At 47.3% G+C, this 143,572-nt stretch overlaps 1 long non-coding RNA gene across 6 annotated transcripts; it reads left to right on the top strand.

Annotated features, from left to right (window-relative positions):
• Positions 1 to 38,023: 38,023 nt before the first annotated feature.
• On the top strand, positions 38,024 to 114,121 carry LOC127492735 (uncharacterized). 6 transcript variants are annotated; one of them, XR_016220805.1, is made up of 6 exons: positions 38,024 to 38,115; positions 43,565 to 43,713; positions 84,352 to 84,455; positions 85,917 to 86,229; positions 107,978 to 110,208; positions 110,692 to 114,121. It is a non-coding gene; the product is annotated as an uncharacterized LOC127492735 (long non-coding RNA). The 6 variants fall into 6 exon arrangements; XR_016220804.1 differs by lacking the exons at positions 38,024 to 38,115; positions 43,565 to 43,713 and adding an exon at positions 66,498 to 66,908; XR_016220806.1 differs by lacking the exons at positions 38,024 to 38,115; positions 43,565 to 43,713 and adding an exon at positions 71,398 to 71,516.
• The last annotated feature ends 29,451 nt before the right edge of the window (positions 114,122 to 143,572 follow it).

Raw genomic sequence — 143,572 nt, 5'->3', positions numbered from 1 at the left:
GAGCAGGATTGGAAGTGGACAGCTAGGACTCAAATTCCATATGGGATGCCGGCACCATAGGTGGTGGCTTTACCCGGTACGCCCCAGAGCCGGCCCCTATGGTGTACTTTAAGTGGTATCCAAAATAGACTTGCCCAGTTTTATTTTGGAGCAAATAAATTTAACACTTAGAACAGTCCCAATATATGTTAATAGTCACATTGACATTTCAGAAGAAAAATCTGAGTCATCTTTGTCCCCATTGAATCATAGTTCATAATGTTAAAAAAGAAATTTGTGGTGTCACAATGTTGTCACAGTTTTTACTGATTTTTTTTCTATATGCTGTCACCTCAGGAAAATGAAAGAAGTTACGTACAAAGGTATGTAATAAAATGCTGTCCATTAGGAGAAAAATTGGGGCCGGCGCTGCGGCTCACGAGGCTAATCCTCTGTCTGTGGCGCCGGTACTCTAGGTTCTAGTCCCGGTCAGGGCACCGGATTCTGTCTCGGTTGCTCCTCTTCCAGGCCAGCTCTCTGCTGTGGCCCAGGAGGGCAGTGGAGGATGGCCCAGGTGCTTGGGCCCTGAATCCACATGGGAGACCAGGCTTTGGACAGGCGCAGTGCCGGCTGTAACGGCCATTTGGGGGTGAGCCAACAGAAGGAAGATCTTTCTATCTCTCTCTCTCATTGTCTAACTCTGCCTGGAAAAAAAATTGGTAGACCAGACACTCTGAAAAGGAAAAATAATATACCTCGTTTGTAGCCAAAGCAAATAGTACAAAACCTTTGACTGTGTGATAGTCAATGTCGCTCCCCCTCTTCATGGAGGAACGACACAGGACCCTGCGCTGTTCTTTTGTCTGCTCGGCCCTCCCCGGGTTTGCTGCTGGTTCTTCCCGGGTTGGCTACCGACCCTTCCACCTCCATGGAAGGGCGGTTCCCCCTAGCCACTTTCCCCACTTCTGTGGGGGAGCGGCACACCGCCGGCCGGCTCTCTCGGGGGCTGCACAGGTGTTCCTCTTAGATGTTCCTGGTGCATGTTGTCTCTCTCCTCCTTTATAGTCCTCTTCCACCAATCCCAACTCTGCTACCCACACGCCGAGTACGCTGCTCTCCTCCAATCAGGAGCAGGTCCTGCTGCTTATTGGTTGAACTGGAGGCAGCTGTGTAAAAGCTGTTTCTCCCTTCTCAGCGCCATATTGTGGGAGAGCAGATGCATAGAATAAGTCTTAATTCCAGTAACTTAGTCTAGTCCGAGTTGCTCCCCACAGTCAAGAAGACATTGGTAAATAATGGTTGGTTCTCCTTTTCTGATCTTTTCCTAGCACCCTCCTTGCTTCCCAGTCATTCTGCTGTGATACCTGCGTCTCTATCTTCTTACACTAACCTGTCCTCTTACCACTAGAGGTGAAGTGGATGTGGGTGCACCTGTTCCACGCCACCCCTTTCCTGTGGCTTTCTTCATTTGTAGGTTACTCCAGAAACAGACTCTGCTGCCCTCATCTGAGTGCATTGGCCGGGAAGGGGGGATCCCACCCAGCTTAGTTCAAGGACTTCTGAGATTTCCTCTGGTGGAGGAAACAAGAGATGCAAATACTGGAAATTGTCGTTGGTTATAGTAGATTGTATTCTCTTCCCCCTCAAAAGGTATTTTGAGGGGCCAGCACCATGGTGTAGTGGGTAAAGCTGCCGCCTGCAGTGCCAGCATCCCACATGGGTGCCAGTTTGAGTCCCAGCTGCTCCACTTCCAGTCCAGCTCTCTGCTGTTTCCTAGGAAAACAGTAGAAGATGGCCCAAGTTCTTGAGCCCCTGTACCTGCGTGGGAGACCTGGAAGAAGCTCCTGGCTCCTGGCTTCAGATCGGTGCAGCTCTGGCTATTGCGGCCATCTGGTGAGTGAACCAGCAGATGGGAGACCTCTGCCCCTCTCTGCCTCTGCCTCTCTGTGTTGTGTCCGAATTTCCCAATCAATGCACAAGGCACAGTCCCGGATGCAAAAGCAGAGGTTTATTTGTTACCAGCCGGCTGGGACCCCTACCTGCACACAGCCCTTTAGCAGTGCACAGGCAAAAGGCCCTCTCGTTTGCATAAGAGAGGTTTTTATAGCCTCACACTTATAAGGGTGCACTCTTGTAAGAGTCATCTCGTGTATAGGTTACCTTCTTATTCTCTGTATGGCAAGGTATGAGGACCTAACATGTTCATTGGTTCATTTAAACGTAAAGACTATATATGTTATGTGGCTCATGTGGCGGGAAGGCCACACAAAGGAGATGGCAAAAGGGAGGGGAGGAACTGGCGGGAAGCATTGGGCCATAAATTCCAGGAGAGTTGGTGGGGGGCGAAAGGCCCTAAATCCCAGGGGAGCACACTTTCTTTGTTCTCAAGGACTGGCCTGCCTCCTTGGCTGGTCCAGGATGAGGCCTGTCATGACCCTGCAGCAGGCAAGCTGTCGCTCCCCCTCTTCACGGAGGAACGACACAGGACCCTGTGTTGTTCTTTTGTCTGCTCGGCCCTCCCCGGGTTTGCTGCTGGTTCTTCCCGGGTTGGCTGCCGACCCTTCCACCTCCGTGGAAGGGCGGTTCCCCCTGCCACATTCCCCACTTCCGCGGGGGAGCGGCACACCGCCGGCCGGCTCTCTCGGGGGCTGCTCAGCTGTTCCTTCAGGTAGATGTTCCCCTTAGATGTTCCTGGTGCATGCCGTCTCTCTCCTCCTTTATAGTCCTCTTCCACCAATCCCAACTCTGCTACCCACACGCCGAGTACGCTGCTCTCCTCCAATCAGGAGCAGGTCCCACAGTTTATTGGTTGAACTGGAGGCAGCTGTGTAGAAGCTGTTTCCCTTCTCAGCGCCATATTGTGGGAAAGCAGATGCATAGAATAAGTCTTAATTCCAGTAACTTAGTCTAGTCCGAGTTGCTCCCAGTTGCTCCCCACAGCAAGCAAGTGAAACCGGCATTCAGCAAGCTAGGGACTCCAACTCTTACATATGTAACTCTGCTTTTCAGATAAATAAATAAATCTTTTTTTTTTTTTTTTAAGAAAATGATATGCTGAAGTTCTAACTCTTTGTAGCTCAGAGTGTGACCTCATTTGGAAATAGGGTCTTTATAGAGGCCATCAAATTAATATGAAATCATTAGAGTGGACCCTAATCAATAAGACTCCTTCATCATAAAAGGAGAAACTTGGACACAGATAGAAACACAGAAGGGGGGCTGCCACTGTGGCGTAGCAGGTAAAGCCTCCGCCTGCAGTGCCAGCATCCCCTATGGGCACCAGTTGGAGTCCCGGCTGCTCCACTTCCAATCCAGCTCTCTGCTATGGCCTAGGAAAGCAGTAGAAGATGGTCCAAGTCCTTGGGCCCCTGCATCTGCGTGGGAGACCTGGAAGAAGCTCCTGGCTTCAGATCGGCACAGCTCCAGCCATTGCGGTCGTCTGGGGAGTGAACCAGTGGATGGAAGACCTCTCTCTGTCTTTCTCTCCCTCTCTCTCTCTCTCTCTCTCTGCCTCTCTGCCTTTCAAGTAAATAAATAAATCTTAAAAAAGAAAAATAAAAGAAACAAAGAAAGATCACGTGAAGACCCACAGGGAGAAGATGGCCATGTGACAAGAGTGATGCATCTATTAGCCAAGGAATGACAGGGATTGCTGGCAACCACCCGAGCTAGATGAGGCCAGGGAGGAGTCTCTCCCTACAGCCATTGGAGAAAGCACAGCCCTGCTGACACATTGGTTTGCAACTTCCAACCTCCAGAACTGTGAAACAGTACATTTCTGGTTTTTTTGTTTAAGGGTGACAGCGAGGCGGGGTGGGGGGGTGGCAGAAGAGAGAGAGAATTAATTGGTTCAATCCCCAATGGTCACAACAGCTAGGGCTGGGACAGGCTGAGGCCAGGAGCCAGGAACTCCATCTGGGTCTTCCATGTTGGTGTGGCAGGAACTCAGATACTTGAGCCATTCTCCGCTGCTTCTCAGGCACATTAGCAGAGCTGGCTGGGAGGCAGAGTGGTGGGGACTGGAACCAGGCACTGAGATATGAAATGTGGGCATCTCAAGTGGCAAGTGAGCCCCCTGGGCCATAATGCCTGCCCCACATTTCTGTTTTGTTAAGTCACCCAGTTTTTGGTAGGTGATTATAGCAGCCCTAGAAAATAATGCAGTGGTGTTTCTAGTTACGAGACAGGATAGAAACAGACTCACTAAATCAAGCCCCTCCCAGTCTGACCTGGGTCCATTTACTGACCTAACCACGTATCCAGCTTCAGCTTCACACCAATCAGAAGCAAGGAACCTCCAGACCCTATCTGCAAGAGACTCCTTGCTGCCCAGCTAAGCACTAACCGGGCTTGCCAGAGTGCCCAGAATAGCCCAGTGTGGCCAGCATATGACCTTCTCTGGGTGGTGGTCATGAGCAGCACTGCCATCGTAAGCATGTCATGTGCAAAAAGCCAGCAGCTCCTCTGCAGAGCCCTGAGCCAGGTGCTGGCTGAAGTGTCGTGTGCACAGCCAGAACTCCAGTCTGGTGCAAACCGAAGAACTGTGAGCCAAGGGGGAGGTGCCGTGCCTCCCCCTCCCAAGAAAGCACCTGTTCAGCTGCCACTGGGGAGCCAGGGAGCAAAGCATCTCACCTGCTGTCTCCCTTGTGCCCCAGCAGAAGCCCCAGTAAACCCTGTCTGGGTTACACATAGACCTCCTGTCAATTTCCATTGGCAAGCGCTCCAAAGGACCTAGGATCAGTAACAACCACGTGGAGAGAACTCTGGGGAGTATCAGCTTTTTGCAGACAATGGAGCTGCAGGACAGTCGCAGACTCGGCGCTCTTGTGTCTTGGTTCTGAGTCCTGGCTCAGTCTTAACCGTGTGGCTTTCCTGGCTCTGCAGTGGTTATTCAATCCTTCTTTGGAGTCCATGAACTAATCACGTTTTTTTGGTAGGGGGGATTATGGAGGTTCAAGTTAACTAAGATGGGTTTTTGGTCTTTGCAATGAGAGTAACCAATGAATAACCCTGCACTTCCAAGCAGCCCAAGAGTGTTTTCCTACACAGAGGACACCAAGCTCCGCCAGGTATTGTGCTACCTGAGAGCTGAGGTTCTGCTTCTCTAGTGCTATGAAATACTAATATATTCCGTTGTCCCCCCAAATAGGGAAAAATCTACCTGCAGAAAATGACTTGATCAAATGGTGCAGGCAGATTTTCGTTTATTTGCTATTTGTTCATTTATGTTGTCTTCTAACTTCCAATCATAGCTGCCAAAACTTAAGAAAAAGCCATAGGAGAAATAAATTTTAGTTCAATGACAGAACACTGGTTTTGTGCCAGGTGCTATGTTATACCTGTGAATAAGATTAAATCTCTGTCTTCAAGGAGTTTGTAGTCTAGCAGGGGAAAGAATGAAATGAACAGGGAGTGGCTTGCATGCTCTGATATTTGTGCTATATAAAACTGTGAGAGGGCCTCCTCATCACCTCTCTGTCTACACTGAGACCTGAGAGTACTAAGATTTGGCCAGGTGCGGGGATGTGAGTTTAAGGAATGTTGGGGACAGGTGTTCTAGACTGGAGCAAAAACCTGTCAAAAAGGCCAGGAAGACCTGGGGCTTTAAGAAACCCAGAAACTCGACCATGGAGTCCCAGGGTGAGGTGATGGTGCAAAATTGGTAGTATATCAAGAAAGGCCTTTTTTGCCACAGAAGAATTTGGCCATGGATGGAGAATGGGAGCAGGTTTTGAGCAGGAGGTTAAGAAAGGTCAGAGCTGAGCCTTTGAACTTGCCAGTGCTTTTGAGATTCTTAGCATTACAATTGGGAAGACTGTGATTCCGTGTGGGTTTGAGAGGGTGGTGGCCTCTCTGTCCAGCTTAGTGGCAATAGGTGGAGGGGAGTGCTCAAGAGAAATTAAGATGGCGCTGTGGTGCAGCCAGTAAAGCTGCCATCTGCAACACTGGCATCCTATATGGACGCCAGTTTGAGTCCTGGCCTTTTGCTTCTAATCCAGCTTCCTGCTAATGTGCCTGGGAAAGCAGTAGAGGATGACCTGAGTGCTTGGGCCCCTGCACCCACATGGGACACTGGGAGGAAGCTCCTGGCTCCTGGCTTTGGCCTGGCCCAACCGTGGTCATTGTGATCATCTGGGGAGTAAACCAGCAGATGGAAGATTCTCTCTCTCCTTGTCCCTCCCTCCCTCCCTCCCTCTGCCTTTCAAATAAATAAATAAATAAATAAATCTTTAAAAAAAGAGATGGGTTTGGTACGAAATCAGAGGTGATATTCAGGTGTGCCTGGCTCAGGTGCTCTCCTGGTTGGAGGTGCTGTACATTGCAGTGGTGGACACAGGAAGGGGAGGGTTTGGGGAGAGGTGAAGGTCACTGCTGAATACGAGGGGCCTGTTGGGTGAGCAGTGGGTCCATCAGGTGGCTGGATAATTGGAACTTGGATGAGATTATTCAGGGGGAACAGATAGGATTACTAAGGGAGAACGTACAATTGTCCCTCAGAATTAAATAAAGCATTATTTATTTATTTGAAAGGCAGAGAGAGAGAGAGACAAAGAGAGAGACTAAGGGAGAATGTAGAATTGTTCCTCAGAATTAAATAAAGCATTATTTATTTATCTGAAAGGCAGAGAGAGAGAGAATTCCCATCTGCTAATTCATTCCTCAAATGCCCACAACAGCTGGGGCTGGAGCAGTTGAAACTGGAAACTAGGAATTCAATCTAGGTTTTCCAACCTGGATGGAAGAACCCCAGCATCTTAAGCCACCACCTGCCGCCTCCCAGAGCATACACTAGTGGGAAGTTGGAATTGGGAGTGAAGCCGGGGCTAGGATGAACCCAGGCACCCTACTATGGGCTGTGGAGTTTTAACCACTGCGCCAAATGCCTGCCCCTCCCTCACTATTTGTGTGGGCTCAGTTCCAGGATTCCTGTGGGTACTAAAATCTGTAGGTGCTAAGTGCCTTACATAAAATGGTATAGTGTTTGCATAAAATCTAGGCACATCCTCCCATACACTTTAAATCACTTCTAGATTGCTTATAACACCTAGTACAACGTAAACGTAACATAAAATAGTTGCAATGCTGTGTTGTTTAAGGAGTAAGGACAAGGAAAAGTTTACATGCTCAGTACAGGGGCAATTTCTTTCTCCAAATATCTTTTGATCCAGGCTTGGTTGAATGTGCTGATGCAGAATCCATGGACATGGAGGGCCCACTGTGTAATGTAAGAAAATCAAAGAATGAGGAAAAATCCCTGGGAAACTCCAGTATTTAAAAGGCCATTCTTGGGGCCGGTGCCGTGGCTCACTTGGTTAATCCTCCACCTGTGGCGCCGGCATCCCATATGGGCACCAGGTTCTGTCCTGGTTGCTCTTCTTCCAGTCCAGCTCTCTGCTGTGGCCGGGGAGTGCAGTGGAGGATGGCCCAAGTGCTTGGGTCCCTGCATTTATGTGGGAGACCAGGAGACGCACCTGGCTCCTGGCTTCGGATCAGTGCAGCGTACCGGCCGTAGTGGCCATTTGGGGGGTGAACCAACGGAAGGAAGATCTTTCTCTCTGACTCTCTCTCTATCTATAACTCTACCTGTCAAATTAAAAAAAAAAAAAAAAGGCCATTCTTGGTAGCTGTCCCAAGTAAACGAGTTGGCCTTTGGGCCTTTGGAAATCAACACTAAGATACAGGTTCCTACGGAAGATGGCATCCATACTGAGCTGTCACACACTTCACAAATCAAGCATATATAACAATAGGCAAATGGGGGAAAGAACTTTCTCGGTGGTCCATCACCTGAGTGCTGCCTCGACCCACATTTGCTGTCTCACATTCACCTGGGTTTCCTCCAAGGCGTTCCTAATCCATGCTGAGTCATTCCTGGAGTGCCGAGGGTCCCCGGGACTCACTTCTGGTTTGTATTTAAGTGCACAGGTGAGAATCACTGTCTACTTAAGACAAACACGTGCTGAGATGTGTTTGCGGTGCCACTGGCAGTTTAGGTTGGGGAAGCGTCTCAGAGGCTCCCATTCAATGGCTCAAAGTGAGTGAGATCAGTTGTAGAACATAGAATATTAATATTGAACATTCTCGATAATAGTCTGAAAACTTCTAATTTCAGGCCCTTTCAGACTGTCATTTCCTGGACTTGTTTTTAAAAAAACAGCCTACGCGTATTTTTGAGAAATAACAGAATTAGAATGCAGATGGCGTTCATGCTGTATAAATACATTTCTCCTGAAAAAGTGAAGTAATGATTTCCTTGGGGACTGCAGAACAACTTGTAATTACTGCAGTCTTCGCTTGGAGAGCTCGCTTCGTGGCACCTTTAGTCTCTTGGATGGGGAGATGTGTAGCTGTTGTCTAAATGTTCATTGTTTGCATAGACTCTTCTATTAAATATGAATGTTTGGGAATATGGAAATAAATGTTTCTTGATGTGTGATCTCTCTAAAGTGATTGCATTAAAGCTGTGGTCCTGAACTGAAGAACCGAGTAGGTGTATAAGCTAGCCGACAGCAAACACTACAGCGAATACTGTCATTCAGTAATCAGCCGAAGCGAAGCAGTTTTCTGGTGAGTTTGCATTCCCCATCCCACCATATCGTGCAGTTCTAGGATTCCAAATCCACCCATGTGTTTCGAAGTGGAAATAATGTCATCAAGAATGCATTTTTTTTAAAGATTTATTTTATTTATTTGAAAGAGTTACACACAGAGAGAGGAGAGGCAGAGAGAGAGAGAGAGAGGTCCTCCATCCTGTGGTTCACTCCCCAGTTGGCTAATCTGAAGCCCGGAGCCAGGAGTCTCCTCCAGGTCTTCCCACCCGGGTGCAGGGGCCCAAGGACTTGGGCCATCCTGCAGTGCCTTCCCAGGCCATAGCAGAGAACTGGAGTGGAAGTGGAGCAGCCGGAACTCGAACCGGCGTCCATGGGATGCTGGCACCACAGGCGCGACTTCATTGGCTATGCTACAGCGCTGGCCCCATGCGGTTTTTTTTTAAATGCACTGTTGAACAATAAGACAACCCCCTCTTTTGTTCTGTTAATCTGATGCTACTTTATACAGACACATAAGCAAACACCCCATCTCCTTTCTCTCTCATTCATGAGCTATGGGTGGGAACAACTGAGTTAGCTTTGACCCTCCTGGGTAAGTGGAAAGGTCATCTCCTCTGCCCGCAGGTTTCTGGCCCTGTGAACTTTAGAAACTGCGTCATTACATACTCAGCAGTGTACTAATCAAAAATTACATTTCTTGGTCAGAGATATTTGGCCAAATACCCAAACAATGTAATTACAAGATATGACAATGTAAGTTTCTAAGTTATTTTAAAAAGCACTAAGAGGTACTTAGTAGCTTCTAGAGAAGGGACCTACTCCCTTGCTCCTTTGGTTACAGCAGGGACCCTAGTGATTGCTAAAATGTACTGGCAGTATTACATGAAAATGCAACTCCACTGTGGTGTAAATTCACTCTAAAACTAATGTATTGGTGATAAGAAACATTCGGCATTTAACTAACAACAATTTTGCTTCTTCCTCAGAATTTAGAAAAGCTTTTTGTAGCATTTTGGAAGGCTTAGATTTCTTTAAAACATCTGTCTAGGGAAATTCGAACTAATTTCCCCTTTATTTCCCTCTTGTAAAAATTCCCATTAGCAAGCAAATGCGTTCAAAACCATTGCGCTGATCTTTTAGCTGTGTTTTATAAAACTGTTCTTGTGTGTTGCCAGGGAGCAGCTGAATGGCCCAGAGCAACCAAGGGAACTGGGCAACAGGGGACAGCCATGCTTGGAGAGGGACCCTGGTCTGTGTTTCCTGTAGCCCAGCAGACGTACGGAGAGAGCTGGGCTTCATGCCTTTGATTTTCTGACCCTGTGTCTAGGAACGCATTGGAAGACATGGAGACTACCGGGAACTTACTTAAAGTTATAATGCGAGTCAAAGAATGATCATAAAATGCTAGCTTCATGACAAAAACAACAGTGTGACACTGAGCAAAAACTGGTCTATTTCTGCAAGGCAAACCACCTCTCCACAATTCTGTCACCTCCCATCCTTACCTTTCCCCTGGCACCTTCTGGGCATAGCAGTTCAATGTCATGCTGAAGGCATAAACACCCCTTCATAAATATGGGTGGACGACCAGCTCAGTGGACCCGGTGCAACCCTGCTGAGATGGTCTCCTTCCACACTGGGTCAGGCCAGAGGAGAGTTTCACTTGCTTTCTTTCCTCCACACTTCTACCTGCTTGTCTACTCTCCCAATATCTCCTAACTCAATCCTGGAGGGAAATTCGATTCTTACACTGACGGCAACATATGGGGCAGTTCATTGTGCACCAGGCTCAGTGTTGGTTTTATTTTATGTATTATTGTATTTAATCCCCATATGAATAAGATGTTCTTTTTTTAAGGGATTTATTTTATTATTTTTGAAAGTCAGAGTGACAGAGAGAGGGCGAGAGAAAGGTCTTCTATCTGCTGGTTTACTCCCCAGTGGCCATAACAATCAGGACTGGGCCAGGCCAAAGCCAGGAGCCAGGAGTTTCATCAGGGTCTCTCATGTGGGTGCAGGGGTCCAAGGACCTGGGCCATCTTCCACTGCTTTCCCAGGTGTATTAGCAGGAAGCTGGATTGGAAGTGTAGCAGCCAGAACTTGAACTGGCACCCATATGGGATGCTGGCATCGCAGGCAGCAGCTTTACTTATGAGGCCACAGCTCTGGCCCCGAATTAGAGGTTCTTGGTCTCACATTATAGTTAAGGAAACTGGGGCTCAGCAAGGTTCAGGAACTCGCTCTAGGTCGCACAGCCAAGAGTGAGGCTAGACTCTAACTTGTCTATCTTATGCAAAGCCAATGCTCATCACCACTACTCAGTGTGGTCTTTGTATTTGGACCTTGGCCTTGTTGGGGTGCCTTAATGTTCTCTGGAGGCACCTCCGGCTTCTGAGGTGCCTCTCCCTCCTGGGGCCACTTACACTTGAGTCCTAGCTTATTGTTCTCTGCATTCAGACTCAGCACTTACACAACCAGCTTTATTGAATGCCTTTGTGTGCAAGAAAGTCAGAGTTCTCCAGGGAGACGAAGCCTCCTTAGAAACAATTGTTCGAATTGGAATTGCTTACAAAGCCCCTGTCCCTTCCACTTCTATTCTCGGATAGGTTTTGGCCTCTGGCTTGTGCAGAAATTCTTCATCCTCATTTAGACTCTCGGAGGGAGTGGCTCATTCCAGGCAGCCCAGCCTCATTCTGCCCATAGCAGGCCTTCCTCCTGGCTCTGCTCCCCTACAGGGCCAGCACCAAGAGTGGACAGGTGCAGGGCCCACTCTGCGTGGGGGCGTGCATGTCCCAAGACAGGACATGCTCTCATGCTCTGTGGGAAACCTAGTGGTTGTTTTAGTCACATTCCCTAGCTAAGCCCACTGGGTGTGACTAAGACCTACTGTGCCCTAAAACCGGGAGTAGTTTTGAAAAATGACCTCAACTATTAGATTCCAAAGAGCCAAGCTTCCCTGCTCATTTGGAGTTCTATGAAGCGAAGAAATGTTTCTCATGGTCTGTTTCACCCTCCTTTTATGTGCAAATGCTGTCTATTCTATTAGTATTCAAACTGGCTTAAATTCCAAGTACCATAATTAGGGATGTTGGTCCCCAAATACACAGATGCTTCTGTCTACAAATTCAGGTAGTGAGTGGGAGGGAGGCAAGGATGTCAAATTCACAGCTTGTTTTTCTTCATTTCCTTAAACCACTCTGTTCTTTGTTCTGATTCTCTTTTCTGACATCTGTTTCTCCTTATTTCCAGTTTATAATAGTACTGTCTAAGAATCTAGAGCTGGGGCTGGCGCTGTGGCGTAGCAGGTAAAGCTGCCACCTGCAGTGCCGGCAGGGCACCAGTTCAAGACCCGACTGCTTCACTTCCTATCCAGCTCTCTGCTTTGGCCTGGGAAAGCAGCAGAAGATGGCCCAAGTCCTTGGGCCCCTGCACCCATGTGGGAGACCCAGAAGAAGCTCCTGGCTCCTGGCTTCGGGTTGGCGCAGCTCTGGCCGTTGCGGCCATTTGAGGAATGAACCAGCAGATGGAAGACTTCTCTCTCTCTGCCTTTGCCTCTGCCTATCTGTAACTCCTCCTTTCAGACAAATAAATACATCTTAAAAAAAAAAAAAAAAACCCTAAAGCTAACCCCTGCATACTCCTTGGCTGGGAATCCTTTTAATACCTAACCAGTGATACCAACACCCATCAAATTGGATGTGAACCGTGGACACAGGGTGTGGACAATCACATGTATTGTCACCCCATGGAGAGGGCACTGTACACACCTCTGGACAGGTAGGGCAACTGCTGACATGAGGTCATCTGCCCAGAATGGCTCTTTCACAATCATCACAATCAGGTCAGGGCGGCTGTGACTTCCGCCATTACTTCCGTTTTCAGAATCAGCTTGTTCTTTGCTGATACTCAAGGAAAGGCCGCTAAGCCTTCTGTGAAAGTGCCCAGTGCCCAAAGGCATCTGGGAGATGCTGGGGTTAAGCGAAGCTGGATGATTCCTTCCTGCTGCCGCCTGCCCCAGCCTTCACTTTGAATGTGCTTCGTAACTTCACAAAGGGGCCCATCCTAGGCTGCACTTCCTCCTTCTCCCACCAGGGAACTTCCCTCTTCAGAGCAAGCCTATTAATAGCTCCCAGAACAGAGTTCAACAATCTTTGTGCAGTGAACACTGAGGGTCTTTGTGACCAGCTTTGAAGATTCTTGTCAAAAGTGCATGCAGGATGCAGGTGAGGGAAGGCAGCCGACCACCATCACCCAGGAAGAAATTGGCTGGAATTAGCTCATCTCACTTGAGGACCAGCTTCCCCCCGCTCGGGTGGGGACCCCTGCTCTGTGGTTATTTGCAACTCCCTGTTTCTGACCCCACTGATCCTCTCCCCGCCTCTGTTATTTTACAATGCCCACTTTCCAGGGTATGGGAGCCTTAGCAATCTTTGGAAGGCCCCAGCACAGCCACCTTCACAGCCCCCAGGCCTGCTAACAAATCTACTTCATTCTCTGGCTTCAAAGAAGGAATTGGTTTCCTTCCCAGACGACCTGAACTTGACCCTGACCTAAATCTTCTCATAGATTTTCACCTCCAAAATAATGTGACCATAATGAAACAGAAGCAGTGAACATTGGGCAGAGAGAGGTTGGGCTGGCCGACAATCACAGGGAACAGTGTGAAAGGATATGGTGTAGCCCACCTTCCTGGGCAATTTTGAAGAGGGAGTAGTGGTGCAACAGCCCTGGCTGTTGTGGGCATTTGGGGAGTGAATCAGCAGATGGAAGATCTCTCTCTGTCTCTTCTACTTAAAATGAAATAAATAAATAATAAATAATAAAAAGAAACCGCAGCCTCCCTTCTGTGTTGGCTGTGTTGGAGGGCCTGAGATCCATCCCTTCATTTCCCCAGTTCCTTCTATTAATGTCTCCTATTAGTGTGGTGTATTTGTTATGATTGATGGATCAGCATGGGTACATTAGTGTTCAGTTCCATCCCTGGTTTACACTGCTGTCTTTCTTTGTGTTGCAGAGTTCTGTATATTGACCAATACAATTCCACAGAGTTAGCTGCACTGCCTTTAGAATGCCCTGTGGGGCCAGTGCTGTAGCATAGGAGGCTAAACATCTGCTTGCAGCACCAGCATCCCATATGGGCTTTGGTTCGAGTCCTGGCTACTCTACTTCCTGTCCAGCTCTCTGTTAATGGCCTAGGAAAGCAGTGGAAGAAGGCCCCAGTACTTGGGCCCCTGCACCCATGTGGAAGACCCGTAAGAAGCTCTTGGCTCCTGGCTCCGGATTGGTTCAGCTCTGGTCATTGCAGCCATTTGGGGAGTGAACCAGCAGATGGAAGACCTCTTTCTGTCTCTCCCTCTCACTGTCTGTAATTCTGTCTCTCAAATAAATTATTTTTTATTTTTTATTTTTTTTGACAGGCAGAGTGGACAGTGAGAGAGAGAGAGACAGAGAGAAAGGTCTTCCTTTGCCGTTGGTTCACCCTCCAATGGCTGTGGCCGGCGCGCTGCGGCCGGCTCACCACGCTGATCCGATGGCAGGAGCCAGGAGCCAGGTGCTTTTCCTGGTCTCCCATGGGGTGCAGGGCCCAAGCACTTGGGCCATCCTCCACTGCACTCCCTGGCCACAGCAGAGAGCTGGCCTGGAAGAGGGGCAACCGGGACAGAATCCGGCGCCCCGACCGGGACTAGAACCCGGTGTGCCGGCGCCGCTAGTCGGAGGATTAGCCTAGTGAGCCGCGGCGCCGGCCTTCAAATAAATAATTTTTAAAAATGCCCTGTGCTCCACCGATTCATCCCTGAACTCCTGGAAGCCACTGGCCTTTCTTCTGTGACTATACTTTGCCTTTCTCAGTGCGTCCTGTAGTTGCCCAGATGGACTTTACCCTGGTGACAGCCTGGAAGCTAGGCAAGGTTTACTGGTCATTAGAGAGGATGAAAAGCCAGTGCGGCGAAGGGATATTATCTGAGGGCCTGCAAGCTGAGGCTGTCGACCAGGACTTGAACCAGAAAACAGCCTGAGCACTGGCCAGCCTCAGAAAGGGGTTCATTGCTGAGCACAAGGCTAACAGGAGAGTTCTCGGCCTAGACACTGTGCTTCTTTTTAAAAATTTCCGACATTTATGTAAAAGGTAGAGAGAGAGAGAGAGAGAGAGAGAGGGAGAGAGAGAAGCTTCCACGTGCTGGTTTACTCCCCCAAAGGCCCACAACAGCTAGGGCTGGGTCGGACTGAAGCCAGGCACCTGAAACTCAATCCTGATCCCCGACACGGGTGGCAGGAACCCACGTACTGGAGGCTGTCGCCTTGCAGGGTGCACACGTGCAGGAAGCTGGCCTGGGATACAGGCAACCTAAGCAGCGACGTAGTGGCGCCACCGAACGCCCGAGGCACTTTAACTTCTAATGGTAGCTAGGAGGAGGAAGAGAGCGCCCTCTCCAAGGAAACCAGCCATATGGTATTGGTTAGGTGACGCCCAGGGGTGACCTCAGAGATGACGGTGTAGTGTCCCGTAATTAAGGAGGGCCGGTCCTGGGCAGGGCGGCTCCGGCCGGCCGACTGAGTCATCCTCTCTCCTCGCTGTGGCTATTTCTGGACTTCGCAGTTGCTGATATTTGTTGGTTAAATGCTCACACAACCTGTCTTGCCTAAAGTAGTGTCGCTTATGGGGTGCTGAGAATAAACGGGGTGACAGGTGTTGTGGTTGTGGGAGAGTCGTTTTAAAGAATAGTTAGTAGCCGATTCTTTTTTAAACTCCCCGTGCTTAAAAGACAAGTATTCTGAGAGGCACTCAAAGCCACCGCCCCTTTTCTGTGGGGCGCTGCAGAAGACGGAGACTTCCTGGAGTGCTGCCTTTAGCAGAGGGTCAGGTCAGCACGCCTGAAGTTGTGGTTGAGAAGAGCTCGGGAAGAGGGGAAGGAAAGCAGAGACAGGAGGAAAAGGCTCAGAGAGAGTCGCTGGAATAGCTTAGGTTTATCAGTGACACGCCCCTCATTAGACAGACTGCTCCGAGAGCAGGTGGCAGGCAAATTGCTCACCTAAAAGGAGTGATGTGGGGGGTAGGTGTTTGGCCTGATGGTTTAGATGTCCACTTCCCGTATTGAGGAGCCTCTGTTCGATCCCTGGCTCCGGCTTCTGATTCCAGCTGCCTACTAATGTGCAGCCTGGCAGACAGCGGGTGATGGCTCAAGGAACCCGGCCACCCAGGCGGGAAACGGGAATAGAGCTCGTGTCTTTCGGCTTCAGCCCAGGGCCACTGCAGGCAATGGGAAGTGAACCAGCTGACAAGGGCTCTCTCTCTCTCTCTCTCTCTGTCTCTCTCTCTCTATCTCAAATAAGAAAATAAACATGGAAACATTCTTTTAGAAGGAGTGACGGAAGAGGGACTAACAAAGAGTGTGGGCAGGGTTAAGGGAACCTGCAGAGGGGAGGTGGAGAGGACTAGGGGAGCGCCAGGCTGCCCACCTCAGCTACGCCCTCTGCTGGAGGAAGCAGCCACTGCCAACCTCAGGGAGGGGGCGGAGGGGATGGACGACCCACGCTCTCTGTCTCTTCTCTGCCCCGCAATGCTGCAATGCCTGACGGGCAGCTTCGTGGCCACGATAGGGCCACCCACCGAACACTTGGGCTCCAGGAAGCAGCCGTGTTACCGCTCCAGGAGAGACAGTGCCAGATCTGCTCGTTTAAGTCTGTACCCACATGCAAGGTACAATGGGAAGATGAAGATGAACTATAAGAAGTCTGTAGTTCATCCCTTGGTCGCTAAGAATTCTGGAGGCCTTTCCAGAAGGGTGTGGCCCTTCCCATCCCCTGTTGGAAATCATTCCTTTGAGACAAGACAAGGGTAGGTTGTGTGAAATTTGAGTGTATATGGAAAGCTCCCGTAAAAGCCAAAGACATAATAAAGAGAGGGGTTTAGTCTGCACCTAGATCCATGTGAAATTTTTCTATTATTTATTCAACCCGCAGGTTCTGTGCTCTGTTTTGGGAAGGGTTCTTTCTGATCTCTCAGATCCTCGCTGGGTCCCCGTGGGTAAGGAAAAGCCTCTCCGAGGAGGCAGTATGTGAGCAGACAGCTAAAAGAAGTGAAGAGGAGCCAGCCATGAAGGCTTGGGGGAAGAGCTGGGGAACAGCTTGTTCAAAGGCCCTGAGGTTTGCTTGAAGAACAGCAAAGGAGGAGAGCTAAAGATGCTAGGAGAACAGGTTGAAGCCTGTTTATGTAGGACTTTGTAAGCCATGGACTTTTTAAAAAAGATTTTATTTATTCATTTGATAGGTAGAGTTACAGACAGAGAGAAGGAGAGAAAGAGAGAGGCCTTCCATCCGCTGGTTCACTCCCCAGTAGGCTGCAACGGACAGAGCTGAGCTAATCTGAAGCCAGAAGCCAGAAGCTTCTTCCAGGTCTCCCATGTATGTGCAGGGGCCCAAGGACTTGGGCCATCTTCTACTGCTTTCCCAGGCCACAGAAGAGCGATAGATCGGAAGTGGAGCAGCCAGGTCTTGAACTAACACCCATATGGGATGCTGGCGTTTCAGGCCAGGGCGTTAACCCACTGCACCACAGCGCCAGCCCCCAAGAACTTATCCTTTTTTAAAAAGATTCATGAATTTATTTGAAAGGCTAAGTTACAGAGAGAGAGGGCTTGTCCATCTGCTGAGTCACTCCCCAAATGACTGCGACAGCCATAGCCGGGCCAGGCAAAAGCCAGGAGCCAGGATTCCATCTGGGTGGCAGGGGCCTAAGGACTTGGGTCATCCTCTGTTGATTCTCTAAGCACATTAGCAGGGAGCTGGATGGGAAGTGCAGCAGCCGAGACTCATATGCCATGTGGTGTCCAGGTAGCAGGTTAACCTACTGCACCACAACTCTGGCCCCAGAATTTACCTCCTTACAAGGTTACTCTGGCGCCGGCCCCGTGGCTCAATAGGTTAATCCTCCGCCTTGCGGCACCGGCACACCAGGTTCTAGTCCCAGTCGGGGCACCGGATTCTGTCCCGGTTGCCTCTCTTCCAGGCCAGCTCTCTGCTGTGGCCTGGGAGTGCAGTGGAGGATAGCCCAAGTGCTTGGGCCCTGCACCCCATGGGAGACCAGGAGAAGCACCTGGTTCCTGGCTTCGGATCAGTGTGGTGTCCGGCCGCAGCACGGCGCCAGGGTGGCCATTGGAGGGTGAACCAACGGCAAAGGAAGACCTTTCTCTCTGTCTCTCTCTCTCTCTCTCTCACTGTCCACTCTGCCTGTCAAAAAAAAAAAAAAGTTACTCTAGCTGCTGTGTGGGGAACTGAGTCCAGGGAAATGGAACAAGGGGACTGGTTCGGAGTCTATGGCAATGGCCTAGCCAAGGGATGGTAGTGATTGGTGGAGGCGCCGGGAAGTTATTGGATGTAGACATGTTTTATAGAGATAGTCACCCTCTGCTTTTGATCGAATACGATTTCATTTTCTAAAAGATTTTCTTTTGTAGACGGAGTTCAGGGAACTTATTATCCATCAAAAAAGAATCATATTGACGTTGTCTAACTTAGCTTGTCTCAGATTCATGCATAATTTACAAAAGCAGATGGTGGGGGTGGGGGTCATGTTTGGCCTGGCAGTTAGGATGCCAGTCTCATTTCAGAGGGCATGGATTTGATACCCGGGTCCGGCTCCTGACTCCAGCTCCCTGCTAGTGGACATTCTGGGAGGCAGCAATGATGGTCCAAGAGATTGTGTTTCTTTCTTTCTTTTTTTAATTTAAAGAATTATTTATTAATTTGAAAGGCAGAGTTACAGAGGCATGGGCAGAGAGAGAGAGAGAGAGAGAGAGGTCTTCCATCCACTGGTTCACTCCCCACATGGCTGCAATGGCCAGAGCTGGACTGGTGCAGGGGCCCAAGGACTTGGACCATCATCTACTGCTTTCCCAGGCCACAGCAGAAAGCTGGATTGGGAATGGAGCAGCCAGGTTTTGAACAGGAGCCCATATGGTTGCTGGCACCGCAGACGGTGGCTTTACCTGCTACGCCACAGTGCCAGCCCTCTATTGTTTTTCTGTTACCTGTATAGGAGACTTGGGTTGAGTTCCTGGCTGTAGGCTTTGGCCTTGGCACAGCCCTGGCTATTGTGGGTGTTTGGACGAATGAACCAGCAGATGGCAGCTCTCTCTCTGTCTCTCTGTCTCTGTCTCTGTCTCTCTCTCTCTCACACACACACACAATAAAAAAATTTTAAAGGCATAATTCCAATCTCGGAAGATTCAGATTCTTAAGGCCTAGAAATCTGGATTTTGGAACTCAGTCTCAGAATTACCGCCCAAGTACAGTATTTAGTTCCCTGGTGGTCCCCTGTGGAACTGCAGATGCAACAAATTTAAAGTACAGTTTTGTGAATGCTTATGTATTTGTTACATGCAAATCAGCAGTCGTCAGCAACTATAATCAAGCTAGTTAACTAGAGCTGGCTTTACGGGAAGAGCCAAATAGGGTGGAAACTCCTTCTTTAGTGATTATCTGGAGAGAACTGTCAGAAGTATTTAAGATAAAAAGTAATTGAAACCTTGTAAGTAATAATTAATTGGCTATTACCATGTCAGAGAGCAGTAACGGCTCCGAACCCTCAGCGCAGCTGGTTATTAGGGTGCTGTGAGATGGGACTAATTGCAACTGTGGAGGTGAAATAGAGTGGCCTTTTCCAAAAGTCATAACAAGCCAACGCAAACTTAGGCGGCAGAGCTTGCTTCCACCTGCTATGGAAGAGCAGAATTGCGATCCCAGGGGTAGGTAGTTCTCGTTGCTCAGACAGCTCGAGTCAGCTGCTCTTGAGCGTGCTGTGAGCTTGGCATTTTGGGTTGGAGATGTCTTCTTCAGAACCCGTACCCTGATTGCCCACAACTGATCCAGCCCTTTCGACTCTATCTCTTGTTGACTGCTGAGACGCCTTCTTCCCCTGCACTTGTCAGGCAGTAGAGCAGAGGGCAGAGCAGTATCCGAGAGCCCTGGCCATGTGAAAAGGGAATGTTCCAGAGGGGAGGCTCTGGGAGTGCTGTTTCCACACTCAGGTTGGTAAAGAATCTTCCGATGTCATAGCTGATGTGTTGGTTTGCTTGCTCGCTCTCTTTCTTTCTTTCTTGTATTTGAAACACACACATGCACGCACACACATACACACACGGGATTTGGTGGGGAGAGAGAGAAAGGGAAAGAGAGAGAGAGGGAGAGAAAGATCTTTCATCTACTGGTTCCCTCCCCAAATGCAGGCCAGGTGGAAGCCAGCAGCCAGGAGCTTCATCCGGGTCTCCCACGTGGGTGCAGAGGCTCAAACGCTGGGGCCATCTTCCACTGCTTTCCCAGGCCCATTAGCAAGGGAGTTGGATGGGAAGTGGCCCAGCTGGGACTGGCCCAGCGCTTAGATATTGATGCGTCACCTGCTGTGCTGCAGCGGGGCGGGGGGGGGGGGGGGGGGGTTGGGGGGGGCGGGGTGGGGCCCGCTCTCTCCTCTCAGTCTTTCCTCAGATTCACCGTCAACATGCATCCTGCATTCCTAACCCCCCCCACCCCCGTGTTCTCTCACTCAGTAAGGCTCCCAGTCAAGGAGAGCACCACCCAGGGCCCCCTTCTTTCCTGTGAAAGGAGGAAAGGGAAGTGTGCGAGGAGTGGCTGTGCTGCTGGGGCTGGAGCCCCGGACCACGCCTGGGGGCCCAGGGCTCCCCCTGCACAACCCAACCCCTCGGCATCCGCCTGTCCTCCCCCCCCCCACTCAGTCTTTGTTTTTGTTTTTGTTTTTGTTTTTGTTTCTGCAGACTCCTGTCCCCTTCCCCATCTTTACAAGTGGCCAAATATGAAAAATCAGGCTCATGGAGCCTCCCCCACCTCCCCATTTTTTTAAAAACAAATTTCATTTTAAAATAAACTCAGGTGCAACCTCGGCTGCCCCACCTTCACCAACGAAATCCTGCGGTCTTTACTGTGTGACCTCATCTCTATTTGTTTTTGTGGGTTAAGCCTCCGAGAGGAAAAAAAGGCTTATTTGTTAACGAGGCAAAGGCGAAAGAGGAAATAGCAAACAAAAGGAAAGGTGAGCTGACCGATCGCATGACTAATGAAGGGAATGCGAAATGCAGATCTGGACATGCCCACATGTATTTTTCCATTTAGAGACAAGTGGAAGAAGCAGGTGGCATGTTGGCTTTTTCTTCCACTCCCTTGCCCTCTTGGAGTGCCCCGAAGGAAACGCTGGCGCGCCCTCTAGTGGTGTCCGAGAGCACGGCCGCGTATCGCGGCGCCCAATCGCAGAGAGCTCCGGTTGCCCAGCGACAGAAACTGGGACCACGCGCTGGCAGCAGGAATGCTTCAGCTGCGGTCCAGTCTATACAGCAGGTGGAGACACACACTGAAAAACGAACGGCACCCGGTTCTCGCTCGGCTCTGACGATTGCTAGGGACACAGATACCGAAGCTGAGTTGACCGTATTTTACGTGTGATGCTTTATATTCCCTACTTGTCTGTAATTCTTGAATACTGTTAAGCTACAGGAATTTCTCCTGGGAATTTACCCAAGCCAAAATAAATCAACATATGAAAGAATTATCTGTACTCCCATGTTCATTGCAGCACAATTCACAACAGCTAAGATATGGAATCAGCTCAGATGTCTGTCAATTGTTGACTGCATAAAGAAATTATGGGATACAGACACCATGGAGTACTGCTCAGCTGTTAAAAAAAAAGAAATCCTGTCTTTTGCAACAAGATGGCAGCAACTGGAAACCATTATACTTAGTGAAATGAGCCAGTCCTGGAAGACAGATACCATATGTTTTCCCTGATTGGAGGTAACCGAGTACCTGAAATGTAGTGTATAGGAGTGAAATAGACATTTTGAGGACCAATGATTGTTTCCAGCCCTTGTCTCTTCTGTTGAGGAACAGTGTTTGGTTTTGTTTCTTTTTCTTCATACTATCTGTTGAACTCTTTTACTTAGAGTAGGGTTAACTATACGATCATTAAGTATACTGGAAATAGGTCGTTGTAAAAATTATGAGTGGGAATCTGAGAGGGAGGGGGAGGAAGGGTTGGAGCGTGGGCGGGAAGGAGGGTGGAGGGGAAGTACCATTGTGTTCCCAGATCTGTATATATGAAATATGAAACTTGTATAACAGATAAAATTTTAAAAAGATGAAGGGACTTTTTTTAAAAATTTTTTTGACAGGCAGAGTGGACAGTGAGAGAGAGAGACAGAGAGAAAGGTCTTCCTTTGCCATTGGTTCACCCTCCAATGGCTGCCGCGGCCAGCGCTGCGCCGGCGCACCGCGCTGATCCGATGGCAGGAGCCAGGTGCTTCTCCTGGTCTCCCATGGGGTGCAGGGCCCAAGCACTTGGGCCATCCTCCACTGCACTCCCTGACCACAGCAGAGAGCTGGCCTGGAAGAGGGGCAACCGGGACAGGATCTGGCGCCCCGAGCGGGACTAGAACCCCGTGTGCCGGCGCCGCAAGGCGGAGGATTAGCCTAGTGAGCCGTGGCGCCGGCAGATGCAGGGACTTTTAAAAAATATTTATTTATTTGAAAGTCAGAGTTGGGGGCCGGCGCTGTGGCTCAGCGGGTTAACGCCCTGGCCTGAAGCGCTGGCATCCCATATGGATGCCGGTTCTAGTCCCAGCTGCTCGTCTTCCGGTCCAGCTCTCTGCTGTGGCCTGGGAGAGCAGTGGAAGATGGCCCAAGTTCTTGGGCTCCTGCACCCACGTGGGAGACCCGGAAGAAGCTCTTGGCTCCTGGCTTTGGATTGGCGCAGTTCCGGCCGTTGTGGCCAATTGGGGAGTGAACCAGCAGATGGAAGACCTCTCTCTCTGCCTCTGCTTTCTCTATGTAACTTTTAAAAATAAATAAATAAATAAATCTTTAAAAAAAAAAAAAGGAAGTCAGAGTTACAAATGGAGAGAGACAGAGGGAGAGAGAGAGAGAGAGAGAGAGAGAGGTCTTCCATCTGCTGGTTCACTTCCAGATGGCCGCAGTTACCGGGGCTGGGCCAGGCTGAAGGCATTAGCTCCACCTGGATCTTCCCACGTGGGTGCAGGGGCTGAAACACTGGGGCTGTCTTTCATTCCCAGGCTATTAGCAGGGAGCTGGATTGGAAGTGGAACAGCTGAGACACGAACTGGCACCTATATGGGATGCTGGAACTGCAGGTGGCGGCTTTACCCGCTATACCACAGTGCTGGTCCCAAAATACAGGGATTTTTAAACACATAGAATTTCTGAACCCTTTGGCAATCCATAGCACTTATTCATGTGAAACATGCTTAGTTTGCTAAGACTTGGAGTGGAGCGCGCTGCAAAAGTTAATGGGACACAAATCCCGCCCTTAGAACTTGCCCTCTGATAGGGAGAGAAGGCAGACATGTTTGGACGTAACTGCAGTATGTGGCAGTGGTGTAGACGAAGAGAGCCTCTGTGCTAGGTATGTCTGCGTGTTGTTTTATATTTACCACGACCGTATCTTCTGATTCAGAAAGATGAAGTAACCAACCACTCCAAGTTCAAAGAGGGAAGAAACGGCAACACTGGTATTTGCATTCAGGTTTTCTGATTGATCTTCACGTCGAGTAACTTCGCTGGCTGACATGAACCAGGCACTAGGTGCTGGGTACTGGAGGGGCAAAGCTGGCAGATGCTGTTACTGGCCTCAGGGTTGTGGTCTTATCAAAGACTGGGCTGGGAAGAAATGCTCCAACTGTTATGGTATGTGATAAAGCAGTAACGGAAGGGTGTGGTCATCGCCTCCTGGACATAGTAGCAAAGGCCATACCTTCTGCCGTGTGACCTTGCTCGTGGGGTTGCATTGATGAGGACGCTGACCCTTGGCCAAAGGCAATGACCCTTGCATTTACCAATAGGCTCTGGGGATTAATCTGAGGGTTAAGCCCAGGGCGGTACCCAACAGGGGAGCTGACTCACTTCTCCAACCCATAATCTCTCATAGGTGGTCCCCAGGGCGAGGAACTCAGAAAAGCCACAGAACCAGAGCAGAATAAAAACTAGAAGTGGAGGTAGCAGCTGAAGCAGGGAGAAGCAGAGAGAAGCGGAGTTGTGAGCGCCGCACAGTCACACGGGTCAGGGGCTGGGTGGGGTCGCTCTCTTGAGGGAAGCCACTCTCGTTTCTCCGCTGATGTCCCAGCGCCCCACGGAGCTGGACTGGACGACTCTGTAGACCACGGCCTGCACTTCCTCACGGCCTCCGTGTCTGCAATCACCCGCATGGCCACCCAAGACTCTCCACCCTGCAGCCTGGCTGGAAAAGATGGGCTCAGCAAAGGCGTTGTCACCAGGAGATGATGTCCAAGCAGGGTTTGGAGGTACAAATAGGAGTTTTCCAGGAAGACTTAGTGGGGAAGGGGCTCCAGTAGTTCCGTGAGCATTTTAGTGGTGAACGGGGGGCGTGGCAAACCATTAGATCCCAAGGCTTCTGCGAGAGTAAGGACACCAGGAATTCTTTCCCAAAGAGTCCTAGCTTTAGGAAGGAAGCAGGAATCATGGGAGCTCCAAGTCCCCAAGTTTGGTGGCTCTGATCATATGGTGCAGTTTTAAGTTTTTAGTTCCTGCTGCTCTTGGGCCAGGAGGTAGGGCAAAGCGGCCAGAAACACATGCTAAGTCTTTTTCTTTCTTTTCTTTTTTTTTTTTTTATAGAGATGTATTTATTTATTTGAAAGTCAGAGTTACACAGGGAGAAGGAGAGGCAGAGAGAGAGAGAGAGAGAGAGAGAGAGAGAGAGAGAGATCTTCCATCCGTTGGTCCACTCCCCAATTGGCCGCAACGGCTGGAGCTGTGCTGATCCAAAGCCAGGAGCCAGGAGCCTCCTCTGGGCCTCTCACACTGGTACAGGGGCCCAAGGACTTGGGACATCTTCCACTGCTTTCCCAGGCCACAGCAGAGAGCTGGATTGGAAGAGGAGCAGCCAGGACTCGAACCGGCGTCCATATGGGATGCCGGCGCTTCAGGCCATGGTGTTAACCCACTGTGCCACAGCGCTGGCCCCACACATGATAAATCTTTTTGGGATGTCACTACTGCAGGTGTTTTGGGGGGAGAAAAGTTTGAAATTTTTGCAGCCTTTGAAGGTTTTGTCCTATATGAATCAGTGTAAATCTGCTTTTCCATGTTGGCTTAAATTTTCCTTCACTCACTTGTACAAAAACCAGGAACCTCTCTGATCCCAGCATGGAATGACTAAATAAACCTCAATCTAGTCTGAAATATAAAGCAACATTTGTACTTTAGAGGTAAAACAAAAACATCCGTGTTCAGAGAAATTTCGCTCCTAGCTATGGCCTCTCTACACGACTGGATTTACTTCCCTCTGTGCAGAAGGGAACTGTAGGGAAACGCTGGAAACGTGCTGTGTGGGGCTCTTGCCTGGACTTCTTACACCGTCTGAGTTCTACCCAATAAAAATGCAGGGGTGGCTTCCTGGTGCAGACACCCCCCTCACATCCTGGAGTACCTGTGTTTGTTATCTCTGGCTCCTGACTCCAGCTTCCCAACAATTCAGACCCCAGAAGCAGCAGCGTCGGCTCGGGTAATCGAACCCCTACCACTCGTGTGGGGTTGACTTGGAAGCTTCCTGCTTCAGCTCCGCCAGGGGCACTTGCGGGCATTTGGGGGATGAATCATAAGATGTGCGCTCTCTCTCTCTCTCTCTCTCTCTCTCTCTCTCTCTTTCTCTCTCTCTCCCTCTCAAATAAATAAACACAATGTGAAAGATTTATGGGAGCCAGCACTGAGGCATAGTGGGTAGAGCCACTGCCTGCAGTGCCGGCATCCCATTTGGGTGCCAGTTCAAGTTCTGGCTGCTCCACTTCCGATCCAGCTCTCTGCTGTGGCCTGGGAAAGCAGTAGATGATGGCCCAAGTCCTTGGACCCCTGCACCCACTTGTGGGAGACCCAGAGGAAGCTCCTGGCTCCTGGCTTCAGATTGGCGCAGCTCCAGCAGTTGTGGTCAGTTGGGGAGCGAACCAGTGAATGGAAGACCTCTCTCTCTCTTGGCCTCTCCTTCTCTCTTTGTGTAACTCTGACTTTCAAATAAATATATAAATAAATCTTTTTTTAAAAAAGATTTATGTGCTTTGAACTTAAAAAATTCAAAATTGTGTTAAAAGGCATATAACATAAAATTTACCATCTTACTCATTTTACAATGTGAGTTCAATGATGTCTAGTATATTCATATTTTTGTGCAACAGAGTTCCAGAAATTTTCATTTTTCAAAACTGAAACTTTATGCTCATGAAAAAACTCTTCGTGGGCCTGGCACTGTGGCACAACGGGTAGAGCTGCCGCCTCAGCTCCCGCATCCCATGTGGGTGCTGGTTTGAGTCCGGATGCTCCACTTCCAGTCCAGCTCCCTGCTAAGATGTCTGGAAAAGCAGTGAGGATGGCCCAAGTGCCTGAGCCCCTGCACCCACAGGAGCTCCTGGCTCCTGGTTTTGGTCTGGTCCAGCCCTGACTGTTGTGACCCTTTGGGGAGTGAAGCAGCCAGTGGACGAAGACCTTTCTCTCTCTGCCTTTGCTTCGCCTTCTCTGTAACTCTGAATTTCAAACAAATAAATCAACCCTTAAACAAACAAACAAACAAACAAACAAACATACAAAAACCTCTTCATTGCTACTCCCTGGCTTCCACTGATCTGCTTTCTCAAGAATTCGACTACTTTAGATTACTTTCATACACGGCATCGTAATCATTCGTCTTTTTGCAACTATCTACACCACTTAGCATAACGTCTTTTTTGTTTTTAAGATTTATTTATTTATTTGAAAGGTAGAGCTACAGAGAGCCAGAGGCAGAGAGAGAGAGAGAGAGAGAGAGAGAGAGAGAGAGGTCTTCCAGTTTCTGGCTGACTCCACGGATGGTCAGAGCTGAGCTGATCCAAACCCAGGAGCCAGGAGCTTCTTCTGGGTCTCCCACGCAATTTCAGGCGCCCAAGTCCTTGGGCCATCGTCCGCTGTCTTCCCAGGCCACAGCAGAGAGCTGGATTGGAAGTGGAGCAGCTGGGACTCAAATGGACACCCATATCAGATGCCGGCACTGCAGGCAGCGGCTTCACTCGCCATGCCACAGCACCAGCCCCGAACGTAATGTCTTCATGGTTCATCCATGTTGTAGCATGTGACAAGACTTCCTGCTGTTTATAGCTGCTATTCACTCCTGCTATTTATAGCTGAATGATATTTCATAGTATTTGTGTGCTATATTCTGTTTACAGTTCACCTGCTGGTGGATGATTGGGAGCAAGAGTATGCAAATTGCTCCTTTGAGATGTGGGTTTCCATTCTTTTCAGCTGTACCATTTTACATTCCCACCAACAGCACAAAGGTTTCAGTGTCTCCACATCTTTGCTGACACTTAGGATTTTCTGCCCCCCGCCCCTTTAAATGATGGCTAACCTACTGGTTGTGAAATGACTTGTAGGTTGATTTTAAAGAGCCAGTGCCTTTTAAAGTGGTAAGGGGAACTCTGAACTTTTTTGCCTCCTGGCAAACTTTGATTTTAGCTGTCAGCTGAGATCATTTGCTAAGTATTTATAATTTTGATGTAGGCGAATTGTTGGGACCCTAGAAAGAGTCTTGAGATTCCCTCAAAGATGACAAAACAGGAGTGGGGACTGCCTGAGCAGTCCCACAGGACATAGATCCCTGTCAGTTGTTTTGCCTGAGGACATTTTATTGAATAAAAACCAAACACTTTCATCTGAATTATTCCAACATTGCTGAGAATATCACCAAGAAATGATTTCTGGAGACAATTCTTTTTACTATTATTTGAGAGGTAGGGGTGGGGGAGGGGGAGGCTACTCTACATGACCATCACAGCCAAGGCCAGGGAACCAGGGACTCAATGCGTATCTCCCAGGTGAGTGGCAGGAACCCGGGTTCTTGAGCTACAGCTTGCTGCCTCCCAGGGTTCAAGTTAACAGAAAGCTGGAGGTGAGCATTGGAGCCAGGATTAGAACCCAGGTATGCAGCTATGAAATGCAGAAGTCTTAACTGCTAGGCTAAGCACCCATCCCCTGGAGACAAACTCTTTTGAGTTATTTCTTTCATCAGATTTCTTACTGTGTCTTTAGGTAATTTTCAGTATTTTTATTTTCCAAAATAATCTAGCTTTTATTCAATAAATACACTTTCTGTACATATTAAATTTTCTCAACTTTTAACTTCAGCAACTTTGAGTTTTCTTTTGTGGTCATTTTATTAAAAAAATCTAATTTGCATGGGACCAGTGCTGTGGCATAGTAGGTTAAGCCTCTGCCTGCAGTATCAGCATCCCATATGGGCACCAGTTCAAGTCCCAGCTGCTTCACTTATAATTCAGCTCCCTACTGATGCACCTGAGAGAGCAGTGGAAGATGGCCCAAATGTGTGGGCTGCTGTACCCACATGGGAGACCTGGAAGAAGCTCCTGGCTCCTGGCTCCTGGCTTTAGTCCGGCCCAGCCTGGGCCACTGTGGCCATTTGGGGAGGGTACCAGTGGATAGAAGACCTCTTTTTCTCTCTCTCCTTCTCTTTGTATCTCTGCCTTTCAAATAAATAAACAAACCTTTAAAAAATCTAATTTTCCTGGATTAGGTTTTGCAGATAAAATTTTTGAGAAAAATATTCTATTCTTCAGTCAATTTTTGTCAATAAAAATTTCTGTATGCACTTTTTGCCTATATGAGTTTTGTGTTAGTTCTACAAAGTACAAGTTTAAAAGGGCCCAATTTTGTAGGTTTTGAGACTAACACAATGAGTCTCTTGGGTCAGCTTTCTGTCAACATCAAATTTAACATGTGTAGTTTTAGCTGTTGTATGATTGTATTGATTATTATTTTTTTTTTTTTTGACAGGCAGAGTGGACAGTGAGAGAGAGAGACAGAGAGAAAGGTCTTCCTTTGCCATTGGTTCACCCTCCAATGGCTGCCGCGGCTGGTGCGCTGCGGCCAGCGCACCACGCTGATCTGATGGCAGGAGCCAGGTGCTTCTCCTGGTCTCCCATGGGGTGCAGGGCCCAAGGACTTGGGCCATCCTCCACTGCACTCCCTGGCCAAGCAGAGAGCTGGCCTGAAGAGGGGCAACCGGAACAGAATCCGGCGCCCCAACTGGGACTAGAACCTGGTGTGCCGGCGCCGCAAGGCGGAGGATTAGCCTATTGAGCCGCGGCACCAGCCTGTATTGATTATTTCTACAATGCCTATTCTCTAAATGTAATTGAAGTCAAAATATCAAGATCAAAACATCTTCCTTTCATCCAAATATGTTCAGATGGATAAAAACTTAAAAATAGCATGGGCATGTTCTAATTGAGGCCTGGTTTCAATGGTTTAAAAGCACGAAGTTCTGAGTGTTTGTTCTTGTTCTGTCACTGTCTATTGTTTAACAATCCTCATCGAAAAGTGAAGTGAATTGAACATTTGATTTCCAAATCCCCTTCTGACACTATTCTGACTTAAATTCCTCTCTGTAGGAGCCAAATGAGTCTGGTCATCGCCTTGCTTCCCATCTGATTCACCGCCCACTGCCCTTTCCTGCGTCCCCTCTCGACCAGCACCTGCTGACACCAGCCTGCCTGCCTGTCTCACGCAGCCCTGGGCAGGAGCCTCTGGCCCTCCCCACACGGCTCTGCGTTTTGTGCCTTCCCAGCCTTGGCTCTTGACCTACCCCAGAGCGTCACTGTTTGTACGTGTTCTCAACTCAACCAGCTTTTGATTGAGCACCTGCCAGCGGGGGCCCAGAGCCACCGTCTGACCTCTGTCTGCCTAGACACTGCAAGGTCATCGGTGACATGCCAAGCCTTGTCTTTCCTTACCCCACTCCATCAGTCCTACTCCTGTCACCTTCTATTGAGGTCAAGCCGGGTGGGAGAATCTTGTGGTTGTGTGGTTGTGGTTTGGGGTAGACCAAGCAGAGGTGGTGGAGGTAGGATGGCACCCAAGGCCATCCTAAGCAGGAAGAGGCCAAACCATTTGGAACTCATAGTCCAGGATCCCAGCAGGGAACTGAGAGAGCATTCATAGTAGAATAATTTGAGGAGGATTTTTTTCCAATAGTAATTTAAAAATTTATTGATTTGAAAGGCAGTGTTACAGAGAGAGAGGGACACACACACACACACACACACACACACATCTTCCATCTGCTGGTTCATTCCTCAAATGGCTGTAATAACTGGGGCCAGACCAAAGCCAGGAGCCTAGAGTTTCCTCTGGGTGTCCTAGATGGGTGCAGGGTCCAAGCACTTGGGCTGTCTTCCACTGCCTTGTCCAGGCCATAGCAGGGAACTGGATGGGAAGTGGAGCAGCCAGGACCTGAACCAGGGCCCATAAGGGATGCTGGTGCTGCAGGCAATGGCTTTACCTGCTACGCCAGAGAGCTGGCCCCAATTTGGGGAGGGCTTAAGAAAAGGATTCTTTACAGAGGTGTAGGCAGTATGTAGGAATCCAGAAGGCTAGCGCAGTACCTCCGGGTTGCAGTTAAAACTGCTAGGCTGGGAAAGATGTGAGGAGGGATCGGCTCGAGGCAGCCGGGCACAGTCATGGAGGGATGACAGCGGGCAGTCCTGCAAGGAAGGTGCAGAGGCATAATCATCTCCGTGTCCTCTCCTCCCTGCCTCTCAGCTCCTGTAAGAGACCGCAGTCGACGAAATCCGACAGGAGCTCAGAGGACCAACAAGCGCATTGATGAAATCCATCCAATCAGTGTTCGCAGGAAGAGAGTGGGGTGACAGGGTGGAGACGGACTCCAGGGGAGGCAGACGGAGGCTGACAGGTCCTGTTACCTGCTCACTGATCCCCTGAACAGTCAAGTTAAGAGAAGCATCTGTTCATTCCACCGGATGTCGGTGTCTGAGTTAACTCTTTCCCTGCCAGCTGCTTTCTGAGCCATGGCCCTGGTCCTGCAGTGGTTGTGGGATCAGCAGAAGCCTGGGCTGAGTCACACCACTCACTTTTGCTGGGCCCCCGGGGAACCTCTGAGGAGCTGGCCCCAGTGGGAGCTTTGGGAGGACAGGCTCCAAGTCCTCGAGTATCTGGAAGGGTAGAGGGAGTTCTGGCAGTAGAGAAAGAGAGGGGAGAGTACTGGAAGGGTTGTGGAGGCACAGCCGGCCAAGGGCAGACCTGGGCTTGCTTAGGAGGGCACTCCGTTGGGGGCACGGTTTACAGAGCGTGGAATGTGCTTTACGTGGAGTGATGCCACCAACGGAGCCACTGCTGGGACCACGATGGGGGCAGGGGGCCTGTTCCCCCTTCTGAGTTCTGTGGCACCGAGCTTAGCCGCAGAACCCCACTACACTGCTTTACACACCATTGCAAATACTCAGCTTTCACCGAAGCGTAATGTGTAGGCGAGAGAGAGAATAGGAGGGAATCTGACTAACTCACGTGCCAGGGAGCAGTTGGTTTGGGCACTTGGCTCTGATTCAATCAGCAATTCTGTTTTGGTGGATGGGGGGGGGGCGGGGGGGGGCACTGAAGGCTGCAGGAAAACAGGAGGCGGCTGCTGGGGTGGCTGTGCGTTTGGCTCTGCTGTTCAGACCGCACTTGGGACGCCCTCATCCCATATCAAAGTGATGGGTTTGAGTCCTGCCTTCCCTTCCAACTCCAGCTTCCTGTTAATGCACACCCTGGGAGGCTGTAGATGATGGCTTCAGTATCTGAGTCCTTGCCAGCCACATAGGAGACCTGGATTGAGTTTCAAGCTCCTGGCTTCAGCCTAGCTGGCCTGACCCAAACCCTGGTGCCATGGTATACAGGGTTAAGCTTCTACTTGGGCTCCTACATCCCATATCAGAGTGCCTGACTCAAGTCCTGGCTACCTCACTTCCAATCCGGCTTCCTGCTAATGAGCCTGGGAGAGCAGCAGTTGAAGGTCCCAGTGCTTGGGACCCTGTCACCTTGGCAGGAAACTTGGATTGGTGTTCCTGGCTCCTGGTTCCGGCCTAATACAGCCCCAGTTGTCATGGACAACCATGAAGATGGAAGATCTGTGTGTGTCTTTCCCCTTCTCTCTGTCACGCTGCCTTCCAACGAAATAAATAACATTTAAAACATAACCCTCAATTTACCAGCATATCTCTGACAATCATGCTTTGCTTCTTGTCAGTGTCACAATTTGTATTTAACATCTTCTTTTGGGAATGTTAAAATCTAAACTACTCTAAGCCAGTGGCAAGTGACCATTCTTTCATTGTGTTCATTGGAGAGACCCTGAAGAAGGGAGTGGGTAGGAAGAGAGAGAGAGAGAAAGAGAGAGCAAATGAACTTCTCTCTCTCCCTTCAGGTTGTGACAGCCACCCTGATCAGTATCATAGCTTTTTTTTTTTTTTTTTATTTGAGAGGCAGAGTTACAGAGAGAGGGAGAGACAGAGAGAGAGAGGTCTTCCATCTGCAGGTTCACTCCCCGAAAGGAGTGACATCTTCTACTGCCTTCCCAGGAGCATTAGCAAGAAGCTGGATCGGAAGTGGAGCAGCTGGGACTCGAACCAGCATCCACATGGGACGGCTTAGCCTACAGCACTGACCCCTCCCCCCCCATCTCACGGCTTTTAAGGATTTACCAGAGGGGAGCAAGAGGAAGGTGGACAGAGGAGACAAACTGGAGAGAAGAGAAACACAACAGAAGTGAGTTCTTCTGGAAAGAATTTTATTGTCAAGTAATTCCCTGAGGGAACAAAGTCTTCTGAGAAACACAATCTTCCCCTCCCGTCTGATATTTTTTTCAGTTCTTCATGAAAAGAAATCAGTTAATTCTGTATTAAAAACAAAATATAGTTTTTCTTGAGTACTCTATAATTGTGTAGGAATAATGTGTATCATTTCCTCCCCATAATTTTGAGAATATTTTTGAAGACGGTGACATATTCTGACTCTTTAAGAACAAAACAATTCAATTTAAGAATCACTGAGTGACAGCAATCAAAGTTGGGAAGTGAGGCAGTTCCCCTCAGCACTTGTTCCAAATGTCATTAGAAAACCAACATATAGCGGCGTTGTTATGGCAACCGGAACACCAGAGTTTGTAACATCAGTGTAATTAATGTTATCCAAACGTTATTAATCTTTCAACATCACTCATCCTCTCTGAAGGAACAGCAGCTCTCGTTCTCCAAGGATTTTTCAATAGTATAATCCTTCGCGGCTTTTCTCCACATTTTATTTTATATTTAAATAACTCTTACTCCAACTTGGCTTTAGCGAAATTAGTTATTGTTTCCTACTCCCTTACTCATTCTATTTTGACTGCTTTCTTTAGATAAAACTTGAAATAAAATGAAAAAAAGGGATTACAGCTAAAAAACAGAATGAAGTCTAATGATGAAAAGATTTATATATCTAAATGTGGAGAACCTGAGGAAAATACTAAAATATTTTGCATACAGATTTGTATTTTTAATTCACATTTGCATAACACTTTATAATTTTTAAAGCAGCTTTACATATATTATTATCATAATATTACTTAACAGCCACAAGAGAAGAAGTAATATTTTTGAGTGCCTACAACATAGATAATATGAGCAGCGTACACAAATTTTCTTTAAAGATTTATTGATTTATTAATCTGAAAGGCAGAGAGAGAAAAAAATCTTCCATTTGTTGATTCTCTCCCCAAATGGCTATAACAGCTGAGACTGGGTTAAGCTGAAGCCAGAAAACAAGAACTCCATCCTGGTCTTCCCAGGTGGGTGGCAGGAACTCCAGTACTTTAGCCATCATCTGCTGCTTCCCAGGTGCATCAGCAGGGAGCTGGGTCAGAAGTGGAGCACTGGGAGTCCAGTCAGCACAGTGATACAGGGTGGGGTATCCCAGTGCTGGCTTAACTCGCTGAGCCACAGTGCCCAGCGCCTCAGACACAACCTGTGTACTTCTCACAACAACCTGTACGATAAGGGGCTGGCATGGTGGCATAGTGGGTTAAACTGCCACCTGCTACACTGACATCCCAAATGGGTGCTGGATGGAGACCTGGCCACTCCACTTCTGATCCAGTCCCCACTAATGTGCCTGGGAAAGCAGCGGAAGGTGGCCCAAGTATGTGGGCCCTGCATCCATGTGGGAGACCAGGAAGAGGCTCCTGGCTCCTGGTTTGGGTCTGGCCCTGCCTCATTTGGGTAGTGACAAGTGGGTGGAAGATCTCTCTTATTTCTGTCTCTCAATCTCTCTCTGACTCTGGCTTTCAAATAAACAAATGAACAAACACAAACTCTGCTTCCATAGTGCAGCCACAAAACAAAACAAAAAACAAATAACCTAACTGAAAAATGAGCAAAAGACTTGGATAATTTTCCAGAGTCAATGCACAGATGACCAACAAACAGATGAGGAGATGCTCAATATCACTAATCACTGGAGAAATACAAAGCAAAAGCACAGTGAGATAGCACCTCACATTTGTTAGGACCACTCTTAAAAAAAACCTATAAAATTCAGGTTGTAAGTATATGGAGAAACTGAAAACTTTGTGGGCTATTGGTGGGAATGTAAAATGGTACAGCCACTGTAGAGAGCAATGTAGAAGCTCCTCAAAAAATTAAAGGAAGAGGGGCTGACCCTGTGTCATAGTGGGTAAAGCTGCCACCTTCAGTGCCAGCATCCCATAAGGGCGCAGGTTTGAGTCCTGGCTGCTCCTCTTCTGATCTAGCTCTCTGCTGTGGCCTGGGAGAGCAGTAGAAGAAGGCCCAAGACCTTGGGCCACTGCTCCCATGAGGGAGACCCAGAGGAGGCTCCTGGCTCCTGGCTCCTGGCTCCTGGCTCTTGGTTCCTGGCTTTGAATTGATGTAGCTCTGGCCATTTGCCGCCATCTGGGGAGTGAACCAGTGGATGGAAGACCTCTCTCTCTCTCTGCCTCTGCCTCTTTGTAACTCTGCTTTTCAAATACATAAATACATCTTTTTTAAAAAAATTAAAGGTAGAACAACCATATGATCCAACAATGATATTTCTGGGAATGTAGCCAAAAAATCAAAAGCATTATCTTGAAAAGATAGTCGTGCACTCATGTGCATAGCAGCAAAGAGGTGGAAGCAGCCCACATATCCATCAACAGATGAATTGGAAAACTAAATATGGAATATACACATATAATGGAATACTATTCAGCCTTGAAAAGGGAAGAGAGAGGCAGGCATTTGGCCTAGCGGTCAAGATGCTGGTAGAGACGCCTGCATCTCAAATCCTAGTGCCTGGATTTGAGTCCTGGCTCTGGATCCCAATTCCAGCTTCCCAACAGTACAGATGCTGGGACAGAACCAGTGATGACTCGAGTGCTTGGGTCCCTGCCATCCTAATGGGAGACCAGGATGGGGTTCCTGGCTCTTGGCTTCAGTTTGGCTGAGCCCCAGCTGTTGCAGACATTTGGGAAGTGATCCAGCAGACAGGAACTCTATCTGTCTCGTTCTTTCTACCTAGCTCTGACTGCCTCTTAAACAAACAGAGGAGGAAGACTGTGGCTATGTGCTAAGTGAAGTAAGCAATGCAGCAAAAGGCAGATGTTGTAGGATTCCACTTCAGTGAGCAATCGGAAGTGGTCCAACTTGTAACGGCAGGAAGCAGGATGCTGGGTGCTGGGAGGTGGGAGGAATGGGGAGTTTGTAAATGGGTATAATGCTGCAGGTTTTTTTTTTCTTTTAAGATTTATCTTTATTTATTTGAAAGACAGAGTTACAGAGAGAGGCAGAGACAGAGAGAGAGGTCTTCCATCCACTGGTTCACTCCCCAGATGGCCGCAATGGCCGGAGCTGTGCCGATCCGAAGCCAGGAGCCAGGAGCTTCCTCTGGGTCTCCCATGTGGGTGCAGGGGCCCAAGGACTTAGGCCATCTTCCACTGATCTCTCAGACCACAGCAGAGAGCTGGGTCGGAAGGGAGCAGCCGGGACTAGAACCAGCACCCATGTGGGATGCTGGCACTGCAGGCCGCAGCTTTAACCCATTGTACCACAGCGCCAGCCCCGCAGTTCTCCAAGTTGAAAACTTGGGGGAGCCTGTTGCCCATCACTGTGGATATACTTGATACTACCAAACTTCACACTTAAAAATGGTTGACAGGAACGTGTGTGTGTGTGTGTGTGTGTGTGTGTGTGTGTGTTTGCCGCAATTAAAACAAATGTCTCCAAATCCACACTCCTTCCTGTAAAAGGTGAAGCCAGTTCTTCTGCTTGGATTTAGTCCCTTGCTGCTGATGCACGCTGAAGCCGAGGGAACAGGGATGAATTCCGCGACCAGGTCATCCAGGAGAGAGCTGCTTTTGTCTTCTCTTTTGGCTCCTTCAGCCCCAGCCAGACGTCCACAGCCCTGCAACCTTGCGAGCGACCCTAAGGCAGGAATCACCCAGCCAAGCTGACACAAAGGAGCTAAGAACAATACAGCTTACTGCTGCTTAAATTGCTGCATGTAGGGCGATGGCTCACCCAGGAATGAATTACTGATGCAATAAGCGTGTGTCTCCATCTGAAGCAAGGAAGATTTCTGGGTGTTAGGAGGGCTCCTCTTGCTCTCTGTTGATTCTTGGGTTTGAGATTGTGGCTGTGGTCTGTTCTGAATGCTGGCTCCAGGACAGAATGTGCCGAGTGCCGTATGGGAATTACCTGTAACCCCGGCCTTAAGAAACGTATCTGGGAGCGGACTGTCCTGTCACTGGAGGCTGCAGGATTTCTTTGAGTTCCTTTATGCCCTCTCTTCTCGTGGCATCAAGAAATCTGAATACCCAGGGGGTGTTTTCATTGAAAGTTCAATCACATATGAACCATTGAGTTTCGATACCAGAGGTCACATCCCTATATCATGCTGTATTCAAAGAAAGTTTCCATTCATCTCTGTGAAAAAAAGTGAAAGGGCACAATAGCAATACATGTGGGAAACATCCAAAAGGCCAACAAGAAAGGAAACCTCAATGTCATCTGGAGTGGAAAATGTGGGGCTAGAGCCAGGAGCGTCGCTGGGGGAGGGCGCGCCCCTGGTGCACGCCACACACCGTGCCCTTCCTTCTTCCACAGTGGGGGATGCAGCTGCACACCTGGAGGGGAAGCCATGGCCCCCACCTGGGTGCTCGGGCCGCCTAGGATGCTGTTGTCTCTTAGATGTTGGAAAAGGCTTCCTTTAAGAATATCATCTTTTACTGTTTTTAAACATCCATTCATTTAAAATGAATAGATTAGTTTTACTGCTCCTATTTATGAACTCCACGGGTGGGAAAGAGGAACTTCCTCAAATTATAAATTTATAATGAAGGCATATAAAAGATAGCTTTGCATATCTTTTAAAAAAAGGCAATTGAATTTTAGTTTATTTGCCAAGGTCACATATCAAGAATGAGGCATCCCAGGAATACAAGCCCAGATTTTTCTGTTCCTAAAACACATCCTCACTGGTTACCACACCAGGGGATTAGCACCTGCATCCTAGGGAGGGTGGAGCAGACACTGACAGAGGTTGAGTTAGTGCCAGTTAGTCCAATACTCTAATATAGGACACTACATTGCTTTCATATATATATAAGAAATATATATATGTATATACATATATATGTGTATATATATATATACACATATATATGACAGGGAGAGAGACAGACAGATTAGATCCATCTGCTGGTTCATTCCCCAGAAGGCTGCAACGGCTGGTGCTAGGCCAGGCTGAAGCCAGAAGTCAGGAACTCTGTCTGGGTCTCCCAGGCCGTCCTCCTCTGCTTTCCCAGGTGTGTGAGCAGGCAGGACCTGAACTGGTGCTCCAATAATGGGTACCAACGTCACAAAGGTGCACAACAGGGCGCCTGCTTTCCTGTTGTGCACAGTGTGACTTGTGAAGCGCAAAGTGGCCCCAGCCAGTGGAGCTGGGCTGATCCCAAGCCAGGAGCTTCTTCCAGGTCTCCCACGTTTGTGCAGGGGCCCAAGGACTTGGGCCATCTTCCACTGCTTTCCCAGGCCATAGCAGAGAGCTGGAAAGGAAGAAGGGCAGCTGGGACACGAACCGGCGCCCATGTGGGATGCCCACACTGGAGGCAGAGGCTCAGCCCACTATGCCACAGCGCCAACCCCAAAACAGTGGTCGTTAAAACACGGCTCCCTGGACCGTGATGGAACCTCTAGCTCTAACTTCCAATTTACAAGAAATTCAGAGGCCAGAAAGCAAACATCAATAGGAAAAGACAATCAGGCAGACCTAGAGTGTGACTCAATCTATGAAACAAATGACTTAGTTTCTGGTAAAGATCAGTCACCAACATTACACATGTTGAGAACAACGGCCCCAGATAGAAATTAAAAGGACTTAATAAAAACATCACCCCAGAAAGCGATGCGGGATGTCTTTGAGACAAGCGGACAGATTTGACTATGGACTGAGGGTAGCCATTACATGACCGATAACTGCAGCGTGGGCGCGTGTGCCCATCCTCCGCCTATCGCCTAGGCTGGGGTTCGTCCCGGTGCACCGCGGGACTCCAAGCGAATCTCTGCGAGCAAGCGCGATGCTAACCTTGGTCGACAGAGGGCGCAGGAGGGACACTGCAGGAGGCAGGGCTTCTCTTTCTGGTTTCTGAGGGCCGCTCAGCCGGCCGCCCCGCCCCGCCCCGCAGGTTAGCGGGGCGCAGGTGAGTCCGGTTCCCCCGATGGATGGTACAGCGTGCGCAGGTTTTTGGTGACTTTTCAGACCCAGCCTAGGCCCATGACCCCCCTCGCCGAGATTCTCGAAAGCGACGTTGTGTGCTGCCTCGCCTGCAGAGGCATTCCGACTTCCTCTGCAGGCCTGACTCCAGCGCTGGCTCCCAGAGCCCCAGAGGGTTGCGTCCTGCTTGCCTGGAGAGGGCGGACTGGGCCTAAGCAGCGAAATCCCGCGGCCTTGAGCATCCGCGGGTTACAGCTCTCCTTTCTCCCGAGGGGTCTGAGCCCAGCCTTTGCACGCTAGTCCTTCCCTGAGCACTCCCCCTCGGCCCCAGCGCGCTCAGCCCGGTTTTCCTGCCCTGTCTTCCTGCTGTACTGCAACAGCTGTTCACACGGAACTGCGCTTGGCTGCACCCAGACCGGTACAGTCTGCTGCCGGTGACAGAGCGGGGAGGCGCCCGGCTAGTAGACAGGGCGCGGGGTGCCCTCCGCGCTCTCTGGAGATGAGCAAAGTTAAGCAAGCAGCTTTGCGACGGACGGTGAAGTCGCCTGCTAGCCCTCGTCGTCCAGGTTTTTCTGCGCTGCTGTAACTGACCTCGGGAATGAGAGTTCTAGGCCACGTGTGCTTTCTGTTGGGTCTCGATTGGAGCTGGTGCCCAACTCACCAATCACGAGAACGTCCCTCCTTTTATAGCCTATAAAACCCTAGACAATCTGCCTTCAAAATGGCTGTCTCTTTCAGGGACTCCTCTCCGTGCATTTTTTTTTTTTTTATTTCACTTCTGCTGTAATTTCTCTGCTTGCTTTCCGGAAACTGCTACCGCTGTGCACACTCTTCCTTGCTCGTGCTCCTCGTTCTTCGAGGACACAAGACACAAACCCAGTGGAGAAACAGAAGTGTAATGACTGCAGACCACTGCCACACTGGGATCGTGGTCATCTTGGGGGACGCTCTGGGTTTTAGAATTCCGGAAAAAGGAGTCCGGCTGCCCGCAACTTATTTCAAATAGAGAGCCGCGTAGAGTAAGTGTGTTTATCTAGGTGCGTGCACATGTGGGTGTGTGTACTGGTGTGTGGATAGGGTCAATATGGTGACATGCGGGACGTCAGTGGTCACTGAACCTAGCAGGAAAGCATATGTGTGCTTGTTGTTTTGTATTTTACTTATTTTCATTTTTAAGATTAAAAATTGAGCTTATTTATGGGATATTATGTGATATTTTGTTACATATATACATTGTGTAATGTCCATTCAGGGTAAATATATTTATCCTTTTAACCGTTTTACATTTCATTATAGTAAAAACATCCAAAAATCCTATCTTCTAGTTTTTTTTAAATAGAGTAATATACAGTGCATTAACATGACCTACAGTCACCCTACCGTGTGCCAGAACCCCAGAACTCCTGTCTAGCTGTAGCCTGGTACCCATCAGTCAACGTTTCACCAGCCCTCTCTCCCAACTTCCCTACCCAGCCTCTGATAACCGTTCTGTTTTACACTTCTGTGACTTCGCTTATTTGTTAGACTCCACATTTGGGTGAGACCATGTGATAGTTGTCTTTCTCTGCTTGACTTAGTTCACTTAACATAATGACTTCCAGTTCCATGTGTGTTGTTGCAGATGACAATGTTTCATTCTTCCTTATGGCTGAGTAATACTCCGCTGTGTGTGTATGTGCCACATTTTTCTTATTCATTGCTGGCTAGACACTTAGATTGTTTCCATTTTTTTGGCTGTTGTGAATAGTGCTTAATCAATGTGGGAGTGCAGCTGTCTTTTTGCCAGATGGATCTCATCTTCTTTGGCTGTGTACCTTCTCTCTGTCTGCAAAAAGGAAAAAAAGATGGACAGGTTAGCACTTACTGGTGGGTTCATAATTAAGGGCTAAGAAAGATGTGTTAATAGGTGCAAGGACATCATTGTAAAGGTGGAATGGGCTCATTCTATTGACTAACAACCAAGATGAGTAGCATTTGCTATTTTGTTATCGTCTGAAATTTTGGACAATGAAGTCCCTTAGAAACCCTCAAGTGAAACCGTGTGTTGCTGGGAGCAGAGGCCAAGGTACCGAATTTCCAGAACATGCTGTGTGGCAGTGAAGGGGCAAAGCTCAGGTGGAGAGCCAATGGAAACGGCCCGGACCCCGGCGGGGTAGGTGCCTGGCGCTTAGAAGCAGCCTGTGGTGCCCCTTAGAGGGAGGGCTTCGACCTCGTGACTGTCCCTCCAGCCAGCCACAGGCACGGCCTCTCCTTGGGTCTTGTCATGGCTTGGATCTGTTCTGGCTCCAGAGACTCACACTTGGAGCTTCCATTCTTCGCAGGTACCACTTCCTTACATGCCAAGGGCATCGTCTTCATCTCCCATGGGTTCTGTTACATGCCCTGAACCTTTCTCTACCTTGATAATGACTGAGTATCTTGACTCCTCGCCTCTCCCTCTCTGTAATGCTTTGATGGTGACTTGCTTCCACCAACAAAACCCATATGGAAGATTCATTATTTTGGGGCTACTTTATTTTATTTTATTTTTTTAAAGATTTATTTATTTTTATTTGAAAGGCAGAGTTACAGAGAGGCAAAGGCAGCGAGAGAGAGTGAGATCTAGATCTGCTCACTCACTCCCCAGATGGCCACAGCCGCAGGAGCTGCGCCGATCTGAACCCAGGAACCTGGAGCTTCTTCTGGGTCTCCCTCGTGGGTGCAAGGGTCCAAGGACTTGGGCCATCTTCCACTGCTTTCCTAGGCCATAGCAGAGAACTGGATTGGACTCAAACTGGTGCCCATATGGGATGCTGGCACTGCAGGCGGCGGCTTTACCCGGTATGCTACAGCGCCAGCTTGGGGCTACTTGAAATCTGGTTTTCTGTTCCTTCATCACTCGTGATGAGCTGCAGTTTTGGGTTAGTTCTGTTGTCTGCTTTTGGTTGATATTGCCGCACCAATAATAGTGGTTGGGAAAGGCTTATTAGAAAACATATAGTATGTCTATTTTATCTGGCTCTTCTTTTTCAAACTCGTTTCCTATGCATATACCAACATGGATTTGTAGCATCTTTTTTAAAAACAAAACTGGAATTGTGCTATGCATGTTGTTCTTTTCCCTTTTTGAGTATCTCCTGGGCATATCCCCCCCCCCCCCGCCCCGAAACCTTTTATTTAAGGAATACAAACTTTGTGCATTTCATAGTTAGAACTTTAGGAACATGGTGATTCTTCCCACTGTACCTGCCTTCCCACTCACACTCCCACCCCTCTTCCTCCTCCCTCTCCTATTCCCATTCTTATTTTTTATTAGTTTCTTTTCAATTAACTTTATACACATATGATTAACTCTGTTAAGAGTTCAACAAATGGTTTAAAAAAAATGTTCCTCAATAGTCAAGACAAGGGCCGTTCAGTCATTGCTTCTCAAAGTGTCAATTTCACTTCTACAGATTGCCTTTTAGGTGCTCTGTGAGTTGTCACAGGTCAGGGATATGGAATCAGCCCAAGTGCCCATCAACTGAAGACTGGATAAAGAAATTATGAGATATGCACCCCATGGAATACTACAGAGGTTAAAAAACCCCGAAATCCTAGCCGGCGCCGCGGCTTACTAGGTTAATCCTCCGCCTTGTGGCGCTGGCACACCGGTTTCTAGTCCCGGTCGGGGTGCCAGATCCTGTCCCAGTTGCCCCTCTTCCAGGCCAGCTCTCTGCTGTGGCCAGGGAGTGCAGTGGAGGATGGCCCAAGTGCTTGGGCCCTGCACCCCATGGGAGACCAGGAGAAGCACCTGGCTCCTGCCATCGGATCAGCGCAGTGCGCCGGCCGCGGCGGCCATTGGAGGGTGAACCAACAGCGAAAAGGAAGACCTTTCTCTCTGTCTCTCTCTCTCTCACTGTCCACTCTGCCTGTCAAAAAAAAACAAAAACAAAAACAAAACCCTGAAATCCAGTCATTGGTATTTGTCCTTTTAGGACTGGCTTACTTCACTAAGTATGATGTTTTCCAGTTTCATATGTTTTGTTGCAAAGGCCTGGATTTTTTTTTTTTAAACCTCTGTGTAGTATTCCATGGTATACATATCCCATAATTTTTTTATCCGGTCGTTGGTTGATGGGCATTTGGCTGCTTCCATATCTTAGCTCTTGTGAATTGAACTGCCATAAACACGGGGGTACAATAACTTTCATGTGCTGGTTTCACTTCCCTGGGGTAAATTCCCAGGAGTGGGATGGCTGGGTCATATGGTAGGTCTAGATTCAGATTTCTGAGGTATCCCCATACTGTCTTCCACAGCGGCTGTACCAATTTAGATTCCCGCCAACAGTGGATTAGGGTACCTTTTCCCCACATCCCCACGAGCATTTGTTGTTTGTTGATTTCTGTATGAGAGCCGTTGTGACAGGGGTGAGGTGAAACCTCATTGTTTTGATTTGCATTTCCCTGGGCATATTGCCGGGTCCTTACATGTATAGTACTTTATTCTTTCTTGAACTATTTCAGGAATGGATGTGTGTCCTTTAATTTATTTTCCCAATTTCGCATTTATGGTGCTTCTATCTTTGCTACTTCAAACAATTCTGCAATCAATAATCTTGTGTGTATGTCTTTTTGCACCTGCGTTTTCCAGTAGGATAATTTCTGAATAACAAAGTTTCTAGTTTAAAGGAACTGTGCATTTTAAATTCTCAGATACTACTAAATTACTCTCCCCCCAAAATTACAGTGATTTACACAGATACCACGTTTGAACGAGAATGTGGCTGTTCTCCAAAACACCTTGAGATTCCTAATATTTATTTTTAATTCATTCTCTATGCTACTGCCCAGATAACGCTACCAGGCCCTTTATAATGCTGAGACTTCTAATTTAACCCTGCCTTCTCTGATGTCTGAAACTCAGCTTGCTTTCTCCTCTGCCATCTTCAACGTGATGACTTTTTAACCTTTTGCTTGTTGCCTCATGATCTCAGGATTGCTGCTGCAGCTCCACTCATTACAGCTGCATTAAAGAAAAAAGGGAAGGAAAGTGACAGCTTCATATATCCCTTTTATTAAAAATGTACAGCCTTCTTTGAAGTTCCCTGGGAAACCACTGCATACATCTTTTTGGTCATAACTGAGTGCCATGGTCAGTTGTAGCTGTAAAAGATTGGGGATATTTAGTATCTAGCAAAGTGGGACAAGATAGTCATAAATCTGTACTAGTATTGATTCATCATATGAGCCTGGGTATGCTGCCAATCAGAATAAAGTAAAGATTCTGTTAATATGGGAGAAGGGAAGAATAGGTATTGAGAAGGAACTCAGAGTGTTTGCCAACAGTGTGAGAATAGGGTCATCAGCCTGCCACCCCACGCTGAAACATAACACCCTCCCTCCGCGATTCATGAATTAGTTATTCAAAGTCCCAGTTTGTTTCTAAGTTACAAATGCTGGATCTTTGCTTCCAGGCTTGCATTTGTCTCCTGATGGGGGCCACGGAGTATAAACCATCGTTGAACAAAATTTTGTTCTCATTTGGATTCAAATAGAATTTGTCATCTCCGAGGGGCAGATGTTATGCATCAAACAAATGACAGATTGAACACTGAGTCAAACAGTAAGTAAGACTTGGCTTATAATATGCTTATATTTGTTGGAAGAAAAAACCCAATGATGTCACCCAAGTACTTTCTGAATTAGAGTTAAAAAGTTGTTTAAATGATAAAGTAGAGGGTGACTATTTTTTTTAACTTTTATTTAATGTATATAAATTTCCAAAGTACAGCTTTTGGATTACAATGGCTTTCCTCCCCCATAACTTCCCTCCCACCTGCAACCCTCCCCTTTCCCGCTCCCTCTCCCCTTCCATTCACATCAAGATTCATTTTCAATTCTCTTTATGTACAGAAGATCAGTTTAGTATATATTAAGTAAAGATTTCAACGGTTTACACCCACATAGAAACACAAAGTGAAAAATACTGTTTGAGTACTAGTTATAGCATTAAATCACATTGAACAACACATTAAGGGCAGAGATCCTACATGAGGAGTAAGTGCACAGTGACTCCTGTTGTTGACTTAACAAATTGACACTCTTGTTTATGGCATCAGTAATCCCCCTAGGCTCTTGTCATGAGTTGCCAAGGCTATGGAAGCCTTTTGAGTTCACCGACTCTGATCATATTTAGACAAGGTCATAGTCAGAGTGGAAGTTTTCTCTTCTCTTCAGAGAAAGAGAAAAGTACCTCTTTTTTTTTTTTTTTTCATCTGCCACTTCATTTATTGTTTTTATTTGCAGGAGGAGTTGAAACAAATTTTAAGGATGTTTTTCATTTTTCCCCCCTAAACTTGAATCATCCAAGTAAAACCAACTTAACTATAGAAATGTAGCAAATAAGAGGAAAGTAGCATGGTACCTCCTTCTTTGATGACCTGTTCTTTCCACTGGGATCTCACTCGCGGAGATCTTTCATTTAGTTTTTTTTTTTTTTTTTTTTTTTTTTTTTTTGTTTTTTTCTTGACAGAGTGTCTTGGCTTTCCATGCCTAAAATACTCTCATGGGCTTTTCAGCCAGATCCAAATGCCTTAAGGGCTGATTCTGAGGCCAGAGTGCTGTTTAGGACATCTGCCATTCTATGAGTCTGCTGTGTATCTCGCTTCCCATGTTGGATCGTTCTCTCCCTTTTTTATTCTATCTGTTAGTATTTGCAGACACTAGTCTTGTTTATGTGATTCCTTTGACTCTTAGTCCTATCATTATGATCAATTGTGAACAGAAATTGATCACATGGACTAGTGTGATGGCATTGGTACACACCACCTTGATGGGATTGAATTGGAATCCCTGGTATGTTTCTAACTCCACCACTTGGGGCAAGTCAGCTTGAGCATGTCCCAAACTGTACATCTCTTCCTTCTTTTATTCCCACTCTTATATTTAACAGGGATCACTTTTCAGTTAAGTTTCAACACTTAAGAATAACTGTGTATTAATTACAGAATTCAACCAATAGTATTGAGTAGAACAAACAAAAAAATACTAAGAGGGATAATGTATTAAGTTGTACATCAACAGTCAGGGCAAGGGCTGATCAAGTCACCATTTCTTATAGTGTCCATTTCACTTGAACAGGTTTCCTTTTTGGTGCTCAGTTAGTTGTCACCGATCAGGGAGAACATATATTTGTCCCTTTGGGACTGGCTTATTTCACTCAGCATAATGTTTTCCAGATTCCTCCATTTTGTTACAAATGACCGGATTTCATTGTTTTTCACTGCTGTATAGTATTCTATAGAGTACATATCCCATAATTTCTTTATCCAGTCTACTGTGTGATGGGCATTTAGGTTGATTCCAGGTCTTAGCTATTGTGAATTGAGCTGCAATAAACGTTAATGTGCAGACAGCTTTTTTGTTTGCCAATTTCATTTCTTTTGGGTAAATTCCAAGGAGTGGGATGGCTGGGTTGAATGGTAGGGTTATATTCAGGTTTCTGAGGAATCTCCAGACTGACTTCCATAGTGGCTTGACCAGTTTGCATTCCCACCAACAGTGGGTTAGTGTCCCTTTTTCCCCACATCCTTGCCAGCATCTGTTGTTGGTAGATTTCTGAATGTGAGCCATTCTAACTGGGGTGAGGTGAAACCTCACTGTGGTTTTGATTTGAATTTCCCTGCTTGCTAGTGATCTTGAACATTTTTTCATGTGCCTGTTGGCCATTTGGATTTCCTCTTTTGAAAAATGTCTATTGAGGTCCTTGGCCCATCTCTTAAATGGGTTGTTTGTTTTGATGTTGTGGAGTTTCTTGATCTCTTTGTAGATTCTGGTTATTAACCCTTTATCTGTTGCATAGTTTGAAAATATTTTTTCCCATTCTGTCGGTTGCCTCTTCACTTTCCTGTTTCTTTTGCAGTACAGAAACTTCTCAATTTGATGCCATCCCAATAGTTAATTTTGGCTTTGACTGCCTGCGCCTCCAGGGTCTTTTACAGGAAGTCTTTGCTGGTGCCAATATCTTGCAGGGTTTCTCCAATGTTCTCTAATAATTTGATGGTGTCAGGTCATAGACTTAGGTCTTTAATCCATGTTGAGTGGATTTTTGTGTAAGGTGTAAGGTAGGGGTATTGCTTCATGCTTCTGCACATGGAAATCCAGTTTTCCCAGCAAGAGGGTGGCTATTAACAGGTCCTATGAAAGTGATGGTGAGGATAGTGGGGACAGGGTCTGCTGGTTTGGACTTGGACGGGACAGTACTAGAGATAGTGACAGGACTAAGGTGGTGGTGGCAGCTAGGGATGAATGGAAAGGGGAAGATACTCAGAAGTGAGTGTGTGTGTGGAGCAGACAGAGGTCAGGCGGGTGGTGTGGCAGCTGAGAGCACCATGACTCGGCCCTGGTGGCTTAGTCTGTAACCTGGCTGGGGTGACAGCAGAGGCGCGGCTGGTCACATCGGAGTCTGACAGGTAAGTCGTGAAGGAGGAGGTTCACCCCGAGGGTCTCTCACTTGAAGCAGCCTAGTCCTTTGCCTCCTTCCTTTCATTCTTTACTGAGATTAAGACTCATCTGGGAGCAGTACCTGGAGTGCTCTAAGCCCCAGTGCACATGTGGTGAGTTTTCGTGTACACATACGACCTTGGGAACCAATGCCGGGTATAAGTACCAGATTGGAGTCCCAGAGCCACAGAGAAGTTCAGTAGGACTAAGAAATGCTAATCACCGGGGCTTTAAGAATAAAGATCACTTTTATCTTATTTTTTAAATTTCAAATTTTTATGTTTTTTAATTTATTTGGAAGGGAGAGACAGAGAGAAAGAGAGAGACTGACCTCCTCTGCTGTTTCATTCTCTAACTGGCCACACTGGGCCAGGCCAAAGCCAGGAGCTGAAAACTTCATCCAAGCTTCTCACCTGGATGGCAGGGACCGAGATACCTGAGCCGTCACCTCCTGTCCCCAGAGCAGGCATTTGGGGGAAGCTGGAATTGGGAGCAGAGTGAGGACTGGAACCTAGGCACCCCAGTATGAAATGGGGGTGTTCCAGGCAGCATCTAAGCTTCTGGGCCAAATGCCCGAAAACTCTCAAACTTGAAGTCTTATGGGAGTTAGGTGGTTGAAGTCAATGAGGGAGATAGATGAGGTGGAAGCTGTCATGATTAATTGGAAATGATGTTGAGTTTCTAACTTCTTATGTTATAAATACGTGCAGTAAATAGTTTTGTAGCTGAAGTTATTTTTACCATCTTAGGACATTTCCTTAAGATAAATTCACTTAGATAAAATACATAAAATTATATTTAAACCTTTTAATTTACAGTGTCAAATTTGTTTATCAAAACTTGGTGGCTACAGGAATGCCGCCACACAGCACAAAACACGGGTCTGGCCAGGGCTGTTTCCCCTCGATGGCTTCCCAATGAGCTAGCGCAGCCGGGATCCTGACCCTGGGAGACGCAGGGCTCCCGGGAGGGCTGCCGTTCCTGGAACACACCTCCTTCCCCGTGCTGAGCTTGCCTCAGACGGCCAGGCCGGCCGGGGTGCTCAGCTCCACCTGCTCTGCCTTCACTGAGGTGCAGGCCGCATCGTGGTCTGCTGGTTCTCTCGACCCCCGTCAGCTCCATCTCCAGAATGCACTTGCGTGTCTCATCCAATCTTCGTGTCTGCTTCTCTAAAGACCCAGACAAACACAGTTATATTTGCTTCTGCTTAGTCCCTTAGCTGATCTGTAAGTGTGACAACTGGACTTTGTCTTTGTCAGCGTCACTTAGTTCTCACATCCTTGATACTTTGAGGAAGGAAGAGAAGCATCTGATATGAACTTGCACTTAATGCTGAGGTTTCACGTTTTTGTCACGTGCCCTTCAGGCGTTTGGATATTCTTGCCTGTAGATTGCCCTTGAGGACTCCACAGAAACATAGCACTTGCCCTGAAAAGGCACCTGTTGGGAGGTATGGTCTCCATCGGCTTTTCCCATGGTGGTGTCCAGTGCTCAGTAATTGGTTTCAGTAGGGAGGTGACACTGACTGCTACCCAGTTGAGTGACTCATGAGGGAGTGTGGGGAGCAATTCGGACTAGATTAAGTTACTGGAATTAAGACTTATTCTATGCATCTGCTCTCCCACAATATGGCGCTGGGAGAGGAGAAAACAGCTTCTACACAGCTGCCTCCAGTTCAGCCAATAAACTGTAGGACTTGCTCCTGATTGGAGAGCAGCGTACTTGGCGTGTGGGCAGCCGAGTTAGGATTGGCGGAGGAGGACTATAAAGGAGGAGAGAGACGGCATGCACCAGGAACATCTGAAGGAACATCTGAAGGAACACCTGTGCAGCCCCCGAGAGAGCCGGCCGGCGGAGTGCCGCTCCCCTGCGGAAGTGGGGAATGTGGCCAGGGGGAACCGCCCTTCCATGGAGGTAGAAGGGACAGTAGCCAACCCGGGAAGAACCAGCAGCAAACCCGGGAAGGGCCGAGCAGACAAAAGAACAGCGCAGGGTCCTGTGTCGTTCCTCCACGAAGACGGGGAGCGACATAATGGTGCCGTGACTCAGATATGAAGCCTAGGCAGGGTTTGGTGTCGTTCCTCCACGAAGAGGGGGAGCGACATAATGGTGCCGTGACTCGGATAGGAAACCTAGGACGGATAGGAAACCTAGGAGGGAAAAACCGGGAAGAGATGGGAAAATACCAGAGAGAGACTAGCAAACAGCTTAGGGAAAAGCCGGACGAAAAAGGTGCCGGAAGAAGCTATTGAAAGCCTAGGCATAGACTCAGATATGGACTACAGGGGGAATCTGGGAGAAATCTCTAAGGTCGAAAGCGAAAGTGAAAGCTAGAACAAACAGACTCGGATGCGGACTGTGGGGAGAGGCCAGGAGAAATGAGGGAGGAGTATTGTTGGAGGAAAGCTTGGAAAGCGAAAGTGAAAGCTAGAACAAACAGACTCGGATGCAGACTGTGGGGAGAAGCCAGGAGAAATGAGGGAGGAGTATTGTTGGAGGAAAGCTTGGGGAAACATACCGGGTAGAGAAAAATGTTAGGGAAATTGAAGCCGCGGGGGGCAGGCCGAGGCGGAGACGAAAGCCACTTTGGGATTCTCAAGTTAGCCCGGGAATAGGGGGCGAAAAGTTGAAACCAGAAGCGGAAACGTAAGCCAGATTGGGATCCGTCTGATTAGCCCGGGGAGCAAAGGACGGGAAGCCAAATCGTGGGGCGGAGACGTGAGCTGGGTTGAATTCGCCAGGTTAGCCCGGGGAACTTGGATTGAATGCTAATGGCGGAGACGTAAGCTACGCTGTGTGACTCACGGAAGCCGCCGCGTGCAGAGAGAGCACGGGGCGTGAATAGATAGGGAACGCGGGGCTGGCGTGAGGCCGTGGTTCAGACGCGAAGGGGCGTGGAGACCGCGGAGTGTGCGCGCGAAGCCGAGCCGCACAGAGCCGGGAGCCCGCCGGCGGGGCGAGGCGCCGGGAAGCGGCTCAGCCGGGAAGCCGCCGAGAAGCAGCCTCGGGGCAGGCGCCGGGAAGCCGCGGGGATAAGAGAAACAGAAGTTTAGAAGTAAAATGAGAGAAATAGGAATGCTGGTAGATAGAAGTAAAATGGGAGAAATAGGAATGCCCGGAGATAGAGAAATAGAGAAATAGAAAGGCCTCCCCACAATACTGCAATGAGAAGGCTTGGATTCGGTCTGCCTGATTAGTGAGGCGATGAGCACCTGCGGGCGGCTAGCAGCTTATGCGCCGCAGGTCACCGAAGACAGGCACGAATTAACATCAATAAGGCCTCCCCACAACATAGCAATGAGAGAGCTTGGATTCGGTCTGCCTGATTAGTAAGGCGGTAAGCACCAGCAGGCGGCTCGACCAGAGTATGAGCCGCAGGTCACCGAAGATAGGCACGAATCAACACCAATAGGCCTCCCCACAATATGGCAATGAGAAGGCTTGGATTTGGTCTGCCTGATTAGTAAGGCGGTAAGCACCAGCAGGCGGCTCGACCAGAGTATGAGCCGCAGGTCACCGAACACAGGCACGCATCAGTGCCTAAAAACCTCCTCACAACATGGCGAAGAGAGGACCCGGATTCGGTTTGCCTGATTGATAGGACTTGTAAGAACCTGTGGCAACTCTAGCAAGCAGAGCAGAGTGTGTGCCGCGGGACACCGAAGACGGGCGCGTATCAACGCCAAAAAAAAAAAATAAAAAATAAAAAGAAAGGGGGATCTGTGGGGAGCAATTCGGACTAGACTAAGTTACTGGAATTAAGACTTATTCTATGCATCTGCTCTCCCACAATATGGCGCTGGGAGAGGAGAAAACAGCTTCTACACAGCTGCCTCCAGTTCAGCCAATAAACTGTAGGACTTGCTCCTGATTGGAGAGCAGCGTACTCGGCGTGTGGGCAGCCGAGTTAGGATTGGCGGAGGAGGACTATAAAGGAGGAGAGAGACGGCATGCACCAGGAACATCTGAAGGAACATCTGAAGGAACACCTGTGCAGCCCCCGAGAGAGCCGGCCGGCGGAGTGCCGCTCCCCTGCGGAAGTGGGGAATGTGGCCAGGGGGAACCGCCCTTCCACGGAGGTGGAAGGGACAGTAGCCAACCCGGGAAGAACCAGCAGCAAACCCGGGAAGGGCCGAGCAGACAAAAGAACAGCGCAGGGTCCTGTGTCGTTCCTCCATGAAGACGGGGAGCGACATAATGGTGCCGTGACTCGGATATGAAGCCTAGGCAGGGTTTGGTGTCGTTCCTCCACGAAGAGGGGGAGCGACAAGGGAGCCCTTGACTGCATGATCCTGCAATGACCTTGTCTGCTCCTCTTTGTGAAGTGTAAGGAGCCAGCCATGTGTTCTGCACATGAGTAAATAAAAGGCTAGCACGTGTACTGCGACCACCATGTGCCAGGTACTTCCCTTCCCACATTTAATCCTATATAGTTGGTATTTGCAATTGGGCAGTTTTTCATGACTGTAACCAAATACTGGAGGCAGACTACTTTGTAAAGACATGAGGTTCATTTTGGCTCTGGCTTCTGAAGGTGCTAGGTCTAGGGGCCTAGCACCTGGTGTTGGCTTCTTGCAGGTGGAGTCCTAAGGGGGCACAGAGCATCACACAGCCAGAGATAGGGAGTGCAGATGTTCATCTGTCCCTGTGTGATCTTCTCCTTAGAGAGCCTTTCAGGATTCAAACATGGGGCCCCAGCCAATCACTAGTCAATCACTTCCCGAAAGCCCATGGTTGGATTAAGACTATGAGGATTAAACGGCGTGAGTTCCGAGGGCCAAATCCACGTTCATACCATAGCAGTGCTATTTTCAGTATTTTAATGATGAGAAAAATTATGTTCAGAGAGTTGCCCCGTTGCACTTAAGGATGAAAACAGGGCAGACTTAAGTGGAAGGTGCCTGGATGGCTTTGGCAGGTCAAATTTCTGAGATTCCTTTGTTCTCAAGCATTTTGCATCATTCCTATGGTTTTGCTACCATCTGCATTATATTACAGTTACTTGTTTACCTGGATTACAAATTCACGTCCCTCTGGGTAAAGAGTAGTGAATGATGCTGATGGAGGCTTAGCCTGACGTTCTGGAATTTGAGTCAGCCTGAAGAGTTGACTATAGCTACCTTGGACACCAAGGCTCTTTTTTTTATTATTATTTATTTATTTGAAAGTCAGAGTTAGACACACACACACATGCACACACACACACAGAGGTCTTCCATCCACTGGTTCACTCCCCAGTTGGCCGCAATGGCCAGAGCTGCACTGATCTGGAGCCAGGAGCTTGCTGGGACCCAAGGATGTGAACCATCTTCTACTGCTTTCCAAGGCCATAGCAGAGAGCTGGACAGGAAGTGGAGCAGCCAGGACCCGAACCGGTGCCCATATGGGATGCTGGCACTGCAGGTGGTGCCTTTACCTGCTACGCCACAGCACCAGCCCCGACACCAAGGCCCTTATAAGAGGAAGTGTCTGGTGTTTGATTTAGCAATTAAGATACTAGCATTCCGCATCAGAGGACCTGGGTTCTATTCCTGTCTGCATTGCTGGTTCCAATTCCCCACTAATGGGCAGTAGGTGATGACTCGAGTAGTTGGGGCCCTGCCACCTATGTGGGAGACCTGTTTCCAGCTTCTGGCTGCAGCCTGACCCAGCCCCAATCATTGCAGGCAGTTGGAGGGTGAACTAGCAAATGCGAAAAATCTCTCTCTCTCTCTCTCTCTGCCTCTCAAATAAATTATTAAAAATGAGAATGTGTAGCATTCATTTACCAGCATGGTCTAGAAGATCTTTCTAGAAATGATTTAAATTCCCCCTCCCCCCACCAAACAAAAAACATGCCAACTGAGGAAGCAAGCAAGAAAAACCTCTGAAAATTCTTGCTCAGAAAACAGCACTATTTTTTGGAAGTAAAAAACCAAAATTACACTATTTGACTCGAAAAAACAAAGCATTTTGATCCTTGAGGAATCAAGTTCTTCCCTGTAGACCCTCCGTTAGTTTCAGGGTCATGGAAAGGTAAGTTACTTGGCCTTGACACTTCCCAGTTTGGAGATCTAAGAGTCCTAAGTCTCCATTCTCCACCTTGGTATTGCGTGCTGAGTTAATAAGAAGAAAATATGAGAACATTCTCCGTTTTCATGTCTCTAATAAAGCCCGTATTTTACAGCAGTTATGGCACTTTGCACAGAACCCAAGTTTAAAGGCAAATTAAATACATAAAAAACTAAGCCAGACAGCAAAGTTTAGTTACCTGAGAAACAACTACTAAATTTATCTCTTCAGTCAGGACCATAAGATAAATACTTCAAAAAATTCACTGTGCTTTTGCTTTCAATTTTACTTTAGCTCTTATTAAATAACACCTTCAGCAAGAAATGCACGTGTATAAATTTAAAGCTATCCTGATCAGAATGTGCTATAATAACTTGACTATGTAAAAAATGTGTCTTTTTGCTACTGAAATGAAGCTTATCTGACTGTCAGTTTCAGTAAAGTGATTTAGGTTACAGGGCATTACTATTACAGTTTATCTTGAGTAAGCAACGGCGGGGTGGGAGGGAAAATAGGTTATGTGCAGCCTCAAGACGCTGCAGCCTGCAGAAGGCCCTCCTGTGCACCAGGTTTGCACAGTGACAGCTGCCTGGAGCGAGGTGACAAGTGGCCAGCGGATGCTCTGCTTCACCATCACCCTTCCTGGAGATGTGCCTTGCTTCTCCTTCCCTCTCCCTTCCGGGATGTGTTGTCAGCGGGCTGGCTGTCACCTTCCTTCTCTTTCTGTCTTCGTCTTTCTCTTTCCCCGGCCGGCAACCTGCCCATGCCGGGATCTGATATCCTCCGTGCTATCTTCAGCCTCTCAATCTCTCCTTTGGGAGTTCTCATTGTCACAGCTTCTGGTATGGAACACTAAGGAGAAGGGGACAAGAAATCTGCGATCCTTTTAAAACTGAATGGTTCTTACTTTCTCTTCCAAATTGAAGAATTGTGTATCATGTCTGCCATTAATGTGAGGCTGGGATGGTTCAAGTTAGCCAAGAGTGAAGGGCGCCTCCCTCTGTTCCTGGACCAGGTCCTGTTCTTAAGTATTTGACCAAGTGCTCCTCTCCAATTCACATGGATGGCATTTTCCTCCTTGGGGATTTTCCAAAAGCAAAAAGCAATCATCTCAATCATTTGTCATTCAAACAGGATGAGATCTGAGGCCTGTTGTTTCAAGTTACACCAGCTGGGCAAGCAAATGTAGCTGGCATGCCGCACAAGCGCGGGGCAGGGATGGGGATCATAACACAACTTATCTTTTCCCTCTTGCTGCTTCTTTAAACTTTGTTCAGTGGGGAAAACTCTCCCCTTAATCTTGGTTGAAGCTACCCAACTGATGATTTTTCCTTCTCACTCTAAATGATCCTGGAGTCATTTTAAGTTGTAATCAGAGATTTACTTTACAATGGGGATGCCCAGGTTAGTGTTATCAAAAGCTCAAATCTGCAAGATGGCTTATTTTTGCCTCTTTCTTTCCTGCACAGGCCTATTTCCTTCTGGAAGTCTCAACGGGGCAGGAGGGAGTGGTCCTTCTGCTTTCTGCCCTTGTCCTGGTCCTGGCATCTGCTTCCTTCCCCAGGGAGTAGAAGCTCCGGGGGGGGGGGGACAAGGGCAGAGCACCATTCTCAGCTTGCCTGGCTGCCTCGTGGCTTTCCAGGCCCAGTGGGGCTGGGAGCTGGCATGCCTGTGCAGGCCTGATAGGTGGTCACTGCTGGAACCTTCTCTCCTTGTGGGCTCCTCAGAGGGGACCCCACTGCTGTCTTTACACAGAAGGACACACCTTTATTTTGGGTTGTTTCCTGTGATCCTTTCCCCTTCATTTCTGGACACGAGGTGCTAAATCCATAGCCTCTTGTTTTTTTGAGCCTTTCATCTCTCCAGATGGCTCTGTCAGGGAATGGAGGCTGGACTGGCCTTCTCCACCAGGGGAACAGTCACTCATCCCAAGCCGGGACAAACTGGGAGATCAGCTCATCCCATCGCCAAAGGCCTTTCTGAGGGCTGCTACCTTAGCAGCTGCTTAGTTGCTGCTTCTGCTTTTTGAATTTCCTTAGGGTGCAGAGAGTCTGGTATCAGACCCCCATCTAGAGTTCCCATTAGCTTTATCAAAGTGAGGCCCCAGGCCAAGTCACAGAACAACTCAGGGCCTCTGCGGTTCCCTTAAAGTTTTTGTCACTTTACTTGCGGTGGAGGGTCACACTCTCAGACCCCCCTCCACCCCATGAGTGAGGAGATTCAGCAAGATAACCTCTCTTCAAAGAAGTCTTGTTACCACTTTTTACCAAACTGTCCTCAATCCTTTCCCCCTTCTATATCTGTGATTTAACTGATAGTTTTTCCATTAGTCAGGAGGGGATGGGAGGGGAGAATTTAAGGAATTGTGTAATATAATTTTGGAGACTTGCTGAATTCAAAAGCTAGTGGGACAGAGTAAACCAGCAGGCCGGAGACTTAGGGAAGTCTTGCAGTTCAGATCCAAAGGTGGTCTTCTGGCAGAATCCCTGCTTGATCAGGGAAGGTCAGTCTTTTTCCTAAGGACTTAACCATCCTCGTTTAAATGCGGTTCTTCTTCCTTCTATATTTAAGGGGGAGGGAAGTTGATCTCATTCAGTATCCTGGTATCTGTGATATCGATGCTTCAGTAAAAATGGAGGCGGGAGAGCCCCATTCTGATGACTGTTACACAGATGTAACATTCCAGACACCCAGGTTACCATCGAGTTCTAGATTCTTCTTGCCACTGCCCCTCAGTGATTGAGGGTCTGGCCTTTGGACTGTGGTCTTGGCACCCTGTATAGCATAGGAGGGGGAATAAGAAGTGCCCTCCTGGATTACCCTCTGAATCCAGACTGTTTCTCTAAGAGTTTCTTCAGAATTGGAAAATTGACCTTCCAACTTGCTGAAGCATTTATTCAGGGGTCCAGGCGAGCCGTATGATTGCTTCCTGAATCAGCAACAGGCAAGAAGAGTAGATCTGACCTGGTCTCCAGAGGAGCTGGCATCACCATCGTCAGTGACATCCAGGTGGAAGCCTCAAGGGAAGATGGGAGAGAAGAGGAAATTCATGTGAAAGAATTCTGAAGTCACAGAAGGGGCCTTGAAGAGGCTGCTCCTGCTCTCTCACTGAGACGTTCAGGTTGTCTGTCTGTCTCTCCCAGAATCTGAGTCCAGAGAACTAGGAACCTGGGTGCAGGGCAAGATGAATTTTCAGTGTCAGATGCCAAGTCTGTGTGTGTGAAGACGGATCATCCAGAAGGAACCTGTGACCTATTACAGTGGGTGAGGTACAAACATCTGCCCATTTTCTCAGTACTGGCTCTTTTGGCCTGAATTGTGTCTTCCTACAATTCCTATGTGGACGCCTATCATCGGTTCCCAAGCTAATGCTAGTCATTCTTGACAGCCACGTCTTGATACTCTGGTCATCAGAAGGAGATAGGAAATCCTGCTTGATTTGCACTGTATCTGTGTATAATCTATATGTGTGTGTGTCTGTTCCTAAATGGAAATGCTGTCATTCCCCCTGCCCCCCACCAAATGTAAAGACATAGAGAAAGTGAAAATTTCTCCAGCCATTGGTCACTTCTCTGATGAATAATGTTAACAGTTCACATTGATATGATTCTCCCAGAATGAAACTTGATGCAAGTATAAATGTAAACATACACACTTAAAAGAGAAATTTGGATTGTATTTCTCTGTAAACTGCTTTTCATTTAACTTTACAATTGATTGTTGGACCTCATCCTCCCACCCTTGTTTTAAATATGGACTCCCTTTGGCTCAACTTCAGAGTGGTCTGTGATTTAAGTACAAAAGAATAATTCTTCCTCTCTTTATAGCCTTTTCGGGGAGGGGGGTATGTTTGTTAAGTTATTTATAGTGATAGGTTCTACAGAAATAGATGTTTTTTATTGAGACCATCAAGACCCTTAGTGCTTTAATGATTCTGCTGATTAAGTGGAAAACACATGAAGGCCTGTCAACCTGTCAAGCAGAAGAAAATGCTATCTCTCCCTAATGTAAATGGATTACATGCAGGCCTGATCTCCCACCGTATCAAGTTATGGTGTTTCATGCTCCGAAGACCAGGTGGGTATTACTTCGCACAGTTCTTATAGAATGTTGAACTTTTAAGACGAAGAACCAAATTTTAAAACTGTCATAAATCTGAGTCTGGCTTTTCAGAAGGCAAGAAAGCTATTTTTAGTGTGTCTGGATTGCAGTGTTTCCCGGTGGTAGTTGATGATGACTGCACAGTAAGAATGAAAAATGAAACTTCTGGAGATTGGATCGCTAAGGAGATTGAAAATAACACCCAGCCAGCGGAGCCTTTGGGTCACTAATTTGAATTCAGCTCAGAACAGTGATGACTACAAATTGTGCTGTCTGATGGCAGCGAGGCTTGCCAAAAATGCATTCCTCTTCCTTATCTATGTTAATTGTACCTGTGTGCTTGGGCCAGACTGGATGGCCTTAGATAGTCACCCCCTGGAGGGCAGGGATGCTGCTGCATAATGCACTCACTCTCCATGCTCTCATTTCCATGGGTGTTGGTTGGGTGGCTGTGATGGGGGAGATGAAGGAGGACTCTTTTTGAGGTGTGAAATTGTGACTATCAAGCATCCCTGTGAGATAGGAGAGGAACGTCTCCTCCAGTTGGTACTGGGTGGCATTGGAAGTGGTTTAATCCCACACAGTGTCAAATAGTCCCCTTCGGTAGTCCTGTCAGCTCTTCTCTGAACTGTAAAGGCAGGCTCCACATTGATTTTCTTCTTTTGTGGCTTCGCACCCATCCACTGGGCTCCGTCTCCATACCTACCTCTTCTACAATTTTTCTTAGTCACTTCAGCCCACCTGGGTAACCATGCTGTAATGAAGTCCACTTGTTTTGCCTGTGTTGAATATTATCCTCAACTGACACTTGTTTTTTGTGAATGTGTCCCATCTCCCCATGTAGCTGCAAACTATCTGAGGCCCAAGACTACATCTTACATCTTTCTGTAATCTCTCCCACTTACTGATACACTGTTTGCAACAGTAGGTGCTAATATTTTTAGGGTTTTATTAATAATATTGTTGAAAGACTGACTAAAAGTCCTACTTAAAAGTTGGCATAGTCTTTCATGTTAACTGTTATGTAAATTGTGCTATTCTCCTGCCACCACACAGCGCCATGGAGATGGTGGCCATTGTAGTCTTGCAGGTTGTTCACTGCCACAGCTCTACAGCACCTGTTCACAGAGGTTGTAGTGAGTGCCTCTGCTGACTCTGGAAACTTGAGGTCAAATAATATAGGATGAGCACTTGGAAAAAAATGCTAGTGTTATGGGAATATGTATCCCGATTATTACATTCCGAATCCTTGCCTCCACAAAGGTAAGACTTAAAAGCAGAGGCATTAAGGAAGGTGCACAAGTGAGAGTAGGATTTGTTTAAAAAACGGAGAGTGGATATACATTCATGTGAGAGTGTGGGCAACCCTACACAGATAGATACCTGGCATGAGCAGGCCTGAGTTGCCTTTGAAGAGAGAGAGTGGGAGGAGGCCAGATAATGACCTACAAGAGCTGGAAGCCAAAAGGCATAAAGGCCACTCCCCGTGTGTAACAGTCCTCTTTATGAGTAGGGGGTGGAACCCTAATTAAACATATAAGTGGGTGGAGTCTGGGTGAGGTTTATTGTGCCTGAGACTTTCTGGCAATTTCATAGAGCCTCCACGTGGCCACAGTGATGTCTGAAGCCTGATGTAGCAGAAGTGGGTGCATCGTGGGAAAGTGAGTACTGCATTGCTATACAAGGTGTGGAGTTACAGTGCAGGGCTACAGACAGAAATCATGAGAAAAATCTTCCTGCTTAACCATTCCTGCCTGATTTTTGCCCATTTCCCCTACAGCGCTACTAACCGCAATAGGTGAGGCAGGGAAGAATAAGTCGCTAAGGTGTGAGTCCTAATACACTTGTGTTTTGGGCCAAAACCAAATATGATAGGGACAACATTTTCCAGCAAGCGAGCAGTTCCACTTCTGTGCTGTCCTGCCCATCCCAAAGGGGTTTCCTCTCCCTGAAAATTTCTTTCTTTCTTTCTTTCTTTCTTTCTTTCTTTCTTTCTTTCTTTCTTTCTTTCTTTCTTTCTTTCTTTCTTTCTTTCTTTCTTTCTTTCTTTCTTTCTTTCTTTCTTTCTTTCTTTCTTTCTTTCTTTCTTTCTTTCTTTCTTTCTTTCTTTCTTTCTTTCTTTCTTTCTTTCTTTCTTTCTTTCTTTCTTTCTTTCTTTCTTTCTTTCTTTCTTTCTTTCTTTCTTTCTTTCTTTCTTTCTTTCTTTCTTTCTTTCTTTCTTTCTTTCTTTCTTTCTTTCTTTCTTTCTTTCTTTCTTTCTTTCTTTCTTTCTTTCTTTCTTTCTTTCTTTCTTTCTTTCTTTCTTTCTTTTTTTCCCCCTATTCTCAGCTCTTTAAATAGAATCTGACTTTTGTCAACCCAGCTCTGGGCTTTTGAGATGCAGAATCAGGAGACTATATTGAGACAGGCAGGTCCAGAGAGTAGGAAAGACAAACAACCCAGAGCCCCGACTGCCGGCTTGGTGGGGAGGGTGAGAGAGGGTGAGAGAGGTTTGTAGAGCAGGGCAGGCTGGGAGAGAATTAGGAGAGCAGGGGACACAGTGGGTTTCAGGGAGTTCTCAGAGGAACTGGATTGCTTTGCTTGCATCTCAAGATAGACCAGTTTCTACTGCTTGTAGGCAGCCAACAACTCCAAAATCTCTGTGACTCGACACAACAAAAATTCATTTCTTGCACAAAATCTGATGTAGGTCCTGATGACTCTCCAGTCTCGGTGACCTCCACGTCATGAGTTGGTGGCCCCAAATGCGTAATGTCATAAGTGTGGCAGGGGAGGGGAGACATGGAGACCTCACAGCCACTCTTGCAGTCTTTAGTCTCCTGGAGACTTCTGTTTGCAGCCTGTAACTGGCTTCTGGCTGGCTTGGCTGCAGTGGGCTGGGGAGTTTAGTCTTCCAGGAACCTGGATGGTGAGAATTGTGTGTAGGTGAACTGTGCTAATAATATTGGCCACAGGTCTTCAGGGGTTGCTATGGTTTGAATGTGATTTGGCCCCAGATCTCTTGGAGTTTAAACCCTGAAGTCTTATGTTAAGAGTAGTAAGAGGCAGAAACTCAGTGGCATTTAGAAGTGAGGGTTTTGGGAAGTGATTGGATTGGATTGGATTGTTAGGGTGGAGCCCAGTGATTGAGTCCTGGTGGCTTCATAAGGCAGAGATAGACATGTGTGTTCCCTGTCTCTTACTATGTGATATTCTGCACCATCTCGGGATGCTGCCAGTAAGAAGGCCACCCCCAGCTGAGGCCCCAAGACCTTGCACGTGCAAAACTTGGAGCCACAATAAACCTCTTTATAAGTTAGTCTACCTCAGGTATTTCATTATAGTCACAAAAAGGTTGACTAATACAGAAGTGTGCAAAAGACTTGTGGAATGGCTTCCACTTTTGGGGGTGGACGGTGTCTCTTACAGGCAAAGCCATTCTTAGCCCAGGCTACAAAGGAACCTGAAATTTATTTGGCTTGTATAGGAAAAGACAATGATATGTAATAAAGCTTCCTTAGGAGAAAAACACAATAAAGTAGTCATTATCTTAAGTGTTCTAAGAGCTGTTGATTTTTTTTTTTACCTCCATGCTCTTTCTTTTTTTTCCTTCAGTGAGAAAATATTCACAAATGCTGTTATTCCCATGACTTACTCAGAGGAAGTTTTAAATTTGATTTTATTTCCTTTGCTTCCTTGATATTCACTTTATTAGGCATCTTAAGATGGAGAAAAGGTTACAAATTCCCTTTAGTGTCATTAAAAAGGAGGCCTGTCTAGGATGACATAAATGCAATGGTCATTCATGATTCCTTTGAGCTTTATGACTCTTCCAAGCAAATAAAAAGTCTATATTGCAGATCTAGAGGAGAAATGAAGCTGGCAGGATGTGCCTAATGTGATCGCCTAGCAAGTATGCTTCAGCAGAGGACAAAAGAATGTAGAAATGCATTTAATTGTTTTGAAGAATAGGATAAATCAGGAAACTGTTCGCAGAATTTCTGCAATTTTCTCCCTAGGAACAACTGTATTGTAGGAGAGCTCATGTGATTAGTTGTGTCTTGACAACATTTTGACAGTTTCAACAGGTGGCACATACCATTACCAACAACAACAAAAACCCACAACTCCTGGTTGGCATAAATAAGAGTGAGAGAAGGCACGACTGAATACTTCAGCATGCAATTACATTTTCTGCATAATTAGTCAGAAATTGAGCATCCAAACATAGATGCATGTGTAATTAATTATGACTTATTCAAAAGCACTTGGGCTGTGACACTCTGTTCTTCATTTCCTTCAAATTAAATTACTGAAGTTTTCATTTCATTTCAAAATAATTCTCCCTGCATTATTTTTTAAAATTTCAACTAAGTTATAGGGTTGATTATAACATAAGTCATTGATACAGCAAGGCAAATGCTAGTTAGGGAAGTGTGGGTAGGGGTGACGCTGAAGGCATTAGACTGTAGGGGTCAGCAGAACCTATTCTGAAGCTGGATAGGGAAATTGAGGCTGGGGCTGGCCAGGGTAAGGAATGGAAGTTTGGTTTTTTTATGCTTTTTGTATCTCCGTCAAAGGAAGACACCATGTCAATAGGAAAAAAATACAGATAAAGTCTAGTGATTAAGGATTTTAAACATGTTCCGTTGATATATTCCACCAACTAAGGAGTATTGTATCTGTAGCAGATTTAGAGTATGGATTCCAGACTGCATGTCTTTTCTAAGAATGCACTCATTGAACGAGGAAAGTTGAGATACAGCCCCTGGACGTGTGTGCCGTCCTTGGCACTGCCTTTTCTCAGATTCTGTGTGGTGATACCTCTGTAACTATCTACGTTCCAGGGGCTTTGAATTGTTGCCGCCCCCTTTTCTGGCATGAGCAGTCATGAAAGCTGAGCAGTTTACACCTGCTACGCTCCTCTGGATATGAACAGACTCCAGGCCGGTTCTTACTTTCCCGCGAAGTGTTCCTAATACTGCGGACAATTGAATTGGCATCTCTAAGGGTTTGGGGCCATATTCCAATCTCATCCTCTTTGAAAATTCTTTTATTAAACAATTATTTATTTATTTGAGAGGCACACACACACACACAGGAATAAGGGAGATAGAAAGAAAGAGCCCCTGCACTTCCATCTGCTAGTTCACTCCCCAAATGCCTGCAGTGCTGGGGCTGGGTGAGATCAAAGCCAGAAGCCAGGAACTCAGTCCAGGCCTCTCACGTGGGTGGCAGGAACCCAGTTTCTTGAGCCGTCACCTGTTGCCTTCCAGGGTGCACATTATCAGGAAGCTAAAATCGAGAGTGGAGCCAAGACTCAAACCTAGGCAATCTGATATGGGACGCAGACATCTTACCTGACTTTACCTGACTTTTTAATGGCTAGGCCAAATGCCTGCCCCCTTTGCTTTTTTGTGTCAGAAATTCATGTAGATTTTTTATTCTGTAATACATCCATGTCTGTTTTAACATAGTTTAAATGTAAATTGGGGCTGGTGCGGTGGTGTAGTGGGTAAAAGCTGCTGCCTGCAGTGCCTGTATCCCATATTGGCACTGGTTCAAGTCCTGGCTGCTCCACTTCAGTTCTGGCTCTCTGCTGTGGCCTGGAAAAGCAGTAGAAGGTGGCCCAAGTCCTTGGGCCCCTGCACCCATGTGGGAGACCTGGAAGAAGCTCCTGGTTCCTGGCTTCGGATCAGCCCGGCTCCAGCGGTTGCAGCCATTTGGGGGAATGAACCCGTAGATGGGAGACCGACCTCTGCCTCTGCGTAACTCTGCCTTTCAAATAAATAAATAAGTCTTTTAAAAAATATAAATCATAAACCGTGGAGAAAAAATAAAAACGATTTTGACCTAATTCATTAGTGAATGAATGAGATTATTTTATAAGTCTCTTATGTGTGGAGAATCCGGATGAGGGATGTTGTCTGGCACAGCAAACTACAGCTTTGGTAGTTGGGCAGTTTCTTTTAATTTTTCAAGAACCCAAACTCATAACTATCTGGATGTCCATGTATCTGTGGAGTTTTCAGTTTTATGAGCTATGTCAACACTGCCCAACAGGAAGTTCGGGGCAATTTTATGCAACTGTTGTTGAAATTTCAATGATTCTATCTTTCCACGGGAGCTGGTCGAGTTATTCCTGCAATATGGCTACAGATGCCCCATTTTCCCCAGCTCATTGAACACAGTGCGCAGATCAAGAGACAGATGCTTTGGATCAAAGCATTCCTGGTGAACGCAATGGCTATGGGTCTAGGCAGACTGTGCAGTGGTTGTGATGCATCTTACTGTTCTCACAGTCTTGTTTATCAAGACTAGTTGATGCTATTTGTACATGTGGCTGTGCACACCTCACCAATCAATAGCAAGTTCAGTTAAAAAAAGTCTTATGGTCTGGCTGAAAGTTTCTTCACTAAGTAGAATGCTACGAACATCATTAAGCACTTTGAAAATCGGTATGGGACTTCTTCATTATAAACAGATATAGAAAACAACTGCAGGGCAGATTTCTTTATTTCTACGTGTTCTTTGAACTGTGAGGTAGAAAAAAGGATGGGGTTAACCTTAATGCCTCGGACAGTTAATTGTCTAAATGTGTGTTTTCACCCCAGGCTCAATTAGCTGTTTCTTCTCAACAGTTTGCTCCTGTGCGTTCTCCTCTGATGGCTTACCTAGAATCAGGACAGGCGTCCACCTCTGTTTTGGCACAAAGGAAACTCCCAACTGATTCATTTTTGCTGCCAGATTGCTCTAGAAGCAAGTTGCCCTTCTCATCCTCAATCAAAGCCTTGGTGTTCAAGTGTCCCACTTTCTTTTTTAAAAGATGTTTTTATTTGAAAAGCAGAACAACAGAGAGAAAGAGAGAGAGAGAGAGAGGAAGAGATAGACAGATGGATCTTCCAACCACTGTTTCACTCCCAAAGTGGCTGCAGTGGTCAGAGCTGGGCCAGGCTGAAGCCAAGAGCCAGGAACTTCAGCTGAGTCTCCTACATGGGTGGCAGGAGCTCAAGCACTTGGGCCATCTTCTGCTGTCTTCCTGACTGTGTTAGGGGGAAGCTGAATTGGAAGCAGAGTAGCTGGGACTGGAACCAGCGCCCTGGTGTGATTCTGGTGTGGGATGCCAATGTCGCAAGCAGCAGCATAGCCCACTGCCCCGCAGTGCTGGCCCTGAGTCTTCCAGTCGTGGTTCTGGAGGACCTGAGGATACCCAGGGCTCTTGGACGATTCTCCTCAATTACTGGGTCAGCTCACCTTGGAGACTCTTCCACTCTTCTCTTCAGTCTTCAAGACAGCAAGTCCTCTCGACCTTTCCCCCACAGAGGACTTCTGGGAGTCCTCCTCCTTGACAGCTTACATCCATCCCCTGCACACGGCTCCGCCTTCCTACCCCTTGTTCCCTCTACTCTTTAAAGAAAAAGGGCTCATGCATTGGTTTTTCCAAGTCCCATTCTCAGGCTAGCACCATGAGTTTGGGTTTTCCTTCCATTTTGGCCAAAAAACCAAAATGGCCTTGAATATTGTTGGGAAACCAGAGAGAAAGACAAAACCTGTATACAGATTAAGATTCTAAGCTCTAATCCTGCTGCTGTACAGACTTGTCAATTTTTTTTTTTATTGAGTTTTAGGTGACGTTGAAGGAAACCAAGCAATTTTTGTTTTATTATTTATTTTTTTAAAGATTTTTAAAATTTATTTTGAAAGAGAGAGGTCTGCCATCTGTTGATTTACTTCCCAAATGGCCACAATGGCCAGGACTGGGCCATGCTGAAACCAGGAGCCAGGAGCTTCTTTCATGTCTCCCACGTGGGTGCAGGGGCCCAAGGACTTGGGCCATCCTCCACTGCTTTCCCAGGTGCATTAGCAGGGAGCTAGACTGGAAGTGAAGCAGCCAGGACTGGAACCGATATCCATATGGGATGCCAGCGTTGTAGATGGCAGTTTTACCTACTATACCACAGCGCCGCCCCTAGACAATTTTTAAAAAGATCTATTTATTTATTTGAAAGTCAGAGTTACACAGAGGAGAGGCAGAGAGAGAGAGAGAGAGAGAGAGAGAGAGGTCTTTCATCCCATGGGTCACTCCCCAATTGGCTGCAGCGGCCGAAGCTGCACTGATCTGAAGCCAGGAACCAGGAGCTCCTTCTGGGTCTCCCACATGGGTGCAGGGGCCCAAGGACTTGGGCCGTCTTCTACTGCCTTGCCAGGCCATAGCAGAGAGCTGGATTGGAAGTGGAGCAGCCGGGTCTCTAACAAGCGCCCATATGGGAGGCCGGTGCTTCAGGCCAGGGCGCTAACCTGCTGTACCACAGTGCCAGCCCCAGGAGGCAATTTTTTTAATTGAAAAATTCTTTCCATGTTCTATTAGGCCACCCTTTTCTTCATCTGTAGCAACTCTGATTTCTAGGACTTGGCTGAACACAGTCTGGAAACCTCTGGAGACAGTCATCAGAATTCCTTGGGGCTCTAAAGATGTTGTCTTGGGTTCCTTTGGGAGAGAAAGACTGCTGCTCTTGCTTGCCCTGGGGTAGTTTTCTGGAAAGAGCGCGTGGTGTAGTTGCGCCAGATGCTACAGTGTACCCGTTTCACTGGACTCCATCCAAAGATATAGGGCACCTCTCCTCTCTGCATCAGAGGTTCTATATTGTAAGAGACTTAAAATAGCTAGTGGGAAGACACTGCTTCAGGAGAAGACTGATAGGAGGAAGGCTTCCGACTTACAGTGAGCCAAAACAAAGAGGATAGTCTGAAAACTGCTCTGAAGATACCCCGACGGGATGTGGCTCAGCCCTGGACTTTTGCGCTTCCAAAGCTAGGACTGTTTGATATTTGGATCTGGACAAGGGCGAGCTGGCACCAAGGTTTTCCTTTAATAATGAGTCCTTCACACGCTGTTGATTCAAATCAAAGGGATCCACATCAGTTTTCACATCTCACTGATTATTTTGTATATGGCGCTGCATGTTCATTTAGGCTCAAAATTGCATCCATATATTTCCTGCTTTCCATGATCTCTTTTGCTTCATTTGCTCTTCTGAAATATTTCCAATTATTTGGGTGCCCAATTGTTCGTGAAGTGGTCGCTCAAGTTTGTGCCGAAAAGGCATTTTTAGAAGAAAAGATTTATGACCACCATCATCATCATGTTATATGTTGATTTCAAAAAGACCTGATCATTTAAGCCCATTGAGATAGTAAATGATTTCTCCCCATTCCTTTTGGAAAAAATCCTTCTTTAAAATCTTTCAGTAGTTTTTCTTTTGTGGTTGGTGAGGTCTTAGCCAATGCAGCGAGAGAGCTTTGTATCAGATTGGCCTGTACTTGGGGGCTCGAATGGAGCAATTGCACCCAGGGTTAAATAAACCTTTAGCTCATAAACCGAGTGATTTCTTGCAACTGGTATGGCAGGTGCTTGTTGTTGATGGCAGTATCTATTGGAATTGAGGTTGCCATCCTGGGCTTAGGGTCTGGAGTGCCATCTTTTCTCAGGCCTGTTTCATTACCATACACAGAACACAGAGCTACCTGACAATGACACATGCTCCCTTACTGTCTTAGAGGAAGATGGTCAGACTCTCCTTAGCTGATACCTAGAATCCATGTCATTTCAATATTTGTCAGATCAGTTGATGCTGGACATGAGAGGAGGACCAAGGGGTGGCACTGGCCTCCAAGCTTGGATCTGGCAGCGTCCAGGGCTGCTGCTAGTGGACAGAGTGCCTTTGTGCAAACTGCCCAACACCCACTACTTCCCCGGAAAATTAGCTACAGAGACATCCCTTCTTCAGGGGGACTGCAGCCTCTGCAGAGCTGAGCTGTGGTCCAGCCCCCTGAGCTTCTCTCCATCAGGTACCTCTGTGCAATGTTCAGATGTACCCTTGATGGGACCCTGTCACTGCTCTTGGAAGGAGTGTTGCAAGGATGTGACAGTGACACACAGAGAAGTGGCCAGAAGCCAGATAGGCTCAAAGGAGGCAAGAAGGAAGCAGTGACAGACTTCTCTTGGAAATAGTACTGGGTGCCAACTGGGTGAGGAGGCTGAAACCAGGAATGTTGTGAACCAAGGCAATGGGCAACGGATTTTCTTCTCCACCTGACAAACTTTTTGGAATGTCAGTTTTGGAGCCTGAAAGGATACGTATGTTCCTTGTTCTCCACCCTGCCTGCTTAAAATAATAGACTCAGGTAAGTAAAACTATAAATGAGATTTGAGAATTCTTTTCTCTGTTTTCTGTGTACTCTACCTCTTTATTTTCTTCTTTCTGAATTCTTCCGATCCTTCATACCCAACCCATGGAACGAAAGTAGTCAGAAATGGTAAGCATAGTGTCTCTAATTTTTAAAGATGCAAGGACTGTACATCTTCATGGTTTCATCTCCATTGTGTTTTGCAAGCATAAAGTGCTCACTAAAACCTAAAGCTCCAGGTTTGATTTGTTGAAAACTGAATAGCTGGGAGTGAAAAACTGAATGTGCAATTTCTAAATACTCTGGATAATTGAGAAAACAATTTTGGAAAACAAAATCGACATAGAATGCTAAAACTCTTCCAGTGGCTTGTTTCTATCCATGACCCTATGAAGCCGTCCATCAGAGCTCCTGGGAGCAGCAACCTTGACCTGTTGGTGGATCATGGCATCCTGCCTTGCCAGCAGTCTTACTGGATGGCAGTGACTAGTGAAAGGATGAAAAGGAGGTAATGGGAAGGTGAAGGAGGAAACACTAGGGGCCTGGCTAATTCACCCAGGAGGGAGCTACCGAATGACAGGACTGACATGTCAAGCCAATGGGTATTTCAGAATTTATATGGTAAGTCTATAGTTGTGTAGATTAGCATTCTGGGCAGCATAGTGTTCTACATGGCTGAGGATAAGCTTCTCAGGTATGAAACTTGTTTATGCTGATCATTTGGGGCAAAACTATTTGAAAATGTTTTCTAGACTAAGTAGACACGTTCAAAGTATCCATCTAGCTCATTATTAACTTGCCTTTTTTTTGAGAATATTTACTTTGCATAACAAATTACTCCAAGCCTTCAAGACTTAAAAGAACAAACATTAATTATCCCCCAGTTTGTGACTTAGCTAGGCCTCTTTGCCTCAGGGTCTCACCTAAGGTTGTGGTTAAGTTGTTGGCTAGGACACGTCTCATCTGAAGGTTCAGCTGAGGTGGGGCAGAGATCCACTGCCAAGCGTGCACAAGTGGTTGTTGGCAGGTCCTGATCCCTTGTCACAAAGGCCTTTGTGTAGAGCAACTTGTGACAAGGTGTAGGGTAGCCCCAGAGCACGTGATTCAAGAGAGTGTGTGCCTCCGATGAAAGCCACTCTAACCTAACGTGAGAAGTGACAGTTTCTTTTTTATTCATTAGAAGTGAGTCCTTTAGTCCAGCCCACACTCCAGGGGAGAGGGTCACACAAGGGTATGAAAACAGAGGCAGAAATTGTCTTGGAGTCGACCAAACACAGGCCCTTCATAGCTAGGTTTATTTGGATCACCTGCTGCCTCATTGCTTGGAATAGGGATGGAAAAAAAAATCCTCTCTACTGGGGATTGATTGGAAACTTGGGGCGCGTTAGCCAGTCTAGTCCTGAAATATAAACCTTTTGGAGATGTGGGGACACAAACCCAAACTTAACCCTAGAGCCAAGGCCACCCAACAACTCTCACTCAGTCTGACGCAGAGCCACCTCAGTTTACCTGTGACTGATGAATGAGGAAAATGTGCACTTGCTGCCATAAGGTGCTGAGGTTTGAAGCAGTGTGTTATGCAACGTTAATGCAGCAATAGCTGCCTGATACAAAATAATATTCTGGTAGACGGAATAATGCAGCCTCCCTTTGCCGAAGTGATTGAGGGTCTTGGGCTGGACAGCTTATCCTGGATTATTAAAATGAGCCCAGCATAATCATGAGCCTCTCGTGGGTGGGAGGCGGGAGGCCAGGGGAGGAGAAGGAGATGTGTCAACGGAGCAGAGGTGGAGAGATCTGAGCAGGAGCCAAGAAATGTGGACAGCACGGAGGGGTGGTTAAAGGAGAGCTTCTGCAGCGAAAGCAGTATTGTGGACACCTTGATGTCAGCCCTGGAAGATTCGTTTTGGACATCTGACCTCCAAAGCCGCAAGACAATAAGGCTGTACTTGACACCACTAGGTGTGGGACTTAGTTATAGCAGCAATAGGAAGTGAATAAATGCATATTAAGATTAAATGGATACTTATTATTTCTCTCCCTGCTGCACAGGAATATTTATATTTGGAGAATACATTACAAAAATCATCCTGCTAATGTATTCAGGGAGTAGCCATTTTTGAAGTCAATCACCTAAGTATATTTCCATTAACTTTTCATTTAATATGATGGAACAATCAAGACAGTAGCATTATTTTTAAAGCAGATTGTGAAATATCATCCCAAGGGAGAATAAAAATGTAATACACAGTAAGTCCTTTAGAATTTATATTAATAAGATATGGATAAGGTGGGCTAAAACTTGTCCAAATTAATGAAATATTAAAAATAAGAGGTATTTTATAAGAAATACAGATGTTTTCCTGTTAAGTTACATAAATGAACAGCTAGAGGAGGTCCTAGCTCCTGATGATTTAAATATGTATCTGCCAATGCTCTGCCTACAGAGATTTATGTCTAGAAAAGACAAAAAGTGTGGAGCCAGCACTGTGGCGCAGTGGGCTAAAGCCCCGGCTGAAGTGCCGGCATCCCATATGGGACTGGTTCTAGTCCTGGCTGCCGCTCCTCTTCCGATCCAGCTCTCTGCTGTGGCCTGGGAAAGCAGTAGAAGATGGCCCAAGTCCTTAGGCCTCTACACTCACGTGGGAGACCTGGAAGAAGCTCTTGGCTCTTGGCTTCAGATCAGCGCAGCTTCAGCCATTGCGGCCGTTTGGGGAGTGAACCAGCGGATGGAAGACCCCTCTCTCTGTCTCTACCTCTCTCTGTAATTGTCTTTTTTTTTTTTTTTTTTTTTTTTTTGACAGGCAGAGTGGACAGTGAGAGAGAAAGACAGAGAGAAAGGTCTTCCTTTGCCGTTGGTTCACCCTCCAATGGCCGTACCGCGCTGATCCGATGGCAGGAGCCAGGTGCTTCTCCTGGTCTCCCATGGGGTGCAGGGCCCAAGTACTTGGGCCATCCTCCACTGCACTCCCTGGGCACAGCAGAGAGCTGGCCTTGAAGAGGGGCAACCGGGACAGAATCCGGTGCCCCGACAGGGACTAGAACCCGGTGTGCCGGCGCTGCAAGGCGGAGGATTAGCCTAGTGAGCCGCGGCGCCAGCTTGTAAGTCTGTCTTTCAAATAAATAAAATAAGTCTTTTTTTTTTTTTAAAGACAAAAATGGTTAGAAGTTGGGGAAATCTGCTTTTTTTGTTTGTTTCTTTTTTGAAAGGCAGGAACATGCGTGCCCTCCTGCTGGTTCATTCCCCCAGGTGCCTTCGGTGGTGAGGGCTGGGCTGAGCTAGGTGGATTTGCACATTGGGAAGAAGCGGCAATCAGAGGCAGGTCTGGGACTCAAACCCCAGAGCCCCAGTGTGGATGCAGACATTGACCTCTGCACCAAACACCAGCCCTTCAACATTTACCGTTTCCTATAGGAGAGTAGAAAAAAGGTGGAGTCATGGTTCTGACTTCCAGGGGATTAGCAGATAAAACAAAATGAAATTATTGAACAGGAAAATGGCATAGCTTGAGACTGGTTGGTGACCATGGGAGTATCTTGGGTCAGGACCCAGAAGTCAATCACACATAATTTTTGGAGGTGCACGATGATTCAGGTTAGTTCACGTAGGAGGATTGGAAGCCAGGTGGTAAGTTCAACCTGGGAAGAGGCAGGTGTGAGAAACTGCAGTGGAAAAACAAGAAACATGACAAGAATCTAGCAAGGAGCTGTGGTTCCAGCATCGTGTCCCACCCCAAGCTATCTAAGCGTGTGGCATCTGCGCGGTCACGCTAAAAAGAGGTACAGTGTCTAGATGCACTACCTGACCAGATGAGCACTCGCTGCTGGGTAGGAGGTGCTCTCCAAATGGGCAGGAAGTAGGACTGTTTCGGATCCCCGACTTGAGGTGGCACTGTGGGGCTGAGGGAAAGCTCCCTTGTTCCCAGCATCAGGTATGCCTCCTGTACCTGAGGTATTTCTGGGGGTGGTGTTGCTCTGTCTCTTCGCCCTCGGGCCCCACCCCTAATATGTGACAAGTGCACCCAGGGAAAATGAGGGGCTGGACAGGGACAACTGTGAGCAGGACATTCTTTGCTGGCTGTTTCTGAACAAGCTCCTGGCTACTGGACCAAGGTCACAGAGGTCACCGGGAGGGGCAAGATGAGAACCCGGAACCTCCAAATCCAAGCCCTTGTGGGACCCCAGTCTTTTCCTGTCTAAATATAAAATGGAAGTAATTACTGATCAAACGAGCCACTGAGATGAATAATGAAAAGCTAATAATTGTTTTCCTTCCCCTTTAAAGAAACACACCACACTCAGACGCCCATTTACAGATATTTTCAGTTAAAATGTCACATAATATTTGTTATATCAGCAGGAGAATGGAAATCGAGTTGGCAGTGAAGCATTGCAGTGACAACTGTTACCTTGGAAACTGTAGTAAGCAATCATAATTACAATTAGCAAGACTCCCACTAAGTATACATAAATATTCGTGTGCCAGAGACGAGTGCCACGGAGATCAGACAGCAGAGTAAACCACGGGGCCACTGTGTCTTTCTCTTTGACATGTCCTTGTAAGATTCTACAGTTCGGCTAGGATACATCGCAACTTCTTTGAATGTAGGTGACTCCACTTCCTTATGTGCCGGGTTTGGGGTTTGTAGCATAATGACATTCGACATACAGCAGATTACAGTGACCCTTCGTTGAAGTACAGCCAGTCTTGAATGGACTTTTAAACAAAGCCTGATCTCAGAAGAAAATCAGGCAACTGTGAAGGATAAATGGTGCTGTAGCACAGGGAGAGGGGGCTCTGCGGGAGAGTGTTGAGACATGGCAGGAACAGGGAAAACACGCGAGTTAATCATCCTCTGCGACTTGGCTCTTGGTTCTTCATTACTGACATGGAAATGCTCCCTTGGATTCAGACTTTCCTGTCAAATTGAAAGAAGTCCGAGGAAGAGTGGGTGAGTGATTTGTTCTCACGGGGACACACCAGAAATGGCCTGCGCTTCGTGAATTCTTTTGTGAGCGGGGGAGAAAGGCCGTTAAGTCAGGAGTGCGTGTGTGAGCCTGTGTTTCTGTACACTTGTGGGAACAAAGCTTTGATGGTAAACATATCTTCAGAGCAAAACCATTGTTATCTTCAGGGCCACAGGGCACGCCAAAAACTCTATTCTCCTGTACACAGTGGAGTTTTCTGTTCGGCTTGTCTGAGCATGTTGGCTGCCTGGGGCTCTCCAGATAAACACGTGTTGTGAGTGGTTGCCATGATGTGAAGGGCAACGAGGGGAAAGAAATGTTGACATCCTTCCTCTGAGAGCAGAGGTCCTGACCTGCGCTTGAAAGAAGGCTGCTAAAGTGAGTACAAAAAAAAAAGTGACCTTGGAAAGACACTGAAATAATTGGAAGAACCATTTCAGACAGTGGCATTCTGTGTGGAGAGAATGGGGGAGGGATGGTGGAAGTGGGGACGCTGGACACCCAGCAAGCTGTCCCCCTGTCTGTAGACAACACGGAGGCCTGCGCTTCTGTGTCCCGTAGGAGCTCTTGTTCGCTAGCTACGAAGGCAGGCACAGTGCCCCGCTCTGTCCTCTGAGTTCTGAGCTCATGCCTGCTGTCTGGATGGTGCTGCTCCTCAGGAGCGGTAGTACATGCTGGGACAAAAGGCAGTCGGAACGCTTCGCCTCCTCCTTCCAAGGTCCCCAAACCTCATCACTCCAGGTCACCTGCTTCAGAGACTAAAAGGTGACTGGCACTGTGCAGGGCCCCATCAATCACAACCGTGTTACCAAAGCATGTTAAGTTCCCCCAAATCACCATTCAATCCAGGGTAGGGAAATAAATGTGCTTAAAATAGTTAAAATGAGAGCTTCATCTGTTGACTTTCTGCTGCGACTGGAAATGCAATTGTTTCTTTGAAGCCAGACTCTGTTCTAGGTTCTTTAGGAGAGAAAAAAAAAAAAAAAAAAAAAACGATGCCAAGGGTTTCTTCTTTTAACACAATAGTTCACAGTCTTGTTGGGAAGAGGGGTATTACACCCAAACTTGTAGTAATGCGGGTGGTGCGGACATATTGAGCTCCATGGAGTTCAGCTGGGGGGGGAGAATAGTAAGGATTGAGGTTGCTGGGAAAGCCTTCAAGGTGAGGGCCCTGGCCCAGTGGGGGACTTGTAGAGACAGACAGTGTGTGTGGAGGGGGACAGAGGTTAGGGCCACAGAGTGCCACGAAGACGCTTGTTTGGGAAACTAGCCAGGGGGCTAGAACAGAACTTGTGTCTGCCATCGTGTTGAGTTCACAGGTCAAGGCAGATGAGACCCCAGACAAGACCTCCAGGCTTTGACTGGTTTCCAAAGCAGCTCCACTTCTGGCCTCACCAATGTGACCCTCTCAACAGCTCTTTTATCCTGACTTCCTTGTTATTTTCCTTTCCTACCTCTCCTTTATTAACATAAGACTACAGAGAGTCTACGGATATATCACCATGACCAGATCTTCAATAAGAGTCCCAAGATAATGTAAGAGACTGAATCATCTGGAAAATAACAGTCGACTGCCATAGTTAAGGCTCTCCTATGTCCCTAGTACTTCACCATTTTTTAAAACAAGTTTATTAGAGAAATAGGTCCATGTACTAAAAAAAAAGGAAAGAATCACAAGTTAATGATGAAAATGAACAGCCTTTCAACCCTTCCTTCTCCATCCCAGTCTCATTCTCCTCTAGGTTCAGGCCTTGTAATAATTACCTCCATACTTCTAAGTAATAAACTTCCATTTCCTGATTTTATTAAAAAAAAAAAAACCTTAGACAATATATGTTGACTCTCAGTCATGAAAGACAAGGACTTAACTCCCTTATACCCCCACCTTTCTACTCTTAAAGTATTTAATCTTTACATTTTTTAAAAGATTTATTTATTTATTTGAAACGCAGAAATAGAGAGTAGGAGAGAGCTAGAGAGAGAGGTCTTTCATCTGCTCATTCACTCCCCAAATGGCTGCAATGGCCAGGGCTGGGCCAGGACAAAGCCAGGGGCCAGGAGCTTCTTCCAGGTCTCCCACGTGGGTGCAGGGGCCCCAAGTACTTGGGCCATGTTCTGCTGCTTTCCCAGGTGCATTAGCAGGGAGCTGGATCAGAAGTGGAGCAGCCAGGACTTGAACTGGCCCCCATATAGGATGCCGGCACTGCAGTCAGAGGCTTAACCTTTTACACCATAGTGCCAGCTATGTTATTTTTGAGCTATTTTACTAGATAATGTTGCAACAGCACCATAATCCTATTTTTATTTTATACTCTTTATCACGTATCTCTGTACCATTCCTCCCCTGCCAACTCCCACAAGTCTCAGCCATGTCTTAACTTTTTCATTAATGGTTAACATTTCCATCTGTCCTAAAACCATAATTAACTCTTACAAGCTTTTGTTATAGACTATATATAGATACAGTCTTTGAAATCCAAAGACTGCATTTTCATTATTATAACTCTGTGAATATTGTTCTCTGAAGCCAAGTTGTATGTTAGGAGTACATTTCCTCCTTTATGATCCTAATGAAATGTCCCCTTGGGCCACTGATGATGCAATTGTAGCTTTGAGGTCAAAAGTTGTTCCTGCTGTTATGTTTGCAATAATTGCTTAAACTCTAGGATGCTTCATAATCAAACCATGCATTTCTCAAACATCTTTTGACTCGTTGCTGTTGCCTTTCCCCCTGGGTTCTAATGGGCTCATGCTGCTCATTCATATTTGAAAGTAAAGGACAAAGTAGCTAATAGGGATTTCCTTGCCTCATGGAGGAGGGTCTTCCGCTTGATCACTGTGTACAGGCAGTTTGGGGGTACATCACACTGGCAGGCTTTGCCCTGCGGTGAGCAGGCTGGCAACCTCTCCTTGAGTCAAAATGAGGACTTATCTCAGGACAAAAGCATCCAATGCAGAATATCCACTTCTTCCAATCAATGGTTCACCTACTTTCCTTAAACAGGAACTTTCTAGAATTTTTGTTGGGGATAAATGCTGGACTGCCTATAGCAGGAGGCTGGAGGAAGGGAGGTGGAGCTCCCCAATGCAGCTGTTTTGCATGCAGACATTCAAAGAGTCCTCCTAAAAGCTGAACATTTTAATAAGCCCCTCCGTCTTCTGTGACTGCTCTAAGCTTGGGGCTTTGCAGGGGCTGCTCCGGGCAGATCAGCTTCCATCTTCTCTGCGGTCTCCTGGGTCGGGTATTTTAAGTCGTGATTCCATGTCTGTTTCATCCATCAGCAGGGACCCATCCACTTTCTAGTTTCAGAAGTCTGGCGAAATTTCTTATGTGTCAATCCAATAGACAATGTTGTGTCCCCCAGAAACCTCATATGTTGAAATCCTAACCCGCCGTGTGATAGTGTTAGGAGTGAAGCATGCATCTGTGGGAAGATGCACAGATCACGAATGGAACCTTCCCAAATGGGGTCAGTACTCTTGTAATGAAAGTCATGCCAGAGAGCTGTCTTGGAGTCTTTCCGCCTTGTAGGGATACGAGAAGTGAACAATAGGAAACCTGGAAGAAAACCCTTATCATACCCCAACTCTGCAGGCACCCTGATCTTGGACTTTCAGAACCGTGAGAAATAAATTGCTGTTGTTTCTAAGTCACTCAGTCTATGGTACCTTCTTGTAGTAGCCATAAGTAAGACAATCAGTTACCCACTTTCATGTCCTATGCCAGGTTTCAGAAGGTGAACAGGGCCTAGGCTCACTGCCACCTCTATCTGACAGCTCAGACCCTGGTAGTAGAATGCAAAATTCTTTTGCACCAAAATAAACCTATCTTGTTTATTTTCTATTTAGTTGAGAGGCAGAAAGAGAGGGGGAGAGAGAACCCTTTTGCATTGTTAGTGGAATTGTAGAATGCTGTGAAAAACAGTACAGGAATGATGACTCTTTAAAAACTTGAAAATCGAACTACCATATGATCCAGCAAACTCATTTCTTCTTCTACTTCTTTTTTCTTTTTAAGATTTATTTTATTTATTTGAAAGACAGAGTTATAGAGAGAGGTAGAGACAGAGAGACAGAGAGAGGGAGAGAGAGGTCTTCCATCTGCTGGTTTACTCGCTAAATGACCTCAACAGCCAGAACTGAGCTGATCTGAAGCCAGGAACCAGGAGCTTCTTCTGGGTCTCCCACACAGGTGCAGGGGCCCAAGGACTTGAGCCATCTTCTACTGTTTTCCCAGGCCATATCAGAGAGCTGGATTGGAAGTGAAGCAGCCGGGCCTTGAACCAGCACCCATACGGGATATGGGCGCTTCAGGCCAGGGCTTTAACCCACTGCGCCACAGCACCAGCCTGGAGCAAACCCATTTCTTGGTATTTAGCCAAAAAATTTGCAGAGAGTATGCTCCTGTTTGTAGCAACAGAATTCACAATACCCAAGTGGTGGGAGCAACCCAGATGCCCATGAACTGGAGAATGGCTAAGCAAAATGTGATGTATACCTACAATAGAATACTCTCTAGCTTTAACAAGGAATGAGGTTCATGGATGAACCTCAAGGACATTAAAAAAGCAATTAAAAGCAGTTAAAAAGCTGTGAGAGCTGTATGACTGTTTATGTGAAGGATGTACAGTGAAACTCATAGATATGAGAGGTAGAATGATGGTTGCCAGGGGCAGGGATGAGTGTTTACTGGGCACAAAATTTCAGTTGTAGAAGATTCTGGAAATGTGTTTCACAACAATGTGAACAATCTAAACTGTAAATTTATGGAAAATTTTATGATGTGTTTTTTCACTACAATAAAAAGTCCTTAGTTCCGGCCCCTGTTATTTAGCTTTCTCTATATAATTTCTTTTTAATGTGAGCTTTAAATGGTATTCTTTGACTTGTGCATATTGTGTAAACGATAGTTGATGAGCTTATGCCTTAGTGGTTAAGACTATCTCCAGGTGATTCTGTGACATAGCCAGAGCTGAGAGTCGCTCAGAAGGTTTCCCACACGTCCCTTCCTTCTAGGCTTCCACAGTCGTGTCACAGCTTTTCATTTAAAGATTTATTTTTATTTATTTGAAAGACAGAGTTAAAGATAGAGAGGGAGAGAGAGGAAGAGAGGGAGAGAGAGAAAGAGAGTATCTTCCATCTGTTGGTTGATTCCCCAAATAGCTGAATGGCCAGGGGTGGGACAGGCTGAAGCCAGGAACTTAGAACTCCATTCAGATCTCACATGTGGGTGGCAGGGGCCCAAGCACTTGGACCATCTTCTGCTGGTTTCCCAGATGCATTAGCAGGGAGCTGGATCAGAAGACCAGCCAGGACTTGGACTGGTGCCCATATGGTTTACTGCTATTGCAGGCAGTGGCTTAACCTGCTGTGCCACATCTCCGGCTCCAGAGCTCTCATCATTATGTACGTGTTGAACATGCTTCATTCAGCCTTCCCCAAACTCTGTCTACTGAGTCCTCTATAAATCCACAGGGGAATCTTGGCAAAAGTTCCACTTTGTGTCACTTTCTCCACCCTTGAAAAGCCATCAATAGGGGCGGGTGTTGTGGCACAGCGGGTTAAGCTACATGTTAAGATGCTGGCAAGGTGCCAGTTTGAGGCTTGGCTTCTCTATTTCCCACCTATCTTCTTGCTAATGCACCCAGGAGGCGGTAGATGATGGCCCAACTGGGAGACCTGACTCCTGACTTCTGCCTGGCCCGGTCCTGGCTGTTGCAGGATTTGGGGAGTGAACCAGGGGATTGGAGATCTCTCTCTCTCTCTCTCTCTCTCTGTCAGTTTGCCTTTCAAGAAGATAAAAAATAAACATTAAACATTTAAGAAAAGTCATCAATAGTTATTTTCCATTGCGTCAAACTCAAGAAATAGTGAATTGATTTGAGTTCCAGATGGGTCATTTACCAGTTACATGACTTTGTTAAGCAATTTAAAGGGATAACATACTTGTTGGATCTTTGCAGGTATCTGATGATCATCCTTCCATTCTTCCTTCATCCATCTGGTAGCCTGTTCCTGTCTGCCCACCCACTCCCTCCACACGCCCCCTTGCCTCCCTTTTCAACTCCCACAGCATCATGGGACTTTAAAATCAAACTTAACTTTTAATAATTTTTAAAAAGGATTTTACTTATTTAGTTGAGAGGTAAAGTTACGGGGGGGAGGGGGCGGTCTTCCATCTGTTGGTTCATTCCCCAAATGGCTGCAATAGCCAGAATTGGGTTGATCCAAAGCCAAAGGCAGGAGCTTCTTCCAGGTCTCTCACACGGGTGCAGGGGCCCAAGCACTTGGGTCATCTTCTACTACTTTCCCAGGCCATACAGAGAGCTGGATTGGAAAAGGAACAGCTGGGATTCGAACTGGCACCCATATGGGATGCTGGTGCCACAGGTGGAGGCTTAACCCACTACGCTACTTCACTGGCCCCCAAACTTTTAAGACCAAATTCAAGTATCACCTCTTACGTCAACAGTTTAGCCAAAAGAAACCATGCTTGTCTCTGAGCACTGCTAGTTTACTCTCAAACGATGAACTTGCTAATGACTATTTACCTTGCTCTGCTTCTTCGCCAAAGTGTGGGGGAAAATCAATTAAATGGAAACAGAAACTCAAGGACAAGAGAAGGAGGGAGCAGATTGAGGCCACCCTCTCAGAGAATTGAGGAATCACATCCTTTGCTTTGCAAATAGGCAGTCTTCCTGCAACACTTACAGTCCCGAGTCACACCTCACCTCACCTCCCCAACCCATGTATTATCCGACAAGTTACATATTTCACAAACCTGTAACATTGAAAGCTGCTGGAGGGCAAGGGTTGTGTCTTAAGCATCTCTGACCTTGAAGCCACATTGTCGGAAAGTGGTAACTATTTCGTGTGTAATGGAACAAATACAAGTATTCGCTGGCACTTCTTGAATGCATATCTACTTAGCCCTGCTCAAAGCCATTTACATTAAATCCTCTCTCAGTAGCCATAGGAATAATGAATGTCCTAGAAGTAGCTTCTTGTTACTACTGTTAGGGTCTGCAATGCGGAGTCGGAGAAGTAAAGTGACGCGTGCAGGTTTGCATAGCAAGCGCCTGGCAGAGGCTGGCTGAGACGTGAATGTGAGCTGTGTCTTCAGAACTCATGCTACCCTGCTGCCTCTCACTGATGGACGAACAAGCAAAATGTGAATGCGATCTTTAATTCTCTGCTTGGAATTGTAATTGTTCATATTTCGTTCCCAGTCGCAGACTATATTGATATTTTCTGTTTCCCTGTATTTCTAAACAAGTGAATGTCAGAGAGCCCCCTCCGTGTTGACCAGATGGACTCAGTGCCCTTCAGGGTCAGCACTGCTGTGTGTTCAAGCTGACCCTGCCACCTACTTGATGTGTGGTCTTGAACAAGTCACTTAACCTTTCCAGTTTCTCATCTTCATTTTCTATCATTGGGCATTTACATAGGATTTGTTGCCATAGTAATAGAAAATAATACTGACCTATCTCTCAGGAGTGAGTGTCGTGGGGATTAGCTAATTTACAGCTGTGAAGAGCTTTCAACATGTGAACTGCTAAACAACAGTGAGATCGTAAAGAGAATTTAAAACGCCATCAGCTCGTGCAGCGTGCCCGTATTTGATGCCCATCATTATATGTTTAACTATTAGTATTACTACTCATAATAAACTTTTATGGGGGTACTTTAGGTGGTTGAAGTGTTTTTATGAGAGCTAATTAGTTGTTTCAACCAGCTCTATGAGGTAGGTCAGTATTTTTATCATCCTTGTTTTGGAAATTACATTAAATCAGGGCATGCATCATTTAAGAAATCTTAAACTTCTTGATGTTTGGAAGCATTTTGCAACTGGAGACAGTTCTCATACAACTGTGGAACCTAACACAACGCTGCAGTGGGGGGCATGGGGGAGGGAATTACACTTTTACTTCTCCACATACAACACTGTCAGGTCTTTTTTATTTTTATCTTCTTTAAAGATTTATTTATTTGAAAGACAGAGTTACACAGTTACAGAGAGAGAGAGAGGTCTTCCATCTACTGGTTCATTCCCCAATTGGCTGCAACAACCGGAGCTGCGCCGATCTAAAACCAGGAGCCAGGAGCCTCATCCGGGTCTCCCACGTGGGTGCAGGGGCCCAAGGAGTTGGGCCATCTTCCACTGCTTTTCTAGGCCACAGCAGAGAGCCGGATCGGAAGTGGAGCAGCCGGGACTGAATTGGCGCCCATGTGGGATGCCAGCACTGCAGGCAGTGGCCTTACCCGCTAAGCCACAGCACCAGCCCCAGGTCTTTTTTTTATTTTGAATCATATGGGTGTTTGCATGCTGGTTTTCTGGTGGTTCTTTTGTGTGTTAGGGTATACTTAGGAAACCTGAGCCCACTCCAGATATTTAAAATAGAAGTTTTTTGATTATTTAAAAAAAACCCAATTTATTTTTTAAAGGATTTATTTAATTTATTTGAAAGGCAGAGTGACAGAGAGAGAGAGAGAGAGAGAGAGAGATCTTCTATCTGCATGTTTACTCCCCAAATGGCCACAACAGCCAGATCTGGGCCAAGTCATAGTCTGGAGCCAGGAATTCCATCTAGGTCTCCTGCATAGGTGGCAGTGTCCCAAGCACTAGGGCCATCTTCTGTGCTCCTGGGTGCATTAGCAGGGAGCTAGATCCAAGTGGGGCGGCCAGGACCACAGCCAGTGCTCTGGCATGGGATGCTGGTGTGGCAGGCAGTGGCTTAACCTGCTGCACCACAACACCGACCCCAAACAGAAGTTCAACACAAAGAATAGGTTACACAGTTTGGGGCTGGGCTGAACAGGCAGATGGGAGGATGGGAGCAGGGCAAGTGTTCTACAAGAAGAGGGCTGGCCTTTGTGAGATGGGTGGACACGGGTGTGGCGAGTACACGTGGGTCTCCCCTCCTTGCAGGCCTTCCCTGTGGTGGGATGCCACCACCTCCACTGCCCTGAAGAAGACGGGGCCAGGGTCCTGCCAGGCTGCAGACTGCACAGGGGAGGAACACAGCGTGTCTCTTCCTAAGAAAGCAGCCCCTCGCGTCAGCACGACACACTGCTGCCCCTACCCTCTGCTCGCCACTGCCCTGCTCACCCTGCCGGGCTCGGACACGCTGTGCCACCTTGTTTCCACAGCAGTGGTGTCTGGGACTCGGGTACACTCCTCCTGCCTGGATGAGATGGGGATAGAACAATGGAGAAAGAGGGCGGGAAGATGGGCTCAAAACTCAACCTGGGTGAACATGGGAACTGCTTGTGGCCACTCCTTCTCGGAACAAGGTAGGCACAGGCACACCACGATGTGGTCTGTAAAGACCCCTGACCAGTGCGCTGTGGAGAAAGTCTAAACCGAAAAGGCAAGGCGACTACTCAGACTCTTTGTGGGTCTCCAAAATGGCCGAGAGTTGCCGAGAAGAAACACAGAAGAGATCATGTGTGGAAATGAGTGACTTCAGCCTCACTTTCAGGCGTGGGGGCACAAAAGAGGGACGTGAGCCGGCGCCGCGGCTCACTAGGCTAATCCTCTGCCTTGCGGCGCCGGCACACCGGGTTCTAGTCCCTGTTGGGGCGCCGGATTCTGTCCGGGTTGCCCCTCTTCCAGGCCAGCTCTCTGCTGTGGCCCGGGAGTGCAGTGGAGGATGGCCCAAGTGCTTGGGCCCCGCACCCCATGGGAGACCAGGAGAAGCACCTGGCTCCTGCCTTCGGATCAGCGCGGTGCGCCGGCCGCAGCGCGCCGGCCACGGCGGCCATTGGAGGGTGAACCAACGGCAAAGGAAGACCTTTCTCTCTGTCTCTCTCTCTCTCACTGCTGGCGCTCTGGGCACGGAGAAGCTGCCAGAGCAAGTTGGGAGTAAAGCTGCCCAGCTGCTAGCACCCTCTGACCTTGCACCCTTGTTTCCTTTAGGTGGAAGTCGACAGGGACGTTAGAGGTGAGAGAGCCTGGGACACGTTGAGGGTAGGTTTCCAGCTCCAGTTCGGAAGGGAGAAGCGCAGGTGCAGGGCAGGGAGGCAGCAGGTGAGCCACTGGCCCCTCTTGCAAGGCTTGGGGAGATTCAGAGATGTGCTCCAAGACCTTTACGCCAGCAAGTGGCAGGCCTGAGATTCAAGCTCCGGCTTGTGGATTCCCAGTGCTCTCACCTTCCCAGTGGGGCTCGAGCAGCAGGTGGTAAGAATGTTCCTCTCTACCTGCCTTCAAGGGGCGCATAGGGGGGTGTCAAATGAAATCCTGTACATAAAAGCACTCGGTTATTGCTAAGCAACCCACAAATGCTAATTAGTGTTGCTACTTGTAATTAAGGTTTTTTTTTTAAAAATAAATAAATTAAGTTATTTGAAAGGCAGAGTTACAGAGAGTCACACAATGGCAGGAGCTGGGCTGGTCAGAGCCAGGAGCCAGGAGCTTCTTCCGGGTCTCCCATATGGCTATAGAGACCCAAGCATTAGGGCCATTGTCTGTTGCTTTCCCATGCCATAAGCAGGGAGCTGGACCGGAAGTGGAGCAGCAGGGACTGGAACTGGCACCCCTATGTGACACCGGTGCTGCAGGTGGTGGCTTAACCCATTGTACCACAATGCCAGCCTTTGTACTTAGTTTTATAAAAATGCATTCAAGTTTAGGATTAGATTTCTCTTCCCATAGAAAGAAGTTAGAACTTTTTTTTTAAAGATTCATTTATGCAGTGCCGGCATCCCATTTGGGCGCTGGTTCGAGTCCCCTGACTGCTCCATTTCTGATCCAGTTCTCTGATATGGCCTAGGAAACCAGTAGAAGATGGCCCAAGTCCTTGAGCCCCTCCACACGTGTGTTAGACCTGGAAGAAGCTTCTGGCTCTTGGCTTCGGATTGGCCCAGCTCTGGCGGTTTCAGCCATCTGGGGAGTAAACCAGCAGATAGAAAATATCTCTCTCCTCCTCTGCCTCTGCCTCTCTGTAACTCTGCCTTTCAGATAAATAAGTAAATCTGAAAAAAAAAAAAACAAAACAGAAAATGTTACAGGAATAAAACTCAATGCATTTTTAAAAAAGATTCATTTATTTATTTGAAAGGCAGAGAGAGAGAGAGAGAGAGAGAGAGAGAGAAATCTTCCATCCACTGGTTCACTCCCCAAATGGCCTTAACGACTGGGCTGAGCCAGGCTGGTTCAAGTCCCAGCTGCTCCATTTCTGATCCAACTCCCTGTTAATGCACTGGGAAAGCAATGGGAGGTGACCCAAGAACTTAGGCTGCTGCACCCTCGTGGGCTTCAACCTGGCCCAGCCTTGGCTGCTGTGGCCAGGGCTGGGGAGTGAACCAGTGGATGGAAGGTATCTCTCTCTCTCTCCTTTTCTCTTTCTGTATCTCTGACTTTCAAATAAATAAATAAATGAATCTTGAAAAAGAATAAAAGCAGAAGCAGCAGAGGTAGAACTCAGTCCTGTGCACTGTGACCTGGGATGCAGGTGTCCCAAGCAGGACCTTCACCTGCTGTGCCACAACACCTGTCCACCCTACCTTCTCTTTTAGATAAGAATCTTTGTGTTAATAATCCCAATGTCTAGAAAAGAAAACTGAGTTATTGAATAGTTGTATTAAATAGACAAGGAATGGATCTCCTGTCTCTTGACTTCCACTCTGTGAGTGGGCAGGGTGGTGTGTGGGAAGTAACATTTCTGGATAGGTAACTGAGGCAAGTTACTTCTCCCCTCTGAAGCTTAGCTCCTCATTATTTTTTATTTTTTATTTATTTATTTATTTTTTTTGACAGGCAGAGTGGACAGTGAGAGAGAGAGACAGAGAGAGACGTCTTCCTTTGCCGTTGGTTCACCCTCCAATGGCTGCCGCGGCTGGGGCTCCATGCTGATCCGAAGCCAGGAGCCAGGTGCTTCTCCTGGTCTCCCATGGGGTGCAGGGCCCAGGCACTTGGGCCATCCTCCACTGCACTCCCTGGCCACAACAGAGAGCTGGCCTGGAAGAGGGGCAACCGGGACAGAATCCGGCGCCCCGACCGGGACTAGAACCCGGTGTGCCGGCGCTGCAAGGCGGAGGATTAGCCTAGTGAGCCACGGCGCTGGCCAAGCTCCTCATTAATAAGACAGGAGTACTTGTCCTACCGCCTTAGTGTGTCAATTGGAGAATCAATCTTGTGAATGTGTGCTAAAGTGCTTGGCAAAACGTCAGGGACTCCCACTAAGTTGCCTTTTTGCCTCTTGGACTGTATCAAAATGTGGCTTCTGGAAACTTTGAGAAATCATTTACGAGGAAACAAGACTCCATAGCCTCCTATCATCAGTCATTCCCCGATGTCACGAGCTGTGCTTAATGTTTGGTTCTCCCCTCCCCATCAGAGACAGTGCGATTGCTCTCCTGGCCTGTTGTTTTCCCAAGCTAACAGCCTTCCCATTTGTATTGCTCTGAGAACGGCTATGTCAGAATCACTCGCCCTAACCCTTGCTTTCCATCAATCTCTTTTTGGCTGCAGAATCCCAAGGAGGGAGACAATATCCAAATTGCTTTCACTGCAATAACTCAGCCCAGACAAGAACAAAAACAATGACAGCACATCTAAACCCCAAGTACCGGATGGTGAGTGACTCCTGCGTGGGCAGCTGAGCAACCATATGCAGCCATCCTTGCACCACTCTGGTGTGTTTGTTTAAGCTGCTGGGCTCTGGGTGTCATTGCTGGGGATACTTTTTTTTTTTTTTTGCCTTCGAAGTGATCCAGTGTTGTCCTCCTCTGTAGGCTACAGAGTGTGTTCTGCCTTTGACTGAGCTGGGTTGGAATGGACTCTGCTAACCCTCCCTTCCTGTGAGGCTCCAGCAAATGGGGTGACTTAGGGTCAGAAGCAGATTTTGGATGAGGTCGACCTGTGAGGGTCCATTCTCCTGCCCAGGCTGATAACCTGGGCAGTTACATTTCCTCCTGTCCAGTGGTCCTGGTGTGAACTGGCAGAGGGACCCAGGCAGAGCCTTGTGCTTCGTGGTTTCCTGAGCATCCCCTTTAGTGTCAACGAGCAGTATCTAGGAATGCTTTGTCACACAACAGTGGCTGAGTGTGCATTACATAGGCTGGAGCAAGGTGATGGACAGTAAGGGTCCCATTAAATCCTGCCCTCAATAATTCATGGCTTGGGGAGGAGCTATGGGGCAGACCACTTGGACTCCAAGTTCTCAATGCCATAGGTACTTCAAAAACCACTTGTGGGTAAATAATACAAGTCTCCAAAATTAGTGTGCTTACCAAAAGGCAAGTATACCCCAAGGAAGCATTTCTGTTTGAATTTAATTGATTTAAAATTAGTGTTCCATTCTTTTGATGGCTCCATTCTTGTTTACTGGGAAAACATTCGCAGCAAAACACATAGTGCGTGTGTACCTGGGCGCTGATAGCCTCACTGGCAAATACTCCTCACCACAGCGCCTGGATACATATTTGCCTCAGAGACCTGGATCGCTCGAAAGGAACCGTTGAGGTCTCCCAAGGAAAGCTGTCTTTACTTGACAAGAATGATGCCAGCTTTTCAAATCACCTTTTAGAGCAGTTCTAAGGTTGAGCCATGGCCTCTCAACCATGGCTACGGAACTGTGGAAAACAGGAAATACTCTGTTACGAAAGTGTTGCTATTCGGCTGCATTGCTGCATCCCCCTTTATTTCCTTGATTTTTTTGAGGGGAAAGGGTAGGAAAGGAAGACAGAGTGGATTTGTTGTTGAACAAAGTCTTTGCCTAGAAACAGATTTTTGTTGTTGTTTTAATCCTTTGGTTTCTTCCCCATCTGAATGAAAGAGCTTATTCTTAGGGGAATTCCCAACATGCAGAGGATGCTAAGAAATGGGTGATGGCTGCATGCACTCCTTTTAGATACAGGATCTAATTTCACTTACGGTTCTGTTCTTCCAGCAGTTTCACTGTACACACACACACACACACACACACACCCAATGCTTGCTCATTGTGGGCAAAGTGGACAGAAAGAAGGAAATATGTATCAGCCGCCTTAATCTAACCACCAGAGGTAATTAAAAAAAAATTTTTTTTTTGACAGGCAGAGTGGACAGTGAGAGAGAGACAGAGAGAAAGGTCTTCCTTTTGCCGTTGGTTTATCCTCCAATGGCCGCTGCGGCCGGCGCACTGCGCTGATCTGAAGGCAGGAGCCAGGTGCTTCTTCTGGTCTCCCATGGGGTGCAGGGCCCAAGGACCTGGGCCATCCTCCACTGCCCTCCCTGGCCACAGTAGAGAGCTGGACTGGAAGAGGGGCAACCGGGACAGAATCCAGCGCCCCAACTGGGACTAGAACCTGGTGTGCCGGCACCGCAAGGCAGAGGATTAGGCTATTGAGCCGTGGCGCCGGCCCAGAGGTAATTTTTAAATGTAAAATCTTCAATCTGTAACTTACAATATAATACTTTAGTAACAATGGGGTTATATGGGCTGTCCTTGATGTAAGTTTTATTTACTTTTTGTCACTTATTATACGAAGTGCTTATTTCCATCTTCCATGTTTAGCATTATTATATTACCAGCTTCTGAAAATTTTATCATGTGATGTACCAGTCCTCTATTGTTAAACATTTTGAATACTTCCAATTTTGCCTAATTTCTACATAATGGTAAATATCTTGGTAGCTACCATTTTTTTTAAGAGAAATGACTGCAGATGGAACATCTGAAATAAGGGATACAAAAAACATTAGGTTTTTGATATGTGCCCTTGGATTTCCATCCATAAGTGTGCCAGTTTGATCAGTAGAAACCTGAGAGAATGATCTTTCCCTACACATTTACCAATGGCAGGCATTTAAAACCATCTTTTCATTCCTAAGGGAAAAATAGGATAAGGGGTAGATCGTGCAAATCCTGTGCAGCACTAGCAACACGGATGAAGATAGAATTGGTACCTGGTGCTAACTGAAGTGAATTCCCCCCAAAGTCGATGTATCGAAGCTTTAGTCCCTACTATGAGTGTATTTGAAGATGTGACATTGAAGGAGGTAATGAAGATTTAATGAGGTCCTAAGTGGGGCTTTAAGTCTTGATCCAGTTGGGCAGGTGTCCTTATAAGAAGAGGAAGAGACATTTTGGGAACTTGCTGCCTGCGTGCAGGTACGGAGGAAAGGCCCTGTGAGCACACAGAAGGAAGGGGCCGTCTGTGTATGGCGGGGCGGGGCGGGGTGGGGGCTCACTGGATGCACCTGCTGGCACCTTCATCTTGAACTCCCAGCTCTCAGCACAGCTTCCAGTTGGTGAGCCCCCGGCCTATGCTGTGTTTTCGGTGATGGTGGCCTGAGTGAGCTAATGTGGCACCACTGATGATCTTTGACAAAACCAAGGCATTCAGCATGTTCGGAGGCTCCTCGGGGGGTACTGAAAAAGCACAAAACCAATACAATGGAAACGCTACGCGGGGCCCTGAGATCACGTAGATGGAGGTGGGGCTCTGAGCTGGTGCGGCTGCACAGGAGGAGGTACAGCCTGCCACACCTGAGAGCCATGCTGGCACTTATTTATCTATTTATTTATTTATTTTTGACAGGCAGAGTGGACAGTGAGAGAGAGACAGAGAGAAAGGTCTTCCTTTTCTGCTGGTTCACCCCTCAATGGCTGCTGCCGCCAGTGTACCGTGCTGATCCAAAGCCAGGAGCCAGGTGCTTCTCCTGATCTTCCATGTGGGTGCAGGGCCCAAGCACCTGGGCCATCCTCCACTGCCTTCCCGGGCCACAGCAGAGAGCTGGACTGGAAGAGGAGCAACTGGGACAGAATCCGGCGCCCCAACCGGGATTAGAACTCGGGGTGCTGGCGCCGCAGGCAGAGGATTAGCCTATTGAGCCCCAGCTCCGGCCTTATTTATTTATTTTTAACAGAGCTAAAAGGGCACCCGCCTGTGCAGCCGCTGAGCTGAGGGCTTGCCTTTTATTTCCATGGCATGCCTGGCCCTCCCTGTATAGGGGAAACAGTGTGTAAACTAACACAACTTCTGCATTTTGCTGACACAATTCCCCTGCATACCAATCATCTAGAACTCAATTGGTGTTTTAGAGAAATGTGTCACAGCAGAGCTGAGGGTACCACAGCTTCCTCACCTGACATTTAAGGAGGCTGGGCCAGATGGTGAGTTATTACATCTGTGTGCTCAGCAATACCTAGGCTATATCATGTCCTCTTCCAGTGCTGGAAGCCGGCCTTGTGGTGCTGGAAATCCAAGTGGGCTCAGCTACTCCCCCTTCCTTGTTTTCACAGAAGAGCTCGGGTTTTTATGTGTTACGAATGATTTGATTTGGAGGAAGGGTCTACTAGGGACTGAAGGTTTGTGCCCTCGTGGTCCCACTTTCACAGTTGAAATCCCGCCCCCCCCCCCCCCCCCATGACATTGGTGCCAGGAGGTGGGGCTTCGGACAGACACGCAGGTTCTTAAGAGTGGAGCCCTCCTGGGTGGGATTAGTGCTTGTGATCAGAGGCTGTCTCCATCTTCTCGCCCGTGAGGGTACAAGAACAGGTGGCCGTCTGTGAGCTGGAGGACGGCCCTCACAAGAGCCTCACCCTGCTGGCGGCCGCCACCTTGAGGGGCAACTGTAGTTCATGCATCACCCCATGATGGTTCTGCGGTCAGAAGCCCGAACTAAGACAAGGGCCTTCATGTTAAGAGGTTTGAAAACATTAAGATAGGGGGAGATGTGGGCACTTCAGAAAGTTCATTGGAAATGGAATGAAAAGATAAATTAATTTTGGTGTTAACAGTTTTTGGAATCCATGCATATGAAAGGTCTTCAAAAAGTTCATGAAAAAAATGAATATGATGAAAACACTATGCTTGGATTTTGGATTTTTTTTTTTGCATCACAGTAAATTTCTTTTTTAATTCCATTTTCCAGTAACTTTTAGAAGTATCCTCCTATTAAACTCTCTTCTGCTTCTAATTCTGTGATCTTTAAAATTGGTTTATTACCTTTGTGGGACTTTGAATATTTTATACTCTAACATACATATTTCTTATCTAGTAATAAGGGTATGTATTGAAACTCCCATTACATAAACTTGGAATCATTGTTTGACTTCCCAAAGTCACACACAACTAGGTGTAGCTAGAACTTATTAAACTCAGGTCTTCTAACTCTAAGCATTACCACTTTCTCACTATAGTGAGAGGGAGCAAAGTGTTTGATTCTTGAAAGCCATAAGAAAATAAGAGTAGTAATCCTATTATTTAATAGCCTAAGTAAAAAAAATAATGTTTTGTGAGTTTTTAATTTTTAAAAATCAATTCTGTAAGTTTTTTCTGCTTACTTGCTGTTCCTATGTATCTTAAATATGCATATCTTAAATATATATATAAATGGGATCTAAGGTCTAAAATGGCCATTACTCTGAAGCTGGTGAGCTTGGAGAGAAGGCCTTCATTTTAGGAGTTGCAAAGCCCTAGTGGTCAGCACACCCTAATTACATGCAAGGAAGCTAAGGGAAAAGGTCTCCTGAGCTTTGAACCTGCAAACCTATACTTATGAACTGGCCAGCACTATCTCTTCCCAGAATGCTCATCACCTTCCCTTTCTCTAGTCTTCAATCCTTCCCATCTCTAGTAACAAACTGTGCTTCCCCTCTCTGGTCCCAGCATTTACGTTTCATGAAATAGAGATTTTTGTGGATTATTAAAAAATCCATCTTTGCTACATTACTTTAAACAGGCTCTTTTTTTTGTTTTTGACAGGCAGAGTGGACAGTGAGAGAGAGAGAGAGAAAGGTCTTCCTTTTCCGTTGGTTCACCCCTAATGGCCGCTGCAGCCAGCGCACCATGCTGATCTGAAGGCAGGAGCCAGGTGCTTCTCCTGGTCTCCCATGGGGTGCAGGGACCAAGAAGAGGAGCAACCAGGACAGAATCCGGCGCCCCGACCGGGACTAGAACCCGGTGTGCCGGCGCCGCAATTGGAGGATTAGCCTAGTGAGCCGCGGCGCCGGCTCTTTTCTAATTCTTTATCTTTAGCTTATATGAATTGACTGGCAAATTCTCCATCTCTTCCATCATGGTCCTCCAATTTGAATTTTAGTGTGTTTACCACTAAAAAAAAAAGGCTATCTTTTTGACCGAGAACCTCAGGCTGTTGTGTTACTACCTGAACATGATTCTTTTGTTTGCCTGTTTTGGGATATAATATAATTATACTTCTAGGTCCTTAGTGATTCCTTGCTGCAGAAATGACTGCTGTTCTTTTATTTAGTCTCTGTTGAGTAGACAAGATGGCCCACAGAAAATAGAGGGATTCTGGTCTCTTTCTGTGTCACTCTTTGTCCCTATCTTTTCTATTTTGCTCATCTCTTCAATACTTATATTGGCCATCCTGCCTTCAAGGAATCTCAAAGAAGAAGCCAGAAGGCAGCTCCGATTTGTCACTTCCACAGAACTGTTGGTAGGTAGCATAGTGTGTGTCCCAGAGAGGGACACATGTTAACCCTTTCAAGGATTCCGGTTAAGGAATAGTCAAAGAAAGCTTGCATGAAGCTGAGAAGGCAGTAGCCTTAAGGCAGATGTACCATCTGATTTTACAGGGACACAAACCCACAAAAGCTTAATGGAAAGGAGAAGGTCAACACACTGCTTTTAGGCTCTCCTTTGATTACGTCATTGGTTTGGCTGGTTTAGCAGTTTCCCTTTAAGACCTTGTTAATCATAATGATTATAATCACTTACAGTTGTTTAGCACTTCACAGTTTAAAAGCATTTTCATATCCACCATTGTATTAGAACTGCACACAACCTTGGAAAGATATGGTTGCCAGCAGTGATCTTGCTGGCAAGGTCATTCTGGTAAGGGCACCTCGTCTGAGTATCTGGCTTTGGGAGGAGATCCATGAGGGGGGTTGAGGGAAAAAGGGGACACAGAACCAGCCTGGGCTCAGATGTGTCCCCGGTGCTGAGTCCCCAGTGCCGAGATGTGTCGCCCACCCTCGCCTCTGCACCTCCTGCGTAGGACTCATCGGGCTCAGCTCTGCTCACGGTCACCTCGCTGAATCACCTTGCCCAACAAAGCCTCCCATCCACACCTGTCCTGGATGGGCCACATTTCTGGCCCGATCAGCCGCACCAAGGTTGTTCTCTGCATTGTTTTCTCGGTTAATTGTAGCTGCTTCCTCAGCAAGGGGTCCTGTCAGAGTTTAACTTTCCAGGAATTTGTAGCTCGGTTCCTCCAGGGTCCTGTTGTGATTGGAAGTCTGTTGTTTTTCTTGTATACAGGAGTCATGTAGCTCCCAATCTGTGTGGCTTGTAGTTATCAGCTGTGTGACGCCCACACTTGGCTTTACCCCGTGTCCCCTAGATGTCTAGCCTCACATCCTCTCTTCTATAACCCTTGGATATGAACAGGGAAGCTATTCTTATTTACAGATGGGCGGATTGTAGTGGAAGGTCACGTTTACTTCTGCACATAGCCAGAGTTTGGTGGAGTCAGGAGCAGTCCTCAGACCTCCTAGCTCCCACCTGAACTCTCTCTCTCCCTCCTTTCCTTCCTTCCTTCCTTCCTTCCTTCCTTCCTTCCTTCCTTCCTTCCTCTCTCTTCCTTCCTTCCTTCCTTCCTTCCTTCCTTCCTTCCTTCCTTCCTTCCTTCTTTTAAAAGATTATTTATTTATGTGAAAGTCAGAGTTGTACAGAAAAAGGAGAGGCAGAGACAGAGAGAGGTCTTCCATCTGCTGGTTCACTCCCCAATTAATTGTGACAGCCAGAGCTGTGATGATCCAAAGCCAGGAGTCAGGAGCTTCTTCTGGGTCTCCCACTTGGGTTCAGGGGCCCAAGGACTTGTGCCATCTTCTACTGCTTTCCCAGGCCATAGCAGAGAGCTGGATCGGAAGTGGAGCAGCCAGGACCCAAACCAGTGTCCATATGGGATGGTGGCACTGCAGGCTGCGGCTTTACCCGCTTCGCCACAGCGCAGGCCCGTGAGCTCTATTTCTACACATGGTAGAATGCAATGTGATGCCCTTTTCTCCCATTCCCCCTTTTTGAGAAATGATTGCAGACAGGAAAAATTTCAATTCTTTCCTTTCCAAATTCCTTGCTTTCTGATTCTTTTCATCTGCGTTTTAATGGGAAAATGTGTGTATCACAGGACCAGCCCACACCCCTCTTAAGAGCTGCCACCTGCAGGGTGAGCCCTGCTTGCCCTGTTGCAGCTCATGGCTTCCCCGCCTCATTTTACCTGGACATTTGTAATGGGAATGAGGACATCAGTCATTCAGTTTTCTGCATCATTCAAACTGAGACCAATTACACTCTGGGGCCGTGGCCAGCGTATTTAGCCACATAAACGTTAAACAGAGACTGGAGAAAGGAGGACAAAGGCAGGGCCGGAAGCAAAGCAGAGAGGTGAGGAGCCGTGAGATGCCGGGGGCCATCGAGGCAGGCAGCCGGAGCAGAGCCTGGCCCCTTCACCACCCTCCAGTTCTCTGCTCTGGGTGCACCAGCAGCCCAGCCCCTGCTGTAATTCCTGCTTTGGGTTTGTGGGAAACGTGTCGAGATTCTTCCTGGAGAAGCCCTGTGGTGCTGAGGTGATCCTCAAGAGAATTTCCCATTGTCCTCTGACGAGCTTTAACCTCGACCTTCTGGAATTGCTGTCTCTAAGCCTTTCCGTCATCTGCTACATACAGGAAATACCCTGCCCCTAGCCGGCGCCCCGGCTCACTAGGCTAATCCTCCGCCTTGCAGCGCCGGCACACCGGGTTCTAGTCCCGGTCGGGGTGCCAGATTCTGTCCCGGTTGCTCCTCTTCCAGGCCAGCTCTCTACTGTGGCCAGGGAGTGCAGTGGAGGATGGCCCAAGTGCTTGGGCCCTGCACCCCATGGGAGACCAGGAGAAGCACCTGGCTCCTGGCTTCGGATCAGCATGGTGTGCTGGCTGCAGGGTGCTGACCGCGGCGGCCATTGGAGGGTGAACCAATGGCAAAGGAAGACGTTTCTCTCTGTCTCTCTCTCTCCCTGTCCACTCTGCCTGTGTAAAAAAATAAAATACCCTGCCCCTGCATTGCCATAGCTGCACACAGCCCATCTACATCCCCTCAACCCCCAGATACACAACCCCTGGGTGCACCCGAAGCCCCTGCACTCCCCGGCTCTGCCTGGCCTCACCTCTCTTCATCCCGAAGCCCCCTGAGCCTGACCCCCAGCACTTGGTCCGCACTGACACCCTCCCAGCGCTATTGTGCTGCAGCACACCCATGTCTGTCTTCTTTTGCAAGCACCCTGGCACTCACTGTTGGCTAATGACTAGTTGGCAGCAACGAAGAGAGAAGTGGCAGCCAGCCTGGCCTGCAGACTGCGAAGAATCATGTTTTCTAAGAATGAAAACATTCCTTGGTAAGCAGCACGTTCCAGCACTGAGTAGTTCTCTTTCGAAGTCCTGCTGGGCTCCTGCTGCCTCCAAGTGTCTGTGCTTCCCTTTGTCCTCCTTCCCGGATGTCCACCTCCTTCCCGGATGGAGACTGGCTAAGGCTGTCTTATCTGGGGACTTGGGCTCCTCAAAGGCAGGTGTGGGCTCTGGGTGGTGGGTCCCTCCTATGATCTCTGCAACGCAAATTGTTAGAGTCATGCCCATCGTAACACAGTAATAGGCTGCTATGTAATTTTTTTTAAAAAAGATTTATTTGTTTATTTTAAAGGCAGAGTTACAGATAGAGAGAAGGAGACAAAGAAAGAGAGAGAGAGAGAGAGATCTGGTTCACTCCCCAAATGGCCACAGCAGCCAGAGCTGGGCCCAACCCAAGCCAGGAGCCCAGAGCTTCTTCCTGTCTCCTATGTGGATGCAGGGGCCCAGGTACTTGGGCCATCCTCTACTGCTTTCCCAGGCACATTAGCAGGGAGCTGGGCTGGAAGTGGAGTACTTGGGACTTGAAGCCGTGCCCATATAGGATGTTGGTATTGCAGGCAGCGGCTTTACCCACAACGCCACAGCATCAGCCCCTGGCAATCTTTTATACTCAGATTTTTCCAGTGAAACCTAGTACTTATCAAGAAATCCCAGATTCTCTCTGATATTCATTCATTCATTCATTCATTCAGAAGTCTCCCAAGCCTGTGAATGAACTTACCCTTGTCTTGGATTTACTATTTGTTCCGGAGAGGGACCCAACTCTTGACACCATTTTGCTCATTGCCTTCCTGCTCACCTGGGGAGTGGCCCACCGCCCTGTCTCTCTAGAGCTCCTCCAAGCCGGGCGGCTGAGGCTAGCCTTCTGATGCCAGACCTTACTCTGCCCCCAGAGAGAATCATGTTGCAGACTGTGACAGCAATCCTTAGTGTCCATGATATTATTCACTACCCATCAGAACAGTCCTCAAAAGCCGGGTCAAAGTGCCACTCAGACTGCACAGTCCTCTAAATGTTTCTTAGCCAGAAGAGGGCATTGCATCCCTGATTTATTTATTTCTTCCTTTTAAACTAAGCGAAACATCCTAGGAGAGCAAATCACGTTTAGATCCACACTGTTTTCGAAGTAACAACACAGCAACAAAAAGTTCATCTGCTGAAGCCACATAGCTAAAAGGAACCTCACTAAGTGAGGACCAGGCCGCTGGTGCAGAACATGGCTCAGCGTAACGGGGTCCAGTGGCTTTTGGAGACCACATTTCTCATGGTGCTTGCTCAGGTTTGAAATGAAGTGACAAAAAAATGCAGCCAGGGCCTCTCGCAAGTGAGGAGCAGTGGGTAATATATTTGTTTGTACTATGGGATTGCAGTTCTACTAGAAGGAGCACTTGACATTTTGATGAGTGCCTCCAGGGAGAAAAGGTACTAACTTCAGAACTTAGTTTTAATTATACTAAGGAGATTACATTATTCAGAAGCATCCCACTGGTAAGGTGCAACATTTCCTGAAACAGTTTAGTGGAAAATGCCACATTAATCAGTTCAATATTTCACTCAGAAGGCTTAATGATGGGAGAAGTTTAAAGTACCATAGCGTGATAATGCAGAGAGAATGGGGGAAAAAAAGAATGTTCACTTAGAGGAAAAGGCTGAAATAGTCCCTCTTATGTCTTTTCCCATTAAAGTAACTGGCTGGCTGTGGTAGCAGTGCAGTAGGGATCAGTTCAACATTTGAGACTCCCCCTACTCACCTCCCCCCATTCCCGAAAGAGAACGACCCTGGGAAGTCAACAAACAATGTGAGAGACGAAGCGTGTCAAGTTCAAGCCTTGTCTTCGGCTCAGCTGTTCTAATCGGCCTGGGGAAGTTCACCTCCACTCCTCCCTGAACTGATCCAGGTTGGTGATGCATCTAGGACTGTTCTCTCCCTTCCCATCCAGAAAGACCAAAGGTAAATGAACGGTATTTGATGCTAAAGGGAGGTGGGCAAATGCGATTCTCAAGCATCCTGTCTTCCCATCCTTTTCCCCAACTCATGTTGTAACTACCATTTCCCGTCTACAAAACTTAAGTGGGAGTCTAGCCCAAAAGTCAGATCTGTTTAGGCACTTCCCTGAGAGGTGGCCAACATGTAGGGGCATATTGAGATACCCGAGATCGATTGACAATGAAGATTGGAAATTCAATTAGGCTGTTAATGTCTGTGAACATACAAACGAGACTTATGGTTAGCCAAATTAGAGGAACAATTAAGAAAACAAACAAATCAAAATCACCTGTCCACGTGAACATTGGTCCAGCAACTTGCTGCAAACAGCTGTGGGGCCATGGAGGCCTTGTGGCGAAAGCCAGAGAGGCAGTGGTCAGACAGCAGAAATAATCACTGCTTGTGTGCATGTTTGCTAATTATTATTATTATTATTATTTTGTCAGGCAGAGTGGACAGTGAGAGAGAGAGACAGAGAGAAAGGTCTTCCTTTGCCATTGGTTCACCCTCCAATGGCCGCCGCGGCCAGCACGTTGTGGCCGGCGTACTGCGCTGATCCGATGGCAGGAGCCAGGTACTTATCCTGGTCTCCCATGAGGTGCAGGGGCCAAGCACTTGGGCCATCCTCCACTGCACTCCCTGGCCACAGCAGAGAGCTGGCCTGGAAGAGGGGCAACCGGGACAGAATCTGGCGCCCCGACCGGGACTAGAACCCGGTGTGCCGGCGCCGCAAGGCGGAGGATTAGCCTAGTTAGCCGTGGCGATTGGCCTGCTAATTATTTTTGTATCCAGTTGTTAGTTCAATTTCTCTTGAACTCTCACCACAAAGGAACTAAAGAGCCTTGGATGGAAAACTAAAAATCAAGCCTAAAATCGCATAGCTGGATTGTCTAGAATGTGTGCCATGTGACATTTCCCTCCCCTGGGTTCTTTTCTCTGTGTCTTAGAAAATGTTGTCACAGATTTTTACTCCGTGTGTGCAGTGCCTCCCTCCTGCTTTGTGCATTAGCCTTCTCTTTGCGTTTTCCTTCAAAGCGCTCCACTTCCTCCTGCAAATTTGCCTTACTCCCTCTTGGTGTAACAGGTGCCTGTGTATTTTTACTCTGTTTCCTTGCACATAAATCCTTGCCTGCCACTTTCTCCACAGAAGGAGGCTAACCTTAGTGCTGTCTGAAATACCACCTTATTTTTTCTGTTACAGAAATTCCCAAACTTTTCGTGGTTGCATTATCACATTCTTGCCTTGTTCTTGTTTTCCTTCTGATATGATGTCAAAATTATTTAGTATGCATGTATTGAAAACATTGTCGCTGAACTTGCATTGGGTTTTAAGGTGTTGAACTGGTGCATTTTTGTTATTCTAGCTAAACTACTTGCAGGAGCTTCTTTGGGAAGGAAAGGCTTATTTCAGCTCACGGTTGGAGATCGCAGCTCAGGATCAGGTGGCCCCACAGACCTGCATCTGCAGGGGCTGGTCGTGGTATGGTTACGTGGTGAGCCGGGAAGAACAGAGAGAGAACCTAGGCTGAACCTGAACTCAAATAACTCCCAGTGCCCCACCCCTCAGACACCATTATTAGACCAAATTGTCACCCTTAATCCATCAACAAGTAACATGATGATATTGGGGATTGAACATTTGCATGAGTTTTTGGGAGACAGATACCACTCAGCTCCTAACAAGCATGTGCAGTAGCACACAGGGTTTTAACAGCGTCCCAGGGAAGCCAATATGTATGGCTTCACCACTCAAATTGCTATTTTGTTGTCATGATGCCCAGGTTGGTACACAGCACACACACTTGAGGGACTTTAAGCAGGAGTGTGCTGTCTCCTAGTTTCTTGGTGGTCTTAGAAAATTGTGGTTAGATGTTACCACTTTATGTGGCTTTATTCACTGTCACACAAAGTCCTTTGGTTTGGGGCTAATTCTTCAAATTAGACAGAATGGGTTCGATTAGTTCCTCATTGGTTCCTTCTTGTAAGTCTGGGGCCTGGTCCTCCCACAAGAGCAGGGATGCTGAAATCCACTGGGTTTGTACTAGTTTCTGGCCTTGGTTGTCATCCTCTAGTTTTAAGATTCCAGGTGCTGTTCTACTTCTCAAATGTAGTTGACTCTACTTTTGGATTTAACCAAATGAGTTTTCTAAGCCTTAGAAAGGTGTGGAAGCTTTCTAAACCTCAACAGAAGGGGTGGAAGTGTGGTACATGGTGTTATAGGAAATTAGAAAGCAGAATTCTAAATGTTGAATCACCTGGGAATTGCTAGATATAGAGTAGCAGGTTATAGTTAAACTGCTTAAAATGTGGAGTGTTCATTAGCTATTATATAAAAGACTCAATTACACTTGCACATACTGGCTTGAGGTCTTCTTTTGGGGATTGAAATAGCTAACTTTTCATTTGACACAAAGACTTTTTTGTAGAAGAAAAAAAGGAAGGACACCTCTCTCATCCATGCCCCGCGTAGAAGAAGGCCTGGACTGTGGTTCGGTACTTGTCCCTCCCACATCCCTGTGCCACAATTCCCTTTTATGACTTTCTGAACTGTCGCTGGCTTTGACAAGAGCTGGTGCTGGCTGCTGGCCTGGCTCCTCCCACGTGGATAGCCTCTTCCCGTGTCTTTTCACCTCTTATGAAGCGGTTTCACCATCACCAAGGTGATCACTTACTGAGGCTTGCTGGGCAGTAACCATCTATTCTTAAAAATTGAAACTAGGGCAGCTCTTACCTTCCAAAGAATTTTGCCATGACTTTGGGCTTCAAAACTTCACTTTGATTCACACTGTGTGCATTGACTCTGCCTGGCTCCATCTTTGTCCTTTATTTTTTTCTTCACTATTCCAACTTACTCCATTGTTCGGTTTCTCTAGATTCATATATCTACCTGTTGTAAGTAATCTTATTCTAGTTGTGAGTAGCTATTTTTAGATGACAACTCAAGGTAATTAAAACAATTAAAGTTGTATTCCTTTTTATGAATTCTGTCAGTTTAAAATTCAGAAAATGTGGGGCCGGCGCTGTAGTGCAGCGGGTTAAAGCCCTGGCCTGAAGCGCCGGCATCCCATATGGGCGCCGGTTCTAGTCCTGGCTGCTCCACTTCTGATCCAGCTTTCTGCTATGGCCTGGGAAAGCAGCAGAAGATGGCTCAAGTCCTTGGGCCCCTGCACCTGTAGGGGAGACCCGGAAGAAGCTCCTGGCTCTTGGCTTCGGATCAGCACAGCTGTGGCTGTCTGGGGAGTGAACCATCAGATGAAAGACCTCTCTCTCTGTAACTCTGTCTTTCAAATAAATAAAATAAATCTTAAAAAAAAATTTCAGAAAATGTGGAGCCAGCAACGTGGCATAGCAGGTAAAGCCACCGCCTGCTACGCCAGCATCCCATATGGGTGCCAGTTTGTGTTGGCTGTTCCACTTCCAATCCAGCTCCCTACTAATGGCCTAGGAAAAACAGCAGAAGATGGCCAAATGCCTGGACCTCTGCCACCCATGTGGGACACCTGGATGAATTTCCTGGCTCCTGGCTATGGCCTGACCTAGCTTTGGCTGTTGTGGCCATTTGAGGAGTGAACCAGCAAATGGAAGGTCTCTCTGTGTCTCTCCCCACCTCCTTCTGTAACTCTGCCTTTCAAATAAATAACTAATCTTTAGAAAAAGTTCAGAAAATGTTATATTTAAAACCATGCTTTAATATTCTTATATTATTGCAATACCACTGAACAGTAGTATTACTTTTTTGCTAAAATTTCAGAAATTACAAAGTTAGCTAAGCATCCTAGCAGTGATTATCTCACCATATTTTAGAATTATCTGGAAACATTTTATTTTATTTTAGGATTTATTTTATTTATTTGAAAGGCATAATTACAGAGAGAAAGAAAGGGAGAGATAGAGAAAGATCTTCCATTTGCTGGTTCACTCCCTAAATGGCCCCAACTGCCAAGGCTGGGCCAGGCTGACTCCAGGAGCCCAGAGCTTCTTCCAGGTCTGAGCACTTGGACCATCTTCTGCTTTCCCAGGTGCGTTAGCAGGGAGGTGGGTCAGAAGTGGATAAGCCAGGACTCAAGCCAGCACCCATTTGAGATACTGGCATTGTAGGCAGTGGCCCCTTTAATTATTTATTTATGAAAGAGCCACAGAGAGAGAGGGAGAGAGAGAGGGAGTGAGAGAGAGGGAGAGAGGGGGAGAGAGAGAGAAAGAGAGAGAGAGAGAGAGAGAAGGAGAGGGAAAGAGAGAGAGAGAAGGAGAGAGAGAGAGAGAATTCTTCCATCCGCCGTTTACTGCCCAGATGGCTGCAGCAGCCAGGGATGAGCCAAGCTGAAGCCAGCAACCAGGAGCTTCTTCCAGGTCTCCCACTTGGGTGTCAGGGGTCCAAGGACTTGGGCCATCCTCTGCTGCTTTCCCAAGCACATTAACAAGGAGCTGTATTAGAAGTGGAGCAGCCAGGACCCAAACTGTTATCCCTATGGGATGATGACATCACAGGTGGCAGCTTTACCTGCTGTGCCACATGCTTACCTGCGAACATTTTTAGATTCAGCTGCCCAAGCCACAGCTCCGGGGAGTCTAGAGCAAACTTGTCTGAGGCCTTAGCAACGCTTTAGAGTAGCTCGGAGAACCCCTGCAGGGAATCTGAGGCTCACAGTTCTGAGGATTAAACACAGATCAGGACTGAGCACGTGATCTGGAGCTGGTTCATTGTGTCTTCTCTTGACTGAGCTTAGCTTTAATTTCCAAAATATGCTTTGTCTCTTGGTGTATCTTAATGTTGTATTCTCCAAAGCTTGCATTTCTAAAAATGTTATTTGAAATACGAAAAGCATTTTTAAAGCAAAGAAGTATTCATGAATACTTTTTCTTTGAAATGCAAACCTTTAAAAAATGATTGATTTATTTGGAAGGCAGAGTGACAGAGAGTGCGGGCGAGGGTGGGAGAGATAGTCCATCCCCTGGTTCACTACCCAAGTGGCTACGATTGCTGGGGCTGGGCCAACACAAAGCCAGAAACCTGACACTCCATCGGGCCTCCCACATGGGTGCAGGGGCCCAAGCACTTGGTCCATCTTCCGTTGCTTTCCCAGGCACATTAGCAGGGAGCTGGATTGGAAGTGGAGCAGCCAGGACTCGAATTGGTGCCTGTATGGGATGCTGGCATTGCAGGTAGTGGCTTAACCTGCTGTGCCACAGTGTCTGCCCCTAAAATGTAAATTTTAAATCAGTCTTCGTTTTCCTTTTTGATTGGAATTTTTAACAGGAGTTTACATTTTATTTAGAAAAATTTTTTTTCCTTCTCAGCTTGGAGTGCCTATTAAATCAAAATAAAAAATAGATACATGTTATGACCTGGCAGTTGCATTTCTAGAAGTTGTTCTTGCGGAAATTCTTGTACATATAACAGAGGAGGATTTTCACGGGAACACTCAGGGCACACAACAATGACAACAAAAGCCAAATGACTATGATAGGGCTAATGGTTAAATGAGATTTGGAACTCTGTACAATGGAGGAATATGCAGCTTTTAAAAGTAAGGATTGTATCATGGAAAGATAGATTTAAGTAAAAGAAAAAACACAAACACGAGCAGGGGGAAAAAAAACCTAAGGTGGTATGATTCCTGCCTCCACTTTTTGGTGTAAGAAGAGAACATTCCATGGGTCTGTGCGTGTGAGTGTCTGGGGAAGCAAAATTACCCAAAAGTCTGAATGCTAAAGATTTCACAGTGCTGGTGGTTTGGGGGAGGTGTGATAAAGGAGCAAGGAAGGGCTTTCTCTCACTGTCTTACTGTAACATTTTCATGATCTGTCTTCAACAAGCATATATTACGTATAATTAAAAAGCAAAAGGAAAGGGTAAACAGGCAACCCAACATAGAGAGGCTGGGCTGTCACACCTGCTCCCCAGAGGGCCCAAGGGCGTGATGCAGGCAGCGAGACTGGAGTCTGTGCCTCTGCTCCCAGACCCCCTGGTCCCACCTGGCTCCATCCCCTGCCCCCTTCTCTTTGCAGACCTCGACATTCTGGCGAACTCAGCAGCAGTCCTGCCTCTGGCCTGCTTTGTGGGTGTGGCCCTGAGCTGAGTCTGGGCAAGGCCTGGGAGGGGCACAGGCACAGCTTTGGTCCTGGGTCGGGGAGGGTTAAGAGTGGGTGGGTGGAGATTTCAGAAACTATAGTGCAGTTCACCTCAGAAGATCCAGTGGGCCTTGCTGTTGGCCCCATGGATGGAGGTGCCGTTATTCCAGCTCCCCCAGAGAGCGAACAGCAAGGAGAGGCTGTCACTACCAACTTGAGGTATTCTCATTAATTTCCAGTATATTCCACTGCTCCACTTCCCGCTGCAACGCCCGCTTCTCTGGCGTGCTCACTGTGTGCCGGTCAGTCTAAGTACTTTCCACCCATTATCTCGATTAATTCTGATAACAGCCAATAGGATAGGTCCTATTAAGTTCACTCCTTTTACAGATCCAGAGAATGAGGCACAGAAAGATGAAGGATTTGGCTCAGAACCGTACTAATAGTAGGTGGCAAAGCCAGAATTCCTTACTCTGCTCCATCTTCCTGTTTAGGCCAAACCCTTCCTCCCCTACCCATCCCCAGTACACTGAAATCAGAAAGCAGTGTGTGAAGACAAAATGAAACAACACTTATGAATGCCTGGCTCCTTCCTTTAGGAGAAAAAAGGAATTAACAGTAATACAACAATAGCTTAAGAAGTAAGATTTTGGTGGAAGTAAGCTAAAATATATATTTAGGTACATCGTTTTTCTGAATTACAAGTTAAGAAAATTTTTATTGTGAATTGACAAATTATAGTTGTATTTATTTGTAGGGTACAAAATGATGTGATTTATGAATACAATGTCGAATAATTAAACCGATATATTGGTCACCTTGAATACTTATTTATTTATTTATTTGTGGCAGGAACGTTTGAAATTTACTTTCTTGGGGATTTGGAAATGTACAATACACTGTTGTCGACCGCGCTCACTCCACTGCGTGATAGATCTCAAGACTGACATCACTCATCACTGCTGTCTAACTGCGGCTGAGGCTCTGTACCCTTTGACCCCTCCCCCCATACCCCACCTTTGGTGATCACCATTTCACTCTTTGTTCCAATGGTGAGTTTTTACTGTCCTTTACTTTGACAGTTTTCCACTAACACTTGCCTCTCAAAATTTTAGCTTATTATAAGATAAGCTTATGAGAGATTTTACATATATGGAAAAGTTCACGGAAAATGCCTATTTAAAAAACCATGCATAGATTTCAAAAATTTTTTGCACCAAAATATGTTTTTTAAAAAAATATTTATTTATTTATTTATTTGAAAGAGAGAGAAGGAGAGAGGGAGAGAGATCTTCTATCTGCTGGTTCACTCCCCAGATGGCCGATCCAGAGCCAGGAGCCAGAAGATTCTTCAGGATCTCACACTTGGGTGCAGGGACCCAAGTCCTTAGGCCATCTTTTACTGTTTTCCAAGGCACATTAGCAGAGAGCTGGATTGGAAGTGGAACAGTTGGGACTCAAACCGGTGCCCATATGGGATGCTGGCGTGGCAGGCAGAGGCTTAACCTTCTATACTACAATGCCGGCCCCCAAAATAAACATCTTTTAATTCCATTTTTCCATAAGAGGTAGCATAGCAAGTGGTGAAAACGTGGACTTGAGCCAGACTCCCTGATTTTTTTTTTTAAGATGTATGTTATGCTCTGCTCCCCACCCAGGAGACAGTGGCTTGAGACATCGTTCCATGCCAGCGAAGAGCACCTCGTCGCCCCATGTCAGCAGGAAGTAGCTCTAAAGACAGATCATCGTCCCTCTACCCCTCCTGGACTTTTGGGACTAATGTCATCCCATACAACTCCTGCTTTATAAAAAACAAAAGAGGGGAATGTTAGGAAAATGGCACAGTTTTATCTATGGTGTGATCTACACCTTGACACCATCCTAGGCTCTAGCCCCCACTGGGCCATTGCTGGAAGCCAGGTGACCACATGGCCCAACCACTGGTGTCAAGCTCCACCCCCATCTTAATGGGATTCGCTGCTCCGGCTTCCCTGCCCACCCTCCGGCAAAGTTTTAAAAGGACCTGTTCCTGTTCCTGGCTCTCCTGGCTCTTCTCTCCCACTCTCTGCTCTCTCCTGCTCGATCTCTCTTCTCTCCTCGCTAGCTCCTCTCCTCTCTGTCTCTCTCTCTTATACTCTCCTTCTCTCCCTTCTTCACCCCTTCCCTCCAGCTTGCTGGTTTTCCCCAATAAGTCCTTTCCCTTAAAAAACAAAAACAAACAAACAAAAAAAGATGTATGTTAGGGGCTGGCATGGTGGCGTAATGGGTAAAGCCACTGCCTGTAGTGCCAGCATCCCGGTTTGAGTCCTGGCTGCTCCACTTTCCAATCCAGCTCTCTGCTGTGGCCTGGAAAAGCAGTAGAAGATGGCCCAAGTCCTTGGGCCCCTTTACCCATGTGGGAGACCTGGAGGAAGCTTCTGGCTCCTAACTTCGGGTCAGTGCAGCTCTGGCCATTGTGGCCAACTGGGGAGTGGACCAGTGGATGGAAGATCTCTCTCTCTCTCTCTGCCTCTCCTTCTCTCTGTGTAGCTCTTTCAAATAAATAAATAAATCTTTAAAAAATGTATTTAGTTATTTGAAAGGCAGAGTGACAGACAAAGGGAGAGACAGTGAAAGATCTTCCATCTGCTGGTTTTTCCCCAAATGGCTGTGATATTTAGGTCTCTGCCAGTTTGAAGCCAGGAGCCAGGAACTGCATCTGGGTTTTCCACATGGGTAGCAGGGAACCAAGCACTTGGGCCATCCTCCACTGCTTTCCCAGGTGCATTAGTGGGGAGCTGGATTGGAAGTGGAGCAGTTGGGGCTCACCCAGTGTTCTTATATGGGATATGGGTGGTGACAGGCAGCAGCTTACTCCACTGTGCCAAAACGTGGGCCCCAGACTCCCTGAATTTCAGTCTTGGCCTCAGTGGCCCCGTGGACTTAGGCAAATCATGGAACTTCTCTGTGCCTCAGTTTCCTCCTCTGTAGATTTCCTGATCAGTAAAAGAGTAGTATCTGTCTCTTAAGGTTGTCATCACAATTAAATGAATGATACTTAAAGAGTGGCTGGCACATGACAAACAGCATGAAAGCATTTGTTAAATCATTAATTTAGAAGAAAGTGCAGCATAACCAAACTGTGGAATGGAGCCCGTTGATTTTTGTAAAAATTCTATTTATTTGAGAGAAAGGCAGGGAAAGGGACTTCTATGTACAGAGAGTGCCCATGCACTGGCTTACCCCCAGAGGCCCACAGCAGTCCCTGGCCAGGCCGGGGGCTCAAGCAGGGAGCCAGGGACTTGCTCCAGGTGTCCCACGTGGGTGGCAGGAGCCCAGTCACTTGGGCCATCTCTGCTGGCTCTCAGGATTCTGCATAAGCAGAAAGTTTGAGACAAGAGCTGGAGCGGGGTATCAAACCGAGCCAGCCGATGTGGGATGCAGGCACCCCGACTGGGTCTGAGCTGCTAGGCCAAACACCTGGCTTGCTTTTTACTGAGGAGGAAAAAGGAAGAAAGAAACCCTTATTTCTTGCCCTTCTCCCCTGGTAGTTGGTAATAACTGGTACCAAATACAGCCTTTAGAATGCCCAGGTAAGTGAGAATCTCCAGTTCAAGCTAATGATCATGATTCTTGAGAAATGGACCCTGGCTCCACAGAGAGCTGAGCTTAATAACAAACGGGAAGCAGGCCCCAAAGATAGCATGCTGCTTGCGCGTCTGGGGCTTGGGGCTTGGGGACCTTGGCTCAGAGTTGTTAATGTGGCTATTAGCCTTGAGACTTTTCTGCTTTCACACCTTCTACTCCAAATTTCATCCTGAGTTTAAACCTTAGCCCGAGTTGCTGTTGGATTTCACATTCTCAGAGGTAGCATTATGGTTTTAGTGTCTTTGGGGCATTAAAATCTATATTTCACTGTAACGAACAGGAGCAAACCTTACGCTAGCTAGCTGGAATTCTTCTCAGCCTCTCCCTATCGAGGTTTGCGGTTTCATTTTGCTCTAATTGTCCCCAGTGGTGCAAACAGGCAGGCACTCGGCCTTTGCCAATAGACGTGGAGCCACCACCCCCTTGTCCTGTCTCGAAAATGGAATGGATCCTGGAGGCTGGGAGTAGCTTCTTGTACGCACTGGGAAGAGTTGGGGGAAATTACGATTCCTGAATTTTACTTCCGTCTGTTGATTATTGCTCCCGTCATTGCTTCTGCTCTTGTGAGCAGGAGGCGCCCTGCGAGAGAAGAAAGAGCTCCGTGAAAACGGTGAAGCCGGGCACGATGCCTCAGCTGAAAGGGAGCACTCAAACGGAAAACTGCATCATTAATAATAACATTTTTATAATCACCCATAGAAGCGAGTCAAGTCAAGTTGCCTGGCTCCCCCAGCTTTTCGCTGGGCTGCCCTACACGGTGAGGCTGTGTGCCCTTGCTGGCTTCCCTCTCTACTGCTCATCGTGTATTCTACAGCACGTCCCTCTGCAATTGCCATAAGCAAATCATTTAACCCATAGGAATAATCCTGGGGAGGTGATGTCAGTGCAAACAGATCTGTGCCTATAAAGACCAGCGATGCACAACCACGCGGAGGGAAGGGCTCACAAATGTGAAGTGCTGTATCACTAGCAAGTGCTGCAACTAATTGGCAATAACGGTCCACACGCGGAAACCAAGGCATGGAGGGAGCTGCATTTCAGAGAGCTTGGCAAAAGGAACCCAGCCCGGGGAAACTAGGGAGCCGGACTCTTGAGGCTTATCAACACAGTAGGACCATGCACTAGCAGCATCAATTCCATCTCCAGTAGTGGTGGGTGTCCTGGGTTTGGTTAGGTGCTAAAAATAGGTTTTATTCTCACTTATTGTGATTACTTAGCACGTTAGCTAAATTTTCATGGAAGATCCAGAGAAAGCAAGTCCCAGACAATTACTGCAGAGCACTAAGTGCAGATGGTGCTCACTGGTTTTCATGTCGTGGAAGGCTGTCCTAGTGACAGGGCTTCTGAAATCCAGTGGGGCAAAGTGGTATGTCAGGAAGGAAAGAACCCGTGGCTAGTAGTTCAGAGCGTGACTGGGTCTGAATCCTGACTTCACCGCTGCCTGGTTGGGTACCTGGAGAAAGTTAGGTTACTTCCTCATGTTTCCTTTGTGTAAAATCTTTGCCTCATAACGATACAGTACAATTCTAGAACAGTGCCTGGCATGTAGAATAACTCACTAGATATTCCTGCATTGTCCAGCTTTTCGTCACTACAGCAGAAGTACCTAAGAGGAGCTAGCTGCTAACGCCAAAGGTTGAGTTTGCTCATGGGCCTTGGTTCACAAGATCAGGTGTTCCCCTGAGTTTGGTGTCTAGGGAGGGAGGAGCCTGGCAATGGCACAGTGTGTGTGGAGCAGTGTGCCCTGGTGAGCTGGGACGCAGAGAGAGACAGGGAGCATGCTCAGCCTATGTGACCAACCCTTTTGGGGGCACCACCTTCGGCATGTGAGCCCTCAGTGACCTGAAACCTCGCCCTCTGCTCACCTCCCAGGTACTGCACTGCAATTGGATCAAGCCTGCCCCCTTAATCCAACAACCACTAACTGTTAACATAAGGTTTTGGGGTTTAAATGTCTTCCTGAGTGGGGAATCCAAATCATGTTCAAATTCCAGCAGTTGGTATAGTTTGAACTTAATGTGTCCACTTTAGACTGAGAGATGTTTTAAAATGCCTGTAACGGACACAACCTATTTTACTAATTTAGTAGTATGGAATAAAACCATGCCTTTTTTTCTTAGGACTCTAATTAAATGGCTTGAGCCTTCTCACCCAGCATCCCTGATTTCACCCTCCTAGATAGTGTTTAGGAGCTTTAGGTTTCCAAGGAGCTATCTTGCTCAGACATGGTCCCTAAGAGTGAGACGGTATATTAGTTGCCACTCGAAACTTGCTTCTGCTTGGGTTAATGCGTGGCCCAGTGGCAGACACAGCAAAACCTAAGCAGTCAAAGGGCACATTGGGTCACCACCACTCCTGAGATGTCAGAGGGCCAATGCTTCAGGCTTCAGTGCAGTGCTTCTCCCAAACTGGTTCTTCCAAGTCTGAAGATCTCCTCTACCTCCTTTCCAGGAGTGACCAGAGGAATTCCACATCAAGTTGAGCAGGCAGTCCAACTTGAAGGATTTTTAAAAATTCATTGACATAGTCGTTCCTGCAGAACACAAAATATGTCCAGAAACACGACTTCTTTGACCAGCTGGCTTTGTACAAGGGATGCTCCATAACTCAATCTCTTTCAATCCTCCACGCTGATAGTATTTCGGTAGTCTCACTGTCTTCATCACCGAGCCTTATTCAATGTCACCCTAACAGGTTTCAATAACTCTCCTGGAGAAATGTTGGGGATCTTATCCATCTATGGGCTGACTGTGCGCCTCTCAATTCGTATGTTGAAATCTTAATCTTTGAGGTGATGGTATTAGGAGGTGATAGCTCTAAGGAGATGATTTGTTCCCTCTTGAATGGGATGAGAGTTGCCTTGCCTCTTTCCACCATGTGTTGACATAGTGAGAAGGTACCATCTATGAACCAGAAAACAGGCCCTCATGGGAATCAAATCTTCTGGCACCTTGAGGTTGCACTTCCCAGCTTCCAGAGTTGTGAGCAGTCAATTTCTATGGCTTCTAAACTAGCCAGCTTATGTGGTGTTCTGTTCTAAGAGGCTGAATAGACTAAGACATGTGTCTCTTTACTTTCAGAGAGCCCAGAGTCTCATACTCTGAATGTCAACAGTTATCAGGAAGAAGTCAGAAGTCCTGCCTTCCCGGACACCCTACTACACTCTTTCTCAAGTCTTTGCTTTACTTGATAATTGTTTTTGTGGATTATCAGCAGCGAGAGGATGTTCTGAGAGCTGTCAGCAGAGTGTCAAGGAGAGTGACTGAGCAGCACGTATCATTTCCTTGTGACCTTTACTTGATTGTGCCTTTGAACAGCGCGACTTTCTCAAGATAAGGTAAAGAGGAAAACGTCTTTCAGGAAGAGGAAACATCTTTATCTACTACAAATATTTATTGAACACCACTATAGTGTTTTGAGTCTATTTTAAGATAGTTGGAATATTTTGAATGTTTGTCAGTACAGAAAAATTCACAGAAAAATACACATTATTCAATTTTCCCTGGATGGTTAATGTTTTCCAAAAGCCCAAAGCCATGTGAGTTATGTCCTAGTATTTCAATTTACTTATAATGAACCGCTCCAAAACGTAGTGTCTTAAAAAACAGTTGTTTTATTATTTTTCGTGACTCTATGGGTTTACCTGCCCGTAGCTGGGAGGTTCTTCTATTCCTGTGATGTCAGCTGTGGCTGCCATCATCTGGGAGCCGACTGGTTTGCAGTATTCGAGATTCTTCCTCACATGACTAGCCAGTGGTGCTGGCACCAGACTTTGAGCTCAGCCCAGGTGTCTACCAGAATGCCTAGACTCCTACATATGGCCTCTCCATGGGGCTCGGGCTGGCTCCTCACAGCCCGGCACCTGGGAGTGTTCCTAAGAGAGCAAGCCCCAGTGTGCAAGCACTTATGAAACCTCTACTTGCGTCTTGCTCGCTGAAGTCCAATGGCCACATCCATGTACATGGCCACGCCCGGAAGGTGGGAGGGATCCCACAAAGGTGAGAATTCTGGAGACTGCACTCACAGAGGTCCACCAGAGTCACAGTCGGCCACTCCCAGAGTCTCATCTCAATCCCAGGAGAGCAGAATAGCATCTTAGAACCTTGAAATATGAAGGGACCTGAGAGATTTTGGACTTTGGCTTCTCTGTTTTGTGAAGAAGCAAACAGACTCAGTGAGTGTGATTTACTAGCCCAGAGTGGCAACTCAAACCTGGGCTGTACATTGTAAAAGTGATCTGGGGCCGTGCTCTGGTGTGGCACCCTCTCTGTTGTGGGTGGGTCCCGCCTCTGCCCTCACAGAGCCCACCCTCTACAGGGCAAGCCTGTGGTTTTAGGTCTCCTCATGGCCTATGCCACTCGTTAACCATGGCACTTCTCTGCCTTCCCTTTGTTAATTAAGTGTGTAATGACTGTATTAAAGTGAGTTTCAGGTTCTAATTTATGACGCAGTAGTTATATTTTAATGTACACTTTATGGCACATTGGAGTCCCTCAGTCATCACCATGTGCTCCTCTAATCCGGCCTGCTTGGTAATACTTGCCGAGAATTTTATTATTTTAAACAATTATAAGGATTTATAGTTACCTGACTCTTTACATTTGTGAAATATTTTTGTTCATATCTACTATTTATGTGAAGCCCAGTCCTTTGTCAGGAATACAGCCTCTAATCATGACATTGCTCCTATGGGAAAATGTAATTTGCTTTTCAATGATCCACTTTATGTTCTGGTCTCCAGGAACGGGCTCTTCTGCAATAAAAAGCAAGTAGGGATTGCATTCTCTGGAATTTTTTGCCAATTGCCTGGCACAGGAGGACCAGTATTTATAAAGTAGTTCTAATCTTTCTGTTGACATGTGAAATCTGAGTGAGGAATTAATGACAGATTTCCCTTACTTAGTGTGGGGGGATGGATAAGGGAGCAAAAATAGGAGTGGAGAAAGCACTGTGGTTCTCTCCACCATCAGTGGCACTCTCCAAGTCCTGTCTTTGTTTGGTGTCTCTCATGTTGGGTCTTCCTTCCTGGGGTTAAAAGGCAATAACAGAAATGAGTGGCCTGTGAGAGGGGTCTGGGTGTGCTGCTGGATGACAAGGCAGGCTCTGGGCCATCCTGAAGGGCTTTCTGGTGGAGGCAGCGTTTCAGCTGGGACCTGAGGGGTGAGGAGATTTCAACAGGGGAAGAGGTGCATAGGATTTTCCAGGAAGAAGGAACAGGCTATGCAAGGGGCTGGAGGGAGAGAGAACAGGAACATTGAGGACCCCAAACAAGCTAAATCTGATTGGCGAGTAAGGGAAAGAGAAGGGGGAGGTGTGGGGAGCAACTCGGACTAGACTAAGTTACTGGAATTAAGACTTATTCTATGCATCTGCTCTCCCACAATATGGTGCTGAGAAGGGAGAAACAGCTTCTACCCAGCTGCCTCTCACCAACTTGACAAGTTGCAGGACCTGCTCCTGATTGGAGGAGAGCAGCGTACTCGGCGTGTGGGTAGCAGAGTTGGGATTGGAGGAAGAGGACTATAAAGGAGGAGAGAGACAACATGCACCAGGAACATCTAACGGGAACATCTGAGGGAACACCTGTGCAGCCCCCGAGAGAGCCGGCCGGCGGTGTGCCGCTCCCCCGCAGAAGTGGGGAAAGTGGCTAGGGGGAACCACCCTTCCACGGAGGTGGAAGGGACAGTAGCCAACCCGGGAAGAACCAGCAGCAAACCTGGGGAGGGCCGAGCAGACAAAAGAACAGCGCAGGGTCCTGTGTCGTTCCTCCACGAAGACGGGGAGCGACAGGGAGGGAAAGGCCTGAGACCAGAAGTGCACACACATGTGCCCAGTGACTACGGCCCACACGTGCCACTGAGGAGTTTGGGCTTCACTTGCTAGAGAATGGGAAGATGCTGGAGGGCCGGTGACCTGAGCAGGCCCCCACTAGCTATTGTCTGGAGGGGGAATTGAGTGGGAACAAACTGAAGACAGGAATCCTGCTGATGGACGTGGTGACCTGGCCAGCAGAGAGCGGTGGGTAGATGGGAAAGACATTCAGACATTCAGGAATCACTAGAATGCTGTACTTCATATCAGGGGACCAAAGAGTGGTAGATACTGGGTTCTGGGACTCTGGAGGGTGGTTCAGGTGAGTCACCAGCATGGAGATGAAACTGGAAACCATGAGAGGATGAGATCGCTCAGGACAGTGACAGAATCAGGGGCTCAGAGTGAACCCCAGAAAAGCCCTTTCTCTGGGCTCAGTCCCATCTCCGAGAGAGAGAGAGAGAGAGATCCTGGTTGCTCTGCTTTGCGGTAATGTACAATGACTTCCATTTAATATGTGTTTGTGTTAGGTAGGAAGTTAGAAACTAGCCTATGTGTGTGTGTGGTGGGGGGCAGGGGGTGCAGCTAAGGAAAAAACACTTTTTCGGAGAAGAATTTAACAGCCCGAGAAGCACACCTTGGAAGCAGCTCAGGATTTTATACTACAAACTCCTGCCCACACTCTAATGACTTTCCAGGTGGTCTCAGCCTTTCCCCCAAGGAAACGCCACAGGAGAATCCTCTCTGCTCGGCACCAGATGGGTTACCTGGCCTGGCAACACTGAGCAGTAAAACCTTTCCGGCCTTCCTCTAAGGAAGGCACCTAGGGGAAGCGCTTCTGCGTGGTGCCAGGTGGGCTACCCAGTCTGATGGCACGGAGTAGGGAAACCTTGGGAGGAATTTTGCATAATTCACACTCAGCAAACCCTTTGCCCAGGAGAAGGACTAGAATTTACACTAGTTGCTTATACCCGCCCTGCCTCCCTCCTCTAGGAGGCTATAGGTAGGGTCTGTGAATTTTGTGCAAGCCTGGTGGGCTGGCCTCAGGATTATTGAATAAACCGGTTTAGGTTCTCATTGTCAAAAACTTAATAATTCCAGTTATATTATATTAGATTTATCTTTGTAGGACCAAAAACAAAACAAAAACAAAACAAAACCCAAAACAAAAAAAATCACATTAAAGTGCTTTTTTCTCTTTCCAAAACTCCAAAACAAAAAGGCAATATGCTTTCAACCCCAGTCTGTAGAGACACAGAAAGTGGGTGGATAGGTTCGAAGTGTGGTCGCTCTACAAGCCAGCTTTTGGCCATGAGAGGCGTGCATCCCAGCCAGTGTCAGCTTACAGTCCCCTCCCCAGTCCCAGCCCTACATCGGGGCCCCTGAGCCCCTCCTGACCTCCAGGCTTGAATGTACTCTCTCCCTATCAACTACTGTCCTGTAAGGGTGTCCTCTTCCTTTTCAGCTGACATTTACTGTGTCTTGTGTACGTGCCAGGTGCTGCTCCAAGACTTCTAGATGTGGTCACACACTCCTTAAAAGGCAGTAAGTTCTCACCCTTATTTTGCAGAAGAGGAAACTGAGGCATAGGGACATTAAGTACACATTCAGCATCACGTGGCAAATCAATGACAGAGCCTGGGTTCAGGCCGGGAAGGTATGATGCCAAAGACTCTGCCTTTTAAAATTTTGTTTTAAATTTATTTATTTGAAAGGCAAAAGAGACAGATGGACAGAGAGCTCCCACCTGCTGGTTCACTCCCTAAATGCCTGCAATGGCCAGGGCTGGAGCCGGGACCCAGAAATTCAGTCCTGGTCTCCCACGTGGGTGGCAGGGACCCACCCACTTGAACCTGCTGCCTCTGAAGGTGTCCACTGGCAGCAAGCTGGACCTGGGAGCCAGAGCTGAGAATCGAACTTGGGTACTCCAACATGGGATGCAGGCATTTTAACTGCGAGGTTAGAAACCTGCCGCACACCTGTGCTTTTTATCACTGTGTTATTCTGCCTCCCATTTGGTGCCCCTGTGTGGCCTCTCTGTGAACTCTGCAGCTGTGTCTTCTCTCTCACCTTTTTTACAGCCTCCTTCAGGCATCCTGATGCATATACTTCCATAGCACTGGGGTTGGTGCCTTGCCTCAAACAGGAGCTCAGTGAATATTTGTCAGATGATAAAATGCCAAAATATAGGTCATGATAAATTATGTGATTCTCCAGATGTGTTAAGGACTATTTAAAAGATCTCCTATTGCCTCTCATGAATCTAGGAAGAACAGTTTACAAAACACTTGATTATGATTTGATTCTCAAGATGCCCACATACAAGAGTGTGCTTGTTTCATAGCTGGGAAAATAGACACTGACACAAAGAAGTTGACTCATCTGGTAGGCTGGTCCCAGGACCCAGGTCCCTAGTCCCATAACATTCAACCTGCAGATTTCTCAATTGAATACAGGTCCAGGTCTGGCTCTGACTCGTTCATTAATGAAACCAGGATTTTTTCTTTTGTGAATGGATACCATTGGCAGCTTTGAAAGGATTGAAGGAGGCAGTGTGGGCTGGGACACACACTGTTCACACATTAGACCCTCTTCTCAGGGTCTGAGAAGAGGACAGTACCTGATGATGATCCCGGAAATGAGTTTACATTAATGCCACATTTATTCAACGGTATCTCCATCCGTAGTGGCAAATGAAGTGATGGCAGAAGGTAAATACCAGAAAATTTAGGACATTCATTCTATAGCGAGAAACGTGGAGGAGTCTCTCCGTGGTGGGGGAGGTTTCCGGGATGCAAATCAGAGACACTTTTTATTTTGGAGGGAAAAGGTAAAAAAGAGGAAATATTTGTTCTGGCCCAAGTGAAAATTCAGATCCAAGCCAGGATTGGACCTGGAAGGCCTGGCTCGGAAACGCCTTGTGTTTGTACTGCAGGTTTTTCCCCCTTCATGAAGCAGATGCTTATACAAGCATTACCAGTGTTGTCAATAATACTGTAACATTTGCCTTCCATCCCTTTGTTGCTTGGGGAACATGTTGGGTTTCGGCACATTTAGCTTTGCCATTTACTTCACAAATCGCAGCTGTGTAGTGCTACAACGAAGTCGATTTTACCGAGAATAGAAATTTGAAGGGGAAAAAAAAATTCTCCCAACAACCTTTCCAGTAATCGCAGGCCTGAAATTCTTTGGAGTGTGTGTGTGTGTGTGTTTTCCAAACAACTCGGTTTCAGTACAATGATGCTTCACTAAGAACCTTCCTGCAAATTTAATTCAAAGGGGAAAGCTTTGTTGTTATTAAACACAATGGCAGTTTGTACATCTCCACATCATTATGTTGCTTCTCATTATGGTAATTCATTTGCTTCTGCTTTGTATGGATATCAAATAAAAATCACTTTCGCTCCTGGCAAGTGATTGTCATTATAGAGACTCTCTGGGAGCCCGGCTAAGCGGTGCTTGGTGTCATAGCAAACACAATTAGCAAAATGGCATCCAGAGTTGCCTCACAGAGCTGCCCCGTGGTGAGCCTCCGCGTTTCCTATTTAGCACGGCTGCAGGTTCCCAGGCTTTGCCGTGTGCCTCCTCTGTTTCCATCTTTGTACCATTTTATATTCAAGTAGAGCACTATGAGGACTTCGTGTGAATTTTTTTCCCCCTGATTTGACCTTGCTCTGCACTTGCTGGGCTCGGAGAGCCCTGAGTTACTTTTTCCTCCTAGGAGCCTGCAGTTCTCTGAAGGGTCAAGGACAACATCACCAAATGTCCACTCTGACATCACTGTGGCTTTTTCCCTCCCCAGCGAGGGTATTGGGCTTTGCATGGGGTTAGAAAAAAGCCTTTAAAGACCACTATTTATTATTAGTCTATATTAAAAAAGAAAACATTGTACATCCTTCTGTAATGGAAGGATCTGAGGCCCGGCGCAGTTGAGGCCCTGAGAGGTTGGAGTCCCTTCGCCTTGGCTTAGCCTAGGTGGGACTGATGGCGTCAGCAGTCTCTTGGGGATAAAGACATAGGGGTGGCTTTGCCTGACCTCTAGAGGAAGAGGTGTTCTAGATTTCGCTGCAATGGTTCTTCTGTGTGGAGGCTCGAGATGTGTTTGACATCACCTCCTCCTGAGTGCCCTATGTCATTATTCCGGGATGCTCTCTGCACACGTACAGAGGAGTTCTCCAGAGTGCCTGGGGGCCACGCTGTAGTCTTCCCAGTGGCTGCTCCAACGTCTGCTTCCTCCTCTTGCTGCTCTTCTCTGTCCTCCTCCTCCTTTTTCTTTCTTGCTCCCTCCTTCAGAGGGGAATCTAAACAGCCAGTGCCCTGGGAATGATCACCGCTCCAAGAAGTTTGCTTTAAGTCAATCAGGGAATCAGGATTCCTCCTCCAGGTGATTGCTTTAGGATGCCCTTGAGATGCGGTTCTGGACACTGAGATCGGAGGGGGAATCTGGGAGATTCTGGAATGGGTCTCTCCTCTTATTCAATGAGACACATTAAGAGAAACAGATCATGTCTCTGTGTGTTGTAAAGATTTATTTGAAAGAGTTGTGGGGGCGGGGAGGGGGGGAGGAAGAAAGGGGGAGAGAGAGAGGAGAGAGATATCTCCCATCCACTGGTTCGAGGGCTGGGCCAGGCTGAAGCCAAGAACCAGGAGCTTCCTCCAGGTCTCCCATGTGGGTGGCAGGAGCCCAAGGACTTGGGCCATCTTCGGCTGCTTTCCCAGGCCATTAGCAGGGACTTGGATGAAAAGTAGAACAGCTGGGACACAAAACAGCACCCGTATGGGTTGCTGGCATTGCAGGTAAGCCACAATGCCAGCCCTGAGAAGCAGTTCTTTTGAAGTTATGGTGTGAGGATGTGATATATGGAACTGTGGCAGCAATGTTGTGATAACTAGAGTCAGCCATGAGAATAATAGTGAACATGCTAAGAATGGCCTAGTAGGAAGATGGAAATAATCTAGAGTTTTGATGTGTTGCTGAGTCATTGAATTATCCTAGCCTGAAATCTGCCTTTAAATAAGATTTCTTTAAATTAGATAATAGGTGTCGGGGCTGGCACTGTGGCTGGCACTGAAGCGCCAGCATCCCATGTAGGCGCCGGCTCTAGTCCCAGCAGCTCCACTTCCGATCCAGCTCTCTGCTGTGGCCTGGGAAAGCAGTAGAAGATGACCCACGCCCTTTGGCCCCTGCACCCACGTGGGAGACCTGGAAGAATCTCCTGGCTCCTGGCTTTTGATTAGTGCAGCTCCGGCCTTTGCGGCCATCTGGGGAGTGAACCAGCAGATGGAAGATCTCTCTGTAACTATGTCTCTTTCTCTGTAACTATGTCTTTCAAATAAATAAAATAAATCTTAAAAAAAAGATAATAGATATCTGATCTTTTGAGACTTTTAGTCTGGTTTTCTCCTATTTGTAGCCCCAAACCACCTACAACTCACAAATTACTGCTCTACTTTCTAACTTTAGAAATTATTTTGCTGGAAGATTCTATAACTTCATTATCTTATTTTAAAAAAGGATTATTATTTTTATTTACTTGGAAAGTTGGCTGACAGAGGGATACAGAGATCTTCCATCCACTGGTTCACTCCCCACATGCCTGCAATGTCGGAGCCGGGTTGAAACCAGGATCCTGGAATTCCATCTGCGTCTCTCATGTGAGCAGCGGGGCACTGGCACCATCATCTCCTCCTGAAGTGGGAAAAGTCAGGGAGACGGATTAGCTTCATGAGCTGGAGGCCACACCTACCCCACCCCCGTGTAACCCTATCTTCAGTCAGATGACCCCTCCCCCCACACAGCTCCCCTTACCTGGGACCTGGGGGCAGCACTATATAACCACTTCCCTTTTAGAAGCTAATAAAAAGCCTAGGAAAGAGAGGGCTCTCCCTTTCTCTCTCCTCACCTCAGGCACCAGGATGAGCAGAGCAGGGTCTGTAATTCCTGGCCCACTCTCCCTAAATGAAGCCCTGCTGTGCCTGCGCAATCTTCTCACCTTCTCAGTAGACCTCACCATGCTGCATGCTGCGTTTGTGCCTGTGCTTAGAATTCTCTAAGAAAAAGGCTGGGATGTTCATGTTGGCCCAAGCCAGCCCACAACACTCCACCCAGGATGCGTTAGAGAGAAATTGGACCTGAAGCAGCGGTGCCTGGATTCCATCCCAGACACTCTGATAGGCGATGCAGGCTTCACTCGCCGTGGCACAGTGCGCACTGGAATTATTTTCTTTTTGAAATCTAAGTCTTGGATTGGGTGGTAGTTTTTCTGAGGGTGTGCTTTATTCGTTGTGTCATCCCTGGCACCTAGCACAGAGCTGTTACGTCCAAGTGCTGCGTGCATCGCCTGGTCAGTAAGTACTGTGTCTTAAGAGTGCTCGTTTTTGGAAATGCAGGCTCCCTGACTCAGTCTCTTCACACTCAGTGCAGATGCGCCAGCCAAGGAAGAAGAGTGGGTTGACAGCTGTCACTCACCTTGATTCAGAAGTCAGACACCATCTGCGATGCCGTCTTGGGAAGTAGTCAGCTTCCGCAGATGAGCTTCGTCCAGGAACATTTATTTGGCTTTTTTTTTTTTTTTTTTTTTTTTTTTTTTTTACAGGCAGAGTGGACAGGGAGAGAGAGAGAGAGACAGAGAGAAAGGTCTTCCTTTGCTGTTGGTTTACCCTCCAATGGCCGCCGCGGCCGGCGCACCGCACTGATCCAAAGCCAGGAGCCAGGTACTTCTCCTGGTCTCCCATGGGGTGCAGGGCCCAAGCACTTGGGCCATCCTCCACTGCACTCCCTGGCCATAGCAGAGAGCTGGCCTGGAAGAGGGGCAACCGAGACAGAATCCTGCGCCCTGACCGGGACTAGAACCCGGTGTGCCGGCGCCGCAAGGCGGAGGATTAGCTTATGAAACCGCGGCGGTGGCCTTTTATTTGGCTTTTATACCTTCAGAAAACACAATCCTGAAAGTATACATTTTTTAGGGATATTTTAGCTGTGTTTCAGACAACGCCTAGGGGAATTCCATGTTTTGTTTTATTTTTGATAAACCAAAAAAAAAAAAAAAAAAGGAAAAAAGAAAGAAAAAGGAACTCTGAATAATCATTCTCTAATTCATCTAAAATTTGCATATGTATGTACAGGAAACTCATTTTCATACAGAACTCAAACAGTCCAAATTACTGTTCTTTTCATACATTTATTGGCCATTAGTATTTCTTCTTTTGAAAAATGTCTCTTCAGGTCTTTTCCCCATTTCTTAACTGGATTTGTTGTTTTTTATTGTGGAGTTCTTGAGTTCCTGTTGCACTCCGGATATAAATCCTCTGTCAAATGAGTGGCCTGAAAATATTTTCTCCCTTTCTGTTGGATGTCTCTCCATTCTGTTGATTGTTTCCTTTACTGTGCAGAAGGTGGGAGTGCCTAAATATGTACAATTGTTGTTAATTAAAAGTAAAACTGTCCTGGGGGCCAGCACTGTGGCGTGGTGGGTAAAGATGTCCCCTGCTTGCAGTGCCAGCATCCCATATGGGTGCCGGTTCAAGTCCTGGCTGCTCTACTTCTGATCCGGCTCCCTGCTATGGCCTAGGAAAGCAGTAGAAGATGGCCCAAGTCCTTGGGCCCCTGCACCTGCATGGGAGACCCAGTGGAAGCTCCTGACTCCTGGCTTTGGATCAGCCCAGCTCTGGCCATTGCAGCCATCTGGGGAGTGAACCAGCAGATGGACGACTTCTCCCTCTCTCTCGCTCTCTGACTCTACCTCTCTGTAGCTCTGCCTTTCAAATAAATAAGTAAATCTTTTTTTTTCTTTAAGATTTTATTTACTTGTTTCAGAGATAGAGTTACAGACAGTGAGAGAGAGAGAGAGAGACAGAGAGAGAGGTCTTCCTTCCGTTGCTTCACTCCCCACATGGCCGCAACGGCCTGAGCTGCGCCGATCTGAAGCCAGGAGCCAGGTGCTTCTTCCAGGTCTCCCATGTGGGTGTAGGGGCTCAAGGACTTGGGCCATCTTCTGCTGCTTTCCCAGGCCATAGCAGAGAGCTGGATCGGAAGAGGAGCAACTGGGACTAGAACCAGTGCCCATATAGGATGCCGGCGCCGCAGGCAGAGGATTAACTTACCACCCCACGACGCCAGCCCCATTTTTTTTTTTAAACTGTCCTTTTTTGGGTTTGCATTTACTTTTATGGAGGAGAAAAAATGAAAAGTAGATGATGTGTTGTGAAATTTTTGCTTTAGATTTTCCACATTATGTCATAGAATGTGTGTACATTCAACCCAATCCTCTAAGCTTTTTCTTTCTTTCTAATTTTTTGTTTATTTGCAAGGCAGAGAGCTAGACATACAGAGAGCTCCCATTTACTGCTGTACTCTTCAAAATGCCTACAATAGCTGGGGCTGGGCCAGGCTGAAGCCAAGAGCCCTGAACCCAATCTGTATCTCCCATGTGGGTGACAGGGACCCAAGTATTTGAACTATCACCTGCTGCCTCCCAGGGTGTGCACTAGCAGAAAGCTGGAATTAGATATGAAGCTGGGACTTGAATCCAGGCACTCTGAGATGTGATATGGACATGCCAAGTGGCACCTTGACTCTACACCAAATGCCCACCCTCTCTGGGTTTTTATGAACACCAGTACAAGCCAGCTTTTAAGATAATCATGCATTTTTTAGAAACTGAAATTATTTGGAATGCTGGTTGTTCCAGATAGATCTCTAAAAGCTCATCTAAGCGCAGTGTGTCGGCAGTGAGGCGTCTGTTGGCGTGACCTAGAGTCAGGCTTTCCGCCCTCCTACCCTACCCTTTCGATGTCGTCGCCTGACTTGGAGACCAAGGGAAACCTTTATGCTCCCACTTCTTGGACTTTCCTGAAAACCTAAAAAAATTATCTTACTATTTTATTACTTGAAACATTTTTATACTTTTTTAACTTTATTCACCTGGATTTAGAGTGGATGTGGTCTGTCCTTCCAAGGGTGTATGTGTTGGAAGCTTGGTTACTAAAAGTATGGAACAGAGAGAGTGGTACAACTGGCCCAGCAAAATTCCTCAACCATGAACATTTTGATGGTTGGTGTTATATTATGGGGTCTCACATCTGGGATATTCTAGCTTAAGTCAGGAAGCAACCGACCCCTGCATGTAGCCCCAGACTGAACGAAGCCCACCTTTCTATCATAAAGAGCCAACCAATGGAGCTCCTCAGACCGGATGGGAGCCTACACACCCACTGAACATGCACCTCTCATCCCCCAACTTTGAACTGTAAGAGTCACTGCCTTTACTGCCCTGGGGGTTTGGGAAGGAGCACTAGCTATCTGGCTCCTGGCTCTGCACTTAGTGATAAAAGCCTTCTGTCCTTCACCATCCCAGTGTCCGTGATGGGTTTTCTGTGGATCAAGTGAGTGAACCCACTTTGGGGGTTACATAGCAACTCCTCCAGCTAGTTTTGGGGTTGTTGTGTAACAAAACCACACTCTCCCATCCTATCTCTGGAGTCAAGATGGATGACCAGAAATCATACTAACTGAAGACAGATCTGGTCTGTCTATGATGCTGTTTTGGTAACTTGGCAGGTTTTTGTATTTTTTTTTTCTATCTACTTTGTACCCAAAGGAAGCTCAAAGTGGATCTTCCTATCTATCTTAGGGGAATTCAAGGCCATCAACATTCGTCTCTCCTTACTTAAAGTCATTGTAAATGTTTACTCTTTTATCTCTTCTAGGGCATAAGGCACAGGCAAGGACTAAGTGTTCAGCCTTCTGGGTCAAGGCCCCTGGTGGCAATGCTCCTGTTTCCCACGCTTCCTGGAGACTTACTGGTGCATATCTCACATTTTGATTTTTCTAGTCTATGAAACTTTCCTTCCATGCAGAGTTCCAGATCTGAGTCTCTAAGAGGACATCGGTCAGGCCCAGCCTGCTAGGACACACTTTCTCAGGAACCTGTAAGCACTAATGCACAGGTTCTCCAGAGGGGCCTTGGGAGAAAGGTGAATGGATTTAAAGATAATATAGTTTTTAGAGTAACATTTATGTTATCAAATAATATGGCCTATTATTTCCCAAATGGCCAGAAGTGAGCCAGTAATGTCCCTACTGTTCCAGAAGTGGGAGCACTCAGTATGCCCTGTGGTGGGCTGCCCAGGGTGAACCAGCCTGTCTTCCACAACACATCACAGGTGACTGTTAGCCATTCTCAGACACACACACAGCAGTCAACTGTGTGTGACAATGTGCAGATTCATTGGAAAATACACCGGAGGGCTTTCCATTTTTCCAGATTTTGAGTCAATACTCTTAGACGTAGAGCTTGCCTCTTGTTTACAAAGAAATCAAAGCGTTTTCTGAGCATTCAGTGTGATGCTGCACACAGGCTCCAGTGTCAGGTGTGAGGACAGCAAGCATCACACCCAGCTGGCAAGCATCAATGAGAGTGGCCGCTGTAGGGGCGGCTCTGACAGAGTCCACGGTGACCACCGTCAGGTAATCATGCGTAAGGACCTTCTCCTCCCAACTCTCAGTTCTCCTCTCCTCTCCTCTCCTCTCCTCTCCTCTCCTCTCCTCTCCTCTCCTCTCCTCTCCTCTCCTCTTCTCTCCTCTCCTCTTCCCTTCTCCTCTCCTCTCCTCTCTTCTCCTCTCCTCTCCTCTCCCCTTCTTCTCTCCTCTCCTCTCCTCTCCTCTCCTCCCCTCCCCTCCCCTCTCCTCTCCTCTCTTCTCCTCTCCTCTCCTCTCCCCTTCTTCTCTCCTCTCCTCTCCTCTCCTCCCCTCCCCTCCCCTCCCCTCCCCTCCCCTGCTCTCCTCTCCTCTCCTCTCCTCTCCCCTCCCCTTCTCCTCTCCTCTCCTCTCCCCTTCTCCTCTCCTCTCCTCTCCCCTTCTCCTCTCCTCTTCTCTCCCCTTCTTCTCTCCTCTCCTCCCCTCCCCTCCTCCTCTCCTCTCCTCTCCCCTTCTCCTCTCCTCTCCCCTTCTCCTCTCCCCTTCTCCTCTCCTCTCCTTTCCCCTTCTTCTCTCCTCTCCTCTCCTCCCCTCCCCTCCCCTCCCCTCCCCTCCTCTCCTCTCCTCTCCTCTCCTCTCCTCTCCTCTCCTCTCCTCTCCTCTTCTCTAAAAAAGATTTATCTTGTTTATTTGAAATGCAGAGTTACAGAGAGAGGGGGAGAAAAGATAGAGATCTTTCATCTGCTGATTCACTCCCCAAATGGCTGCAATAGCCAGGGCTGGACCAGACCAAAGCCAGGAGCTTGGAACTCCATTGTGATCTCCCATGTGTGTGGCAGGAGCCCAAGCACTTGGGCCATCCTCCACTGCTTTCCCAGGCACATTAGCAGGGAGTTGGATTGGAAGTGGAGCAACCAGGACTCAAACCAGCACCCATATGGGATGCTGGTGCTGCAGGCTGGGGCTTTAACTTACTGTGCCACAGCGCTGGCCCCAATTTTTCTATTTTCATTTAGGGTTGACACCAGTGACTCCATTTTAACTTCTGTATTTTTGTCCTGTTATCCTTCTCATGTTTTCTTTTTAAGATTTATTTATTTACTTGAAAGGTAGAGTTAGGGAGAGGGAGAGATAAAGAGAGATCTTCAACCTACTGGTTTAATCCCCAAATGGCCACAATGGCTAGAGCTGGGCCAGGCCAAAGCCAGAAGCCAGGAGTCAGGAGCTTCATATAGGTCTCCTATGTAGGTGCAGGGGCCCAAGGACTTGGGCTATCTTCCACTGCTTTCCCAGGGGCATTAGCAGGACACTGTATTGGAAGTGGAGCAGTTGTGACTCAAACTGGCACCCATAGAGGATGCTGGCATTGCAGGCAGCAACTTAACCTGCTACACCACAGCACTGGTACCCAATCTTTTTCTTGAAAATACCATTGATCAGTCATCCTTTACCAGGCTCTGTTCCACATCACCTGGATGAATCTGGTCCTGGTTTTTGGTTTTACTTGGTCCCACATAGAGGGGGAAGATTGACAACAAAGAGACAGTGTTCAAACACTATCAGCCATGCTTGAGCAACAAAGCAGTCTTAGAAGAAGTTTTACCTGGGACCCATTGTTAAAAATAGCTGCATCCCTTCTGCAGATTAGAGTCATCGTTAAAAAGTGCTGGGCCGGCATTATCTTACGAGGGGTTCCACTTTTGTAGAATTCTAACAGGCCAAAACTCAAAAAGAAAACTGCTTCTGAGGTCACTCACCCCAAACCAAATTGCAAAAACTAGTTTGACAAGTTACAAAGTGATTCCTAAAAGCAGGGATCTCCTTCTGGCTGCAACAGGCAAAGTGCAAGCTAGCACAGAAGGCACTACCTCACACCATCATGCAGGGGTTGCTATCAAAGGCCAAACCCTTTCAAGCTGAACTTAAGCCTATTTTCTTGCACCCAGCAAGCAACTTAGGCCAACAATGTCTGGTCAACAGCCTTCTGCTGCTGGCGCCGCGGCTCACTAGGCTAATCCTCCATCTTGCAGCGCCGGCACACTGGGTTCTAGTCCCGGTCAGGGCACCGGAATCTGTCCTGGTTGCCCCTCTTCCAGGCCAGCTCTCTGCTGTGGCCAGGGAGTGCAGTGGAGGATGGCCCAAGTGCTTGGGCCCTGCACCCCATGGGAGACCAGGATAAGTACCTGGCTCCTGCCTTCGGATCAGCATGGTGCGCCGGCCACAGCATGCCGGCCGCGGCGGCCATTTGGAGGGTGAACCAACGGCAAAAGGAAAACCTTTCTCTCTGTCTCTCTCTCTCACTGTCCACTCTGCCTGTCAAAACAAAAACAAAAACAAACCAAAAAAAACCACCAGCCTTCTGCTAGACTGTCTCTGAGACAAATAAGTGTTCAGACCCCTGCAAAATGGCTCTCAAGGGTGGCTGTGGGCCAGGGTCCAGTGTGACGAGGACGAGATGCCCACTAGAGACCGTAGTGCGTTCATGGTCACCATTTTGTTATAGAACAACCTCCAACTCTAGTTTTGGGGTTACATAGCAACTTCTCCAACGAGTACTGGGGGTTGTTCTATAAGTTATGTACAAACTGCACGGAGTGAGGAGAGGAGGGGGAGTCCAGCCATGTGCTGCCCCTCTCCCTGCATGCCTGAGCTGGAGCCGCTGTGACTGTGTTCCTTGCTCCCACCTTCCCACACCAGTTCTTCTTTCCCCATGTTTTTTCTCTTCACCTCCCTCTCTCAGGTCCTCTCTCCACTCTGTCTCCTCTAACACTCACTAAAACCCCCCGGTAGTGTACCTGCTGCGTTGTACCTGTTTCTCTGAAGGGCAAGTGAAGGTCACTCCCATCCTTTGAGTATAGACAGAACACCTACTGGGGGCCCTGGGCAGTGGTGGTGGGGCAGAGCTGGTCCTCCCTGCCCCTCTGGCTTGCTTGCTCTTTCCTCCCTACTGCTTGAGTGTGGGATCAGGGATGCTGTTGCCAAGTAGATGCGCCCATTGCTCAGGCCCACTGTGCTGTGCTGCTTGTGCTTGGCATAGAGGCCCTGGAGTCGGGAGTGCGTGAAGGTTTAAATCTAGACCTTAATGTGCCTTTAAGCTATTTGCCCTGGAGTGTGTACAGTGGAAGAAAAAAATGCCTTATTCATCCAATAGACACCTTCGTTTTGGTTGGCTCAGCCATGCACGAAAAAGCAAGATATCCTTTCTTCTAGTTTGTATCCCGTCCCTGGAATGATGAGCAAAGGTCCTGCCACTGTGCTGTGGGCTGAAGACCTGGCCAAGGCGTGCAGGAGAGGGGCCGATGCCATCCAGCCCCATTCCATCAGAGCCTCTGCCAGGGCTTCCCAGACCAACACGACTCCACCTATGACACAGGGAATGTTCGTTCTGGAAGGGCCAAGTAGATCCCCTGGGCGGAGAAGAGGCAGTGATTTACTCTGTGTCCTTTTGTTCCATGCAATGAGAAGACTCGTAAATGAGGGCGGCCTCTGACTGCTCTCTCCCCTCTGACTTTCTTCCTTTCTATGCAGCCACAGTCTAGCTCCCCTAGCCCCTTTTGGGCAACTTTACCGCTGTCTGCCTAGGAGGAGAATTTTCATACCTGTGCCCGCAGACACTACTTTTGTCTCACACATTAGAGGGCCTCCAGCTTTTGTGAAATACAAATGGCGTCTCCTCTTCGCTTGGTGGTCACCACTTCACAAGGCTGGTGTTGGTTCCTGTCCTCTGCAATGAGGGTGGTCCAGTCAGTTTAGTTGACTCTGGAGCGAGAGTTTCCTCACTAGCTGCCTACGAATCCAGCCCAACTTACCAAATCTAGCATTGATTTTTTTTTAATGTCCATGCAGCTTAGTCTCCTATGAAGAAAGCATGTTTTATCTTGTTAGCATGACCTTGACTTTCCTTAGCATGATTGTGCTAAGGAACAATTGACATGTTCGTGACTTATTTAACAAGGGTCACTATACTACCTCTAAATGGCTTTCTGTTTCCCACTCGGTAGTACTAGTTCTGATTATATCATTTATTATTTACGCACTTCAACACAAGGTCAATGTAGGTTCTAGTTTAGCAAGTCATATTGGCTCTGACTCTTTTAAAAATATTTTTTGAAACAGTAATAGAGAGAGGGTGAGACAAAGAAATAAATCATCCATTTGCTGGTTCACTCTCCAAATGCTTACAGTAGCCAGGACTGGGCTAGACTAAAGGCAGGAGCCAGGAACTCTGTCTCCCACGTGGTAGCAGGGACCCAAGTACCTGGACCATCTTCTACTGCCTCTCAGGTGTATTAGCAGGAATCTGAATGAGAAGCAGAGGCAGAAACAATCCCAGGCACTCCAACATGGGATGCAGGCTTTCTAGGTGGTGGCTTAACCCACTGTACCACAACACCCACCCCGACTTTGTTTCTGATGAAGTGCTGGACTAGCTTCTTCTATCTCCAGCGGGAGGAAAATCTATGAGCAGTGTTGTGCATTTTCCTGGGAGAGGAGGCTGGTGAGGAAGGACTGGGAGTGACCCAGGACCTAAAGAGCTCCCGAGCCCCCCTTTCCCCTTCCCTCCTGCCATCCCGATTTCCTCCACTCCTTTCCCTTTTCTTTCGCTTTCTTCTCTCCTGCTTTCCTCCTTACCCTGCTCCCAGGCTTTTTTTGTTTCTCTTCTGTCTTCCCTCGGTATCACCGGAACTTCCCAGAGGCCAATGGGAGAGCTGAATACAGAGTTCTGAGATTCCTGGAGTGCTCTCCTGAGATGATTGGAAGGGGAAGATGGGGAGTAGGGAACCCCCAGCAGCATCTGCAAGGGAAATGGGTCTCTGCTTTTTAGCACTCTGCTTGGAGCCCACCTGTCGAGCTAAGGAGTATGGGTAGGCTGAGTGAAGGCATTCAGGTACTGCCTGTTCCATAGGGTGGTGATGGATACGACATTGATCTGGACAATGGGGGCGCCACATCTGCTTCCCCTTCCACTCTAAACACTCACTCATTCCTGTTGATTACACCTCCTAAAATCATCACTACCCCCACCCTTTTTAAGATGTATTTATTTTATTTGAAAGGCAGAGTTACAAACAGAGAGGGAGAGAGAGATATCTTCCATCTGCTGGTTCACTCCTCAAATGGCAGCAATGGCTAGGGTTGTGCCAGGCCTCAGCCAGGAGCCTGGAACTCCAACCATGGCTCCCATGTGCGTAGCAGGGTCCCTAGTACTTGACCCATCTTTCACTGATTTCCCAGCCACGTTAGCAGTGAGCTGGATCAGAAGCAGAGTGGTCAGGCTCGAGCCGGTGCTTATTTGGGATGCTGTTGTCACAGGTGGTGGCTTAACCCACTATGCCACAATGCCACCACTTCCTTTCTTTATGTCCTTAATTTCTTTTTAATATTTGTTTATTTATTTGAAAGTAAGAATTGGAGGGAAGGAGGCAGAAAGAGAGAGAGAGAGAGAGAGGAATCGATTTTCCATTTGCCAGTTCACTCTCCAAATGGCTACAATAGCCAGGGTTGGGCCAGGCTGAAGCCAGGAGCTTGGAGTTTCACCTGCGTCTCCCTCCTGGGTGGCTGGAGCCCGACCACTTGGGCTATCTTCCACTGCTTTTCCCAGGCCATTAGTTGGGAGCTGTGTCAGAAAGCAGCACAGCTGGATGTGAGCCAGCATCCATATACAATGCTGTTGTCACACGTGGCAGCTTATCCCACTGAGCCACAAGGCCAGCCTCAGTGTCCTTCCTTCTTCAAAACAAGTCAACCAACTTAATTTGGGTTCCTTGGAAAAGCAGAGCCTGTAGAGAAGGCGTTGAGTGAAGGACTACATGTCAGAAAGAGCAGAAAAGAGCATTAGGAGTGAAAGAGGGAAAGGGTGAAAAGCCAGTATAAGTGAGCATTACTTAGGTTGTCGTGCTGGGCAATGAACACCCACAGGGCCCAGGTGGACCCCTGGGAGCCTCTGAGAAGCACGCACAATGCTCCCTAGAGCTGCCCACTGCAGAACAGGTGGTTGAAGGGCTGAGAAAAGACAGCGGCTGTGGGACTGTCTAGGATTGAGTCTGCCATAGAGTTCATTAAGAATGAACAACTCAGACTCTGGGGAATGAGCTCTATCAGTATGACCATTGCGCTCTCTAAGCCATGGAGGTTGAATTTCAACCTGTGAGTGGGTGGGAATGATTCCCTTGAAGGTCCTGGCTATTTCTACTCTCAATCATGCTTGGGGAAGAAAAGTGGGTCTTGAATTTTGGGGAAGAACACTGTCTGGGCCAGAGAATCAGGAGGCAAGTCTACTGGTGAAGTGGTGTAGAGATTCTCATCAGTGGTAGTGGAAAGTAGAGAACAGGGTGCGTCAATCCCATCACTACACGGGGCTCACCTGAGAGCCAAGCAGGGACCCTGACGTTAGCTTTGGGATCTGTGAGCTGTAGAAGTGACTGCAGTAATGTAGGAGCCACTTATTCGTATCACGGAGTTCTATACATACTGAATTTTCACTGGAGCTTTGGCCAGTAGCTTAGTCTTGACCACGCCTTTAAGGCAATCAGGGAGAGAACAGAGTCTAAGCTTGGAGAAGGACGGTCTAGTATGGAATAAGGAGGCATGAAAGTTCCGGAATTCCAGGGCTGGAGGACAGAGTGGTACAAGGATCAGATAAACCCTAGGACCAATTTGTAAACCACAAATGGTCCAAAGAATGGCCCAAGTTATTTGGGTTGAGAAAACCTACAGAAAGTTTTGATTTCCTTTTATAGTAGGTATTTGGGAGCCAAAAACCACTATGGTTGGAATAGAAAAAGAAATGTGACCTTATTTTGTAACTTAGTCAATGAAGTGGGGCATTGAAGTCACAAATCTAATGAAAGTTAGAAGAGTGCTTCACATGAAGCCTGACGTACGTTAGCCCTGACTTTTCTCTTCTGATCATAGAAACTGCACTTAGCCGAAGAGATAGAAAAGCACTTTGCAAGAAAAGTCAAATAATGTTATTCATCATTGTTAATGATAAATAGTAACCACAACAATAACGACAGCAAACTTGTCATGACACTCACAAATGCTGGCAACTTATTTGTTCTCGATGATTTCTGGACGTCCACTGCTCTTATTTTAATCTTTGTTTTGCTTTTAAAATTATCCGACTCATTTTAGTGTCAGCTTTAGTTGCTGCATTCATCAGCTTGGAGGGCCGGGAGCCTTGGACAAAAATGTCATTCGATATGTGTGATACATGCAGCTCTGCATCAGCAATCTATTTGCAAAATTGTCCAATTTGAAAGTGACACATTTGATTCACTTGACTTTCCTTTTTCTAGCACAGTAAAATTTGCAGGAATTCAAGAGGTGCTGGGCACCAGTCACCAAGGAGAAGGGACAATAAAGGGATGTGTAAAGCACTCCAGAGAAAATGGCTGTGCGTCATTAGTAGTCGAACTGTGCGATGAACCTCGTGAAGTTGAACTTGCCCAAACAAAGGCAATGACATCTGGAGGGGAATGGATTCTTTTCAAGTCTTCATGTTAACTTGTTGATTTTTCAACATGTTAACATAATTTATTCCAATCATTTAGTAGTCCCTAGTTATTGTAGAAAATCAGAAGCATAGCTCACTTAAATACATAGAAAAACAAACTAAAAATGAAAAGTAATTACCCATAATTTTGCCACCAGAGAGAACTATTATTTATATTTTGGTGTAATTCCTCCCATTTATTTTGGAGTGTGCAAATAAATTATTATTTTTATAACAAGGAAATAAATTGCACATTTAAAGGAAATCCTTATGCTAAAAGCCTGCTTGCAGACTGAACTCTGACTGTAACCCCACGGCCTAACTCGTGGGGGACACGTGTTGAATCGCTGGTGTTGAGCATTACGAAACCCAAAGGAGATCCAGTCGCCACCTGAAAGAAGTATTATGAACCAAGGCAGGATAAACAATGTAAAATTTGTTTTACTTATTTGAAAGATAGTGACATAGAGACAAAAACGGACACACAGAGGATCTCCCCTCTGCTGATTCTCTCTTTAAATGCCTGCAACAACGGGGGCTCTGCCAGGCTGAAGCCAGGATCTGGGAACTCCGTCTGGATCTCCCGCATGGTGGCAGGAACCTAAGTGCTTCAAGCATCACCTGCTGCTTCCCAGGGTGCTCATTAATGGGAAGCCAGAAGCAGAAGCTGAGCTAGACTGGAACCCACGCAGCTGACGTGGAATGCAGGTATCTGTGTCTGAACTACTATGCCAAATGTTTGTATTCATTTAAATCAAGGAGTAGTTATCCAGAAACTATGACGTGTCCAGCACTGAGTTAAATAACAGAGCTACTCTCTGCTGTGGCCCAGGAAGGCAGTGGAGGATGGCCCAAGTGCTTGGGCCCTGCACCCCATGAGAGACCAGGAGAAGCACCTGGCTCCTGCCATCGGATCAGCGCGGTGCGCTGGCAGCAGTGCGCCGGCCGCGGCGGCCATTGGAGGGTGAACCAACGGCAAAGGAAGACCTTTCTCTCGGTCTCTCTCTCTCTCACTGTCCACCCTGCCTGTCAAAAATAAATAAATAAATAAATAAATAAAAACAGAGCTGCAGCGAAAAAGGAGTAGATACGCAGATCCTGCCTTCAAGGCTCCTATGGTCTAGCAGACAAGGGGTGTGACTTGCACACAATAGGCAAAGATCCAAACCCTTGTCACACCGTTAAGTACCTCAGGAATTCAGAGGGCGTGAGAGGCATCAGGCAGGAGGAGCAAGTGTTGAGAGACGATTTTCAAGCTGGATTGTTTTAGGATAGAAGGGATCTGGAGAAGCTGACGTGGTGCAGCGGGTTAAGCCGCTGCTTATGATGCCAGCATCCCGTATCCCAGTGCTTGTCTGAGTCCTGGCTGCTCCACTTCCGATCCAGCTCCCTGCTAATGCACCTGGGAAAGCAGCAGAGGATGGCCCAAGTGCTTGGGTCCCTGCACCCACGTGGGAGACCAGGATGGAGTCCCTGGCTCCTGGCTTTGGCCTGGCTTGGATCTGACTGTTGTGGCCATTTGAGGAGTGAACCAGTGGATGAAAGATTCTCTCTCTCTCTCTTGCTCTGCCTTTCAAATAAATTAACAAACCTTTTCTCTTTTTTTTTTTAGTTAAAAAAACAGTAAAGATTCGGAAGGCAAGCAAGGGTTGGGGGAGACGGAGCCCCTCAGTCAGAGCCCCCCGAGAGCGCAGTGGGAGCTGTCGGCTGTGAGGGTGGAGGACAACGGGGTGGCGAGGGCGGTGGAAACGTTAGGGTAGAAAAGTGGGTTCGCCAGGAATCCAGGCCAGAGCTTGAGTCCAATCCTGAGATACAAAGGATTAGGTTTCTCCTATGAACCTGCAAGCCAGCAATTTTGGTGAATGAAACTTCGTTTGTAATACAGTCTTATTTATGAACAGGACCAAAAATTATTTTCTTCCAGAATATTCCATGGACTTAATGCATCCCACAAGAAATGACAAGGATCCTTGTAATCTAGGGCCACAATTTAATATTCAACTTGCAGTATTTTTCTCCTTTTATCTCCAATATGACTGTTTTTGTTCTTTTATTTTTTAAATATATTTTTTAAACTGACAAAAATGTATGATGTCCATGATGTTTGGAAACATGGACACACAGGAGCATGGCTAATGGATCTAATTAATGTGTACGTGATCTCACTTAATTTGTGTGGAGAGAACACTTCAGGTTTTACTTTGCAATTTCAGTCTTACTATGTTTTGAGGTTATACTCTAATGAGAGTGTATAGCATGTGCTTATGTTGCCAATAAAGGGAAGACAAAAGACTTGTTAGATACTAAATGAGCTTTCTGGAAATTTAAAAGCTCAGCCAGTGCTCTTGCCCAGAATAAGGACTACTCCACCAGTGAGGAATGGCTGCACATGAATCTTTTCTTGACCCCCACTTGGTGTACCTTCTTTTCTTTGGATACAATATGTAACACTAGTGCTTCCCGCCCCCAAAACCTGGCTGACACCTGCTGCCCTCCTGGTGGACTTCTCTGTCTAGCACGCTGGTGTAGGGGCCTCGCCTAGGTGTCTTCACGAGACTTGGTCCTTTGGTTAATGTTACCCTTTCCACATTTACGAACGCTCAGCAGTGGGAACACCGCTGCGTAGGATAAACTGTTTATACATTTGTGCTATAAACATTTACTGTAAAAATGCTTTTAGCTAAAGGAAGGATTCTTCTCCCCCCAGGGCCCCAGGTGCCTCTCAGTGTTCAGTAAAATGCAACTTCTGCAGTGCACACCGAGGTCAGATCAAAATGTTCCGGTGGCTTCACAGCCCATCCCCCCTTTCAGAAGTCAGCCTTGAGTGCAGCGCCAGGAGAGGTTCCAGGCGGTCTGGAGAATTTAAACAAACCATGCCGGTCCATCGTATAACAAAGCCCAAAGGGTGTCTTTGAAAAGGTGCTCTATGGACCTTCCCTGGAAGCCCATTGGCCAGACCCAGGCTGAGGATGTGAGTTTCCCTGGCTCTGCTCTGTCCAGGATGCTGGCGGATCCATGAGGGTAGGAGGGAAACTTCATGGGGGCGCTGGAGTGGGGCGGCTGATGCATCTGCCTTCCCCACGGGACAGTGGCTCCAGGAAGGTGAGGGCCATGCCTTGCTCTCTTGTATCCCTGAGCCGCAGGGAATGCTCACCACACAGTAGACACAAACACTTGAAGAATGAAGGATTCATAGTTAGAGCGGGACTGCCTCTTTAAACCTGAGCCCAAATTATTAGAAATTGAGAGCCTGGCTTCTCTCTCTCTCTCTCTCTCTGATCAGGGAAAGCTCAGCTTTTGGGATATTCTCATTACTCAACTACCTCTGCGAGGAAAGGAGGGTGTCTGTCCATCCTGCCCAGAGCATGGGCCAAGGATCTCACAGTGGTGCTGGGAAAAGTAAAATACAGCCTTCTAATGGATAACAAGTACGCTTTGTGTTTAAGGCTGTCTGGAGTTTTGTATAAAATGTCATGGACTTTTTTGTTTTGTTCCCTAGAGAGTTGCTTAATTTAATCAGATTCTCAAAGCTGTCTCTGACTCTAACAGGTTAGCTAGCATTGCTCCAGAGCCTTTCTATGTTTTTGCTTTAATAAAGCTTCGCTTATTTTTAATTTTTTTGAGTAGCAGAGTGACATGGACAGAGAGAGAGCGAGCCAGACAGAAACACACACACACATACACACACACACAGCTCCCATCTACTGGTTCACTTTCCAAATGCCTTCAATAGCCGAGTATGGGATGGGTTGAAGCCAGGAGCTGGGTATTCAATCCATATTTGCCTCATGGGTGGCAGGAACCCAGTTACTTGAGCCACCAACTTCTACTTTCCAGGTGCTGCATTAGCAGGAAGTCTGAGTCGGAAGTCAGAGGTGGGTATCACCCAGGTATTCTGATATGTGACATGGGTGTCTTAACCTCTAGGTAAAACGTTCACTCTTGAAAATAAGCTCTTGGGAGCTGGCACTGTGTTGCAGCAGGTTAAGCTGCACAGGTTCAAGTCCTGGCTGTTCCACTTCCAATCCAGCTTCCTGTTAATGTGCCTGGGAAAGCAGCAGAGGATGGCCCAAGTGGGTGGGCCTCTGCACCCACATGGAGACCTAGATGAAGCTCCTGGCTCCTAGTTTTGGCCTGGGGCAGCCATGGCCTTTTCAGCCATTTGGGGAGTGAACCAGTGGATAGAAGACCTTTCTCTCTCTCTCTCTCTGTCTCTCCCTCTCTCTCTCTCTGTAACTCTGACTTTCAAATAATATTAAAAAAATAGAAAATGAGCTCTTAATAAGAGATTATAAAATATGCAAGAAATGAGCTACTAGTAGGAAGAGACAGGAGCCAGCCTTGTGGTGTAGCAGGTTAAGTCACTTGCAACACTGGTACCAGTTCGAGTCCTGGCTGCTCCACTTCCAATCCAGCTCCCTGCTCAGGCACATGAGAAGGCAGCAGAATACGGCCCAAGTAGTTGGACCCCTGTGACTCACCAGAGAGACCCAGATGAAGTTCCAGGTTCCTGGCTTCGGCCTAGCCAAGCCCTGGCCATTGTAGCCATTTGGGGAGTAAACCAGCAGATGGAAGACCTTTCTGTCTCTGTCTCTGTCTCTTCCCCTCCCTCTACAACTCAGCCTTTCAAACAAATAAACAAATCTTTAAAAAGAAGGGGAGACATCAAACCTAGCAAACATGAGATTACTATCCTAAAAGCCTCCAGTAGAAAGTCTGAAAGAAATTACAAAATATGGGCACAAAATGCTCAAAGCTCTAAGAGGAGTAACATGGGTAGAAAAAAGTGAAAAAAAAAAATAGGACACTAATAGGACAAAAAATAGGACAGGAAAAAAACCCAAAATGTGAGAAAAAAAAATAGAACTTTTCCAAGTGAAATATAGCCACTGAAAATAAAATCTTATCAGGATACTTCAAAAAGTTCCAGAAGCTTGGGGCTGGCTTTCTGGTGTAGCAGGTTAAATCGCTGCCTGCAGCGCCAGCATCCCATATGAGCATTGGTTTGAGTCCCAGCCGGCCCACTTCCATTGCAGCTCTCTGCTAATGGCCTGGGAAAACAATAGAAGATGGCCCAAGTCCTTGGGTGCCTGCACCTACGTGGGAGACCTGGATGAAGCTCTTGGTTTCTGGCTTCAGCTTGGCCTAGCCAATTTGGGGATTGAACCAGCAAATGGAAGATTCCTCTTTCTCCCTGTCTGTCTTTATCTCCCTCCCTCCAACTCTGTCTCCTCCCTCTCTAAAAATAAGTCCTTTAAAAAAAAAACACAAGAGGAGAAAAACAAGCTTCAAGGCTTTCCGAGGATGGGTCAGAGGCATCCTTTGCACACTGTCACCAGCTGGAAATGGCTGAGGATGTCACCACCAGCGCACGTGTTTTCCTCTGTGCTTCGTTGCTCTCCCTGTGCCTGGTGATTCTGTCTTTTCTAGAGAGATCTGGTGGGTGTTAACCGACTTTCTTCCTTCCTTAACAATAGAGAGCAGTGGCTTGCCTGCCTATCCAACACCACCTACTCCCTTCTATCAATTTTCCTACCCCAACTGGGCCGTGATTCTGGTTTTAAACACACAAGCTTGGTGTTGGAGCAGCCTGGCCAGCTTTCCTAAGGCTTGTTTTCTTCACATCTAATAATCATATGTATAATAATAATAATAATAATAATAATAAAATGTTTCTCACCTCTTGGTATAATGTTCTTAGCTCAGAATGTTATTCATATATTCACTTATTCACCCGGCACATAGTTATAGAGGGCCTATCATAAGGAGCACTGGTATAATAAACAATATTGTTTGTTTTAGAGGCGAGGACAAGGTTCTCGTTCTCAAGGAGCAAATATTGCAGGGGAAGGAGTCAGACAAGGAGCACACAGAAAACCAGGATAATGCCAGGCAGTGATGAGTGGTTTGTAGAGGCTTCGAATGGAAACGGTGCGACCGAAGGTGGTCGGGTGACTCGTGTAGCCTGAGTCATCGGGAAGAGCCCCTTGGCAGGGATGACATTTAGGATTTGAAGGGCAGGGCAGGGGAAGTCGTTAGTGCCACAGCCCCTAGGCAAGGACAGGAATGCCAGCATGGCTGATGGCATCCCAGAGGTGGCAGGTGTGGCTTTGAAAGTCAAGGTCAGGAGTTTGGAATGGGTTGCAAGTAAAGTGAGAGTCCTATCAGAGCCTTTTAAGCAGGGGAGGGATTGATCTAGAGGACTGTGTGAAAGGTGCTCCAGCTGTTGTGTGGGAAATGTGCAGCCCTGAGACTGGAGGTGGGGAAGGAACAAGGACACCAGCAGTCAGCTCTAGGCAACTGATTGTTGCCACCTGTGCAAAGCACTTGCTCCCACACCTGATACATAGAATGCTTTCCAGAAAGTCTACAAATGTTGATTTCATAATTTTCTTCTACATCATTATTATGGCTATTGGCTTGATAATATGAACCTGGATCAAATAATAGGTAACATCAGCATGGTTTCAAGAATATTGGCTTGGGGAGGAGGGTGTCATCATTGGCACATCAGTTAAGCCGGCATCTGCTCTGCTGGCCTCTCCTATGAGCACCAGTTCTGCTCCTGGCTGTTCCCTTTCCCATCCAGCTCCCTGCTAATGCACCTGGGAAAGCAGCGCAAGATGCCCCAAGTACTTGGGCCTCTGCCACCCACATGGGAGTCTTAGAAGGAATTCCATGCTGTGGGCTTCAGCCTGGTGCAGCCCTGGCCATTGCAGTCATATGGGGAGTGAATCAGTGGATGGAAGATCTCTGTCTGTCGCTCCCTCTCTGCCACTCTGCCTTTCAAATAAATGAAATAAATTTTTAAAAAAGAAAAGAATAGAGGCTGATGCTGTAGTGCAGCGGGTTAATGCCCTGGCCTGAAGCGCCGGCATCCCATATGGGTGCAGGTTCGAGACCCAGCTGTTCCACTTCTGATCCAGCTCTCTGCTATGGCCTGGGAAAGCAGTAGAAGATGGCCCAAGCCCTTGGGCCCCTGCACCCACATGGGAGACCTGGAAGAAGCTCCTGGCTCCTGGCTTCGGATCGGTGCAGCTCCGGCCATTGCAGCCAATTGGGGAGTGAACCATGGGATGAAAGACCTCTCTCTCTCTCTCTCTCTCTCTGCCTCTCCTCTCTCTGTGTAACTCTGACTTCCAAATAAATAAATAAATGTCTAAAAAATAATAAAAAAAAGAATATCCCTGAATGTATCACAAATTTGAGTCGATTATTGTTTGCAGGTAGAGATTTCATTACTGAGACTTTTCAGACACTCCCTGGGATGCAGTCTTTTCAACACTCCATCTTTGCATGCGGAGAGGAAATCTATCCTTTTTGCTCAAGACACCCTGTTTAGTCATTTTGTAATGCAAAATCCCGATTATCCTTGAATGACTGATGTGAAAACCGTGAATCCTAAGTCATGTGGAAGATGTAATATATCGCATTACTATGAAATTTATTACGACCAAGTTGTTGGAAAAAATTAGGGAGTTAATATTCAGGAAGAAATCAAAACGAAGAAGAACGGCACAGATAGCTTCCTGTATTTATGGATAGCTGTCGTGCAGTTTGATGCTGGAAAAGCCAAATGAAGAAGCAGTGTTCTGAGGACGCGTCACAGGTACCAAGGGCACTGAGCTCTGAGTCAGAGAACTCTGGAGACTAGTGTCAGCCCTAGAGATACAGCGGCTGTGGCGTTATTTAAAGTTACCCCACCCCCCAATCTGAAAAATTCTTTTTCTGCCCTACCCCTTTCAGAAATGAGTCCCGAGCTACACTTCTGCAGACACACATCCTTTGCAGTCCCCCCTTGTGAATGAAGCACACTCATGGTTGCAGGGGAAATTATTCTGAGACACAGAAGTCTTCGGTGAAAGGCAGACATCACCGCCGTCCTTGAAGGTCACGCTGATCTCTTCAAATGTTAGAATTCACTGGGGGTCAGGCTGGCTTTTCACTGAAGTGACCTCGTCACTTTAGAGTAATCCCTGTAATGAGTAAAAACACAGCAACACATTCTGAGAAAACACTGGGCTCCAAATGAGAATATTCCCCCAGTCCAGGGAGAGTTTGTTTTCAGAACGTGGACACCAATATTCTCCAAGCAGTGGGACTTCTGGAGACACTGAAGCAGTTACTCAGGTTTACTGAGTGCCCACAGTGGGACAATAATTTTGGCAATGAATTTTTGTACCTTCAAAATTCTTCTCTTTTCTCTTTTTTCCTTCTTTTTAAAAAAATTTGTGTGACAAAAATAAAACTGCTTCTCTTTAAGGAATTTAATAGTTGGATCACTGGAGATACATCTTTTAAATCAACAAAACAAAAATCGTCTAAAATACAAGCAAAACACAGCATTTGTCAGAGTACATTCGGGGCGTCGCTAGTTCTTCAGAGCCCTGAGTGAAAGCCCAGATGCACTGACTGCCACTCTCCCTTTCAGCTCTTGCTGAAGGCCCCATTCTGCCTATTCTGCTACCATGTCTTCAAGGTCATGGCCAGCCACAATCTCATTAAAACAAGATCAGAACATTAGCAGAATAAGCTACAGTGTCTACAGCTGCAAGCTGGTCCCTGGGCTGTAATTGATCATCACCGTCTCCCTCCTCCTCCTCCTCTTGCAACCCATTCCAGATTTCCTCTCCCCATGGTCATCACTTTTTCTGCCTTATGGAAAAAACTTAGATTTTTAGCTCTGTGGGTCTTGACTCTCTGATTGCCGGGCCCTTGTAGGCCACTATGGCTGCAATTTCCCATTCACTATGAAATCAGGAATAAGAGCACCAAGAAGACACTTCAGTGAACCTCCTGAGCTCCAGGCACACTCTCCCCTGGCCCGATTAGGTGGCAGAAAGCCTAATTTCTAGTGCTAATCAAGAAGCATTTCTTCTAGCAAGTAAATCTTTCCTGTGGTTGCTGGCTATCCGGGATGGAGAATCCGGTGTGTCCAAGTGTTGGCTGTGGCTTCAGGCCCCATGGGGCCCTTACTACACCCCTTGGTGGGATGGTAGTACCCTCCCTGCACCCTTCTCCCAGGGCCTCTTACCCAGCAGAACCTAAGCCGCAGGAATGGGAAGCACAAATGTCGAGTGAGGTATTGTGAGAAATGGTGAGAAGGGGCTATCTGTTTTAGCTGTTGGGGATGCGGCACCGGCACCACCTATCAGCTACCGGTTCAGTGCCCCCACCCCCATCCTGGGCTTGCTCTCTTATTTATTGCATTTGCAGCAGGCCACTGCTGTGAAGGAATTTGGGTAGGTTCTTTGTCTCACAGCAGTGAAGACTTACAGCACAGACAATGAGGATGGGCAGAAGTGAAAATGTTGTTGAGGAGTAGATGAGACCTAAGACTCCTGCTACCTGGGGCCTGCGTTGTGATGTAGCGGATTAAGCTGCCGCCTGCAATGCCGGCCCCCACATGGGCTCCAATTTGTCTCTGCTGCTCCGCTTCTGATCCAGCTCTCTGCTATGGCCTGGGAAAGCAGTGGAAGATGGCTCAAGTGCATGGGCCCCTGCACCCACGCAGGAGACCCGAATGAAGCTCCTGGCTCCTGGTTTCATCCTGACCCAGCCCTGGTTGTTCCGGCCATTTTGAAAGTGAAACAGTGGATGGAAGATCTCTCTCAGTCTCTCTTCTTCTCTTTCTCTCTCTAACTCTGGCTTTCAAATAAACAAATCAGTCTTCAAAAAAAAAAAAAAAAAAAAGACTCCTGCTTACCCAAGAGGGGAACCCAAGGGACAGGTCTGTCAAGCCCTGGGTGCTGGGAGCTTGTATAGGGAGCAAATAGTGACTGATTGACTCTTTTACATAGTTCCGCTGCTTCAGGGGTCTGGCTACTGATCAGTTAACAAATGTTACCTTGCCGACCACTTGAGAAATGTTGACAGTTGAGGTGTGTTTTTTTATGGTGTGCTCTGTTCTGATGCCAGAGCCTGGTTTCTTTTCTTATTTTATTTAAAAAAATTTTTTTAGTTTTTTAAGATTTATTTATGTATTTGAAAGAGTTATAGAGGGGTGGAGTGGGGAGGTGGTGGTGGTGGTGGTGGTGGAGAGAATGAGTCTTTCAGCTGCTGGTTCACTCCCCGGCTAGCCGCAATGGCCGGAGCTGGACCAAGAGCCTGGTTTCTTATAGTCACCTATGGATATGAGGTCCATGTCTTTCCTAACTATAAAGTTTCTTATTTTCTTGGGGCCATGTCTTTTGTGTAATCAGTGTTTACAAACACCTGGTTCCTCATTCCCACATGGGCCTCTCCTAACTGCTGATTAACGTAAGTCCTCACATCCCTACTTCCTAGCAGATCGGCTGCTTCTGGGAAGAGGGGGATTGTGGTAGGACACATAATCTTGTCATGCACCCTCCCCCTCAGACTCACGTCTTCTGTTGTAAAAGGTGGCCCTTCATCAAACGCAATGCGGTGAAGGTAAATAAGGAATTCTAAAGGTCTGCATATGGCGATCATGGAAGTCAAACACCTGTAGAGTAGGATTTACTTCTGTTAAAGACAAATCTCCGCTTCCTAAAGACATGGACAGTGGTGCAGTCCTCTGTAATTATACCCAAAGAGTGGGGTTGCTTCGAAATTGCCACCTTGGTATGGAGGACAATTGCAGGGGCTTCATTTTGGCCTTTCTTACCATAATAACACTGTTCCGAAAGTTATGGAAACACTTGGGGGTTCTACCAGTGGCTGAATATATTTACATTACTTATGTACTCAGAGTGGAGGGGAGCAAGCCTGGATGGGTCTGCTGATCCATGGAACCAACTGTAAACTTGACTTTTAGGTCAAGGCTCCTTTGTACAACCTGGCTTCCAAGAGTCCCCTTCTAACACTCCCGGCATCAATGCCAGCCCAGACCCTGTGTTATCTGCTCCTGAAGGTGCGTTGTTGGCTATTCATCTTTCCCAGGGTGCATGTGGTCAATGTATGTGCTTGCAGGTAGGTCCCCCTGGGGAAAAGGTCCTGCAGTGTTGGTTGTGTATACTTGTGGTTCTTCTGGGTCTCTCCTCAACAGCACTTTACCTAGTCTACAGCTGATGGGTTGTGGGTCTCAGAAGTGATTTATAAATGGAAGCTGATGAGGGCTTCTCTTGCCTGGTCTATATTTTTCTCCCCTGGCTTTGCAAGTCAATAATGCCTTTTCCAGTTACCCACTAATTTTGCCTCTAGGAACACATGGTCTCCCAGCTATTGCCTTGACCTGTGGGTCAAGGTACCCTGGTTTCTATTCCAGCTGTGCTACCCTTTACTATAATTATCTCTATCTTACCTCTGGTGACTGTGTGCTGCCACATGATCCCTGCTGGTTCCAAATCCCATCATCCTCGCTGACAGCAGAGATTCTGGTTCCATAGAGGCATCCTTTGCCACCAACACCGACCTACAGGGAACAGCCAGCAGCAAGCTCCTCAGAGGTGCCGGTGTCCTCTCAGTGGCAGGGCCATCATAGGACTTTTGTGGGGCCTAGGCACTGCTGTCTGTGGGAGCCTTCCTTCAAATAAAAATAATTTTAAAGATTTATTTTTTATTTAAAAGCAGAATGACAGAAAGGAGGAGGCAGAGAAGGATTTTCCATCTGCTGATTCATTCCCCCAAATGGCGATAATGGCTGGGGCTGGACCAGGCAAAAGCCAGGATCCAGGAACTTCATCTGGGTCTCCCTCATGGGTGACAGGGCCCCAAGCACTTGGGACATCCTCTGCTGCTTTCCCAGGTGCATTAGCAGGGAGCAGGGTGGGAAATGGAGCAGCCAGGACTCGAACTGGTGCTCATTTGCGTTGCTGGCATTGTAGGTGGCAGTTTAACCTGCACCACAGTGCTGGCCCCGTAATTTGTATTTTCTCTGAACCCTTTGAAGACCCCTCATAGTCTATTCTATGACATCATCTTATTCTGAAAAGAAGTTTTGACCTCTCCATTTGCTTGTAGATTGTACAAGGCTGCAAGGAACCAAGTCAGTGGAATGTTAAGATTTGTAGCATGTGAATATCTAATGTCTGTAACCTTTTCCTACCAGTTTTATTCATTTATTGATTTAATTTATTTGAAAGACAGACAGAGCTCCATCTTCTGGTTCACTCCTCAAATGCCCACAATTGCTAGGGCTGGGCTTGGCCAATGCTGGGGGCCAGGAACATGATGCAGGATTCCCGTGTGGGTGGCAGAGACCCAACTACTTGAGCTGCCTCCTAGGGTGCACAGCAGTAGGAAGCTGGAATTGGGAGCATAGCCAGGACTTGAACTCAGGAATTTCAACATGGGATGTGGGTTTTTAAAGCTGCGGCTTAATCCACTGTGCCACAATGCCAGCCCCAGTTAATTTCTTTTTTAAGATTTAGTTAGTTATTTGAAAGACGGGGTGGGGGTGGGGGTTCTTCCATCCACTGGTTTACTCCTCAGATGGCTGCAACAGATAGGTCTGGGCCAGGATGAAGCCAGGAAGAAGTAACTCCATCTGAGTCTCCCACATAGAGGTAGAAACTCGAGTACTTGGGCCATGATCCACTGCTTCCCAGGTGCATTAGCAGGGAGCTAGGTTGGAAACAATAGCCATGACTCTAACTTGCACTCTGATATGGGAAGTAGGTCTCCCAAGCAATGGCTTAATCCATTGTGACACAGTGCCTGTGCCTTAACTTCATCCAGTTTTGCATTCAGTCCCCACTCCCTGTCTTCCCTTCCACCACGATCCTAAAACCCTCCTCTATCTCATGTCCCCTGGTTCCAGATGGCCCTGCCGTCCTCTTGATGTTTTCTGAGAACTGTTTCTTCCACAAGCAGTGAGAGTAGTCAGGGGCCTCATCTGAAAGGAGGACAAGCACAATTTTGCCAGTTTTCTGTCTCAGGAGAGGATTTGCATGTTTCTCAGGCAAGGTGCAATTTTTTTTTAAAGATGTATTTTATTTATTTGAAAGAGTTGCAGAGAGGTAGAGACAGAGGGAGAGGTCTTCCATCGATGGTTCACTCCCCAGATGGCCGCAATGGCTGGAGCTGTGGCAATCTGAAGCCAGGAGCCAGGAGCTTCTTCCGGTCTCCCACACAGGTGTAGGGGCCCAAGGACTTGGGCCATCTTCTACTGCTTTCCCAGGCCATAGCAGAGAGCTGGATTGGAAGAGGAGCAGCCGGGACTAGAACCAGCACCCATATGGGATGCCGGTGCTTCAGGCCAGGGCGTTAACCTGCTGTGCCACAGTGCTGGCCCCCAAGGTGCAATTATTCTCCTCTAGTGAGGGCTAGAGATGCTGTAGCCTGGGAGGCAGTAGGAAGGTCCATGTATTTTTTTTTCTATTTCACTCCAATTATTTATTTTTTGTTATTTAATTTATTTTTAATGAATACAAATTTCATAAGTACAACTTCAGGAATCTAGATATTCTTCCCATCATACCTGCCTTCCTACCCACATTCTCAACCCTTTCCCAACTCCTCCCCTTCCCAGTCCCATTCTCCATTAAGATTCATTTTCAATTAACTTTGTACACAGAAGACTGAAGAACCTTAAAAATCAAACCAAGATGGAGTGACTTAAGCTAACACTATTAAAAACAAGAAGTCACCTTTGCCCCAAATAAAATTAAAGTTTAAAAATTATAGCCCTAAACTTTTTCCCCCAAAGCTAAAATTAGGTGCAGCTATAAAAATAAGGGACCCTAAGCTTAGCTAGCTGTGACACTTGTGCCTGGCTGTGCTAAGACCTAACCCAGTCTGTATGCCTCCTAATACTCAAATAACGGTGTGGGAAGCGGGATACTGCTCTCCCTCCAGGGTAACGAAGGGAGCGAGACGTTGTCCCCCTCAGGGTGAACAAGATGACGCTGACAGGGAAAGGAACTGCTAAAGAAGTAAACAACAAAATGGCGATGAGGTGCATGCCTCCCATGTGATCCTGTAGCTGATTGGACAGAAGACGCATGCCTTTCACATGATCAGCTCACGGATTGGACTGCTGTGTGCATGGACACTATAGTGCTTTTGATTGGTCACTGCGGGTATATAAACCATGTCGCTTTGTGCTGGGGGTGCTCTCTGGACTCCCGAGTTCAGGAGGCCCGTCTGCGCAGACGCCGAATAAATCCTCTTGCTTTTGCATCAGCTGGTCTGGACTCTGAGTCTTTGGGGTGTGCCTCTCGACATGTTAGCATCCTCACTCAGAGGGTCTAACAAAGACCAACTCTATACTAAGTAAAGATCTCAACAATTTTCATACACATGCACACAAAAGAAAAAACTGAGAACTAGTTTCACAGTTAACTCTCATAATACAACTCATTGAGGACAGAGGTCCTGCATGGAGAATTAGTGCACAGTGACTCCTTAATTTAATGATTAACACTATTATGTATGATGTCAATGACCACCTGAGGCTCTTGACATGAGCTGCCTAGGTAGGCTATGGAAGCCTTTTTTTTTTTTTAATGGAAAACTGTTTCTTTTTTTTTTTTTTTAAAGATTTATTTATTTTACTTGAAAGTCAGGGTTACACAGAGAGAGTTGGAGTGGCACAGAGAGAGAGGTCTTCCATCTGTTGGTTCACTTCCCAATTGGTCACAACGGCCGGAGCTGTGCTTATCTGAAGTCAGGAGCCAGGATCTTCTTCCAGGTCTCCCAAGTGGGTGCAGGGGCCCAAGGACTTTGGTCATGTTCTACTGCTTTCCCAGGCCATTGCAGAGAGCTGGATCAAAAGGGATCAAAAGTGGATCAGCTGGGACTCTAACCAGCGCCCATATGGGATGCTGGCACTGGCAGCCTTATCTGCTACACCACAGCACCAGACCCCTGGAAGCTTTGTGAATCCACAAACTCTGTCAGTATTTGCACAGGCCATAAGCAAAGTAGAAGTTCTCTCCTCCCTTTAGAGAAAAGTACATTCTTCTTTGCTGGCAACTTCTTTCCACTGGGGTCTCACTCACAGAGATCCTTCATGTAGAACATTTTTTGCCACAGTGTCTTGGTTTT

Source organism: Oryctolagus cuniculus, chromosome 14 (assembly GCF_051225735.1).
Source record: "Oryctolagus cuniculus isolate XC-2025 breed Fujian yellow rabbit chromosome 14, ASM5122573v1, whole genome shotgun sequence".
Taxonomy (NCBI): domain Eukaryota; kingdom Metazoa; phylum Chordata; class Mammalia; order Lagomorpha; family Leporidae; genus Oryctolagus; species Oryctolagus cuniculus.
The sequence above is the reverse complement of the archived record's forward strand: the minus strand, read 5'-3'. Positions and strand labels throughout refer to the sequence as shown.